Raw genomic sequence first — 111,440 nt, 5'->3', positions numbered from 1 at the left:
GGCTTAAAAAATGTTTATACTTCCCATACATGAAATGTGCTTAGTCATAAGTGGGTTGCTGCTGATCACACGGTGGTTACTTTGCAAAAACATATAAAAAAATATTTTTGCATAAAACTATTCTACTACTATTAAATATCTAAAGATTTACCTACCTTATTTAAAATATATTAATATGAAAATATTTATCATATTTACCCCTCACATACAGCATGATATTTTAGCAAGGTAAGAGGTGGTTATACAAAATAGCATGTTAAAACTTCTTTGCTCACTAGATAGAAAATAATGTGTAACAGGGACTAATGAATTATAGAATAAAAAGGATATTTTCGATTCCAAAGTTACTTTTGCTCAGGGAACATTTGATTATAAATTACACTGTTACACAGAGTTTAGTAACCATGTTGAATAAAAAAAACTTGATCAGTGATTCGTCAGTTCTAAACAAGAAGTGTCCATACTTTTCTATCAACAGGAGGCTTACTTTTGTTTATCATCATTGTGGGTGTTAAATAAAATATAGTACATTATCTCTCAAGACCCCTGAGTTTGCTAAAAGAAGCTAATAAAAGTGACGGCACAGATTATGACGTCTAAAACAAATTAACCAATGAGAGGCCACTACAAATTTCACCATTGGTCAATTACAGAGTATACTGGCCTCTCATTGGTTAATTTTTTTGACGTCATAATCTGTGCCGCCACTTTTACTAACTTCTTGCTTAAAAATTTTGAAAAATATCAACAAGGATGACAATATCTAGCGAAGTTTCTAATCGTAAAGGTAAAAACACAAAATCAAAGAGAAGGGAAAGGAAAGGGGCATAAACGACAGACAGACGAACATAGTAAGTAAAGATGATCAGTGACCATACTTATCTTCACAAAAAATATCAGCAGTCGTTGATAACAGAAAAGATAATTGTGTTTATGTGCAGTACTGATAGATCAACGGATAGGCGGACAGAAGTGCATTGGTCTCCAAAAAGTTTCAATCTGCTATATTAAATAGCAGTACAGATAAAAACACATTTCATCTATAGTAATTTTTTTTAGACTACTACAAACAGAATAAGAGACTATGTGAATAAGAGACTTAAATTAACTGACTTCGCTACTAACATTTAACAGAAATAAAAGGATGACAACATTCATAACTATAGAAGCAATTGAATTTTTAAAAAATAAAAGGCAAAGAAAATGAAAGCAAAAAGGGTGCATAACAGACAGACATACAGACATAGTAAGTAATGATGCTTAGTGGTATTTGAATCTTCACACAACATTTGATAAAACATAAGAAAAATTATTTAGAGCATTACTAATACCGATAGACCGACAGACAATATTATTCATAGAGTATACGTGCATTGGTCAGCAAAAATAAATAAGCCTTTTGCCTTAACCCTTAAAGATCGGACCCCTACGAATTCTTAATTGATCGGATTTGATTTTATAATTGCATCGACCTTCTACCTTTCCCCTACAGATATTTAATGTTCTCAAGAACATTACAGACCAGCGAACAACATGAGCTGTAGGCTAGTATTTAATAGGAACCTCTAATTATCCCCTAAGAATCCTGCACGTGCACATACCCTCACAATCACTTTAGTAAAGTTACAATAAAACTTTAAAAGCTGTGAATAACTAATAGTAGTGTCAGCTTCGAAATATGGAGACTTTCTAATTTAGCTGTAATTTAGAAAATTGGACGTTTTTGATCTTATCATGAACTGGAAAGTCGCGTACACAATAATATACAATATGTTTTCATTTGGTATGTGGTATATGATGTGGATGAATGTTTTCATTGTGTAAATTTCTATACATATAGAGTCCTACTTTGTATTAGAGACTGGCGGCTGCTTCCCTAGCATCTAGGTGCTTTTTGTTATTCAAAGGGTTAGTTTGAAGGCAGAAAGATAGCCTAAAGCCATAGAAAAGCATAAATCTAAAAATTAAGAAGCCTATAAACATCTAAGGACCTACATGAAGCTTCACTATAAAGTAGAACTAAATAATCAGTTTACTATTTATTAAAATCTTAAGCTTCAGACAAAAAAAATCTTCTACTTTTTATGTTAGGATAGTAGACGGCTTTTTAAAAGGAAATTATAACATTTTTTGGTATTATCCTCTTAGTAATATTTCTTTTAATTCGTTCATCCAGTAGAAGAAAATGGGATGGGGTAAAGGGGGTGGATTTCATTTATTTTAGCCTGCTGCGACTATAACTTTATTTAAGTACATGAAACATCCACAACATCCAAGTAATAATATATCTATTTGCATTGCGGCCATGACATTTTAGTTCTTGCACTTGACATTCTCCTCCCTCCCATTTTTAATTTTTAAAAAAATACATTTTTTTTGGAAGGGGGGGGGAGGTGTTTTTTTCTAGAGGCGATTTCTCTTGGAAGGATGGTACCCTCCCTCAATATAATTATAAAACTTACCAAGACCTATGTAAAAGCTACACTTTAAATGAGAGCCATATCGGTTTAGCGGTTAGCAAGGTACAAACATACAAACATTCTGTTTCTATATTATAAGGAGTTAATAGGGTTAGCAGCGGCACACCGTCTAGCAATTTATTTTAAACAAAAATTATACATATATTTGCTTTAATTAAAGATAAAACATTTCTAGCATTTCTTCGAAACCAGGTAATATCCATCGGATTGCAACTGGATTTCCCTTAATTACGGACCGACCTTAATTATAGAAAAGCTTCGCTTTTATAAATCAGTGGTCTTTTTTTTCTGAAGCTAAGAAGTCTCTTTTCACCAAAAGCGTTAAGAACTGACATACTAACACTACCTTTACATTGTTTAAACATCAATAATATTAAAAACCATTTAGACATAAATTTTAGTTTTATATAAATGATTTGTTAAGTTTCTTTTTTAGTTCAATCGTCTATATATATTTTTTTTAAAGAAATCAAATTGTTATAAGATAAATCATATAACACCTTTTTTTTTCTTTTTAAACTATGTGTTTCACGATCAATTGTTTTTTTTGTGTACATGTTGTTTACATGTAGCCTGATTTCTCCACATGTACCTATTAATTATTAGAAATTGTCTAGTGACACCCGTGTGATCAGCTGCGCGCCCACTTATGACTCAGCACATTTATTTTAATCCGCAGAAATCATTTTTAAAAGTTATTTGCAAACATTTGTATTGTTAATTTTCAAAATTAATTTTATGCCTTAAATGACATATTTTTAAATAAATCTTTTATAAAAGTTTTTCATCTATAAGTTAAAAGCATGCTTAAGACAAAAAAATATTTTCAGTGTCGGTTTTTACACCTTGTATATGAAAAAAGGCATGTCTTACATTTTATAATAAAAAATGCATATAAACAGAAATTATGATTTTAACCCTTACAGATTGGGTCATATTTTTTTCTATCTGGTCTGTGTCGGTCGTGGCGTCCGGTCAAAGTCGGTTAGGTGGCACAAAAATTAGAAAAAATCTAAATAAATCTTAATTTCTACATTATGACTTTTGTGTATAAGATAGAGACCTAATTTTTTTTTTGGTGAATACTTGGATATCAGTGGCGTGCGAACCGAAGGGGGCATTTGGGGCAATCGCCCCCCCCTAGCGACCAAAACGCCCCCCCCTGCCCCCCCCCCTAGCCACCGCCCCCCCTGCCCCCCCCCCTAAATGTTGAAAAATGCCCCATTTTGCCCCCCCCCTGGTCAACAAAAATGCCCCTTTTTGCCCCCTACCCTACAAAAAGCAAAACTATCCCAGTTTCCCAAAAAAAAGATCAAGAAATACTCTAAAAATTTTTTTGGCGCTGCGCGCCAAACAAACAGTTACTATTCATTTAACCTTACCAAATATTTTAATTAGTATAGAAATTAGGTTATAATCTTTTTTCACTGAACATAACGGGCCAGGTAATAGGAAGTATTTTATTTTGTATAATATAATCTTTTTACCAAAGAAATTTTGTACATCCCCAATGATGATACACAAAATTACCCCTTATATAGATTACAATTAGTGGATGAAATGTATGGAAACTCGACTTAATTAACCAACCAATCAAAATTCCATTAAAGTCCCCAAAGTTGTTGAGCCAACGAATAAGAAAATTTTATATGAAATATTGGGGACTAGTGTAATAAATAGCCCAAAACCCCTCCCTCCCTGCATATTTGAAGAAAAAATTTGCGCTTCCTGCACTTCCAAATGGTTTCTACTTTTTATCTTATTGTATATTTTGTTTTTATTTCTATAAAAACATTTGTAAACAACAAATATTTAATCAAAAAGTTTTTTTATATAAAAAAGAAACAGCATTGATATTTATCTAAGCCTTTTTCTCAACACTGTATGTCTGTCTAAATGAATAACTATATATGATGTCATATACCCTTACAAAAAGACATATTTTTTTTTATGGCAATTTTCATTAAAAACCCTTAAAACTAACTACACTCTATATTCCTAACTTGATAAAATACGCCACTCTTGTTGTCTTTAATTGATTTAAGTTCAAAGGGGGAGTAAATATTTTTAGGTGCGCTTCACGCACAGCCCTTATAAATCCTTGGAAACACCATTTAATAAAAAATTAACAGAGTTTTAAAGTGCATAGTTCTTTATATCTTTGGTTTTTATGGTACGATGAATTTTTTTGTGGATTATAATATTTAAAAAAATTAAAATTTCTTGCTGTTTCGAGCATCCAGTATGTAATTTACTTTGACTGTCATCACACAACATACAGGAAAAAGGATTTGTGACTTTTTCTACCTAAAATATATATTTATTTCAACAGATGCTCTTTAAATCTACTTGTCTGTATTCTTATTAATGATTTTTTGTGCTTTGCTACTTAAAGATGTTGTCATCCTTGTTGTCATACAATAAAGAAATATTTAAAATCAGTTTTACATATTAGGTTAATTTTTGGTAAATTATTTCCAAAATGAGTGTTTTCATCTTCCCCCCCCCCCCCCAATTTTTTTTAATGGGATTATTCATCCTTCCTGCTGAGATTTTATAACATCTCCTTCCACCCATAAAAAAATTTTGTGTTGGGGGGGGGGGGGAGGTTAAATTATCTGTACTTTATTTAAAGATGTCTTCTAGCTCCCATCCCTTCAGTCATTGCAGGTTGGGGAGAAGAGATGGGGGATAGAAATGGGAAATAGGGATGGGGAAGAAGGGACAAGGACTAGAAGACCCATAATCAAATAATCCCACCCCTTAAAACGCCCTTATTTAAAATTAGTATATATAATCAAAATGCCCCCCCCTAAAGCAAAGTGCCCCCCCGGGGCACTTTGATTTAGGGGGGGGCAAAATTTTACAAAATCTTCAAAATGCCCCCCCCTAGACAAAGTGCTTCGCACGCCACTGTTGGATATCAATGAACATCAGAGGATAGTGGTGTTATGACCGTTTGACCGGGGTAGGGGGGTTAGTCGATCTGCCTTTCTCTACCCTCCCCCCCGCAATAAAATAGCTTAAAACCAACACAGGACCAGTAGGTATATTCCCTGAAGAGTAGAGATCAATAGGTTCAGTGGTGGTTACTGATATCTGAAGCTTAAGACGGACAGATGGACAGACAGACATCGATCTACTTTGTATTATAGATATCATCTTAAAACTAGTCATGAAAAGGCTAAACTGATCCTAAATATGCAGATAAAGATGATGCTGTTGATTATTATTTAGCTGTAAAAATTGTCCCATACTGTTACAGGAATCACCATGCAAAGTTTAAATTTGATCTATTACTGTTAACCCTAAATATAGAAAACTTTGCATAAAAAAGATGTTTGTTTGAGGGGGGTATAGGAAGGGAGGGGGGGTAATGAGATTCAGTTTGACTGAGTTTTTGACAAAGGCTTACACAATAGATTTAGTAGATCTAGAAGATCAAACTGGCCCCATAATATGTCAAACTTTAAAAGGAAATTCTAGAAGACAAACATCTTTGTTTATTTTTTATATATATACAATTCATTGTAATAATACGAACAATGAATTTTTTCTGCAATATAATATTCCGAAATATAACCTTATCCCAAGAAATTTAACTCCACTGTTTTCTTATTAACCTAAACATAGTATGTATCTAGATTATATCTTATTACTAAATACTAACTACTTATTTCAAAGTGAAACTAGTGTGATCTTGAAGTGACATATAAAAGTCAACATCAGTTCCAATATAATAATATATAATACAATATTCAAGTAGAATTTTAACAAGTTTAAAGAGATATATAAATATCAAAAATCACGAAAGTAAATGTTTTTTGAGAATAGTCCCTTTCGTAACATCGCCCCATAAGGGGCAATTCGTCGTATTTTTAAAATGGCTTTTTATAGGTTATTTTAGGTTAGGTTAGATTATATTGGGTTAGGTGATTGCTCTACAGGGTTAGGAAATTGACCCCGCAGGGGCTAGAAATAGGAGAAAAGCTACTGTGAAAAATACGAAGAATCGCCCCATAAGGTGCGATGTTACGAAAGAGACTATACCCAAAAGATTCAGCCGTCTATCTTGAATAACAGCTGAGAGATTCAAGTTTTCTCTAACAGTCATTTATTGACAAACAGACGGGCGACATTTCATATTATAGAGTTGCATCGCTACTAAAAATAAAATAATGACTTTAGTACACCAACTTGACATATTATCGGATCTACTGCAGTTCACAGTAAAATATTGCTGGTAACGAATTTGCCAAAAATCTATGAATTTTAAAGGCTGCTAGCTGCCAAACGGCTGAATGTACAGATCATACCCGTACACCATTTTAAGCGGTATAAGAAGGCCTACAAATAATCTGGAATGGCCAAGATCCAATGATGCACAGGAAAAGCTTCACTGAAGAAAAAACGCGTAAAATAGGCCTTTTTCGCGCATTTCTCTGCACTGCGAGATAATTTTGCATTATTGATTTATGGCTATTCCAGATTATTTGTAAGCCTTCTTATGCTGCTTAAAACAGTGTGCGGGCATGATCTGTACGTTCAGCCGTTTGGCAGCTAGCAGCCTTTAAAATTCATTGATTTTTGGCAATATTCGTACCAGCAATATTTTACCGTGAACTGCAGTAGTTCCATATTATCTTACGATATTATATTCATTAAATGTAATATTTAAGCAGTAATTTAACGTTTTAAAAACACCCTAATGCCCCATGCCTATACACCACTCTATTTTTAAACAGCCAAAGGGGATGTCTAGCTTAAAAACCAAACACGTGAAAAAATTTGTGCGGTTCGTGCGCCAATTTAATAACCCAATAATAAAAGCTTTGACGTTTGGTTAGTTATTGTTATCTATTTTACCATATGAATTATTAATTTTAAAATGTTAGTTTATCAAATGATGTTAAAGATATGTATATATTTTTTGTGTATATTCCCCTAACAAAGACAGAGGGAAGTCAGCAAAATGGTTCTGTATCTTAGGGAGAAGGAATGGCTCTGAAGTAGGATATATAAGTTGGAAGAAATTTTAATGTTAGAGGGAGATTTGAAATCTGCATAAAATTTTAAGGATTTTTTTTATAAATTCGTTTTTGTATAATTCTTTATCTAAAAGCGGAAATACAATTTCAGTTCATAAATTTTGACCAATAGAATAGGTGGATTGAAAACAACCTGCGCTCTAATTGGTTGAATTATGTGCGACACTTAAGCATCTACAATCAGAGCGCAGATAATTTTCAATCCACCAATCACAGATGTCAAAATTAATTAAATTGTATTTCCGCTTTTAGATAAAGAATTAAACAAAAACGAAGGTAATAAAAAATCCTTAAAATTTGATGCAGATTTCAAATCTCCCTCTAACATTAAAATTCTTTCCAACTTATATATCTTACTCTGAAGGATAAATTAGATGGGTCCAGCTTGGGAGTGTCTTTGGATTGAAAGGCCTGGTGATCACATGCACATTGAAATGCACATCACTAGTTTGTATTAAAAGAAACAACTAGCTCTCTCATGTTTATACTAATACACATATCAGGCCAAGGACATATAAGTATTTTAATTAGAAATAATCCGCTATCAAATAAAGGTTTAAAAATAAAAAAAAAATATTAGAAGGAAAATTAGAAAAATTGGTTTTCCAAATAATATTATTAGATTATTGATAGGATATGGGTGTAAGAAGTGAATTGATATAAGAAAATTTGCTGATATTGCCTCTATCAATCAACTTTATGATAGGTACAATAAATGGAGGATATAAATATGGATACAGAATCATTTTAAATAAAGTTTCTGTTTATAACTCTTTCTATTAATTGTATGATACTTAAATAAGTGGATAGTATGAATATGGATCAAGAATTCATGTCAGAAAATTTTAAGGAGTACAATAATAAATAATATAACTATGGATTCAGAAATGTAATAAATGAAAAAAACATGTCCTAACTTTTGTGATTTTGTTTTAACCCATTACTATTTTTGTTCACAATAGCAATTTTCTTCTTTTTTGTTGCGTTTTAGTACCATAGAAAGTTAAAACCAACTGAATTTTTTTTTAACTTAAATTACTTTAAAAATAAGAGGTCTACAAAAAAACGAATGCATATTTAATGGATCATTTTATATCTAGTACTTACTAAAAGCACCGACTAGCTATTTAAAAAAAATCACAAAAGTTAGGACACGTTTTTGCAAAATTAGAAATATTCAGCAATTCTATGATATAAAATAAATAGCCAATTATTGATACAGAATTTATAAAAGGCAATTAGGTTATATCCATTAATTTTATGATAGTTAAAATAAATGGATAATATAACCATGGATAAAAAATTGACATATAGAAGAAAAATTTCAATTATTCGATCACAGAAAACAGTCAACTAAGAATATCACATAACAAAAATATTTTTTCTGGGAGTCAGGTGGACGGATATTTGTTCTTCTAAAAAAGTATCCATCCATATATTACATCTAATGTACTTTGTACACAAACAGTTTCTTGCGTAGATAAGTTTGTAGATACAATTAGTGAGACCCCATTCATTCTAAAATTTTCTATACTTTGTATGATTGCATGTTTAGTTAGCTAATGCTTTTCAGGTAAGCTTTATATGTGTGTAGGATTGATTTTAGGCTAGGTTACATTACCCTATTGATTAAAACTAAAAAATAAAAACAAGGAACTTTCAATTGGAGAAAGTGTCTCAATCTAGCAAGTGTAATGCAACTAGAAACCTCTATGGTCGTAGCCGCTTGTATTTCAGTTTAATCCAGCGATCTGAAGGGATAAGACAGTGGCCGATAAATTGATGTACATCCACAATGATGATACACACACAAAAACGCCTTCTGTTGATTACATTCAGTGGTTGAAACGGTAGCCCACTCAACTTATTGAACCAACCAATTAAAATTCAATAAATGTCCCCGAAGATCTACTAAAATGGAGCAAGGGTTTACAGTTTAAACCAAAAAAATGGAGTTATATTTTTACAAAAGTTTTACATGTGCATAGAGTTGGTTATAAGCTAGGATTTTTATCCCTAATTATTACTCCAAGATACTAGTAATAAATTGAAATAAAGTACTTTCAAGCGTTTTGAATTTAAAATATTTTATTTCTGAGTGAAGTTCAAGTTTAAGATAAATAGTCAACGGAGAAATTGCAAAGCAAACAAGAATGATCAAATGAATTAAAAGCAAAGCTCTAAATTCATAAGAAAGGAAATACGAACAATAATTCTTGTCTTAATAGGCAGAATATTAATTTGTAAGTTTAAACAAAATTGGGGAATAGTCATAGTTGAACCAAATTTGTGTAAATTCATGGTACACTTTTAAGGACGTACTTACATTTTTATGATTTGATTATAGGGAAGCCTCACTTATAATTTTGTTGTCGTAGGATGAATCATATCGACAAATGCGTGAACTTGGCAAACATATAGAGATGCAGCGCATCTAAAAAATTACATGTTGTCACATTAGTCATTTTTCTTTCATATTTTCTTTCTTTCTTGTTTACATAATATTTGAATGTTATAGTTACATACTAACATCAAATATTTTCATAATCTATAATACAAAGTAGAACGATGTCTGTCTGTCCGTCTGAAGCTTAAGATCTCAGTAACCACTGAACCGATTGGGCTCTGCTCTTCAGGGAATATACCTACTGGTCCTGTGATGGTTTTAAGCTATTTTCTTGGGGGGGGGGGGTGGGACACCCCCAACCCCACAAAAAATTAAAAATACCCTCCCCCAAAAAAGTTTTTTTACTTTTTCTTTTTAAATCGAAAACGAAAAATTAGGTTGATCAAACCTCTTGGGGCAAAGCCCCTACAGGCTAGGGGCGAAGCCGCTAGTCTATAATACAAAGTAGAACGATGTCTGTCTGTCTATTTAAGTTTGTCTGTTTGTTTGTAGCGAAGGATCTCGCTAACCGCTGAACCGATCGGGTTCTCCTTTACAGGGTAGCTTCTCATATGTCCTGGGAAGGTTTATAACTATTTTCTTGAGGGGTGGGACACCCTCAATACCCCCAAAAAATGAAAAATACCCTCCCCTCAAAAAAAAATTTCATTTTAAAACTAAAATTAAAATAGTTGGGTCGACTACTCCCCCACCCCCCCCCCCAATAATTTTTTTTTTTAATTTTTCTTTTAATTCTAAAATACGAAAATTTAGTTTGATCAAACCTCTTGGGTCAAAGCCCCTAGAGGCTAGGGGCGAAGCCGCTAGTTTATTTAAAACAAAGCACTTCTATAATTTAGTTTTCTGCTCTTGTACTTTTAGTCCTTTCACACAGAGTGCTTGTTGAGCAAATAACGACCCCTCCCCTTTATTTTTGAAAAAAAGGAGGAAAACTCCCCAGCCCCATTATTTTTAATTTGTTTCAACAGGGTATTTAGAATAAAAGTGGCGTACTTTTTTCGGTTTTTAAAAAGAATTTGCTATCATAATTAACAACATAAACAGATATTAAAACTTTTTAAATGCAATTCTTTATTAGATCAATCTGATCCTGAGATAGACGATGGAATCTTTGAGACTTTATTACACTAGTCATCAAGCTTTAATAATAACAGTTTCTTATTCGTTGGCTTAACAACTTTGGGGACAGAAGGGGTAATTTGTTTATCACCATTGGGGATATATTGGGGATTTATCGGCAATTGTCTTAACTCTTTAGATATCTTTGAATGGTTAGATTCTAGTGTCGCTCGTTTATGGAATAAAATCCTATTTGATTAAATGAAAAATAGTTGATGTGCGGATTATTGAGTCTGATTGAACATCTAGAGTATATAATATATTGCATCAAATCATAATTTTAGCATCTTTGAAATTTGATTTTTCTTTATCTGTGGAATTGATTTTTCAGTATGGCTTAGAACCGGTATAGCCTCGTATTACACATGGACCCCAACCCCCAAAACGGCATCCCCAAATTTTTAAAACTTTTTTTACCCCCCCCCCCCCTCCCCATATGCAATTTAACCCTACCTTGGTTTTGCAGGAGGACTTAGTTCCTTTGGGGTAACAAAACTGGTTTTAATCTTATATTTTTCATTTTAATAACCCCGGAAAGTTGGCTATGATAATACACCCTTACCCAAACTGTCCGATGCGATAAATAACATGAAAAAATTTTCCCCCCGGAAATTTCAAAATACATAAAGTATTTATTGAATGGAAAAGTACATAGGGACAGGTTAGGTAAGAAGGCTAGAAAGCTATTAGGCATGTATACTGTCCTATCTTATACAGTCAAAATTATAGGCGTAGTTGGAGGGGTTTTGAAAGTATACAACGCCTATTGTACTTTCAAAATTGTTTTATATGTAAAAAAAACTTCAAATCTATCAATTTTTCCCAACATTAGTTATATTGCTAATCAAATTTGAAGCGCAACAAATGATTTTTATTTGATTTTTATTAAAATAATAAAATATTTCATTTTAATAAATTTACATTGGATAGTTTTATAGTTTTTAAAAGGTAGTGTATTAGATAAAAAAATAAATTTTATTGATAATTGACTGATTATTACATATAACTTTTTCATAATTGCCTTGTGTTTGATTTTTGAATCCGCGCCCAAAAACTAGGAATAAATTTAAAGAAAAATTATTTAGAAACAAAAAATTTAATATCAACCCTACCCAAATAAGATATCTATTTGCGCCCCTGTTTCCACTATTATGTGAAAGCAAATGAGCTTCTACTTAAAAACTTGTAAAAAGGCTGACACTACACAAGTGGTGGGCATTTATTTCCGCAAAAATTGCATTAGATAAGTTTAAGATTATTGCAGGAAGGAAGGGGACACTGGTCTGTAAATTATACTGGTACCTATACTAAAGTTGTATAACACATTCACTTATTAGATAGGCTACAAGCTTCAGGTGGTTAGTTATCATTTAATCTTAATTGATTATAAAAACCTTGAGTGTCCAAACTTTTCAACACATAATCTAAATCTAAAAAAAAGGTAATTTAATATTCACATTAGGGAATTGTCAAATGTCTTATCCCTAAAGAACCCTGGTTTTCTATACATGAAAACTTTATAAGAATAATAATTAAGAATATAAGAATGTAATAACGGAAGTGATGTCACGCCCACTACTACACAACATAAATATAGTTTTTCCTTAAACTTTGTCCAATAATCAAGGTTACTCCATACGGTTAGATACATGAATGAAATACTTTGTTTTTAGGAGAAGAATATAATAAAACAATACATTTTTAAGTATTGATTTTTAAAAACTGAATTTAGTTTTTATGCATTGTTAAAAAAGTGTTTCTTTTAATCAAACCTACCCGCATAACTTCTTTCTTTATATTTCTTGAAAAATTATTATATTTCTAGCCCCTGGCCTTGGAGTTCTCTAGCCCCACAGGGTGTACTACAATCATAGGGGCTTTTATATCTTTCAAATGAGAGAAAATCCTAACCTAACACAAATTGAGAAACAAAAGTTTTTTTTCCTTTATGAAAGGCATACTGTATTCTAGTTAAAAAATAGTCATATATCTATGTTCAATCTCTTAAGCAAAACAAATTATCCTTTTTTTCCTTTTAAATCATTGGTAATAATAATCTTGTTTAATTCCAAAAGTTTTAAAGTTAAATACCTGTTGAAGTGAAGAGTTAGTGAAGGGGAATAGAATAAAAATTGATGGAATGGGAATGGGAAAGGGAGGTGAGGTGAGGTGAGATGATAAAAGAGAAGAGAAGGGGACTTTTAATTAGAGAAGATCAAGGAATGGGGAAGTTAAGGGAAAATAAAATGGAAAAAATTAAAGAGAAGGGGAAGGGAAGGGAAAGTTAAGAAAAGTAAGTTATATGCACTTCCCTAACTTGCAGTACAGACAGGAAGAATTACATATAGACAAAAACACTTATTAAAGAAACATTGCATTAGCTTCCCCGATACACGGGGTAATCAATTTGTGTATCTAGCCGAATATTTAGACAGGAGGAGGAGTCAGTTAGTTTATGCTGGCCGTCACGCCGGGTTTTATTTGAGATTTAAGGAATACTTTTTATAAGGGTTTCATTATAAGATTCTATAAAAAAAAACATTGATATCTTTTTTATATTTTGCTCTAAAGATGTAATTCTTAGCAATTTTTGTTTTACAACAACAAAAAAATATTTTTTTCGGTAAAAACAATTTATAATAGTGTTTTTTTAGTTACAACTTAGTGTTATTTAATTTTTTACGTTAAAGAAAAGAACCCTAACCTAAAAGTGTCCTCGGTAGAAATTTGAGGTTATAAAAATTCTGGAGAACCCTACTTATCAAAGAAGTTGTTATGAATGTCAAGTGTCAATCTTTGGAGATCCCTAACAAGGGAGTTGGTGTTGTTGCTGTTGATACAATAGAGGTAGAGTTTTCTTTAAAAATATCAGGGTTATTCCTGTAAAAAATAGGTATAGTGAATAATGCGTAGCAAATCTATTTTTCTTACCTGTAAGTACGTTTGCCTCAATTAAACATGTTATTTCTAACCATTTTCATTTTACATGATTTTTTGTACAATTGTGTTATTTTTTATTTGGTTAAGTCTAGGACGACTAGGAATAATGTTATATGCATAGCATCTTTTTAAAAACATCTAAAAAAAAGTAAGTATGTCCATATAAAGAAACCTAGATTATGACTGATTAAAATTTGTTGTTCTAATTTCTCAATGATTTTTAATAATAAATGTGCTTCTGTCACACAGTGTAATATTTAGCTTCGCTGTTATCTGTTTTTCAGGTTGCTAATATTGTCCTCATATATTGGTCAATACGTTCCTCCATGGTCAGGGGAGGGGATGAGTAAAACTCATAACAGGAGGGGGTGAGATGTGGTATCGTTATATTAGCCAGCTGGGAGTAACATTTTATCAGTGTGTATGGAAAAATATCCATGACCATTATTATCGTAGACGTTTCGTAAATTTTTGGACAAACTTGTTATTGTTTATTATACTAATTATTCAATATAGTTTTAATAAAGCTTTTGTAATTTATTTATCCTATGAATTTAATTCTTTAGTTACATATACAGTATACAATACACATATAGTAATATGTTTTCATTCATTTCACAAGTGTCAATTTGTATAAGTACGTATATATTTTACATATATATTTCTTTACAAATTGAAAAAGCTTTTTCAATACGAAGTGTAAAATTTTATAAGTGTTTCCATGTACTTTACGACTATACAATATACCTCTAGGGGCTTTGACCCAAGAGGTTTGATCAATCCAACTTTTCGTATTTTAGATTTCAAAGAAAAATTTTTTAAAAATCTTTGGGGGGGTAGTCGTCCCCACTATTTTAATTTTAGTTTTAAAAAGAAAAGAAAAAAATCTTTTTTGGGGGGAATTTTTCATTTTTTAGGGGGGTTGGAGGTGTCCCACCCCCCATGAAAATAGTTATAAACATTCCCGGGACCTGTAAGAAGCTACCCTGTAAAGGAGAACCCGATCGGTTCAGCGGTTAGCGAGATCCTTCACTATTGAATTTGATGCATTTTGTCCAAATTCTCGGCACACGATTTTTTTTGTAAGCGAGACTTTTTTACAGTTTGCCCTTCCGTAACAGATATCTCTTAGCATATAGATTTAAGACTTTGTATAAGGAATCTTTTAACAATTAGGCCAATCTTACGCAAATCTTAACGATTATCAGAAAGTCTTTATGCCTAATTTAAATAATTTAATTGTTAGCTACTCTTACACAAATTGTTTACATTAAAAAATAGACAACTCATAAGTTGATTACGTTTTATCTTCACAATTATGGATGTTGCATTTCTTTTTCAGTTGAGTTTAAATTTGACCTGTCACTATTTAAAACTATTAGATTTAGTATGTAGCAGAGATCTAAAGGGATAAGACAATGGCCAATAAATTGATGTTCATACCCAATTATGATACACAAAATTACCCCTTCAAAAGTTCAATAAAAATCTCAAAAGACAACGAATCAGAAATCGACAATATAAAACTTTGGGGACCATTGTAGTAAACAGTCCAATGTGCCCTCCCTCCCTGGGATGTATACTAATATTTTCACTATTTACAACAGTTAAAAGAAACAAACAAGAGTATTAATGTTTTGTCTGTGTATAAAAGTGTGTGTAGTTTTTTGTACAAAAATAATAACACATAGCAACTTCATTATTTATTCAGAGAGAGAGAGAGGACATTGCGCTGTCCCCAAAGTTTTATAATAACGTTTTCATAGTCATGGGCTTAACATTTTGAGGACTTTTATTGAATTTTGATTGGTTGGTTCATTAAGTTGAGTGACCAAACGTTTTAACACATAGCAATTTCATTATTTATTCAGAGAGAGAGAGAGAGGATATTTGGATGTCCCCGAAGTTTTATAATAACGTTTTTTTATTCATTTACATAATATTTTTGAGGACTTTTTTAAAGTTTTGATTAGTTAATTCTTTAAGTTGAGTGTCCATACGTTTTAACACATAGCACCTTCATTATTTATTCAGAGAGAGAGAGAGGACATTTGTATGTCCCCGAAGTTTTATAATAACGTTTTCTTATTCATTGGCATAACATCTTTGATTGAATTTTGATTAGTTAATTCTTAAGTTTAGAGTGTCCAAACGTTTTAACCATTAATTGTTATCCATAGAATGGGTAAATTTGTGTAACATCATTGGGAACGTACATCAATTTATCGGCTAATGTCTTATCACTTTAGATCCCTGTTATTTACTACTTATTTATAAGACTACAATATTTTGTCCCGTCTTAGAGGAGATGTCTTTAAAATCTTTAGTTCCGACCAAAATGTAGTGTCATTAGGTAAAAATAAAGATAGAAGCTAAAAATTTTATCAGATGTTTTCTAGACGGGATTATTTTATCTGAACTCTAATTGGGGGTGAATGATTTTTTTGAATAGCATACAAAGAGCCAAATACCCACCCAGGACCTATGTGAAGCTTGTTTGGATTTTCAAACACAGATCAATGAATTTTTTATAATCTAGAGAAATGAATTAGATTATGTTTATAATGAAAATTAAGGTATTGAATTACGTAATAAATTGATGCGGAAAAGCAGCAAAATTAACTCAAATGGGCCTTTCTAGTGTTTTTATATTTCAACCAAAAAAATGAGCTGAGATTGAATGTTGATAGTTAGTAACAACGCCCCTAGAAGCTTCTATGACCACTTGAAGTAAGGGGGTAGGTTAACCGTCCACTTAATATTTTCAAATGAAAATTTATTTGAATGAAAGCATTGTTTTCCAAGGGCAATATATCTTCTTTTGTAAAATAAATTTACTATTTTATATAAAGGTCAGATATAAATCTAACTAACTCTTGATGAGATCCCTCTTTGTAAGCAAAGCAAACTGGAAACCTCATCATTTAACATTTCCCCTGCAATTTATATATTTGAAAATATCCACCCATATATTACTTTATATTAGAGTTTTCGCCCCTAGCCTTTGCTTCTTAAGGGTTGAGGGGAAAAGAGGGAGTTGCAATTGCCGAAAAACAACCCAAAGTATAAACAGCCATTTATAGATTTTTTGGTTTAGGCAAGAAAACCTTACCCCCTTATACAAAAAATAAAATCGAATCCGTTATATTAATGGTCTGTTAGTCATTTTTAAAGTAAGTTATGAAACAATGGAAACTATGTATCGTATTCCCTGAAAAACAAAGCTCCAGTTTAATCCATTCAGACAGGCATTTCCTAATATCTTTAGCTTTAATCAATATAAAACATTGCTTTATATTGAAAGGGGATAAATGTTGATATTATTAAATTAACCTACTAATATTTTTAAAAGCGAAGCTTTTCTATAATAAGGGTCGGTCCGTCCGTACGTACGTCTGTCCGTTCGAGATAGATAGCTTTTATTCGTTAATTTAGGCATGTTAGAATTGTCCTATCGATTTCAAACTTTGCATGATGATTCCTGTAGTAGGTAGGTACGATTTAGAAAGCGTAGCAACTCTATAATCATTACCAAAATGTCCGTACGTCCATTTTCAACATGTTGATTTTTCTACCTTTTTAACAACAAATTTTTATGTGATCTAATTATCCTTTTGATCTGATTTTTGGTATATTGATTCCTGGGACAACAAAGAACAATTTTATAAGCGAAGCAACTCTATAATCAAGTCCTAAAAATGTAAGTATGTCCATAAACATCAAAATACTTACAATTTTGCTTCGACTCTTATACTTTTATATTCTGATTATTCAGTTCAGACACTATACAAGTGTTAATGTCCGTTTGTTCTACCGTTTCAGTGCTTCGCTTTTATGGATGTTGTCGTCCTTGTTTTAGTTAAAGGGAGTATTATAGATTAGTCCATAATATATGACGGGGATGTTGCCATCATTTTACTTCAAACTTTAAATGTGCATGGCGTAGTCAAGGTGTGCATTCGTTATCACATCAGCATTGTGTTTCATATTTGCAAAAAGACCGTAAAGGTAAAATGTTATCTTCTCGGATGCTATATAAGATAGAAGTCTAAAAATTATTGTAAAGATTCCTTATGCCGAAAAGTTTTTACTTATTAATCGGTCTGTCAGATATATTATGAAACTTTTTTTCAATTTTATCCAGAATTATAACCACTGAACAACATGTGCTCACTTACATCACTTTGTCCGAATTTTCATCCATGAATGTTTGTTCTTTTCTACTTATGAATGTTGTCATCCTTGTTAATTATTCAGGCAGGTGAGTTGTTGCTGTCAGAGCTTCCATTGATCATCATCCCATGGTGGGTCAGACATTCTATGTATCCTAATGTAAGGGTTTACATTTTTAAGGAAGTTGTGGCATGCTGTTTGTCCGTCTGTCCTTGTGTTTGAATGTCTGTTTTTTGTCTTTTTGCCTCTAGTCAAATTTTTGTCAATATACTATATATTTGTCGATATTATGTCAATATTTTGAAAATATTTGATAATTTACTTCGATTGCTTTAATAAAAATGGTCATGGCGTAAATATTATCAACACATTTTTTAGAAGGGGCCTGTCTGTTATAGGTGTACTCGTTAACTCTATTAAGATAAATAACCCCCAACAAAAAAATAATATATTTTTCGTCCACCCCTTTGAGAGAAAACTAGAGGCTAGAGGCGCAATCCTTATGTAATTTTGCAGTTGCAAAAAAGTTAAAACTTTTATGTTTGATAAATAACATTTATCTATAAATCCATAAAGGGAAGTATCGAAAATAGATGGATTTATTATTTGAAAATCAATAAAACCTTTTTTTCCGTCGGTCAAAAATAATGGAAAATTTTGTTACAGGTTGAAAAGAAAAAGCTACTAGAAGATGCACTAAAAGATATGAGTCCAAAGGTAAAAAAAAGTATCTGGTGCTTTTACATAAAGTACCTGCTTAAGCAATGATAAACTCCTCACTTCCATTTCTTTATTAAAGAGACTGAAAATAAAGGTAGATTCATTTTTTCTATGCCTACCCCCTGTTGGTGTCTCTAATCCAGCTGGGCTTATACCTGCAGTTCCTTACCCTGCGGGGCTACGGGGTACCTCAAATATCCAACTAGAGTGCTCTGTGTAAAAGTGTCAAATAACTTGAATTAAAATTTCGAAGTAAAAAGATTATTTATTGGTGTGTAATGTGTATACTTTTTGAATAATTATTCCAAGGGTTAAGACAATGGGCGTTAAACTTATGTACCTCCCAAACCATAACAAAAATAAATATCCCTTCTGTAGATTAAACTAATTGGTTGAAAAATTTGAACACTGCTCGATTGAACCAATCACTAAAGATTTGATATGAATATCCCAAATTTGATATCCAACAAATAAAAGTATGTGATTAAGAAACTATGGTTACCAGTGTTATTATTTTATCATTTACAGTGCATATTTGCATGTTTTTTTGCGAGTTTTAAAAAATTAAAGGCTAATTTATTAAATCTATAAAAAATGATATATTTTTAAAACCAAATGACAATCAAACTTTTAAAGGGGGTATTTAAGTGTTATTTTCCCGTGTACTTTTTAAACCTGTGTACTATTTTTGACTATTTGATATCCGTCACCATTTTATCTACTAGGTTTTCTTTTTATGTCAAGTTTCAGAGTTGAAAAGATAAAAGTTTTCTAAATATTTGATCGGAAATGCACCACATATATACTTGACTATTATGTATATTGTACAATAGGATATTTTCAAAGAGGAAGGGAATATTGAAATATAATCTATTTTTGTAACCCAAGTTTTATAAACACATTCTCTTATTCGTCAGTTAAAAAAACTACAAGTGCTTTTATTAAATATTGATTGTATGATACAAGCTATCAGTGATCTAACTTTTCAAACAATATGAAAAATAGAATTATAATAGCTAAAACAGTTGTAGAGTAAGCTACTTCTCAATTGGGCATCACTCAAAAATCAAATACTTTGATAATTCTAAAATAGACTTTAGCAAAAGTTTGCTTTGATTTTTTATCTTTTAAAACTGTACAAATTTTGAAAATCATTGAAATAAATCTAAATTCTTGGCTAAATGTAAATCTAAAATATGTGATGCATAAATACTAAGGATCTAAAGGGATAAGGCAAGGCCGATAAATTGATAATGATTCACAAAATTACTTCCGTAGATTACAAATATTGGATGAAACTTTTTAACGTTCAACTTAATGACCAAACCAGTAAAAATTCAAAAAGTCCCCACAGTTGTTAGGCAAACGATTGAGAAAACATTGTTAAAAAACTTTGGGGACTAGCAGGGGCGTCCATGCTTTTTATTTTGGGGGGGGTAAAAATTTTTTAGGGGGGGGGGGGTAATTCGTGTTTGGGGGGGTAAAATGGCGCGCGAATCGCGCCGCAAATTTTTTTTACACCCACAAAAATTTTTACCCCGGGGGTAAAATTTGCTTGGGGGGGGTAATTACCCCCCCTGAAATCTGTTGGCAGGGGTAAATTTAGTTTACCCCCCCCAAAATTTACCCCCGGGGTAAAATTTTTGGGGGGGGGGGTAATTTAAATTTTATTAAATATATAGTATTAAAAATGCGCCTGAAGCGCGCAAAAAATTTTTTTATTAGAGATTTTTTATTTTGGGGGGGTATTTACCCCCCCAAAATTGTTTGGAGGGGGTAAATACCCCCTCCTAAATGGTTGGGGGTGCCGTAGGGTAGGGGTAAATTTTGAATGGGGGGGGGGGGGAAATGAAAAAAATTTTGGGGGGGTAATCGCCCCATTACCCCCCCCCCCCCTTGGACGCCTATGGGGACTAGTGTAATTAACAGCCCCTCCCTCCCTGATAAAAACTCAAGGGAACGATTGGATAATGGCACAAAGTAAAATGGTAGCTTCATATAATAATTTGGAGGAAGATTAATTTATCGTTCATTGTGCTATCCCTGTATCAATTAAATACTTTCAGAAAAGAAAAGAATTCTGGAATTTACATGACTCGAAGGTAATGCATTTTTTAAACATTAAATATTTTAGATTTTGATTAAACTAAATAAATGTTCAATAATTTTGAACTGATTTTGGGTTTTCTGTGAAAACCAAAGTAGGTTGTTAATGTGTCTCTTTAAATCTTTTTGTGTATCTTAGACGTTTATTTATCAAATTTTAACATTAGGACGACTACTCTATATGCATATAGTATATCTCTAAAAGTCTGCTTATATCAACACTTTTCGTCTTATTTTCCATAGTTTTCTGAATAAAGTCTAATATAAAACAAAATATCCATTGCGAGAACTATGTGAAGCTTCATAAAATTTAATCGGTACAGTGTTTAGCAAGATCTTAATCGACAGACAAAACTTACTACTTTATATAATAGGATACGATGGCATTAGGACTACTTACATAATGCAATGCATTACAATTAGCTTTATATTGAAAACTATTTTTAATTACACATTTTTCACTCAGGTGTCAGAGGTAGAAGAGAAGACAGCTCACGGCATATGGAGAACAAATAATTTTGCTCTGGGCGTCAGTGGACCTAAATCAAATAATGGACTGTTTCTTGAAATGAGTAGGTACATGCATGTCATAGATGGTTAGTAGATGCGCTACTAATAAGTATTGCATTCGTGGTCTCGGCCTCAGATCAAATAATAGATTTTTTTGGAAATAACTTTTTTATTTTTCTATTGAATTATCTATCCACGAATTTGAAATGCATTTTCCAGGGATATAGGAATGGAACCATCGATTTTTTGGCATTCCTGGGCGCATTCTTTAGGTTAACATTTTGCACTAGCAAGTAGATTGAACATAAGCTACGAAAATTCTAGCAGACAACATAATAAAAAAACAAAAGTTTATTTGACAATTAAGCTTTGACTTAAAAATGAAATAATTGTATGTACATTGTAGCCCCCATTGAAATTGCATTTAATGGATTATTTCATAATCAGGTTAGGGGGCGATTGCTGCGGCCATGCTCATTATTGACAGTAAAGGCTTTTTTCCCTAACTAAATGTTGCGAGACTATTTTGTCGTGAGACTATTTGGTCCTGGAGGCTATTTTGTCTAAAGCTATTTTGTCTAAGATCCAATAATCATTTTATGTTAGATTCAACCATTCATGTGTACCAAATGCAGACTTCCATTGGAATGGCAGACGACAAGAAATTAGAGCTTCCAGGTATAATAATAACAAGGACACTTATGTCCGTAAGTACCTAAGAAGTTGAAAACAGCTTGGTTGAAAAAAAGAACGATAAACTATTGTTATGTAAACAAGAAGTTGGTAAATCAAGGAGACATAGTAAAATTTTTATAAAAAAAAAACAAAGGGGATGATATAATTTGTGGAAAATTGTCTATTATACGGTACGATATATGATTTTTTCAAAGTGGCTAATATTCAGTACTAATCTACCAGATAGGTTTCGAAGCTATACTGGAAATCTTTTACAATTTTCTAGAACATGTATATAAATTTAGGAATCTCAAGGGCCGGGATAAGACAATTGCCGATGAATTAATGTACATCCCCAATGATGATAAACAAAATTGCCTTTCTGTAGATTACAATATATGGTTGAAGCGTTTGAACACTAAATTTATTGAACCAACTTTCAATATTCAATAAAAATCCTGTAGATTATTAGTTAAGCCAACGAATAAGACCACGTTATTATAAAACTTTGAGAACTGTATTGTAACTAATATATCCTCCCTGCCTAAGATGAATTACTGTGATTAATCTATGTTTGTTTAATTAAGGCAGATACACCCGGGAACAGAAATTACTATTTCCTATTTTTGTCACAAGGTAAATAAGTATAAAGCTACTCTGTAACCCACTTTGTCTGTCTGTCCGTATGTTCGTTCCTATTTGTACAGTTGTAACACTCAGCTGCTTTTGGAGATAGGCAGATTTGCCAAAATATTTACATATACCTCCTATGTCATAAATACTGTCATACTTAAAGTAACTGACATAATTACATCTGGTAAACCTCATTTATATTTATGTTCTTTCATATATTACAAAAGTGCCGGTTACGCGATGATATCCACTCCCTCCCCCCTTTTTTTGAAATAAATTAAAAAGAAGGAGGAGGGGAGGGTGCTGGTCTTTCACTGTTTCCTAACCCCCGTAGGAACCTCTAACCCTGCGGGACTACCAAGTACCAAAGATAACCTAATTTTACTAGAACAAAAGGGATAAAAAAATGAAAGGCTACAAAAATTTATTTAGATTATGGGGGAGGTGTATTCAACAGGTTACTTTATGTGAAAGCAACGACTTAATATTTGTATTATAGTTTCATAAAAATATTCAGTTGTAAGTTTTATATTTTTTTTATCTTTGCAGCTTAGCTGCTTCTATTCACATATAGAATTGAGTTTTTAATCTCAGTTTGGTCGACTAAACATATTTGTAATATTTTTACAAATTGAACAAATTTTACCCAATTAAATTGACAAAGAAATGGAGTTCAAGGGGGTTTTATATGAATCCCTTTAAGAAAATTTAGGGATTTATTTGTGGCAGTGAAACTTTTTACCCAATCCCAAAAAGTACAAAAGCTTAGGCATTCTTTAGGAAAGGCCTGACATTGTTTTAAAGTCAAAGCTTATTAATTACGAATTTAAAATGACAAAATGTAAATATGTAATTTATTTTAATGTCGCGCTACTAATTCAATTTGATTTTAACAGATTTTACACCAAAACTGTTGTTTCAAAGCCTAAAATCATTGCTTTAAATCTTTTTAAAAATGCAACCAATAATAGTTAAATATCCACGTGTATATTAATCTACTAGAAGCTGTGATTAAATTAAAGCCAATAAAAAATTATAGATAGATATACCACCAATAATGAATACTATACGAACCCTTTAAAAAATCTCAACGACCAGCATCTAGTCTTTGCGGAAATAACTTTTTATATCTGTTTTTAAAGTTAAATGGGTATTTTATCAGTTACGTTAATACTTTTGTAAAAGCATCATTTGATAAATAAATAAAGAGAAATGTTATCACAGTTATAAAGGTGCTACAATTTTTTAAAAAGCAGAATTATAATCTATGATTACGATGTATAAAACAAGGCAACGTAGCCTTAAATTTTCCCCTCTCTTCGTGATGATGCCATCTTGGCGAAAATGAATTTTGTAATCACAATTCCAATTTGGCCTGTCTTGGTAATGCTATCACAATGGCCGATTTTTTGTTATACTACATTCCACTTTCAATAGAGGCAAAACTAAATGGTGAAACTATAAAAATATAGTTTAGGATTAATTCCTACTCTATTTACCTATCTCTGTAGCTATGAATATTTGTTCAGACTGGTGTATTGAGTCAGAATGAAAGAAAGAAGTATCTGTACTATAATTATAGATTATTTCCTACTCTATTTACCTATCTCTGTAGCTATGAATATCTATGTAGACTGGTGTATTGAGTCAGAATGAAAGAAAGAAGTATCTGTACTATAATTATAGATTATTTCCTACTCTATTTACCTATCTCTGTAGCTATGAATATTTATGTAGACTGGTGTATTGAGTCAGAATGAAAGAAAGAAGTACCTGTATGATCATTACGGATTCCCCTGTGACTGTGTTGCCTGTAGTCTCAAGGTGATACGATTATTATTAACAGCAAAGCTGCTCTTCAAGTATTAAATGTTCGTCTGTGTGTAAAAATAAATTTAGAAACACTCTACATGTAATAGGAACAAATTCTAAAATATGGTAACAAGTTAGTTTGATGAAAATAAAAAGAAAGATAAAACAAATTGACCAGATATCTTGAGGGCTGATTTTTAATGCATGTCTCCAATGACAATGACAACATTACCCTTCTGTAGATTAAAATTATGGGTCGAAAAGTTTGATAATTGCTAGATAAAACCAAGCCATTATGAAAGTATCCAAAGTTTTAAGCCAGTGAAAAAGGGAGTAAGGTAATAAAACTTTGGGTACCAAAATAATATCTATAAAATAATAAATTAAATGCTATTCATTCATAGTATACAAGGATAACACATTCAGGAGTAAAAAAATTTTAGAATAATAAATCTTTTTACTAAAACAACAAGGACCAAAGTAAGTTTACTAGCTTTGATGGCACTTGTAAAATTTCACACCAACATAAAATGTTTCTGGTAGAGTAGACTGAAGGTCAAATGAAAATATAGAGCAGATTTCTTAACAGAAAAATGCTATATACTTTTGTTAATACTTTGATATTATTGAATGTTTTCTTCCTTGTTTACCTTTATGTATTTCTTATGTAAAAGAAAGTGTTGGATAAGCGTTCAATTTACATGCACCATTAGCAGAAGCGTGCACAATTCAGGAGTATATGGTTTATCCCCACGCCTCTCTCTTCTCTTTCCTTTTTACAAGTTATAGGAATCATAGGGTGTTGCATATAAAATTTTAAAAAATTTCAAATACAATAATAATAATACTCTACTAATAATATAATAAAGAATTTTGAAATTATAAAACACATTGAAGGACCAGGGATCTAAAGGGATAAGACAATGGGCAATGAATTGATGTAAATCCCTAATGGTAATATACAAAATTTCCTCCTCTGTAGATTGCAATTTGTTGTTGGAACGTTTGGGCACTTAACGTAATGAACCAACCAATCAAAAATCAATAAAAATCCCAAAGTTATTAAGCCAACAAATTAGAAAACATTATTATAAATTTTTGGGGACTAGTGTAATAAACAGCTCATTGTCCCCTACCTCCCTAGTTTTCAAGATTATTGCCATAGAAGATGCAGAAATGCTTTGTAATTTAAATACTGAACCAAGTTATTTAAAGAAATGTTGTATTGTAGATAAAACTGAAGTATATACACATCAAGATAAATGATCATACTTTATTTAACAAATAGACTGGTAGTCAGGGATTTCAGTGATGGAACAATGAACAACAAATCGATGTAATCCCCAAATTAATAAACAAAACTATTGGTTGACAAAATTGAACATTGAGTCTTTAAACCAACCAATCAAAATTTTGTACAGATTATCCGAGTTTTACAGCCAGCAAGTAAGAGATCTTGTTTATACAACTTTGGATAGCATAATATACAGTACTGTGGCCATTTCCTCCCTGTCTGACAAAGGGGTAGTTTAGTGAACTACATATTTTTTCCTGTTCAATGGTTTAAACTACAATTATAGGGCTCAATTGGTTCAGTAGATATTAAAATCTTAAGCCTCAGACAACAAACATCTTACTACTTTATATAATAGGATGAAAAAAGAGCTGTAAATAAAAAACGAACTTTTCCCATTCATCCCTGTATATTTAAAACTCTCAGTATATAGTTTGGACATAATATATTGCTATATTTTTTCCTATAAGTTTGTATTTCCTTTTTTTACCAGGGCTCGGCAACCGCGCCTCAGCTGCGCATAAGCCTCAAATTTAAACCCGCCCTGTGCAAAACATAAAATTCTGCAAAGATGGATTGTCTGTTTATGACAAAGTTTGGACATCCAGCTCAATTTTAAATTCTAATGAGTTTACTGAGGCTTGAGGCCGAGCCCTGATTTTTACTATTGAGGCTGGTCTTTAATATGTATTTGCGTGTTTATTTAAAAGTTTATGCTTTTTACTCTTAGCAATAAAGAAATGCCAGAAAATAATACACATTAAGGTTTGAATTTTGTCTGAAAGGGGTTTTTCCAAGAAGTAAGAACACAATGGACTAATAGGGACCCTAAGTTTAATAAACACGATCTCTCTATGGTTGGCTTAAAAGGTTTCTTTTATTGATTCTAGATTTGGTTGTAAAAACCCCCCAAAGATTAGAGAAGGGGTAATTTTTTTAATCGTAATTAAGGATATACATCTACATATTGTCATTAGCTTGTCCTTTAAGATTCTTAAGGTCTTTCAAAATCAACACCTTCAAGTTGATTATTTCGCATCGTATTATAGACAGCTTTCCGCGGATATCAAAACGAAAAAGATTAAAACAGTATATAATATGTACGTTACATGATTTTTAGTATGGCTGACAACCAGTTCTAAATCAGCGGATAATAATCGGTTTCAAAGCCATACTGAAAAACCTTATACTTTTAGGGAGAGGAGAAAAAACAAGATGACTGGGAAAGAAATCAGATTGTCCTATTAGAGGTAAGTAGAAATTGTATTATCTCATCTTGGGAGAAGATAACCTAACCTAACCAGACCTAAAGTGAATTTTAAAATATAGAAAAATAACCCCTGCCCCCACCCCTTTCCAATCTATTTTATAATAAGGGGGGGGGGGGGCTTCTTGCTCAACTATGTATTTTGAGTGAAACCGCTGTATATCTGGTACAAAACAAAACCTGTAAAATTAAATATGAAATTTATAAACCTAGGGACGGATAGAAAGATTATTGTATGATTTTCCTACCGACAACTCTGATGATATCTCTTCTGATAATGATAATGATGAAGATGCATGTGATAAAGGTAACTACTAGGAGTAGAGCTACTCTATATATAAGTCTTGGGTCAGTTGTCAATTAATTTATATACAATTTGCCTACTTTTTGCTTTTTGTTGCATTTTATTTTTATTCTTATTCTTTTTATGTACTTTTATGTATTTTAAAACAAGCCTATTTTAAAAACATCTATCTAAGAAAAAACTACCACACTGTTAGTATGTTAAATTATTATATTTAGTTATATCAATGCCTTTGGAAGCAGTTGATAACAACATAGGAATAGAAAATCCAATACGCTAACATACCATCCATTTCAGACAACCAACTCTTTGATTAAAAAAAAATTTATGTCATAACCGTGCATGGTAATGAGTTGTGCTTGTTTGGGCTAAGGCATTCCATCTGATCATACAAATAATGTTGCACATGTTACACATTAGCAGTAGGTGCAACTTAAAGCAATTTTATTTATTATTCGATAAGGGGAGATAGGAAGGTAGAACCACCCGTAGATAAGCCATAACGTGTCAGTGTCACCAGTACTGAAAACCCAGGTTACAAACCACCTCGTTGCTGGGGAAAGGAAGGCATCCATCCAAAGCCATTTCAATCTCTGAAGTGACTTCAGTTGCAACCGTTTTAGAGGGTGCCCTTACTCGCTCCGCTTAAGTAAGAAGCTACACTCGTGGTCACCCTTTAAAATGGTAGACTGAAGGCTTGCATCAAAGATTGAAAGGTTGATGGATGGGTTATAACGTGTCCGTGTCACCCGGTCTCTAAATCGAGCTACGAACCCAACATCTCCCCCAAGGACGAGCGGATAAGCTTCATTTTAAGTTATTTCTTTCTTAAAATTGGAACCAAGATTTATTTACAATTAATTTAATATGCTATGTTTTAGATATAATTGTACCTGAAGGCAAAACTGATAGAAATAACAATGATAACAGAAACAATGGTGCTCCTATTACCAGTGATAATGATAAGTCAGAGAATGAAGTAATCCCCACAGATGCTGAAGAATGTGTTGTTCAAGGCATTCAACTTGCATTTCACAGGTATACAATATATTAATCAAGAAAAGATAACGTTCGAAAGATGAATACTTTTAATCAAAGTTGAACAGATGGCCTAATTTACTTGAACAAAATATTGGGTGCCTGCTAGTTCTAAATTGAATAATGCGCGGTTTCTATGAAAATGATTAGTCGAGAACAGATACCTAGCACCTTATTTTGATCAAAATTGAAAATAAAGAGTTAGTGTAGTAACAATAGACTACATGGTATGGGCCCCTGAAAGTGTTAGGTATAGAGAGAGAGAAAAAAAACATTATCTCATTCGTTGGTATAAAAACTTTTACTAAATCCTGTTTTGATTGTGCAAACAAACTGTATTAAAACTCTTCCAATTCTGGAGGTGTTCATCAATTTATTTTCAATTGTCCTATCCCTTAAGATTTCTTGCAAAAACTAGTAAAATACAATGAGACATATAACTGTAATCAGTTCAGTTCAGGCGCGACTCTCTTTTGGACTCTGTAGTCCAGAGAATACGGCCATCCTATTCCTCCATGATGTCCTGTCCTTGGCATGTTTTTCAGCTTCTCCCCATGTTAATTTTAAATTAATGAGGTCTTTTTCAGTGCTTTGCCTCCAGGTCATTTTTGGTCGTCCCTGTTTACGTTTACCAGTGGTGGGGTTCCATTTTAAGCACTTTTTTGGAATCCTGTTATGTTCCATTCTGAGCACATGTCCTAGCCATCTTAGTCTTTTATATTTCACTTCTGCTTCGATACTATTGCACTTGGTCTTAGCATACTATAACTGTAACTCATTGATTTGTTAGTTCGCTCATCCAGTAGGAGGGGAATGGATTTGATAAAAAAAGCGTGGAATTTGGAAATCCTTTTTTTCAGCCCGCCGCAGGTTTCACTTTAATAGAGAACATGCAAATATGGTGTATTATCCAATTAATAATATATCCATTGTACCAAACCACATTGAAACTATATACATTCTCTTATTTCAAGATTTAAGACTGAAATTTAGTGAAATGTCTCTCATTTTGTAAATATGGGGATTTAAAGAAGCACATGTGCAATTTTATGAGAATGTGCTGTAATTCATGGATGTAGGGAAAATTAAAAATATGTAGAAAAAGAATTAACTGAAAATTAAAAAAATATTAATGAAAGTTAAAGCTGTACTATTTTTTTCAGTAAATTGAATATGGGATTGAACGCCCTTCTCTAAGGCAAAAGGGTAAAAGTTGCAGTGATAGAAATTGTATTAAAACAGGTTTATTGCAAATTACCCTAAATATATCATGCCTAAATTGACGATAACAGCTATCTGTTTCAAACGGATAGACGGACGGTTCAACCCTAATTATAAAAGGCTTCACATAAAAAAAGATTGTGAAATAGCATAGTCAAAAGTAACGTTTTTGTGACAAATTGTATCAACTTAGAAATATAGATCTGATTTCATTATAAACATAGGTTCCTATTAACGATAAGAATTAGATATACTGTCGACGTCAACATCAAGTATATCACCATCAGGGATAGGACAATAAATATAAATAAATTATTGGTGGAAAAGTTTGGTCACTGCTATTTAGAAACCAATCAATCAAGATTAAATAAAAGACTTCACAGTTTTTATGCAAACGAATGATATATTACGTTTTTTTTTAAACTTATGAAAAAATTTAATTTTACACCCCCCCCCCCCCCTCCAATCCCTCCTCCCTGCAAAAAGCAAACCATCCATATACCAAAATTGTTACTTTTATTGGGCAATGCAATTTGATACAAGCAGCGCAACATAATTCAATTTTTAACAGCTTTCAAATATGTTTCAGCTTTTTCTGCTTTTCCTTCTTCTTCTTCTTTATGGTATTGCCACACTTTAAGTACAAAATATGCAGGGATCTAAAGGGATAAGAAAATGGCCGAAAATTGATGTACTTGAAAAACCCCTTCTGTATATTACAATTAGTGGTTGAAACGTTTGGACACTCCACTTAATGACCCAACCAATCAAAAAGTCCCCAAATTTGTTAAACTAACAAATAAGTAAGCGTTATTATGAACATTGGGGACTAGTGTAATAAACAGTCCAATGTCTTCTCACTCCCTGAAAATGTGTACAAGAAAAAGGTTTGATTTTCAAGATGGTAGAAAATGGGAGAAAAAAATGTATTGAAATGTAAATCAAGCTTATACAACATAAAAATTAACAACAAAAATCACGAAACCTCTAACATTATGCTTTTCATAATCATTCATAAAATATTTGTATATAAATCCAAAAAGCCGCCGGTGAATTATAAAATAAACTTCAAAAATTTAGTAAAACTTCCTTTAGATATCCTTTATTTATTTTGTTTTAACTTTTTGTAAGAAAATCATTCTATACCAATTTTTTCTAGGATTAATTCCAATTTTGTTTCAGGTTAGAATTAATGGATAAGCTTGGTTTCAAGGCTCTCAGTAAAATTAGGGTTTGCAGACTTATTTATGACACAGGTAAATATATGCGACATTTCTATTAACATTTACTTTATTAGTAAACTAATAGCTTCTCCCCTAGCCTCAATATTGCTTTAAAAATATAAATAGAAACAAATTAAGGAATTCCTGTCGTGCCAGTGGCGTGCGGTATGGGGGTTTAAGAACATTTAAAATTGGGAGGACTGCCCTCCTCTGGTGATTTTTTGCGCATTCCATAATTAATGCTTATTATTTCTTTTTAGCGCTGGAATGGGATTTTACCGACTATGCTGAAAAAGCTGCCAAAATTGGAGTAGAATTAGCTAGATGTATCTATGGAGAACAGTCCCCAAAATATCATAGATGGATACAGATAACTCAAGATACACTTGATAGATAGATAGCTATACAAGAATATAATATCCTATGTATCATAGATGGATACAGATAACTCAAGATACACTTGATAGATAGATAGATATACAGGATATATCCTATGTATCATAGATGGATACAGATATATCAAGATACACTTGATAGCTAGATTGATATACAAGAATATAATATCCTATGTATCATAGATACAGATATATCAAGATACACTTGATAGATAGATAGATATAAAAGAATATAGTATCCTATATATCATAGATGGATACAGATATATCAAGATACACTTGATAGATAGATAGATGACAGGAATATAATATCCTGTGTATCATAGATGGATACAGATATATCAAGATACACTTGATAGATAGATAGCTATACAAGAATATTATATCCTATGTATAATAGATAGATACAGATAACTCAAGATAGATAGATATACAAGAATATAATATCCTATGTATCATAGATAGATACAGATAACTCAAGATACACTTGATAGATAACAGGAATATAATATCCTATGTATCATAGATAGATACAGATAAATCAAGATACACTTGATAGATAGATAGATATACAGGAATATAATATCCTGTGTATCATGGATGGATAGAGATATATTATGATACACTTGATAGATAGAAAGATAAAGTTAGAATCACATTTTAACTAAAATTTTTAATTATTGATGAAATAATTTTTAATTGTTGAGTTACTAAAGATTTGTTTTAAAATCTGTTTTGTAAACCAAATAATTATTTTAAAGTAATTTATAAAATTTTCATTTTACAGATTTGTCATACTAGCTTATAGGTTGTAAATTATGATTACTAGAATGAATAAGCACAATTCTAATCATGTTTTACGTACTTCCAGATTTAGAATCATGAATTTCACAACATCAAAATTTGTTTAGACTGTAGCCTCTTTATTTTTATAATTTGAATTGAATCTACCCATCAAAACTATTTTATTTAAAAAAAAACATAATATAATCTAGAAAATTGTATTGAATGAATATTGAAAAAATTATAATAAACGTATATGAACAAATGTCTGATATTTATCAAATATTTCTAGGACAATAATTTCTATAATAAGCGAAAATTGTTAAAAGTTATTTATCGCACCTTTCCGCAGGTATTAAAATTGAAAATTTTAAGATTGAAACCAGTTTTGTTAGGACCGAAGGCCAAGGCTAACAAAACTAATATTAAGTCTAGAATATAATAATTTATCTTAATATTCGTGGAAAATTGAAAAATTTTGAAAACTGGTTCTAATCCAGTGCAGTGGATAAAAATTAGTTTGGATTTAATACTTGAACTAGATCTATCAACAAGATGAATTGAAAAAATAACCTTAATATTTAATGAAATTATTGTTTTTTAGATTAATCATTTATAATGATATTTTCAAAGAAAATGTTGGTGACGTACTTGGATGTATCGGTGAACAAACTTTTTTTTTATAATAGCAGCAGTGTTAATAATATTCAGTTGCTTATTATTATTGAATATTATATTCAGTTTCTATCTAATAACTTCTATCCTATAATTATTTGCTGTGCTGCGGAGCCGGAGCCGGGAGCCGTGGAGCCGCCATATTTTGCCGGAGCCGTAATTTTCGTTAAAAAACGGCTCCGGCTCCGGATTAGATAAACAAAGAGATATTAGAGGGGTCCAAGGACGTCCAAGCTGCTTTAAGGGGGTTTTAAGGAGTAGTTTCAAGGTTTGTGGGGGGGGGGGGGGGTAAAATAGATGGTTTCAAAAATTGGGGAGTGGGTTAATTATTCCCCCTCCACTTGAATCTATGTATTTAAGTTTTGTCATTTTTAGTTAAGTTGAACTTAATGAACATGAGAAAAAACTCAAAAAGTAACTATTTACCAATAATATAATTTATAGTATGGCTTCGGAACCGATTAATATCAATAATAAAAAAGATTAGTATAGTGTACACTGTACAGCAAGTATTCCACTAATTCCAAAATAAAAATCATAACATTAATACCAGTTTTTGTAATTTTCATTTTTATATCCGCAGAAAGCTATCTATGATATGATGCGATGAATAACTGTTCTATAACCCTACCGGATAAAGTTTCAGGTAATGCAAAGCCGAATTATGATAGTAAGAGAATAATCAATAATATTGGCGGATATGTTATGGTTAATTTCATATCTGTGTATTCTTTACTTATCATCAAGGTTGGTTTATGTATTTGCTTTTTTTGCTGCAAAACTACTCCGTAGGTTTTGTGTGTTTGTAAATTTGGTTTTAAATACTAGGAACTTATAAAAACATTTTCATCTAAATACTTATTGTAGTATTGTTTTTGTTCTTGTAGCTAATTAGAATTTTTTAATTTATCATTGAAAACCATGAAAAGCGAATCCAACGTTACATATTAAATAAAAGACAGATTAAGGAAAGTAAACTGAATGGAAGATGGTTTGTATTTTCTAAACAAGTTGTGTTATTAAATATAACGGAATCTAGTAAAATAATTTTTTAAAATTATATTGATAAAAATTTATTAAAAAAATTATTTTGATCATATTCTTTAAATGAGTAAATTATGAGTTAATTTTGGGTACCTTGACTTTATCAACGCATTTAACATTCATACAATTTCAATTGTTTATATGGCTTCCCATTTGGATCTACTGCAGTTCATGGTAAAATATTGCTGGTAACGAACATTGCTATAAATTTATGAATTTTAAAGGCTGCTAGCTGCCAAACGGCTGAACGTAGAGATCATACCCGCACTCTGTTTTAAGCAGCATAAGAAGGCCTACAAATAATCTGGAATAACCATAAATCAATAATGCATAATTATCTCGCAGTGCAGAAAAATGCGGTTTTTCGTCAGTGAAGCTTTCCCTGAGCATCATTGGATCTTGGCTATTCCAGATTATTTGAGGGCCTTCTTATGCCGCTAAAAATGGTGTGCGCGCATGATCTGTACGTTCAGCCGTTTAGCAGCTAGCAGCCTTTAAAATTCATAAATTCATAGCAATGTTCGTTACCAGCAATATTTTACCGTGAACTGCAGTAGATCCTCCCATTTATTAAGAAATTTAAATCTAAAAATCAATTAGTTCTATTTTTAACCCAATATCCCTTTTTTTAGCCACGAGGGGTTTGGGTTTATTTATTATTATACTATTGTTTTTATGAATGTGTCATAAAATCAAATTTTCATTAATTTTTGTTCTCAGAAGAAATCGGATTATAGAGGTGTCTTTTTACTATTAATTATGTGTAATAGCCTCTTTTCCCATGAAATAGCCTAAATCTTGCTATAAATCATTAATAAACTTCTCGTTTAAGTGTAAAGGGATTAGTCGAGTCGTTTACGAGAACTTAGAGAACATACTGTCAAAGAGACAGCCTGTTACTTAAGAACAATGAATGGCAAACTAAATTATTTTTGAATGAAGGTTGTAATTTTGTAATTGATGGATTATAGTTGTTGGAAAGTGCAAACCTGTTTTTCAATACTAATTATCGGTTAACAATAATTTTTTGCCAAAACTATTTTAAGATTTGGTAGGCACTTATTTTGATTTGACATTTACTTACCCGTACTTTTGTTTATAGTGGCGGCTGTGCCCCAGGCAGCAAAAAAAGCCTAAAACATCCAAAGTTTATAATCTTAAAAGAAATAGCCTAAAACTATACATGCAAAATATATTTACTACTTGATATTAAAGGATATAATAGTAAAGCTGGTCTATAATTAACATTTAAGTTTGTATGTCAAATAGTTTGGTTTATTGTTGTTATGACAAAATTCTTCAATGATTGGATCAGGGTTTAAATAGAAAAGTATAACTTGAATTATAAACATATTCTATGATTTCAATTTTCAAACATCAATTGTTAAAAACGAATCAAACCGTCTAACCTAGTAATAGTTATTTATAGCATCGTATTATAGACAGCTTACCGCAGATATTTAAATGAAAATTGTAAGTCATGAGTGGCCGAAGTCCTGGGTTGTTCAAAACTGATATTAGTTTCATGATTTTTCATTTTATTAATCGTCGAAAATTGTTTGTAATACGATGCTATATTAATATTTCAGCATGGCTGAGAACAGGTTCTAATCCAGCGGATATTAATCAGTTTGGAAGCCATATTGGAAAAAGTGTACTTTTATCTTTCTACCATTGGTAACTTCCCAGTAAAAGATGAATGTAAAACCTGAATTGATTGTTAACACATCTTTTACAATCCTTAAGAATGATGACTCTGTTTTCCACCTCTTTCTTTCCTTACAGTTAGGAACATGTAGCAGGATTTAATGTATGTCATAATATTGTTTATATATTTTTAATACTGTCTTTCCATCGATATTGTCATTAGGAAAACAGATCTATAGTATAGATGTATATACAGACAACTACCTCCCTTCATTTTTCAAGGACCTCTTTCGTCTGCTTCTAAATTATTTTTTGCTACTTAGCTGTGTTAATATAATCGACACCATTAGTTGACTTTCAATTACCCAATAGGATGGTTGCACAAGACGGTTGCGATGGGGAGATACAGCTATTTAACCCTTTCTCCCTCTAGTGTTTTACTCTAATATCAGGAACAATATATTTCTAAAGAGCAAAAAAGATTCAATCTTCAGCAATCCTAATTTATAGTAGTAGTAAATTTTTTTCTGTAGTTTAAGGGTACAACGGAACCTAATGAGTTCTTGATTTTAGAAGAGCTTTACATTGTTCTTGTGTTGATCTTAGGCTATTCTGATTCTTGATTTAAGTCTTTGTTGTTTTATGCTATTTTTATGTTCTTCCCTATCCCATCGATTGCAGAGCTTCTAAATGTTTATAATATAGGGTAGAACTATATCCTATTATGGCCGCGCTGATTTTGGATTTAAAAGAAGTTTGTTTTTACATCCGTTAAGATCTCGCCAATGTCTTTAACCGATTGAAGAAGGGAAGCTTTGTAAAGGTCAATGGCCGGCTTTTAGCTATTATAACTCGAACTTTGTCATGCCTTTATAAACTACTAGTGGCTTCGCCCCTAGCCTCTAGGGGCTTTGCCCCAAGAGATGATAAAAAAATAAGGTGAAATTCGTAAAAAAAAAAAGAACCAAGGATACCTCATACAAAAAAAAATGGGGGAGGGATTTTTTGGGGGGTTTGGGGTGGCCCACCTTCCAAGACAATAGCCTAAAACCACTACAGGGCCATTAGGTATATTCCCTGAAGAGTAGAATCCGATCGGTTCAGTGGTTACCGAGATCTTAAGTGACGGATGGACGGACAGACATCATTCTACTTTGTATTATAGATGTGCACAGATATAATTTTCTTGCAAATACAGTTTTCTATGAAAATGAAGCAATATATGAAAGTTTATTCACAAATGAAGATATATGGGACTAGATATTATTTATGTGTAAACGGAACTGTAAGCAGTTTCAGCCAGTAATGTTGGCATCCAGAACCATGGCAGACAATTCTTTTCACGTGGATAGGGGCATGAAACAGGAAAAAAATCTCCATCCCAGCTGTAATCAACAACTAAAATAAGTCTAACAAATATTTGGTAATTTCAACAGATTTTTTTTCGAGATTTCGAGAGGGGAAATATCTTTGTAAAGACGACCATTTAATCTGACTCCAACATATTATTTTAGATTTATTTCGCTTGGTGGCAATAACCTATAACTGTCTTATCCTGACGGCCACATGATCTGTTCAAAATCTAGGTATTTTAGCCACACAAAATTACTAAACCAATTTTTTCGCCTTTTCAAAACAAGGATGAACACGAATAAAATCATAGTAAATTCTTTTTGGACTTTAAATGGCAAATGCATAAAATTTACTTAAATCTTTTTCTGTGTTGTAAAACATTCTATGAATATGTTACTGGTAAACAGACAGATGACTTGTTGATCGGTGTCTTCATATAATCCTTGCCAACTATTTATACATCATATATTCCAAGTATAAAGGATAATAAGTATTTTTTCAGATATTATAAAGGGTTTGATTTGTGTCTTTACGATATCGCCTCATTCAAGAGTTAGGGATAGATATTTTTTGCATCGTATTATAGACAGCTTTCCGTGGATATTAAAATGATAAATTATAAGATAAAAACCTGTTTTGTTAGTTCCTGAAGACGAAGTCCCGGGCTGCCAGAACTGGTATAATTTTATGATTTTTATTTTAATAATCATGGAAATTTGTTTGTAATACGAGGATATACATTATTTTTCAGTATGGCTGAGAACCTGATATTAATCGGTTTCGAAGCCATAAAGGAAACTTTTTTCAAAGGTATGATCTAAAACTTGACCAAGATAAAAAAAAAACAAGGCAGCTGTTTTAGGGATATAAAAGAAATGCTTTATCCCTGGACCTATTGAAAGTATACTGCACCGAGTCTGAGACAAAGGAAATGAGACAAAGTTCATCTAACACCATACACAAAACTTTATATGTATTACACACATACTTCTTAAGGGATAAGACAATGGACGATAAATTGATTTACATCTATGATATTGATTATTGGTTGAAAAGTTAAGTTATAACTGACAACCAACCAAGAATTGTAAGAAAAAAGTCCCCCAAAAATGAGCTTTTTTTGTTTGGGGTCATTTGTTCTAAAGGAATTTTACAGTAATTAAATTAATCAAGAATAACAAATATAAGATAATAGATTTATGAGACTAGATGACAGATCAGAAATAATTATACGTATGTCCCAGGAATTTCTAGGAATTTGAAGAATCTATTTCTTATTTGGTCATTTTTTATATAATCCCAAAAAGAAATCAAATTTGTATCCTTTCTTACAAATGATAGAATATAATAAATGATAATAAATCTAGAATATTAATCAGTTTTTTCGCTTATTGACATTCAAGGGCTTTAAACTCAAAATTTTTCATAATTTATAGGCCTTATAGTTTTAAGTATTTACAGTATACAATGCATGTATGGAGGATATACCTATATTTCTCCATGAATCTAAAGATATAAGACAACGACAAAAATTTGATGAACATTCTAATTGATGATGAACAAACTTACCCCTTCTGTATTTTGATATTATTGTTTGAAATGTTTGGACACTTAACTTAGTGAACTAACAAATAAAAATTCAACAAAATTCCCAAAAGTTGTTAGCCAACGAATAAGATAACTATAAAACTATGGGGACTAGTTTATTTTTCAGTCCTATATCCCTTCCCTCTCTGATATTTCTCTATGTGTTTTAGTGTAAGACAATCAATATTTATCTTTTTAGCAATATTCCTTGCAAAAAATAATGTTTGCTAACGTTCATTTTCTTAACAAGAAAACAATACATAAACAAAGGCCTAGGTTAGTCAGGTTTTAGGGTATTTTTAGCAACACATTTATCATTTATCTGGTTCCAGGACAAACGCAGGAGTCCCAAACGTCGGAGTGGACAAACGCAGGAGTGTTAAAATATTGATTTAAGTTAGTATTTCTATATATGTTAGGTTAGGTTAAGATATGAATATACAAATAAGCCCCCCGCAGGGGTTAGGCATTTAAAATACCTAAAATATGGTTTAAAATAGGTTAGGTTAGGTTATGTATCCACTCCTGCGTTTGTCCACTCCGATGTTTGTTACTCCTGCGTTTGTCAAAGGACCACCGTTTCTCTGAAGGACTTAAAATGTTGTTGTTTTTTTTTATTTAACAGAGGTAATATTTTTTTTTCATTAAAAATGTCCTTTACTTATCATTTAAAAAATAAAAATTCTAAAAAGGACCCAATGTTATTAAAAAAATATTCCAATATGGCTTCGAATCCGATTAATATCGAATGGATTAGAACCGGTGCTTAGCCATATTGATAAATCATGTACAGCATCGTATTACAGATAATTTTCTTATAAACATTAAAATAAAAATCATAAATTATAACCTTTCAAACTCTGTCTACAATACGGTACGATAATTTTTAGGGGCAATACAGTTTTTTAAATATATTTATTTCCTTTTTAGAATTGTCACAATTGAACATAATCGTCTATGTTTATATGATATAATTTGTTGCATGTTTCATATAATTTATCATTTTTTCACCACAAAAATAATTGTATGCAATTTGGTTGTCTTTACATTTAATAAATTATACTGTTTTTAAAATAGATTTCGACAGCTGCGCCTTCAGCGGTGCAGCGGTTGCGGTTGCGGTTGCGGTTGCTATAGCTGAGGCAATTAACTGGGACTTGGAAAGGCTGCGGCAGAAGGTAACTTAGGTTGAGTTTGTTACCACCTAAGATATATCTTCGTAAATAAAATTCCGCAGATAATTTTAATTGTGCCTGCAGCTTAAAAAAACATGTGGCTGTCATTTGCTGCGGCTTAGGAAGTATGCGGTTGCCGAGCCCTGTATTTCATTAAAAGTAAATTAAGGCATAATTAATATTAAACAATAAAGGGACTTCTACAAAGAAGCTTTTATAAAGAGTATTCAGTAGAAGCCAAGAAAAAAGAAAAAGAAGTTGTATCAACTTTTTTTTTTATAGCTAGCCGGTTCTTTTAGTAAGTAGTAGATGTAAAATTTTTCATAGAATTCAGATATGCAATCGGTTTTTTTGTAGACCTCTTATTTTTTAAGTAATTTAAGTTTTTTAAAAAAATAATTAAGTCGGTTTTAAGGTACTAAAACGCAACAAAATAAAAGAAGAAAATGGCCAGTAAGAACAAAAATAGTAAGATCTTTAATTTGACACCTTACTTTTAAAATTCTGTTAAGTAATTATTGAAAAAATCTATTTTTTTAACCTCGGTATAATAAAAACTTTAGACCTAAATATTTTCTCAAACAGACATAAAAAACATGGGTTCATATATACCTTCAGAATCAGAAAAATATTACGAATCCATTGTAAGCAAAATTGAAAAAAATTAAAAAATTAAAAAATTAAAGAAATGGCCAATTATTTTTTTTGTTCAGACAACACTATTGTATTCCCTTTTTTACCCCATCTTTACCCCCTCTTTACCCCCTTCCCATTTTTATACTCAATTGAAGAATTAAGACGTTGCCTGTACAATATAATATGATATTTTCATATAATTCCTTTTATTGTAGTTTATATACTATATTGTAAACTTTTTTTTTCAATTTTGCTTACAATGGATTCGTAATATTTTTCTGATTCTGAAGGTATATATGAACCAATATTTTTTTATTTGTGAAATAATAAAATTAAGTTCAAAGTTTTTATTCTCGTGGGTTAAAAAAAATCGATTTTTTCAATAATTACCTGACAGAATTGAAAAAGTAAGGTGTCAAATTAAAGATCTTACTATTTTTGTTCATAATGACCATTTTCTTTCTTTTTTTTGTTGCATTTTAGTACCTTAAAATCGACTTAATTTTTTTTTTTTAAAACTTAAATTACTTAAAAAATAAGAGGTCTACAAAAAAACCGATTGCATATCTGAATTCTATGAAAAATTTTACATCTACTACTTACTAAAAGAACCGGCTAGCTATAAAAAAAATAGTTGATACACCTTCTTTAATAAAATGTTAAAAGAGGATTAGTCATTCTGGGATCTTTATGGACAGACAGACACACATTCTACTTTTTTCTGTAAGGACTCCAGCATTTATGTCTTTAGTGGCCTGAACTTCAGACCAACAACGAATCAAGCAAGTTACTTTTTGGTAGCAGGTATCTTATCAAATTTAATCAGCAGTCTATCTTAAATAGGAGCCAAAAATATCACATTTATCCAATTCAGTTCCTTATGGACAGAAGAACATTTCAAATTATAGAATAGCTTGTCAAGTCTCAAAACAAAATTAAGTAAAATAATAGTTTATTGGTTAAATCATACAGTTTTTATGATAAGAGAAATAATCTATAATACTATGTAATTGTAGACATATATCAAAGATAATGTTACTATTAGTTTGATACATTGTATTTCATTACAAGCACAACATAACTTTACCATTATGCTTGCAGACATTCAGACTTCACGCATAATCATCAGAAACTTTACATAGCATTTTTTTTGTCATTTCATTATTTCAAACAAAACGAAATGAATAATGAATTTGGGATGACATAACTTTTAATTTTCAAATTTCTAAAGTTGCCGCTAACATGAACCAATTTTATGTCTCTATTAAATCTCTTATGCTATTTAAGACACGTGATTGGATTACTTTCAGCGGCAAATAAAAATTTGAAAGTTTAAAGATGTGGCATCATTCAATAATGTTGGTTCCAGTCAAGTAAAAAAGGATGACATTATTATATAACTTAGAAGGCTTTTAAAGAATATTTGTTGTTACATTATCAGAAACGGCTAGAAAAATAGGGCTAGGCAGCCGCGGATCAGCTGACTTTAAATCCTCAGGGAAATGAACCTTTTTCAATTCAAAACTTTAAACTTTAAAAGAATCAAAACGGGTTTTAATTGAGGCTTAATAGCGGCTGACGCGATGCTGCCGAGCCCTGGCAAAAAAATCCTTCAGATATTATAAACTATAAAAGACCCAATAATGCATAGAGAGCTCGCAGTGTGCGTAAAGAATTGAAAAGCGCCAATTTTACGCGTATTTTATCTAGCCACAAACTCCCTATTCAATATTCTTTAATAGCCTTTAAAATGATTAAATATAAGACATCTTCTTTTTATTGACGACTTAATTAAATAACTATATTTACAATGATTTTGATATTAAATTTTATTAAACATATTTAAATTCTATTATCATTAACAACAAGGGAATCAAATGGCAGCTATTTCAAATCCCTTTTTTTAATTTAAGTCAGGTATTTTTTCATTTCTAAAGAGAATCTTTTTAGAGAATTTATGAATTTTTAAGATTATTTGTGTCAAAAGAAATCTCTTTCATATTTTATTAAATTTTGATAAATCACTTTAACTGAAAAATAAATTATTTTTATAAAATATACAACCTTATATTTACAATATCTTTCTTTGAGAAAGTTCCTTTGTCCTTTTTCTATTTGTCTATCTTGTAACTGTAAAAGTGTTTAATTTGTTTAAGTGTACTGATAATCAATTTTAACGCCATGTTGATCATATTTATCACAAGTGTCTCCGCCCATTAGTAAAATATCATCCATCACAGCATTCTCTGTGAATACTTGATCAAAGACGATATTTTGTTGTTGGTGGTTATTCGAGCTTGTTGTGTGCACATATTCACGCGGCATTTCCTCGCTTTTGTGCTTTGATTTCGAAGATTTGCTTGGTTTTGGCGGGATTTCTGGCCGCTCCCTATCGTGTCTACTGCTGCTGCTGCTATGACTGCTACTGTGTTACAAACAATATTGTTATTTAATTTTCAATAAAGCTTTTAATCTTTAAATAATTTTAAATTTTAACAAAATATAATTATAAAATGAGGTTAAGGTTTGTTGATAGAAAATTAGGATTATATTACATTTAATTATTTTATCTAATTAACTTTGGAGATATTAATTATAATTTTTCCTGCTTCTGGTGCCCTGATTAAAAGCAAACCTTCTGTGCTCATTAATGAAAAAAGTTAAGCGTATTTTTTGCACATTAAAAGACTGCAGTTTACATTTTTAGAATGGAATATAATACGATAAAAAAGAATCTAATCTTTTTTTTAACTTAAAAGTATCTTCTAGTTTCAAAGCCTTCCATGAAATCGATATTCTTAAAATAATAAACTTTTTAAAATCTAAATCTGAATCCTGTGAGAAAGTACAATTGAAATTTTGATCCTCATATGTTACAATAAGAAACATAGAAGATTTTCGTTTTCAGAAGTAATCATTCTAGATACAAAATTAATAGAGCAAAGGTTTTCTGTATTGGTTGAATTTGCCTTAAACATTATTCAACCATGAGCACATAGTGTCTCATTACGCACCCTAGATTTATGTTTCCCATTAAATTTGGTGCACAGTTGTTAATTTTCTCAAAATTCTTGCAAAAGTTTTCAACCAAGTAAAATTTTTCACATTTGTCAGAATCTGTATTTTGGAAATGTATAAAATGTCTAGCTTTTTGTGTAAATGTAAAATTAGAGCCTTAATTAAAAATAGCCATAATTTTCTAACAACGAAATAAATTCGAAAAAAATCATGCAGCTCACACGTGATTTTAGCTGACGTTGAATGATCTACCTTTAAATCAGTCCTCCAAATATTATTTTAGATTTATTTACCTTGTTGGTTATACCTTATACCTGATAATTTTCCCAATAAAATTTATTTAGGGGCGGTAAGTGCCTCAAAGAAAAATGTTCATTCTGGAGGATGGAAAACTAAATGATTTTATCATGCCTTTTTCAACCTTACACAACATCTGAATAAGGGAAAATACTATTTATAGAGAGGCTACGCATGTACAACATATTTGTTGAGCTAAACAATTTATTACAAACAATAAATCTGATCCACAAATACTCCAAGAAGTTTGCTTGCAAATGTGTTTTTTTTTCTTGGTGTGCCAACAATTCCATCTAAAGAACATCTATAGCACAAATTGATAGTACCACCAAAAGAGACAGCATAAAGTGGCACCAAAAAATGACGTCATACAATAAAGTTGACTAAAAAGAGGCCAGTATACACAGTAATTGACTAATGGTAAAATTTATGCTGACCTCTCATTGGTTATTTTATTCTATGACGTCCTTTTTTTGATGCCACTTTACGCTGTCCCCCGCCAAAATCTTAAATTTTTAGCTAAATTTTTTTTGCGTTTTATGCTAACTGGTTGATTACCTTTTTGCCTTTACGTTACGATTTGCCAATAGAAACAGGCTCTTTCAATAATCTTATAAATACTGGCTTTTCTGATTTCCCTAATAAGCTTTTCTTTTTGTGGGATTTGTGGAACACTGTTTTACTTTTGTCTGGAAAGTATTTGTTTGTAACATTCCTTTTGTTTGGTTTGCTTTTTGTTCGTCTAACTTTCTTCCTGTAATGGAGAACAGAGGTGTAAACTTTTGCACATTACATGATAATTATTTTTAGTAGCGCAGCTAATCTTTAGTGAGCGTAAGTCTGTTTGTCCTCTGTGCGCCATAGAAATTTCAATACTTATGAATTATGTGGTTCTAGAAATATATATTTGGAAAATAAAAATCACAAACAAAGAATGAAAATAATTACAAATACATTAATCAACGATTTTTTTAAGTTACCACCACATAATTGGGAAAAAATGACATAAAAGGTCTTTCAAGGGTGTTGGGTTTAGGGATGATTACCCCTTACCCTTCCAAAAATATTTGGAAATGGTGTAGGTAGTATTAACCCCCCTTCCCTCTTCATGTTTTTAGCCTTGGGAATTTTCCCCTTTCTTCCCACAATAAAAAGCTTGGACATCCCTGATTAGATAACATGCTATTGCTGCACTACTTATGCAAATTATTTACTGTAGTAGAGCTGGTCAATACTACGTTTGGGGATACAACATCCTAGCCTTAACCTATGAGATAAGGCCCCTAGAAAAAATAAGCTCCTTCCCCACAAAAAAAAAATTATTTTTCGATGTACAGAATATAAAGAATGTACAGTGTAAACTGCCAAAAAAATCATTTTTGATTATAATTGGGAAGTAGATTGATTTATCGTTCATTGCCATATCTCTCTATCTCTGCAATACATACATTTTCTATCATAAATATAGAGTAAGTTATAGGGTAGCATTTTATTCAAAAAAATAAACTAAGGCCTTATTTTTTAGATAGAATATCAAAGTAATGATAAATGGTTGCTTTTTTGCAACAAATTTAATATGCTGCACATAAAACATTGGAAAACCCTCTTAGATTTATCTTAAACTAACTATCACCCACCCTTTAGCGCCCCCTCTCAAGGAATAAATGTATCCTGATATAATGGAGGTAGGATGTCTATCTGTCCATTGTAAGAATGTTTTTGTCTGCTTGTAAAAAAGGTACCTCCACCCTTCCATTTTTACTACAAATTTTGTATGTTTAACGCAAAACAAAATTAGTTTCATTTGACAAAATATCCACCTTTAAATAAACTTTACAAAAACTAGTCCCTGGGGGATAAATATGGATCACTAACTAATCGGGGGATCTTGCATGATCCAGTAATAATTCACTATAGACAAAAGTGCATCTTTAGTTTAATGTGATAGGTGTTTGCCTATGTGTGTTTGTGTGTGTGTGTATGTAGTATGTGTGTATGGTTTATACGGGTAGGGTATTTACAGACTTATTAATATTCTAATCTAACAATTTTGATAATGCACCGGTTTGCAGGCCAATTACTCCTACTCATACTATTACAGTTACGTGTCAGACATAGTAGCAATAGGTACCATTTTACGTCTCTATCATGACGCGATGTGATCCAGACTCGAACCCGACACCTCTATGACAGGCACGATATTATTTGTGTTAATGCCGCGGGTTATTGTGAACCAGCTGTTCATAATCCTTATCCTAACTGTAGAAGTTGTTTACCTATAGTACATTGTGCTGGCTGCCAAGAAAAGCGACACAGTGATGAAACATCCCAATAATATCAACGATATTATTTCAACCCTGAAACATAACAAAAAAAATATTTAGGTTTAGTGTTTGTGTGTCTGTCTTTCTGTTTGTCGGTAATGATTTTCAAATTTTTTATCAATAGCCAATCCTTCATATAATTATAAACGCGGCAACCAAGCGAATAAACGGAAATTACCTTTTACCAATTTTAAAAAAATAGAGCATAATATCTAGTATAAACACTGAAACAGTCAATTTCCCTTAAAGTGCCCAGTCGAGCACAGAAATCCCCCATCCCCATTTTTTACATTTGGATTGGATATTGGAAGAAAATCCACACACCTTTTTTATTATTAAAAATAAGGTGGGATTTTGGATAGGTATTTTGTGGGGAAAAGCATCGATATGTTGAATATAACAAGAACAAAGATTATACCTCGTGGGGGAGCTTTGAGTACTTGCTGGAGAGTTGATGAGTTGGTCCAGGACTGTGTTGGCACAATCTGAACTTGGAGGTATCTGCTCCACACCTCGTGGGCTTATACTCTTGCTCCTAAAATGATATAGGTATTCAAGATCTGAGCTTTAAAAAAAACAGAGACGCAAAATTGGCTCTAGAAGAGCCTTACCACATATTTTTCATTTGCATTGAACCACCTCTAATTTTTTAGAATTGCTCCAAAATCATGAATGGGATACTTCGAAATGATATAATCTGGACAATAAGATTACATTTGTCTCTTGTAGCATAAACGAAGGACCAAATAGGTTGCATACTAGTTGCCTTTTGGAAAGGGGAACCTATACACAAAGAAAATCACATTTCCCCCATAAAGTCAGAGACTGACGGGCGGACATACAAAGAGAATTGGAGAGCAGTTTTACTACTAAAAATCTAAAAAGAAACGGTGGTGTTTGTGGGAAATTATATTTGTACAGCGTATGCATAGATATTGATATAGATACAGGTTTACACACGGTGAGTCAAAAAAAACTGTGTTTTTTTGGTAAAAAAAATGTATTTAACAAAACCAAAAAGATTATTAGAAAAATTAAACTTTTAAAATTCAAAGACACCTGATATTAATTTAATGTATTTTTTAACAGAGAGCCAGGACATATAGTTTCTTTTCAATATTAGTTTTGTTGGAAAATGAAAAAACACAGTTTTATTTGACTCAGCCTGTAGAAGATGGTTTACATAGATTAGTTCCCAAGGGAAACACACACATATACATCTATAGACATCAGTAGACAGAATTTAATATTTTTACATTTATTTCCTCATTCTGAAGAATTCTTATTTTCCTATTTAGGTAATTGTATAATTGGTTATCTTATCTACTAAGAAACAGGGAGGGAGGGAACAATGGACTGTGAATCATTATACCAGGTAGTTAAACTTTTATAAACCAATTTTCTCAATCGTTGACTTAAAAACTTTTTAACTTTAATCTAAACTTGATTGGGTTTCACAAACTAAACTGTTACACCAATAGTTTCAATCAACAAAAGGGTTAATTTTGTTTAATACAATAGGGAATAAGCATCAATTTATCTGTCATTGTCTTATCTCCTAAGATCCGTGTAAAGAAATAAGATCAATAGCCTCATAATAATTGGAATATACTTTCTCGTATTCATTCGAATCCGGTGGATAGGAAATGGTTCTCATCCATACAAAAAAACTATGTCTAGCATCGTATTATATCCAGCTTTCTATATCCGCGTAAATCCTTTTATAATACGATGCGAGAAATAACTATTTCTAATTTTAGATAGACTGGTTTTAGGTCATTTTGTGAAAAACCCCTCCACCTCTCTGCATGTGCAAATATTTCAATGAAACTGTGGTATCCGCCTAGGGTAAATGGCAGACACCAGAGTTCGAATAAAGACTACGGCAGTGTGAACAGACGTGGACACCTTACTATAGAGAAGCTACGCTTCTCTAGCATTCACTAGACAAGAATCAACATCTATTTCAGTTGTCACTTTATTGAAGGTTTAAAGGATACTAAAGCTATATACAACAAACAATAACTACATGGATAGGAATAAATAATCATAACATAAAAGCATTATAATACATATACAATAGTCAGTTTGGGCAATCATGATCCCCCATCCCTGGAAAGGGGTGGGGGGAATTAAGAATACAGTTAACCATAATATAAATACATATGGATTAGGAATAAAGATAGTTAAAGATAAATCATACAGTAAAACATAGATAATTGCAATGGTTAGGTAGATGGCTATCCCTGTCTGGGGCAGGCAGGATAGCCCATGGAGCAGCACAATAGGTAGATAAGCATAGAGGGGTTGAGTGGTAGGTCTGGGTACCAAAGAGGGAAGGTTTGATGATTACTTGTGACAACAACAGTCTGTGTGGGGGTGATTCTATCAGGTGAGGGCAGGTTTAGATCCTTTATCCTCAGGGTTGAGGTGGTGCTGATAACTTGGTGGTTGAAGGGGAAGGTTCCGGTGCTTAAGATGGGAGAGGGAGGGTAACACCCCTCCCTCCATTTGCAGGACAACTGAGAGATGAAATCAGTACCGTTATCTGACATATTTCCAGGTGGCTTTACAATTGTAGAATAACAGGATTTAGCTAGGTGCGTAGCATCACTATAATGTCTTGGTTTCTGCATGGGCCAGAGCTGCCGCATACCACAACTCTCCCCTCGGAAGGCTGGAGGGGTTGTCTGCACCGCCAGACTTCCGACAGTGGTTGCGGCCTTCAGTTTGTTGTCCTTGTGGAATGGGTCCGCCAGGATACCAGCTGCTGACTGGTGGTGGACTCCAGCCCTCCCCAGGTCGAACGGAATCTACTATATCTGCTGGAGTAGCTGGTCCTGTTGGATGTTCTGGCCGTTGGATGTGTACCTCTGAGGCCACCCTGGCAACCTCCAGGGGTGGCACAACACATGAGGGGGCTTGGACCAACAGCCGCCTGGTATACACCTCTTCAGGTTTCTCCACTGGGCTGGTGGTCTCCATCGTGTTGGTCACCTTGCTGCTGGCAGGCTGGCTACTGGATGCAGGCGCAGTTTCTTCGCCCTCGGGGCTGGTCAGGTTCATTCGGCTTCCAGGGTCTCTGTCAACGCGGGCAGGTGGTGGTTGCCATACTGTAGGAGCGTTGCCTTCCTCAGGCTCATCCTGGACATTGGCAGGGGGGTGCATGGCAGTCAGACCTGCGGGGTAGGGGAAGGTAACAGTCCATCCCTTATGCCGGAGGCTGTCTTGGATCTGCAAGGGTGGACTGGAGGCACAAGGCTCCGGATTTCCTCCCCTAGCCTGAAGGGGTCCAGGCACATCGTCTCCATCTTGGGTAGACATAATTGTTGGGGATCCTCTACTTCTATGGTTAGGCTCGGCACTGGGCGCATCTGGTTGAGTTACTCCCCAGGCGGCGGTCAAAGCTTCTTCAGTTTGGCTGGTAATGGCTGATATCCTGATTCCTGGGGCAGATGCAGGGGGCACAGGCAAGTTTGGCCCAGCCCAAACTTCCTGATACACCAGTGCAATACAATTACCCTGGCTTGGTTGAGGGAGGTAGACAGCTGGATGCAGTTGAGGGTGAGGGACAGCTGGCCTCTCCCTGCTGGCTGAGGGCTCTGGCTGGCCGGGGGTGACGGGTGTCACCCCTTCCTCTGGGGCTGTGGGCTCATTCTGGGGTCCAGGTATCTCGGTGGCGGCGACGGTTGTCGCCCCAGGCACCAGCGTGGGGGCGCTGGATAGCACCCCCCAGTCTTCACAGGGGTCCAGGTCTCTCGGTGGCGGCGACGGTTGTCGCCCCAGGCACCAGCGTGGGGCGCTGGATAGCACCCCCCAGTCTTCACAGGTGGCGGCGACGGTTGTGCAGGGGAGCACCTCTCGTTCCTTCCAGGTGGCGACGCCGGTTGGCGTCCCATACATCGACTCAGACTCGCTGGCTAGCGCCTCTTGCCTCTCCCACTCGGCGGCCGCCAGGGCCTCCCCGTACACCGTCCCGGTGGCGCTGGGTAGCGCCCCTCGGCTCTTGCTGGGGGTGACAGGGGTTACGGACACCAGTCCCCTGTGGTTGAGGCTGAGGTCCAGGCCAACCCGGTTGGGTTCAGCCGCTCCTCCCAGCACGTTGATCCTGGCCACTATGGTCCCAATCTGAGATACAGACTCCTGGGTAGCCGCGGCCACAGCGGCGGCAGCTGGTTGGGGTGACGGCTGGGCACCTCCCTCCAGGTGGACCTGGGTGTCAGACGGGTTGCATGCAGGTTGTTGGGCGGCCTGGTGTTTCTTCTTTGCCTGGTCCCAACCGGTTCTACACTTGGCGGCTGTGTGGCCGTTGAAGCGGCAGCGCCCCTTCGTCCAGCTGGGTCCCATCAGGCCGGCTTCCCCAGGGTGTATCAACCTGCCAGGTCTCTCCTCCTCCAGTTGGGGCACCAGCTGACAAACAGGGTCTCCCCTACTAGGGGTCAGGCGGTGCTGGGCTGCTTGTGGTGGCTCCTTGGTTACATTCAGCCTCCTCCCCATACACACAGGTCCCTTCCATCCAACAGCGGCTCTCCTCTCCTGGGTGGCGAGGCCAGCCTCGGCCTTAGCTTCTGCAGGTGCTTCTCCACATGAGGGATCCTGCCTCTGGATACGCCAGGTAGTTGGTAGCAAAGGCCGTTGATGGTGCCAGTCGGAAAGGGGGCTATGATCTCTGGGGGGTACCTGTGGCCAGTGTGTGGACAGGTACCCACAGTTGAACCAGCAAGGCCCAGAAGATGCCATCCGGATGGTAGCCTGAACTGTATTCTGGACTGCCAGCAGGCTGTCGGTAGCCACCTGAGTTGGGCCAGAGTTGCCAGCTGGTATTGCGTCCCTGCCAGGCTCCGTCAGCCGCTGGTGGGGAACCCCTGCGGTGGTTCTGGTTTTGGCAGGGGGTGGCCTTCTTATTGACTTCCCTAGTTGGAGCTCTGCATCCTGGTGGGCCTCCATCTTCAGCAGCATGGGGGAACTTGGCTGGGACATGTGCAGTGGTTCAACAGAGTAGAGGCATCTGGTCTTGGAGTGTGGGGGAACAGCCTCACTGCTGCTGGTCAACCCTGCTCCCTCCGTGCTGGGTAAAGCCTTCCACTGCAGCAGGTCGCCAGTTCCCATCCTTAGGCCGGTCCCCAGTCGTTCCATGCCTGGGGGCTCCCAAGGAGGCTTGGGTGGCGGCTCCCCCACCCCCAGGTACGCGTCGGGCATCTGGGTGAAGAGCCTATTCCCCTGGGACAGCTCCCCATCCTCCAGCTTGGTGAGGCCAGCGCCAGGGAGGGCCTTTCCACCCCAGAAACAGGTGGTACTGGCCCTAGGGCTGGGCCCCTTTGGAGTCTCAGTTCTGGTGGTAGTGTCCATCTTGGGGCTGGCCACTAAGTCTCTGAAGCTTGTCACCTTCTCATTAGGCTCAGTTGCATCGTTAAACACCCCCAGGAGGACACCTACAGGTTCAGCAATCCCCAGTCCAGTATTGCTATTTCTCGTGCGTTGAGCACCAACTGAACAGGAGCTGTGCAGCGGACATTCAGTCACCCTTCCAGACAAGGGCATCTCAGGGATCAGGGGTCTGTGACCTGGCATGTGTTTGATGTTCACTGTACTCAACACAGTAGGCCAAAGTAATAACAGAAGCAGTATCTTGTATGAAGAAGCAGAGAGTGGTGGGGTACAGATGTTGGGGGTTCTGGTCCAAATGAAGACTTCTGTCCACCACAGTGCCAGCAACAGGCCTAGGCACACAGTTAATGCCCAATCAGAAATGTCTTCGATTGCCGCACGTCGGGCTAGGGGCTGACAAGTTCTTATCTGGTAGATATAGGAGCAGAGTAGAGTAGCCGCGCCGCAAGGAGGTTCGAACCGGCTCACCCCTAGTATAAAGACTATAGCTGTGTAATTAGGGTGGTAATCCACGTAGCCGTAGGTTCGGTCCTCCTGGCTCAAGAGTTTCTGTGGCTGGCGCGCCCCCATGATAAGTAGCAGGGGGTTGGTCTGTTGGTGCCAGCGCCTTGTTTAACTGTTGAGCCTGAGTTGTTCTCCTTTCCAGTATAGCTCTTGATTTCTGTGGTAACCAGCGGATCTTAGCTTAAAGGTAACAGGGAATATGTTAGGTATCCACAGATGTCTCTAGGAGCGTATCCGCTAGTAGATATATGGATAGGTAGGCTATCTATATATATATATGGCTACACGCCCATATATATATATACGTGTATAGGAATATCCCCAGAGCTAGCTAGCTTTTCCTCCTTGCTCCAAAAAAAATCACGCTTCCTCTGTATATAGTTCACAACTATGAGGGTCGATGGTCCAGGTACACACCACCACTGCCCAGTGTGGGGCAGCAAGTCAGGCTATGTCCACAGGGTGGGCGTACTTTCGTTCAGTTACCATATCAGTTTCCAGTGTTGTTTGGTGAGGTTAGTATTCACTTACTTGCACCCGTGATACAAAAGAAAACAACATTATTTATCACTTGGGTATTTATATATACATATATTTGTTTCACTAACCACTCAGCTTTGAAGTAGGGTTGGCAGGGCTAGGAGATGTTGAGGGTCTGAGCAGGTTTAAGGAACTGGTTTAGTTTTCCTTATCACACTGTAGACAGGGAGGGAGGAGCTTGCAAGTTTTTTCTCCTAAAAAAATATCTCTGTTGTATGCTATAGAGTGGCCCCTCTCCTGTGTGGGTGTGTGTGTGTGTGTGTGTGCGTGAAATCTCCTTTCCGTGCAGCGCGCTTACGCACCGTCAATCTGCGCACACAGATAAAACGCGCACTTGTCCCTCAACTCGCTCTCTCGTTGGTCCGCTTTGTCCGTTGAACTTATGATATTTTCCGCACTCTGTTGCGCTTCCTGTGAATGGCGCTCTGTGTTCCCGGTCGCTAGCCCCACACTACAGACGGACTTAGTCTAGTGTGGGTAGGAGGGGGGGAGCGCGTGAGGGGACGGGGGTAACTCCGTCCGTTCCCCCTGTGAGGGAGGGGGGTAACTGTGTGCTGGTGTAATAGTGCCTTTTCTTCTTAATCCTAGGCTTATCTATTATATCACCCTGATTGTATTTGCCTTCAATGGAGAGGGGCTCCTCCCTTTCCCTTGGAATAAGGGGTGTATTGTTGTTGTGCTATAGGCTTGAGGTGATTTGATTGTATATCAGGGTCTTTATTATATTACATCTAGCTTCTATTTTTGTCCTTATCACAATTGCATAACAGATTTGTTTACTAACCCTGTTCTATTTTTAGCTGTTATCACAATACACAATAAATCCAAGCCTGTTCTATTTTTAGATTTATCACAACACAACAATTTGTTTGCCAAGCTTTGCTCATAAATCTATTGTTTAGCCATCACACCAGGGTGGTAATCCCTGCAATGTGACATAATATCTGTTTTTCTAGATGGGTGGCTGCGTTGTAGCCTCTCAGGATACTTGGAGTTGACGTAGTTTTTCTCTGTTCTGGTGCACTACACTCGTATGTTGGCTCGCAGCTTGCAGCTATGTGGCGTGTTTCAGCCTATCGGCGGCAGGGAATGTCCCGTCCTGCTAGCGCCGCTTGCAGCTATGTGGCGTGTTTCAGCCTATCGGCGGCAGGGAATGTCCCGTCCTGCTAGCGCCGCTTATCCAAATCCAGCTGATGGCGGCAGGGAATGTCCCGTCCTGCTAGCGCCACTGGTTCGGATCCTGCTATCTCTTGCAGTAAAATTGGCCTATTTTCAGCCGTTTACACTTATTTGGCTTGTTTCAGCCGGTCCGCAGGCCTGTTTCAGCCTTTTGAGCGCTCAATTCTCCGTTAGATGTCGGCGCTTCTCGCGGTTCTTCGTCAAGTTTCACTTCCACAACTGCCGGATGCAGAGTTAGACTTGCTGTCCAGGGTGGGTAATTCAGGTTGCTTGTGTCAGTTTTGCCAGTTTCACTACTGGGAGTACCTTAGCCTCAGATGCGCGTCTGCTCTACACTTGTGGTTCGCCGTAATCTCACACAGCTGTCACCAAAAGTTGTGGTATCCGCCTAGGGTAAATGGCAGACACCAGAGTTCGAATAAAGACTACGGCAGTGTGAACAGACGTGGACACCTTACTATAGAGAAGCTACGCTTCTCTAGCATTCACTAGACAAGAATCAACATCTATTTCAGTTGTCACTTTATTGAAGGTTTAAAGGATACTAAAGCTATATACAACAAACAATAACTACATGGATAGGAATAAATAATCATAACATAAAAGCATTATAATACATATACAATAGTCAGTTTGGGCAATCATGATCCCCCATCCCTGGAAAGGGGTGGGGGGAATTAAGAATACAGTTAACCATAATATAAATACATATGGATTAGGAATAAAGATAGTTAAAGATAAATCATACAGTAAAACATAGATAATTGCAATGGTTAGGTAGATGGCTATCCCTGTCTGGGGCAGGCAGGATAGCCCATGGAGCAGCACAATAGGTAGATAAGCATAGAGGGGTTGAGTGGTAGGTCTGGGTACCAAAGAGGGAAGGTTTGATGATTACTTGTGACAACAACAGTCTGTGTGGGGGTGATTCTATCAGGTGAGGGCAGGTTTAGATCCTTTATCCTCAGGGTTGAGGTGGTGCTGATAACTTGGTGGTTGAAGGGGAAGGTTCCGGTGCTTAAGATGGGAGAGGGAGGGTAACACCCCTCCCTCCATTTGCAGGACAACTGAGAGATGAAATCAGTACCGTTATCTGACATATTTCCAGGTGGCTTTACAATTGTAGAATAACAGGATTTAGCTAGGTGCGTAGCATCACTATAATGTCTTGGTTTCTGCATGGGCCAGAGCTGCCGCATACCACAAAACCACTATGGTACAAATATTCTTTATTTTTTTGATTTTAATAACAATTTTCCACATATTTTACTCGGGGCTAACAAAATTATCTTTAATCTTATATTTTTATTTTAATATCAGCGGTAAGCTGTCTTTAATTTGTATATTATTTATGTAGAGAGAGGGGGGGGGGGCATTGAAACTATTTAAATCTTAAACAAAAATGTACTCAATATATTGACATTACAATATTAGTATTTATTTAATTAGATTCTTCCATTGAATTACAATTATACAAAAAGATCAATTAATTATTTATGTTTCACAATTTGTACTGTATATTGTACATGTTGTACAAATATCAAATTAGAAAATATAAGTTACTGCAAAGCTTATCTATTTTTTTTGCATGTCAGTTTTTTCTTTATAGAAAGGACTGTTAATTTAATAATGGTAAATAACACATGACGATATTCTGCATTCAAAGAGGATCTTAGCATTGATAAGCTAAATTTAATTTCTAAATTGGTGATTCTTGAGACAATAAGTCAAAATGTGTTTACAACTTGTTGATTTTAACATTTAAATTCTTTGATTTAAAAGCAGTATAACTGGATCTAATACAGTTCATATTCGCTTGTCATAATGTCTAATTTGTTTTTGTTTGTTTTTTCCAGATGCCGACTTGAAATCCTTATTATCAGCGAAGCTACTCTATAATTCCAAATATCCGGGAGTCTTATATTAACCTTCTGTTAAAAACGGTATGAGACAAACGTGAATTTCTCGGCTGCTATTCAAAACAGACAGATTTAATTATGGTAAACATTTTTGTGCTTCGCCACCTAGGGATGTTTACATCCTTGTTTTATTTACATTTTGCAATAGCCTAATTCTTATGTATTATCAATGATACAAATACATATATGATTGTGCATGATATGTTTATTATCAATCAGTCTAGCTATCTTAATCTTTGTTATCTTAATATTTTGTTATGGAGACACTGTTTATATATTTGTTACATTCTTTTAAGATTTTAACTTTATCATATTGGCAATTTTTACAACATACCAATGTCGATATAATCGTTAATTTAGGCATGTTAGAATTGTTCTCTGGATTTCAAACTTAGAATTATAATTACTGTAACAGTTATTTACAAATTAGAAACTCAATAATCATGTCAATTTATAATATGATGATTTTTTATTATTTTTGAAGTGAATAAAAATATTTATATCCTTTATTATAATAGTTATTGTGTCTGTATGTAATGTTGAAGGTCTGCAAAGCATAAAAAGACATAATTAATTATTTGTATCAATGGTCTATACACATTAAAAGGACCTCCGGATTGGGTCAAATTGGGCCCAGAAGAACTGTAACCTTGAACCAAAAATAGACAATTTTAAATAGGATAGAAATGATTTTTTGATCTTATAAATCTTTCATATAATAATAATTTAAAGTCAAAGATTTGTTTTTTAAAAAACCAACCCTTTTAAATTTGTAGTTGGGTTTAACTTTACCTGTAAGGTAAATTTTAAGGCTATGTGTTAAGAATTTAAGCCCTTAAAAATACCATTCTTTTATTTAATTTAAACTTCTTAAATTTTTTCATAATCTTTTAAAATTTAGTTTCCGGTTTTTGTATTTAAACATCAAACCATTCCCGAGGTCCTCAAATACACACACACCAAAGAAATTCTCTATCTCTCTACCATGTCATACTAGTTTAGTTTGGTATACAAATAGAGTACACTTCCTATTAAAGTTTGTGTAGTTATTATAATTATGTTGTCTTATCTTAGTAATGACCACTCTTATTATAAAAAATTGTCGAAATAAATAACAGACAACGGTAAGATAACTAGGTTATAAAACTTTGGGTACCAGTGTAATTTACAGTCCAATGCCCCCTACTTCCCTGAGTATACAAGATAAATAATAGGTATGCTGTCAAATGCTTTGTTAAAATCAAACTGCATGATTTAGATTTATCCTATTATTTAAAGTAGTAAGCGATTTTTGTCTGTCCTGAAGGATCTCGCTAACCGCTGAACCGATATTGTTCTCCTTTACAGTGAAGCTTCTTATAGGTCCTGGGAAGGTTTTAAACTATTTTGGAAGGGTTTCTTCAACCCTCTCCCGCCGAAAAAATATATTTTTTTACTCTTTTGAAACTCAAATTTAAAATGGGATGGAGTCGACTTTTCCCCCTCCTACCTCAAGTACACCTAGAGGCTTCTAGGGGGCGTAGCCGCTAGTATTCTATGATAATAAATAGATCAATGTCAGTTCGTCAGATCTCGCTAAAAGCTTTCCATCAAAAATGCAATAGTTTTTAAAAAATAATGGTTGGCAAAGAGGCAATGTACCTGTTGAGTTAAAATACATTTATCCTTTTTTTCAACAAAATATCAAAAAGGGGTAGTTTCAATCTTCCAAATCCACCAGTAATTATATAAGTAAACCAAATATTGCCAAGAAGATCTTATCTTTGAACAGTTGCATGAATATTAATGGTTATTTATTCCAATAATATTGAACCCCGGATGACCTGACCTTTTTGGCTTCAATTTCTTGTGTGTAGAATATCCTATATTGCATATATTTGCATAATATGCAGTATAATACCAAGGGCGTGCACAAGTTTTTAACTGAGTGGTGGGGAGGTTAAACTTGCCGCAATATAGGGTTCTCCTCCCCCCCCCCCCCATAATCCAAGGTCTGTCCCAAATGAGCTACGCCATATTCATAGGTTAGATTACTCTATTTATTGTAAGTTTAATTACTCCCCCCCTCAAAAAAAACCTCCCTTTGTAGGACCTTTATAGAGGCTTTGTATTCCAAAAGAATTTAATCCCACCCCCCCCCCCCTGACATACCAGGGAAAAATGCTCCAACATATGCACGTCTATGTATATAGCCATGTAAGAGAATTTATATAATTTACAAGAAATATGTAGAAAATGAGAATATAGTAGTTGTATACTAGTGAATAGAGTGTTTTAAAAACCAGAGACTTTTTGTATCGAGCTATAAGATTTTATTTTAATTATAATAAGCTTTAGTCAAAAAATATCTTGATGATTAAATATTGTAAACCCCCAATTATGATTTAAAAAATTGTAAATGACTTTGCACAATACAATTAAGATTTCAAAAAAGCAAACGAATTACAGAACGTATAATTTAAAATTCTCCTGTCTGTCTCCTACCTCCTGATTAAAATATATTTATGCTTTTTTTGTATCTACAGCAAGCGTAAATTCATATTTCAAGAAATTTTGAAACCCTCTGTTGTACCCATATGCTGCATATTATCTTCTTTACAGTCTTTATCAAATTTAGTAGCTAAGCAAGCCACTACATTAATTTTGATATGAGAAAAGCTATAATCATCCTTATACTAAAGTAACAGGATGTCTGTGTGTCTGTGTATCTGTGTGTCTGTGATTGGGTTCTCCTTAACAGGGTAGATTGTCATATGTCCCGGGAAGGTTTTTAACTATTTTGGGGGAGGGAACCACCACCCTCCCAAGAGAAATCACAATAAAATCGAAAAAAAAATTGAAATATTTCTGCCGCATAGTGTCACTAGCGTAGTCTTGCTAGCGTAGTCGCTCTGCGTAGATGCATGAATTTAACAATTGATAACATAGACAAGTTATTTCTTAAATTAGATATTTCAAATAAAAAAAAAACATTTAAAGGCCACTAGAGGCCTCTAGGGGCGTAACCGCTAGTATAATATAACTTGCAATGTATGTTCGTCTGTCAGTCCTTAAGTAATTAGGTAAATATAAGTTCCCCGGCTCCTGTTAGGCGGAAAATTTTTTAGTTCAATCAATGTACGATTTAGGAAGAGTAGCAACTCTATTATCGTTACCAGAAAGTCCGTACGTCCATTTAAAACATGCTATTTTTTTATTTTTTTGTCAACAAATTTTTGTATGATATAATTAACCTATACGTCTGATTTTTTAAATAATAATTCCTATTACAACAAGTCACAATGTAATAAGCGAAGCATCTCATTAAGTCCTAAAAATGTAAATGTGTACTAAAACAGTATATTTTAATTAATCAGTTTTGCAACAAATTTACTTGCATTTTTATTTAGACTTAAACATTCACATTCTGCTTTTTCAGTTCTGACACTCTACACGTGTTAGTGTTCGTTTGTCCTACTGTTTCCAAAGCTACGATTTAATGGATGTTGTCTTCCTTGCTTACATTGTAATTATTGTGACAGGTAGACACATTATTTACTCATAAATAGTAAAACTTTTGAATTTACCGACAATTTAATATCAATTTTTGTGTACAATTATTTAGTATTTATTATACATTTCTAGATAATTAAAATTATGTCCTTACATAAAAGTAACAGGATGTTTATATGTGTGTAGCTAAGGATCTCGCTAACCGGTGGACCAATATATGGTTAGTCTTTACAGTGAAGATTCTCCTAGGCCCTAGAACTATTTCAACTATTTTAGGTGAGGGTACCAACACACCCCCATATATTATCATTATCACCTATAAACTTACCTCGACTAAAGTGCCCCTAGAGGCATTTAAAATATATAATATTTTCTTAATTAATTGTGTAGGCTTATTCTGAAGGTGAATAGACTGTAGACAGACAAATCATATACTTTTCTCTTATTTTGTAAAGTCATTGAATTAGAATAACTAATTAATAGTATTATATGAATATAAGATTCTAGACAGACATGTTTATTAATATAATTTTATTATTTTTGTAGTTAATGAAATGGAATAACTAATAATAACTATTCTCCTGAATAATCATATTATCATGAACAATTTGCTTCTTTGCTTCTGTAATTGAGCTGAACAATAGTGTGTATTCTTTTGTCCAATCAGTCTTTTGTTCAATTATTCTTTATGCTTTATTTCATAGTTAATATTTTGACCCCTATATTTTTTTTAAAAGTTGTTTCTTTTACACAATGAATTGAAAGGCAAAAAATTAGGGGGTTGTCTTTAGAATATTAATGTTTTTCAGTCCTACCGTCTGATTTTGGAGCTTCGCTTTTATTATTGTTGTCATGCTTGATATAAATGAAATAAACTAATAATCTTTCAATATCCTAACTTTTTGTTAGACTTGTATAGTTAATGAAATTAGTAGCTTCTAATTGCGTGTCTTTTTAGTTTACTTACAACATCTACTTCTTCTAAAGTAAACAAATATATGAAACAAGGATGACAATGTTGATAACGACAGCTCATCAAATCAGAAAGGATTACGAATATCATCAAATAAAGAAAGACAAAGCGTTTTTTATATTGAATATTAATTATAATTCTAAGCAAATCTATCCAATTTTTTGTATAAATACAGGAGGCTTAACATGGACATAACAGGAATGCAATTCAGTTTTAGATGTTTAACTTATGTCATTATACCTGGTCGTCCTAGAAATTAAAATATCAAAAATCAAAATACTGTTTCAGAACTCAAAAAAATCACAATGTTTAAAATGGACATGAGTTCTTTCTGTTAAAGATTATAGTTACCTGTACTATAAATTCTGAAATGTTACAGAAATCCTAATGCAAAGTTTGATAATGATATGATAATTCTATCATGCCTAAATCAGCTTTAAGAAATATACTGTATACGTTACGGAAGAAAGGATCTATAATAAACTTAGAGAAGAGTCACCTGTAAAAATTATTCATATGGTTTGTTTAAAGTATAGATAATGAGAATGATTTTTGGTTTCTCAAGCAACTAGTTTCTTGTTGTATGCCTTTCATAGTTTTCAAGATAGTCGGATGAGGGGCTATATAAACTTCCCAAACCCCGAAATAAAGATTTTTAGCCCCCTCCCCCCCCCCCCTCATGTAGGGTTATATATCAAATATCTGCATTTCTTAAAAGGATGACAAGATCCATAAAAAAATCAGAAGAAAAAAAATGAACACCAATACTTGTAGAGTGTCATAACTCAATAAGTTGAATATTAACTTACCTATGAGTCTTTTGAAATAGCATATAGACAATGAATATAGAAAAGCGTTGCTCTTAAAAAAAACGCCATGATAATAAAAACTTTAAAAAGTTTATATATGGGCTTAGAAATGAAGTACTTTCTGCCTTTGATTTTGCTTTAATTTGAGCTTGTCATTACAGCTAACTTTGTTTGACAGCTAAACATAACAAACTATAAACTTTATAATTACCCCCATAATACAACTGTACAACTATAATGGATATATAAAAGTGGATATACTGAGAGATTCTTGTAAACACTGATTAAGTGTTTATTTCAGCTGGCTAAAATAAAAATACACCTTACTCACAATCAACTCTATCAACTCCATTTTCCTAATCCCCTGCCTTCCTACTAGAGGAACAAACTGACCATGAAGTGAGATCAATTGTATTAACCTAAATTGACGACAAAATTTTCCCTGTCATAATATCCACGTATTTTATATCTATTACTACTATGCTTACTTTCTCTCTCTCTCTCTCTTCCTCTCTCTCTCTCTCTCTCTCTCTCTCTCTCTCTCTCTCTCTCTCTCTCTCTCTCTCTCTCTCTCTCTCTCTCTCTCTCTCTCTCTCTTTCTCTATCTCTCTCTCTCTCTCTCTCTCTCTCTCTCTCTCTCTCTCTCTCTCTCTCTCTCTCTCTCTCTCTCTCTCTCTCTCTCTCTCTCTCTCTCTCTCTCTCTCTCTCTCTCTCTCTCTCTCTCTCTCTCTCTCTCTCTCTCTCTCTCTCTCTCTCTCTCTCCCTCTCTCTCTCCCTCTTTCTCTTACTTTTTTTAATTTGTACATTAATAAACTTTTTTGAAGTGCATTTATTCTATTATTAAATATGAAGAGTTTTCTTATTCAATTAATTACAATTATATCCAAGTTAAGCGCAGCATGTTATCATCGTTATGGTACCTAAGTTTCTAAAACCTGCATTACTTCTATAAAACAATTTTAGATATATTATTAGATAAACGAACATTTTGTAATAGTCAGGCATCTAGAAGGATAAGACAATGTATGGTAAATTTATCATCCTCATTGATGATACACATATTTACCCCTGCTAGAAAATAAGATTGGTAGGTGAAACGTATGGACACTCCACTTAATAAACCAAACAATCAAAATTAAATTTTCTCATATTTGTTAAGCCAAGGAATAAAAACACGCTATTATTAAACTTTGGGGGCTAGTGTAATAAACAGCCCAATGTCCCCTCATTATCTGGTTATAGTACAATATCAAACTTGTGTATAAGATGATCATAATAAAAGTATTAACGAGAGAAGAAAGTTGATACTCAATAATCAATTACAAAAAAGTTTCATACAAAATCTGGTGCCAATTATTTTACATAAATGTATATATCTTTCTCGTATTCATTCGAGATAGGAACCGGTTCTCATCCATACGAAAAAACTATGTCTAGCAACGTATTATATCCAGCTTTCTACGAATATAAAAATGTACAATCATAAGATTAAAACCAGTTTTTTTACCCGGTGCCTTCGGCATCTCGGGGCTAAAAAAACTAGTTTTAATCTCATAATTGTACATTCTATATCCGCGGAAAGCCGTTTATAATACGATGCGAGAAATAACTATTATATTTTTTATTTTAGATTTTCCATTATCATTTTTTGTCCTATACTTCTTCCTATCATATAAAGTAGTATGCGTTTTTTGTCTGTCCCGAAGGATCTCGCTAACCGCTGAACCGATATTGTTCTCCTTCACCCCCGTCCAGAGGCTTCTAGGGGGCGTAGCCGCTAGTGTTAAATAAAGCAGTAATTTTTCTTAGGCTAAAGATGTAGGAAGCTGCTGTAATTATTTTTGTATCTCATAAGTGAGGCTTTATAAATATCTTTGGGTAGTTTAGGCTATTTGGCAGACATCCCTCGCCCTGTACTAAATGCAAGGGGAGAGCAACTAGTATTTAATATAGTAAAATAGATAGATTTGTGTGTTCAAATTGTCCAGAGATATCTATGAAACCTTAAAACCGATTAACATTTCCCTAAACGAACCCCCCCCCCCCCTTCTCCACGTTTATATTCTGTGCTTAAAAGAAAATCCAGTTTAAAGAATTTTTGACTTCAGCAAAACATTTAGTATAGTCAAATGAACTAAATTATTCTATAGTAAAACAATATAGAATATAGGTGTTCAAGGTGATTCTATATTTCAAGTATGATTCTGCAATTTTCTACTAAAAAAAGTCGCCTTAAATAAACGATTTTCTTATAAAGGGGGAAAGGAAGCAAAAGATAGCCTTGACTGTGTTATAGTCGGGAATTCCTTATCAAACAGGGAAACCAAACATAAAAACGTAGTTTAAAATGACGTACTATGTATTACAATAATAATTATAAATAACGTAAAAAACTTGCAAACAATGAGCTAAAATAAATTAGTTTAACAGAAATGAAAATATTCACAAAAATTGGAACCGCATCAAATCAGACATTTAGACAACAAACATTGACAAAGTATGTGTAGTTTATCCGCGTTTTTAAATTGAAGAACAACAATATTTTTATTAGTGTGCTATCATTTGCAGACGTTCCTGTAAAGATGCAATGCTTATAACATTTTTACTAGTTATCCTAGGAATCACTACTTCAAAAACAAGGTTACAAGAGTTTACGGACTTTCAATTAACTTACATTATTTCTAATTGTTGTTAGAATCCTCGTGCAAGAACTACAATTCTTGGGACAATATGAAAAGAAATATACTTTCTATTCAGAAGAACACACTCTAATTGTTGGACAGCTTTGCTTTTTTATAAAACTTACAAAGGCATTAGTGTTTGTGATTAATTGTGGACCATTTATAATTTGTTAATTATTAACAACTTTACCTTAATTAATCTTGATTTAATATTTGCTTTGTTTCATACTTTAATTAATTGCAATATTTATATTTTTTCAGAATAATCCAAATAGGTAATTATCAAAAATAAATAAATGCTACTTTTCACTATTCTTTTTCGTAATTTTACAATTTCAAAGTAACAGGATTTCTGACTGTGTGTATGTGTGTACTCCTGGTTCTCCTTTACAATGAGGCTTCTCATATGTCCTGGGAAGGTTTTTGACTATTTCGGGGGAGGGTACCACCATTATCTGAAGAAAAATTTACAATACCGAAACATACCCATCCACCCCAAAAAAATTTACTTTGTCTTTTTAAAACTACCCCCCCCCCCCCCTCCCTAACGTCCCTCTAAAGACGTAGACCCTGTAAAAAAATATAGAAGTATGATAAATTACTTACCTACACTTACACGAGGTGGCATCCCAGTAGGTATTTCTCATTAGCTCACATCTTAATAGAAAATAGAGTTATTATACTAGAGGTGGCATCCCAGTAGGTATTTCTCATTAGCTCACATCTTAATAGAAAATAGAGTTATTATACTAGAGGTGGCATCCCAGTAGGTATTTCTCATTAGCTCACATCTTAATAGAAAATAGAGTTATTATACTAGAGGTGGCATCCCAGTAGGTATTTCTCATTAGTTCACATCTTAATAGAAAATAGAGTTATTATACTAGAGGTGGCATCCTAGTAGGTATTTCTCATTAGCTCACATTTTAATAGAAAATAGAGTAATTATACTAGAGGTGGCATCCTAGTAGGTATTTCTCATTAGCTCACATCTTAATAGAAAATAGAGTTATAATAATATGTAGATGGTAAATCAGTTTAATTTAAAATAAATGTCAAATATTGCTCCAATGAATGTATTATTCATCTAGACTTTCTATATTTATTAGGAAAGAATCTTGAAAAAGATTAAATACAGCACAATGACGATAGAATACAGATCCGATTCTTTTCTGTTGGATAAAAACTGTCTTCAAACAATGTTGAAAACACATGTATCGTATAGTTTTCTGAAAAAATTGACACGAAAAAAAATACAAATATTGTAATGAATATTTTTTTTTCATTTTCCACTCCGTGGAAAAGTCAAAACAAACTTATATGAAAGCTTCGATGTTAACAAGTAATTAAAGCCAGACAAAGGTCTAATAAAACATGAAAGACAAAAAGTTTGCTACATAAACACATCTAACTTTTTAAAAGTGAAGCTTTTCTAAACAAAGAGTCGGTTTGTCCGTAGCTGTTCAAGCTCAGCTTGATGATTCATGTAACTGTGAGGTATAATTTAGACAGCAAAATATTTTTAATATTAATTCTTATGACGATTAGGAATAATCTCATAATCGAAACATCTCTATTATGATATGAAAGATCCTGTAAGATCTAAGAAACTTTACGACTTATTACTTTCAAGTTATATAGCTTCACTTTAGTGAATGTTGTCATCCTTGTTTTCTATTACTTTTAGAACGAGATACAAGATAAAGTTAATGGATGATAGATTAATTTTCCTAAAATTATAATAAATCTTTACTTCCAAAATTCTCTTTTTTAAAATAAAGCAATAAAAACATATTCTATGGGGGGTAAAATTAATTAACACCAATTGACCATTCCCTATATTTATGATTTTTGATGGATGACTTTCGACTTTGTGTTATGTTTACAACTTGAAGTACATAACATACACAAACAGACACTCTCAAACACCAATCATATATCCTATTATATAAAGTAGAAAGCATTTTTTGTCTGTAGCAAATGATCTCGCTAACCGCTAAACCGATATGATTCTCCTTTGCAATGAAGCTTCTTATAGGCCCAGGGAAGGTTTTTAACTATTTTTGAGGAGGGTATCTCCCACATTAATTGCCCCTTGAGGCTTCTAAAGCCGCTAGTAAATTATACAGATGTAAGAAAGGCTAAGAACCTCCCCCCCCCCCACAAAAAAAAATTCTAAAAATCCTTTTTTTTTAATGAACAGCAATGTTATATAGGGTGAGTTACGAATTTTAAAAAAGTGCAATGGTTGTGGTATGTTAGCAAAATAAAATCTTGCAAAACGGGAAAAAAAGGTACAATAAAGGTGCATCCCCCTTAAGAACAAACAATAAAGTCACGTTAAATTCAATTAACTAGCATTGAGTAATTGTCGGACGAGTCCAAGTTATAGAGAGGATGGACTATAAAATAAATCAATTAAAACAATTTTAGCTAAATCAAATTTAGGCAGTTTTAATAATTGAAAACACTTTATATGTATTTGTATTTAATCAATTAATTTAATCAAATGGTTCTAATGTTTGATGTATTCCAAATTGCAATTAATAATTTCTACCTATTCAATATTAATAATTGATGAAAAGGGGTATATTCATGAATGAGGATTGAAGAGTTTAGCAATTTAGAACATTGATTCCAGCTTTAACTTGAGTTTTAGTAAAAATTTACAAAATATTTTTTTGACGAAGCCCAATCTTTTGATTCCTGTGACGTCATAAAAAATGAGGGAGATGAGAGGAGAATTGGGAAAGAAAACACCTTAAAAAGAGATGGATAATCCCTCATTTTTATGACGCAATGGGAATCAAAAGTAGGACAGATTGGGCTTTGTCTATTCTTTTATGTAAAATTAATAATATAATTAAATGTTTTGTCAAGTTCAAAAGAACATTAATTAAAGTTAAAACTTAAAATTTTCAAATAATATCAGTTGTGTGTGGTAAGGGGTTGGAGGGGATTGTAAACACGTTCCTTAAATTCTGCCTCCCCCTTTTTCACCCCCTAATGGTTTTGACCCCCTGGTGAATCGCTGTAAACGCCATTGATTTCTATAAATCACCATTAAGAAAGTCTTGGTAAGATTTGCTTGCATTTTTGATTACTCAAACTGTACATATCAAAGAATTAAAATTTAACCATTTTACGATTAAATTATTAAATAAAAAAGTCATAATTTTGTACTAAAATCACCAATTTCATCTTCGTACATGAATAGTCCCCTTGATTGGATTACGAATATGAATAGATTGAGAACTTTATCAAAGTTTGAATCATTGAATTAGCTAATGAATGATAATTTGTGTTCTATAATTTCAAATTAACATTAATTTGTTAATTTACGAATAATTAAATGGTAAATAGAATATAATTGCATAAGTATATAATTGACCTTTTTTAGACAATTTAAATATCCATTTTAGTTTGTTAATTACTGAATTATTTATCAAACAAGATTTACAAATTAAGAATTTCTGAGAGAAAAAAATTAAAGTCAAGATTTGTCCAAAAATTTCTATTTTGAAACAATACATAAACAACCCTTCCTCCCTAATTTTTAAAATTTAAAATAAGTTGCTTTCTTATATATTTTTTCAGGTCAGGTTGGGTTAAGTTTGGTTAGGGTACAGAGTAGCGTAGGGTTCCACTTAGGGGGTAAGTCCTAAGAGAAAAAAAACTACTATACCCCTTATTTTCAGTTTTAGAATATAATGATTCTAAAGTGCTCGACAGGCACTTTAAGGGAAATTACTGATTAATATCAGTATACTTTATTATATAATAGTTTAACTTACCTTAATCTCTCATTGCCGTAATCTCGTTCATCACATTCACACTCACAAGTCTGGTTGTTGAAGCCACCCATACAGGACATCATTGATACATGTTTACACTAAAATATCAGGGATACATCAATTCTGGATACATCTTATGCCACTCACAAGTCTGGTTGTTAAAGCCACCCATACAGGACATCATTGATACATGTTTACACTAAAATATCAGGGATAGATCAATTCTAGATAGATTTTATACCACTCACAACTCTAAATGTTGAAGCCTACCATACAGGACATCATTGATACATGTTTACACTAAAATATCAGAGATAGATACCACTCACAACTCTAAATGTTGAAGCCACCCATACAGAAAATCATTGATACATGTTTACACTAAAATATTAGGGATACATTAATTCTAGATAGATTTAATGCCACTTATAAGCTTATCATGTTTAACTGTAAATGACATCATTGCAGTAATTCTTCCACTCCGATCATGAAGAATTAATAATGCCAAACCAAAGATTGAACAAAATCGTTTTCAAATAAGTCTGCATGTGATTCTGTATGACTAATGTATGCAAGTCCTTTCTAAAGCTGTGTCTGCATGTCTGTGTGTACCTTTTTGCCTGTTTATTTTGCTGCAAATCTGTATGTTTTATATTACTAGTTGTTTTGCCCCTTGTGAAAGATGTCAGGAAAACTAAAACCAACCAGATACATAATGCTTCCCTGAAAAGTAAACATAGATGGACCATCAATTTTCAAGATCTTTACATTCAGACAAATAAAAACTATATAAACATAACTTGTTGCTAAGGGTAATAGAATCGTTCTTAAATTTCACTTTTCAAATATACTATTGTGCAAAATTAAACCCAGGATAAACCTAGGATTCACAACTTTCGTAAAAATATTCCCTGAAGAGTAGAAACCAATCGGTTCGGCGGTTACCGAGACCTTAAGCTTCATTCGGACAGACATCGTTCTACTTTGTATTAAAGATAATTTACCTGACAACCACACTCTACATGTTCTTCAAGTACCAAGTCTTTGTATCTTTCTCTGCACATAACAATTAATTATTTTAAGTATTTGCAAGTCATAGGAAGTCTGTTTGTGTGTCTGTCTATGTGTACCAAAGGATTTAGCTAACCGCTGAACCGATTTGTTTTCTTTTACAGTGCAATTTCACATAGGTCCAAGAAAGTGCTATTTTAAGGGAGTGTACCGCAACCCTCCCGGAAAAAAATGACCCCCCCCCCCCCTTTAAAAAAAGAAAATACTTAAAATCATTGAGAAAAAGAGAAAAGTAAAGGGAAAGAGAAAAAAGATATAGAAACAGAGTGATAGAAAAAAGAACAACGTATGTGTATACTGTTTAAATATATTATTTGGTTTAGTCTTTTAGGCCTTACCTTTTATGTCTAAGTTGATTATTCAGTAGTTTAGTTGTAACTAACATAAATCAACATTACAGAAATAAGAGACAAAAGAACACATACACCTATAGAGTTAAAAAAGATTTAAGTAAGTCTTACATAAGAATATACATTAATATTTATTTGAATTTAAAATCTATCAATGTTTCAGCATTTCAAACATAATTAAGAATTTAAGATAGAATGGGCAGAAGAACACAAGACTTATAGAGCAACATAGCTTTAAAGTAGCTCTTATATAAGAACATGCATGAATATATCCTTCAATTTTAAATCTATCAATGTTTCAACATTCCAAAATGTATGCATTTACCCGGAGTGGAATTCATTTTTAAATACAAACTTTAAATCTAATTTTGAAAAGCAGGATGGAATTCCCACATTCATATAATATCCTACATAGTGCTTTTGAGATAAAATATATATTTTGATCTAATTTTATATATAAAAAGCACGAAATATAACCAGTATCATCTAGTTATGAAACATGAAAAAGAATATATAAACAAGTATGACAACATACATAAGCACAAAAAAATCATGGAAGGAAATACTGACATAGAGATTAAAGATAATTTTTTGAAATAAATTTATAAAATCACAAAACCTTTCTCACGCATTTTTATATATATTAATATTTATATTATGTAGCATGACTCAAAGACCGCCGGACAAGTAGAAAACATACTTTTGTGTTATATATATTTATCCCTGTCAATCTGGTTTTTGGGGTTTTTGTAGTTTTGGTGGGATTAAGTTAGTATGTTTATAGTCAGTTTGGATTTATTTTAGCTAGGTATCCCTCCCTCCCTCCCTGGTTTATTTAAATAAATAAGGAGCTAGTCTAGTAGGCCATCAGCTGATCATATGATTTTATGTGTTATCTATTAATTTTTAATTTTATTGTATTTTAATTGTATGAATAAAAATGTGTTTTATGTTCACCTAGACTAAATATATGGATTATCTATCTAATTTTGTGTTTGTTTTGGAAAGCGTAGCTTCTCTATAATTGGTTTGTCAGGGAGAATTAGGTATAACATTAGTTATTTATTCTTAGGATAAATAATGATGATTATCGGTATAAGGAGTTTTCACACAAAAATCAGCAATCTAATCTAAATTGCAGGTAAGAAATTAATTTCCTTCGTAGCGTTATGACTGGTGGATGGACAGACAAAAGTAGATTTGTTGAGAAAAAAAAACATATTATCAAACATTTATAAACTAATTCAAACCTATCTAATTCAAGTTAAATATAAAATTAAATGTTCCATAATATTTTTCTAGCCGTCAACCATCTATTCATTACTGAAAAATGCAATAAGTATTGATTTAGTATGCTAACATCTTTAAAGGATATTGTTTCAAAATTAGAAACTTTTCAATTTTCCAAAGAACATGAAGAGAAAATAAAAAAAAAATATAGAAAAAGTTAGATTTAATAAATACTGCAAAGATTTTATCGAAAAAGATCATCTGTTAAATTCAGGGATACAGGAATGAAACAATAAGCAATTAATTCAATTAAGGAGTTTTGCTGAAATTCCATGAAAATCAGATTTATCCAGAAAATTTTAAGAAAATAGTAAGTGCAATGTTTACCTATCTCATTTAGATAACTAATTATATGTGAGAAAGAGTTTTAAGAAGAAAAAACATTTACTTGAAAATTAGATTACTAATCATAACCAAAAAATTAGCCAAAATAGGAAAAGTACCCAAAATCTAACCCAGCCAAGAAAATGAATTTTAGGTCCATTGTACCCTCCCTAGATCCCTGGTTGAATCTCTTTCTTTTTTTTATATACTTTCATGGTATATTTTCTTGTATAATAGATTTTTAGTAGAAAAGCTATTCTTTAATTAAGTTGGTCTGTCCGACATTCAGTCCGTAATGCTATGGGGGAAAGGGGATTTTTTCGGTTGATATTAAAGACAGTTAAAATGTCATGTGCATTTAGTCTATATATTGTTTTGTTCATTTGTCAGTAATGCTTCAACAAACATAAACCTTATCATGGTTTTCTTTCAGTTTATGCATGTTATCAGTCATTCTTTTCTATGTTATGACAGTTAAACGTCTGTTTAATCACTCACTTAGTCTGTTTGCCCCTTCCATGTGATTTTGTGCTTTGCTACTTATGAATGTTGTCATCCTTGATATTGTCTGTTTCATGTTAAGAATATTATGTAACTTTTGAAAATGGAAATCACACTTTATTGATAAATTCTACTTTGGAATTTCATTTCATTTCTCAGCCAATTTCTGGAAAATTTGGGAGTTTTCCAAATATTGGAAATACAGGAAATTTTTTTTTGTAATAGAATGACATACTATTGCTTTCATTGCATTTGTACTTCTTGCTTTAAAAAAATATGTTAAAGCTTTTATATTTGTTACTCTTAATAAATTTTCAACTACAATTTACTTTGCATAAATTCAATACCCAACTATTGAGTGGTAGGGTTAAACTCATTGAAAACAGCCAAGGAATGACAATCCTAGCCCAAGCCCATATAATCAGAATTTCTGTTGATAAACACATAATTTATCATTTTATTTCTATAAACTATACTGAATTTGGATATGATTATCCTTGTTTAATATGTTACACGTGATGAGCCTGGAATATATTGGAAATGAATATTTGTTCCCAAGCTTAAGAAGCACTAATGAGCTGCCTGGGGGTAGGAACAAAACCAGTAAAACAATGATGCAGTCAGAACAGAGATGCCAACTTTTTTATTTTAATTTAGATTATTTTGTGCATTAAAGTTTGAAATTGTTGTACAAATCAATTATTAACTATTATAAGTATTAATAATAATGTAGCATTTGGAAGAAAAAAAAATTGTTGGTTAATTCTAGAGCAAGTGTTGATATATTCTTTTTTATTAAAATAAGAACTTAGATAATTAGTTGATAGCCATGATTTATGTTAGTGTGTGTCATTTCAATGGTGCATGATGCTTCATAATATAGAACAAAGTTTCACAAGTGGAACCATGCCAAAAGAACAAAGTAGATTAATAGGCTTAAGACAGAAAATAAACAAATTAAATGTGATAAAAATTAAATCATTATCCATTACGAGTATAAACATATATAAACGTATATTAATAATAATTATGTTATATTCTATCCCAATGGACTATAATCTCCTTCGATTACAAGTTGCCATTAAAGAAGCCAGAGCATCATCCGCTTGTAATGGTATGGGATACTCTAACGTACACTAAAGGATTTTAGATCAAGTTAAAATCCCGCAGAAAACCAACCCTTTGATTGCACAAAATTTGTCTACATGGTAATGTGTTGCTCCTTTTTATGTGTATAACCATATACTTTTTAAGTTTTCTCACTGATAACTTAATAAAACAAATACCTGACAGCTCAAACAACACTAGCCAGGCATTTCAATTTGCGAGGCTTGGATAAAAGATTAAAGAGAATGTGTGAACAAGGTTTTAAATTATAAATGAGGGTCCAGAGAAAACCATTATAAAATTAAGGCTGGATAAAATGTACACAATTCATTGTAAAGAAATTTTAATTCACACAACTTATTTTTAGGAGCAAGGCTTTTTACAGTTGGGCCCGGTCCATTCGTCTATACGTTTGTCTGAAATGCTAAAATTGTCCTTTCGATTTAAACTTTTTCATGATGACAACAATTTTTATGATATACTTTTCCTATTCATTCAATATTTTAAACAAATATCAAACAACATGGTACAACATTTTAAGGGACGCATCTAAATCAAGTACTCAAATGTAATTATATTCTTAAACAGTATCTTGTATTTACATGTATTTCATGTGACGTCATAAAAATCAGAGATCAGAGGATAAGTGGAAAAGGGAACCCCTAAAAAGGAGATGGATTTTTATCACGGCACACGGCTGAATTCTTGAAACACGTATAGCCTCAAAGATTTAAATTTTTTATTGATATTATAATAAAATTTTAATATTTTCTAAACGGAGAGTTGCATAATCCAATATTTGGTGAATTTTTATGGATATTAAAGTTTAAAGTTAGAAAGATAACATTTTGATATATTTAATCTTTTTTATTATTTTACTTATGTATTTTATATCAATCATTTGATATCTTAATATTCTCTTATGTTGTATCTTTTAATGTTGTAGATAATTGCAAATATGCAGGGATCTAAATGGATAAGACAAAGGTCAATAAACTGATGTTCATCTCCAATGATGATACACAAAATTACCCTTTCTGTAGATAACAATTTATTGATTGAAACATTTGGACACTCAACTTTATTAACCAACCAATCAAAATTGAATATGAACTCCAAATTTGTTAATCCAACGATTAGAAAAAACCTTATTATAAAACTTTAGGGATTAGTGTATTTACCAGCCCAGTGTCCCCTCCCTCCCTGGTTCTCTATGGTCAAATTGAAATTAGCTTTGAAGTATTTCCATTGTGTTCATTATTGTATTTAATGTCAAGGCTGGCTACAATTCATCAAATATAAACCATTTTTCAGAAAACTTTGTGAAAAATGACATAAAAGCGAGGACAGCTTATTTAAAAATAAAGCAATATATAAAGCCTTGAATAATTAGAATAAATCAAATTCAATAACATGACATAGTTTCTACATAGTTTCTACACTACTAATAATGGGGGGAGGGTAGATTGGACATCAAATCACATGGTTTCATAACAACATTAACTTATGCGTTAGCTCAAAAACTTTGGACACTTTTATTGAATTTTAATTTAATGTATTGATTTAAAACTAGTAGTTTCTAAAATTTTAATACAAAATTATCTACAGAAAGAGTAATATTGCTAATCACCATTAAGAATGTAGATTATAGCCCATTATCTTATCCCTGGATTCTAATAATTTTAAATTCAGTTCTTACTAAAATAATATTGTTTTAGTCAATAAGAAAAAAAGAATTTTTGTAGACTAAACAAAGTTGGATGAAATAAAGATTTCTTTGTATTTGCAACAAAAGGTGATCAGGTGAAAATAAAAAAAATTTCAAGTCTGAAAAGTTGAACATGCACCAGCAACCAGACTGATCAGAGGGGTTCACCAGGGATATAAGGGGATACGAATACCCCTTCTGTAGATTATAATTAGTGGTTGAAATGCTTGAACACTCAACTTAATGAACCAACCAATTAAAATTCAATAATAGTCCCCAAAGTTTTTGAGTCAACAAATAAGAAAACGCTATAATAAAACTTTTGGGGACTAGTTTGATATCCCCTACCTTCAGGAATAAAACTAAAATATTTTTTAAGCAGATTGAAAAATGAGAATTCCATTAATAAAAGAAGAAAATCTACAATTTATAGCACCACATAAAACCAGTAATTACACAATTTAATATATTAGCGAGTGCGCTACGTGTTATGCCACGGTTGGGGTTAATTTTTAGATTAGGTTAGGTTAAATTATATTTGTAGAAAAAATAATAGATATTCCTAAATTTTGTTTGTATGTTTCAAGCTATTTTGAGTAAATGTCTTTCCAATAATTCATTAAGTTTTAAACTATTCTTTTATATAAAAACTTTCATAACAAATAATTCTAGAAATTGGGACACTTGAATGCTATAAAACCTAACCTTCAATTTTGTTGTTTTTATTATTATCATTGTAAATTATCTAGTTTCAATAAAAATAATAGTTAACTAGGAGAGTTATATCCAAAGAATTTTACTATTACGTAAGCTTATTTACTAGGATATAGGGGTCGACCATCTAATTTTGTTACAAAAAGACAATTGGCAAGTTGAGACGATTTCCTTTGAGAATGCATCCTCGCCCCCCCCCCCCCCCCAACAAAAAAAAAGATTAAAACTTTCCTTGGACATATGAAATACTTTACTATAACGGATAGCAAGATCTAAACAGGCGTACGGGAAAAAGACTTCTGTAGTGTACATGTGTGATTTTGAAAAAGGTATTACAAAAGAAGTAGTTTTTATCGTAATTAATCCTTGTTCTTACAACACCATAAAGACTTTCAGTCCGCCAAACAGATGGTTAGACTTCTAATGCTGAATTATAGAGTAGCTATGCTACCAAAACTTGTAAATAATTGTTATTCCTCGGTTCTCTGCCAGACAATTGAGTTTTTACCATCATTTTCACTTTCTTCTGACGAACCTAAACAAAAACATTAGGTTAGGGTTCGAGCTCTCAATCAAAATTTTAAATTTATTTCTCGTATTCATTCGAATCCGGTGGATAGGAACCGGTTCTCATCCATACGAAAAAACTATGTCTAGCATCGTATTATATCCAGCTTTCTACGAATATAAAAATGTACAATCACAAGATTAAAACCAGTTTTTTTAGCTGGTGCCTTCGGCACCTCGGGGCTAAAAAAACTAGTTTTAATCTCATAATTGTACATTCTATCTCCGCGGAAAGCCTTTTATAATACGATGCGTGAAATAACTATTATCCCCCCCCAAAAAAAAAAATCTTAATAGAGAAATTAAAAATAGAGTCCCTCTTCCCTCAAGTGTCCCTAGAGGCCTCAAGTGTCATATTGTTTTCCTCGAAAATATCTTAATGAAAATTAAGCTTCCCTGAAAACGATCAGATTAGCAGTTCGCGATATCTTACTGGATAATGACATACAGACAGAAACATCGCTTTTATGGAATTTAAAATTTAAATATTTTGAATTGTTAATTTTGAAATATTATTACTGATTTTCTTTAAATTAAAGCCATGAAAGTGTTGTAACCTTTATTGATAAAGGTATTCGACACCTGTAAAAAAATCTAATTTCAGGTTAATTATAGTAACAGCTAAGACAAATTATCGGACAATTTAAAGAATTCTTTTATGTGATTTATTTAAACTTATGTCAAGATTCTTCTTGTTTAAATGTTATTACAACATTCCTATCGTTAAGTAAGTATAGATATTATAAAGTTTTTGTGTAAATTATGGTTATTTTTAGGTTTCTATTCTTCTCACGTGTCTGCAATTTGTCTACAACTTTTTAAAAGTGCAGCAATTCTATAATAAGGTTTTAGAGACAAGTAGACCTCGATCTTAATACATCGAAGAATCAAAGGAAGTGAAACTTAACAAGTTAGACAATATATAATTAGAATCAGCATGTAAAAATTCTTGTTTTTTAACACCTCCGAAATGTTTTTTTAACGGATTATTTTATTTTAAAAACTAGACTACCAAACCATTCTATTAAATTTATTTATAAAATCACCGCCTACAACATCTATAACCGCTGACAAATTATTGAGCCACTAAAAGTGAACTCGTCTTTTTAAAATGTTTTTTTAGTCTTTATTATAGATGCCTCTGGTAGAAAATTATTTTAAAACCCCAGTTGCAGATAATATTGACTCTATTATACAAATTGCAAGGTTGGTTAAAAACGAATTACTTGAGTGGTCACTCCATAAAATACGCGTAATGAAATCTTACATCCACAAATATGATATTGATGTTAATACTTAATTTTAATTGAATTTTTTTTATTTGTGACCTTTCAAGTTATGTCTCTGATTATCAGTAACACCCTGTATAGCCTACAACCTCTTCTTCTTCATTTTTAAAAAATTGTGAAGGGCTCTCTTTCTGCCTTTCTTTCTGCTGCCACTAATTTTCATTTTTCCTCAAAAATTATATTTCGCGGTTATGATTTTTTCATGCTTGTTTCCAGGTCTGAGATTAGATGGGGTCATTTACCCAACATCCATTTTATCTTGTGGATTTTTTTAAACAAGGATTATAATATCTAGGAAAGCGTAGCCACAAATTTATTATAATTTTCTACATTGTTCTAACAATAAAAATAAAATATGAAATAATAAAACAATGAAAAGCAATTGAATTTGTATAGCATCGTATTAAAGATCGGATAAGATTAATTAGTGTGTTGTTAGTTCAAAAGGGCCGGCGGCCAGGGTCAACAAATCAAGAATTGAATCTAAGATTGCCTTTTCTTTTTCTTGGTAAATTATCTGCTATAAGGGAGGGTATATCTATTTTTTTAGTATAGCTATAACCGACAGTTGTAGTTAAAGATATGCCAAAATTATCAGTTGCATGCTTTTTCCGATCATACTCTGATTTCGCAATTTGCTATTTACTAGAAGTTTGTTTCGATTGACTTACCATAGTTTCAGAGAAGCTACAACTTTTAAAATGAGCACCAGCTTAAGCCAACACTTGCTGACGAGAATTTTTACATAAATCGTCTTTATGAACCTTTCAAACTTTTATATAAATCTTGAGTCTCACATAAATCTTCTTTGCAAGGTCATATATAGTCATTTGAATTTCAGAATTTTTGAATTTTGCCGCCGAAATCAACCAATCATGTTTCTCCTTGTCAAATACCAGCGTTTTATTGGATGTCTTTAGACAAAGAGACAATTTTGGCGGCAAAGTAAAAAATTCTTAAAACATAATTGACCACCCTTAAGACTCTTTGGTGGTTGACATCAAAGTGCGTAGTCGAGCAGAGAACCCTTCCCCCCACACACCTTATTTGAAAAATAATTTAAGATAAGGGGGAGCGAGTAGTTTTTGTGTTAGTGTTTTACTCTAGGACAGGACAGGCCTTGCTCTTAACAACCTCCCCCCCCCCCCCCATTTTCAATTATCAATAATCTATATGGGCTAATTTTGTGTATCATCATGGGGGATATACTTCAATTTATAGACCATTGTCTTATTCCTTTAGATCCCTGGAACAATTGAAATCAATTATCTGCACTACAACTAGAATAATGCGATATGTCACGTCAAAATCAATTTATTGGAAAAAAATACTTCAATAAATACTCAAAATTATTTCTTGCAATTCTTATGAAACAGAAAGGGTAAAACAGTAGTTTTTTTATTTTAGATGTAATTGATAATTTTCAAATTAAGATGGATAACAACATCCATAAGAGCGAAAACGGGTTAGAGATTAACCTAATACTCTAATGCCTATAATGTTTTTTTGGCATAATTACTTTTTCCTTCATATTATAAAACAATCTGGTGTTGATGGAGTGTAAAATTTTTTGGAAGCTTCACATAGGTCTCGGTATGTTTTAAAGCTGGCATAATATTAAAAATCCTAAGCCCCTAGGTTCTAGGTACACAGACGCTGTATTATAAACAAAATTTTAAAAACACCGGTTTTATTTTTTATTATTTTCAAATTAAGATGGATAACAACATCCATAAGAGCGAAAACGAGTTAGAGATTAACCTGATACTCTAATGCCTATAATGTTTTTTTGGCATAATTACTTTTTCCTTCATATTGTAAAATAATCTGGTGTTGATGGAGTGCAAAACTTTTTGGAAGCTTCACATAGGTCTCAGTATGTTTTAAAGCTGGCATAATATTAGAATTCCTAAGCCCCTAGGTTCTAGGGACAAAGACGCTGTATTATAAACAAAATTAAAAAAAAAACAAGTAATTACGTAATAAGTTGTTTTTAAGCATTAATCCAATAAAATTCAGAATTTGTAGAGTACCTTTGTAGCAAAGTTTGAAAAATCTTTGATCAATATTAAAACTTTTGAAATATCTTTCATCGCACACATTGCCAATCTACAATATAAATATATCCTACCTATCTATATATGTATCTTTTTGGTAGCAAGGCTATTCTAAAATTTAATATCCGTTAGTATAACTATCACTTAATTGTATTTATGATGCGTAATTTACTCGGATGTAATTCAATATAGACTGCTTATTTTAGTAGAGATTCTCCAGTTCAACAATTATCTACTTTGAAACTAATTATGTCTGTCAGTACGTCCATTAACCGGTGTATATAGATTAGACATTTATCGGTAAATAAGGTTGCTGTTACTTGAGATAATTTCTAAAGATTTTCCTAAATTTGTTTGTTGTTAAGAGGAAAATCATATATAACTCGGCTAATCTAATTTCTTTCTTTTAAAAATAAATTATATTTCCCTATCCCTCCTTCCCTGTGTGTTTGTGTGTGTATGTGTATGTTTTTGTGTGTGTGTTTGTGTGTGTATGTGTTTGTGTGTGTGTGTTAGTGTGTATGTGTGAGTGTGTGTGTGTGAGTATGCAAAGTGTTGCGGACCAAAGTTTGTGCCTTTTAATCAGAGTTTTTACCTGGCTTTAAAGTTCCAGGGATTTAAATATATTCCATTAATTATAATTTATATGAAACAAGTGGTTACGCACCTAGAGGTCTCTAGGTGCACTTGAGGATGGGGAGGTTGATTTCTACAACCTAATTTTTCATTTTACTTATAAAAAGAAAAAAAATTTTCGTGGGGGGAGGGGAGGCTTTTTTTGGCGGAGAGGTGATTTTTTACTAAAGGCGATTTCTCTGGTTACCCTCCCCCAAAATTGTTTATAAACCTCTCTAGGACCTATGAGAAGCTACCCTGTAAAGGAGAACCATATCAGTTCAACGGTTCGGTACAGACAGACAGTGATCATTTTTTAATATAAGGATACAGTAATTGGAATGTGTATTTGTCTGTCTAAAACAAGGGATCTATGATGGACTAATTTGAATTTAAGATAACTCTCCTTTTAAGACCTAATACTTTGGGAAAAACATCCAAATCCTAGCATCTAGGGGTCTCTATATTCGAAGGGGTAGGGAAAGGCAGAAAAATAACAAAGAGCCATCCCAAGACTTAAATCCAAAATAAAGTTAATCGCTTCATAAGCTGTCAACATCTTCAGCTACATACAAATAAAAACCTACTACTATGTATAATAGGATAAATAAATCTTCTAGAGCCTTAGAGTGGAGCCGACCCTAACATTTGTGTGTGTGTTTGAAGCCCAAAATCTTTATAACGGCAAAATAAGCCGATATTTAGATTTTTTTTTAAAACTAAAATGAACGATAATAAAAATGCACAATGAATTAGGGGAAGAAGTAAACACCAAAAAATAGAGGGTTAGTAAAAGGTCAAAGGCAAACAGACTAAACAGATTGTCATAAATATTATAGTAAAAAACAACAGGAAACCTAAGCTTTGTAGAAAAAACCTTTAAATATTTTGTCTTCAGGTGTGATATCCCTGAAATCCTGGTATTTTAGTGTGCAAGGTCAGCAGCACCGCACCAATGATAAAAAAATGCACATATAGGACAGGGAGGGAGGGGACATTGGGCTACTTATTACTCTATTACCCAAAGTCTTATTCGTTGGCTTAACAATTTAAGTGACTTTTAATGATTTTTTTATTAATTAGTTCATTAAGTTGAGTGTCCAAACGTTTCCACCACTAATTATTAATCTACAGAAGAGGTATTTATAGGTGTCATCAATGGTTATGTCCATTCATTTATAGGCCATTTTCCTATATCTTTAGATCTCTGACATATAAAGCATATAAAAAATAAGACATATTAAACTAGTACTCAAAGTTTTATAAGAAGTTTAGAAGATTCCAAACATTTTTTCTAACACACTAGTCCCTTTTCTGAGCACTGGTGCTTAATTTTCTGGCATTCAGATAAAATTAATATTGCGACATAACTAAGAATGAACCAAAAATTTATTCAAATTTTACAATATCTTGGTAGTTCATTAGAATCTCAATCACAGCAGGAATTTTCATGACACTTAGTACGATAAAAAGGAATTTCGCTTACTACTGACCATTCTATGAGATGATTATAAAAAATTCGCAAATCTAACATAAAAAAAAATCTACGAGGTAGAAATAGTTCTAGAATGACTTAAATTTATGGTCATCCATAAACATCCCTCTCTCATTATTTGAGGAAAGGGGCTCAGAACCCCATAAGTATAAGTTTCTAATTTGTTAGTACATATGAAAGTGGGGAAATAAAGATAAGTTATACAATAATGCAATAGAATGCATTTTTTCCCCAGAAAGTATCAGCTTGTATAACAACATTTCATTGAGGTAGGTTTCTTTATAAATACTTGGTCAAAGATCTAGGAATAGATTTATTACTCTAGGTTGTCAATCAGACACAATTATACGTCCAGCTTTAAATAAAATTTCTTGCTGTGATGGGAATTTTTATATTGACGAAATATTCAGATAATATATTTACCTCAGAAATGTTTTATCAGGAAATTCACCTGAGCTGGATCATTAAATCATTTTAGTGGTGAGCCAGATCGGGGTGAGCCAACTTTCCACCAATGAGAGCACAGCATTTTATGAAATGCCGCGCTGTGATTGGCTAAAATTCGGCTCACCCCGATCTGGCTTACCACTAAAATGATTTAAAGGTCTGTTTATCATACGGATAAAATGGAAAAAAATTGCCCTTTCAAACAAAATATGTTCACACTCTGAACTTCTCAGGACCTACGAGAAGCTACCCTGTAAAGGAGAAACATAACGGCTCAGTGGTTATCTTGATCCTTCGGTACAAAGAGATACACAGGGATACTCTTACTTATTATAAGGATATATTGATATTATAACAGCATAGAAGTACCAGATGGCTACCATAAAAGCTTAAAACGTGGAAGAAACACTTCTATTATCAACCCTCTAATATAATTCTATTGTATGAGTAGAACTATACTGTTGTGCGGCCATTTAATGGACTTCCCTTTCAAATCTTAATCCCTAAATGGGATTTAATATCAAAATATGCCAAAAGTGCATACAGGGTTTATTTATCCAAAGTTTTTGATCTTTTATTTAGAAGCTTCCTTGTGAGAATAAATAAAAAGAATTTATAAAAGAATATTCTAACAAAATAGAAAATGAACTTTCAAGTTTCAAGAATTCGAGTAAAAAAGGTTGATTATCTATAATGCAAAGTAGAACGATGTCTGTCTGTCTGTCTACCCCCCCCCCCAAAAAAAAAAATGAAAAATACCCCCCCCCCTCAAAAAAAAAATTTCCCTTCCCCCACAATTTGTTTTTATTTTTCTTTTAAATCTAAAATACAAAAAAATTGGTTTGATAAAACCTCTTGGGGCAAAGCCCCTAGAGGCTAGGGGCGAAGCCGCTAGTAATATATAAAATATTGTTTCAAAAGTTTTGCCCTGTAAGATGTGAGGGGTGCAATTTAATGAATTGCCAAATGTTTGGGATGCCTGCAGTTGCCAAATTTGTTTATAGGGAGTAATTATAACTTCTCCCCCCCCCCACCCCCCCCCTCCTCTCAATAGGTTCGTTTTTTAGTTTCTTAAACATTTTTTTATGTGAGAATAGTTATTCATCGCATCGTATTATAGACAGTTTTCCGCTGATTTTTAAATATAAGATTATACATGATTTTTCAGAATCGCTCAGAACTGGATATTAATCGGTTTCGAAGCCATACTGGAATGTTTGTTATCTCTCATGTTCCCATATAAATTATTCCCAACTATTTGGCTGGTATGCGAATGTAAGGGGATTAATTCAGGTTCCAATTTTGTACACCGCATAAGTTGTACAAATGGGTTCCTCTCGTGTTTTATAAATATTTTTGAAAATGTTTATTTACTTAAATTTATTTACAATAAAAAGATTCATAAAACATATTATTAATTAAACATTTAGAATAGAGTTGGGCCGGATATCCGGTTTTGCAAACGTCTGATATCTGGCAAATTACCGGATACCGGATATCCGGCTAACTTATAATGCTGAAATCCGGTAATTTGCCAGATATCCGATATTGGCCAGATATCCGGCCGGATACTGGATATCCGACATGAGAAATCAGCCGGATACCGGATTTAGAATCAGTTATTTTCCCCAATATATTTTAAAAACTTTTGTACAATTCTGGTTGTACTTGGTGTCCGTCATCGTATAATGTATTTGTGGCTGCAAAGTAAAACTTTATTCCAACCTACATTGATTCAGGGACTATGGAACAATCTACTATATAGTTATCACTTTTTATACATAGTACATTTAAGTTTCATCGATTCAACTTGTACATTTGAAAAATGCTTTAAATTAGTTAAAAATCAATGGCGTGCACAGCGATTTACAAAGGGGTGTTGAAAAACCTCTATACCCCCTTACCGCACACCATTGTAAATCAAAATGTGCTAAAAATATTTCTTTTTCTAATTGACAACTTGGAATTTTTTAATAATCTATTATTTCTTAGACTCTAGGACGATGAATTACAACAAACAAAATTAACCCTTGTCTAGATTAATATCATTGGTGGACACTGCTAGTTTGTAACACCCAATCAAGAGAGAATGTGATTATAAAACTTTGGGGACAGTCAAATTTTCACTCCCTCCCTGGTAAAATATAGGTGTTTACCACATCCTTAGTCCCTGTAAAGGACAGGGATATAAAATTGTAATGCGGTGTGCAGCGTTATACTCAGGATCACAGGGATGACACAAAAATCTAAGTGTTTACCACATCCTTAGTCCCTGTAAAGGACACAGATATGAAATTGTAATGCGGTGTGCAGCGTTATACTCAGGGATACAGGGATGACACACAAAAAATCCCCTAAAAATATAAATCTTTCAATATTAGCTATTAAATTATCAAAGAGCGTTGGAGAAGAATGTAGATAAATTGTCTACCATTGTCCCTTCTCTCCATGATATTTATCCTACACTAACAAAACGTGCACAAATTTATATCAACAAATACACACACACACAAATACACACACACACACACACACACACACACACACACAAACACGAACACACACTGCATCTTTGCATTCATCTATATAAATTTAACGCACAAACATTTATATAAATATACCTAGAAAGTTCTCAATTTAGCAACACATTGTATATTCTTGAATTGAGTACAATTAAAAAATTGGCTGTGAAGTTAAATTTTGAAATTTTATAGTTTTAAATAAAAAATAGCTAAATTTAACATTTTACACTAAAATGTGGTTTTGTGTTTAAATTTTGTTCCCTGAAAAATAAAAAGCTTGGACGTCCTTATTATTGGGATAAGTGTGCTACTAGGTTACTTCTAGAAATTTCCACTAAATTAACGTGAGATCAAAATTGAAAGCAAATTGATATAGTCATTATTTTAAAATTCATGTTATTATTGGGACAGCCTAATGAGCATTAACTATTAATCTGTAATACTCAAGAGAACAAGAAAATTCTAGGATCTTTTACTTCAAGCAAAAAAAGCCTACAACTCTCATAGATAATATATGGAAAAATAAAAAAAATAAATCAAATCAAAGTGTACTCCAAAACCAACACACACTTTTAAACAAACACTTAAGTGCACACCATTGAGCACTAAACAAGAAAAAGTAATTTGATAGATAGAATAGCCAAATAAAACCTGAGGTTGAATAATAAATTTAAAGTTTTAACGAAAAATAACAATATTCTTAACAAATATGATTTTAAATTATTGAATAGTTGAAATCTATAAAAAGGATAAAATCGTAAAGAGTGGCTGCGCTACTTAAAAAGTACATGTTCAAATTCTATTTGTGGCAAAGTGGTCTCAGTCTAATTTAATTCACTCATAGAAAAGTATTTAATTAGATCTTTTTTTTTAGAAATTTAATATATTTAAAAGCGCAGCACATTTAAGATTCTTTATTTGTTAGTTTGTCTGTAAATATTCAAAAATAATTATTTCTTTTAAACCAAGTAAAAGTATTACTCTTAATTTAAGGACTAATTTAGGAAGTGCAGCAACTCTATAGTCATTATCGATGGTCAGTAATGGATTTATTATAACTTGGATCTTACTCCAGATTACCAATACTCAAATAAAGATAAACGTATAGCTATCCCCTCCCCTCCTACTGGATGAGCGAACTGGCCAATAAATGAAATCCATATTAGCAATCTAAATTGACAACATTCAATATCAATTTGGTCTGTTCATACATGTCAATTACATTGAGACTCAATTTTGTTTTATTTTGTTTTTAATGGTTTGTATCACTCTTGTTAAGTATTATCATGAAATAACATAAATTTAGGTTTAAATGCATGAAATAAAGTTGGAATAAATCTGTGTATATGCCGCTATTAAGTTATTTTATTCTAGCATAGCACATAAAAGTGTTTTTGTATAACAACAACAAATATGCATTGTATAGCAAAGCTTTTCTACAAATTTCAAGGTTTAATAGATCGACATAAGTGGTCGAAAAGTTGGGACGCTTGAGGTTTATACAACCCAATCCTCATTACCTAATAGTTCTGTACGTTCTAGGGCCAAGGAAAGGGAACGTGTTTATAAAACTTTGGCTAACAGTATATTTTTCAGTCCAATGTCCCTATCCTCTCTGAGAATAAGTAACAACTTTTTCTCATCTGAAAGTGAATTAAATTATGTATTCAAGATGGATATTTAGGTCTCGGTAGTGATAGGGTCATGCACGGTTAAAGCTTCCCACAAGGGCTTGAAAAAAACATTTTTTATTTTTTTTATTTTAAAATTAGGGAAGGGGATTTGTTCTAAAATTACGACTGAGTCTTCACTTCAAAGCAGTATTTTAGTGTTTTTTTTCCAGACGGACGAACAGGATGAAAATTAACTACATAGAAAAATGTATTATATAAATACAATTTTATATGTTTTCTATGAACACTGTACATTAAGTTTACAGTATACTAAGAAGGGATTAAATAAGAATTTGATGAATTTTAAAACCATCTCTGTACAATTTAGAGTTTAGAATTGCTTTTCTTGACAGTTACACAATTGTAACTTCTTTTTTTTGTATTAAAATAAAGAATTAAAGAAGGAAAACTTTTTTATATGCTTTTTACTATAATTTATGTCACTTTGAATTTAGCAACGCATTTGATAAAAAATTGTTTCATTATAAAGAAAAATTTGAAGTTTCCATATGTCTATGAGGTGTAAAAGATATGGTTAGTTTAGATGTTAGCTGTATATTTTAAACGTAACATGATGTTCCCCCAATAATGAGATATAATAATGAAAAAGTAAGACTACTTTAGTTACTGTTTTGATAGGTTTATAAATTAAATATGGCAAAATTATACTCTTGTTATATTATGAAATGGGGATTCCTAAGAAAAATTTGTTTATAACTTGATTCGTTTATTTGTGTAGAAAGTTAAATACATTATTTATTTTTTATTTTTAAAAATGAAGGAATAAATTGAATACAAGTAATCAAATTGTACTGCTTTTCAATAATAAGTTCTTTTTGTAACAAATTCTTTTATATCTTCACAACATCTTATGCAACAAACCAATTTAAGAACATGACACACGTTAATTTATATTAAATAATATGAAAGCCAGTCTATATTTATTTTTAAGTTGTTTCTAATTTTTTTAATGGATTAACCATCCCAGTAATACAGGGATAGATCAATGGACAGCAAATTAAGCTTCTCTTAATACCTATACATGACTAGAATAATTGCTTATATTGCTATCTAGTTTTATGAACACATTATTTTATTATGCGTATGGCTTCAGAACTTGATTCTACAGATGACTTGCCTGTACTATTGTGCCTCATGTCTTTAAGAAGATATAAGTCTCACCACAGATTATGACGTCCTACCAGGGGCGTCCAAGCTTTTTTTTTGGGGGGGGGTAAAAAATTTTAGGGGGGGGGATAATTCGTGTTTGGGGGGGGGTAAAATGGCGCGCGAAGCGCGCCGAAATTTTTTTTTACCCCCCCCAAAATTTTTACCCCGGGGGTAAAATTTTATTGGGGGGGGTAATTACCCCCCCTAAAGTCTGTTGGGGGGGGGGTAAATACTCCCCCCAAATCTGTTGGAGGGGGGTAATTACCCCCCCCAAACTAATTTACCCTGGGGGTAAAATTTTTGGGGGGGGTAATCTAATTATGTAAAAAAAGCACCTACCTAATCTATTAAGTTAATAAGTACTATCCTATAACATAAAGTAGTAAGTAAGGTTTATTTGACTATAGCTTCAGATTTCATTACTTTTAATACTGAGTTCTCCTTTTTAGGAAAGCTTCACATAGATCCCATGATGGTTCCACACTATTATAAGTCAATCCTTTGAGTGGTTTTAGGCTATTTTTCTCCTCCCTTTTTACCCTTTAGAAAACACGAGTTCTTAGATGCTAAGGGCGCCATTCAAATATATAGTAGTATCTCATTCTTTAGAACATAAAAATACAATAATTAACTCACGTACCAATGAACCAATATGATTATACTTTAAAGTGAAGCGTCTTATAGGTCCTGGTAAGTTTTATAACTAGTTTTGAGACACCCTGACATCCTCCCAAAAGAAATCGCCTATAGAAATTCTTTTTCATTATTTAATGAAATATTTAATTTAGTTAGGTATCTATTTTATGGAATCTTCAGTGCTTTACAATTACATCATAGATCCCCGGGATGGTTTAGGGGGGGGGCGGGGATTACTCCCTCCCCCCCCCAAAAAAAAATTTTCAGTAAAATTTTTTTTTAAGAACATTCAAGTTGGGGGGGGTAAACACCCCCCCCAAAAAATTTTTTTTAAAGAACATTTATTTTGGGGGGGTAATTACTCCCCCCAAAATGGTTTGGGGGGGGGGGGTAAATACCCCCCCCAAAATCGTTGGGGGTGCCTACGGCACCCCCAAGGTAGGGGTAATTTTTTTTTGGGGGGGTATTGTTCAAAAAATTTTGGGGTTGCCTACGGCACCCCCAAAATCGTTTGGGGGTGCCAAATGGCCCATTACCCCCCCCCCTTGGACGCCTATGCGTCCTACGATAGAATAACATAACCAATGCGAGACCTGCATAAATTTTACCATTGGTCAATTACAGTGTATACAGACCTCTAATTGGCTATTCTATCGTATAACGTCATAATCTGTGGAGGGACTTTAATCTTCTTCTCATGTCTTATGAATCAATATTTCAAAAAGCAAGAGATTGGGATATTAAATGTAAAAAACTTTGCTTTTAATATTTTTTTTCAAAGACAATTCAGGCCTGCAAATCCTCACTTTCTGGTATAAATGTAGTTGATCCTCCTACTTATATACATACACGAGTAGTTAAAATGTATGTATACACATTAAAGAATTGTGTATTTGTGTGTGAGTGTGTGTGGGAAGGTGTTAGGGTGTATGTGTGTTAGTAGGTGTTAGGGTGTATGTGTGTGTGTGTGTGTGTGTGTGTGTATGTATGAGTTTGGTAGTATATGGAAAATATTTGCATAATATGAGCTCGGGATCAAAATCCTATTTCAAGTTATTGGAATTCTACACACGAGTTTATTCTCAATCTATGCCCATGCAAAAATCTGAAAAATTTTACCAACATGAAATTTTATTGCAAAAGTGGAAATATATTTTTTGTACAAGTAGCATAGCTACTCTTTATATGATTTTGTCTGTCCGTCTTTCTGTCCAGTAATATTTGTGTTGTCTTTAAATGAAGAAGCCTTTCTATCATTGGCTTAAATTTAAGACAGCTGCTTGCTCATGCACATTCACAAAAATATAAATTTAACATATAATGCTGCACATTGACATAATTTTCATTTAATGCATAATATCATGTGTTCACATCACTAGAATTAGGAATAGCCTTGAACATGCCCTATACTAAGAGCCGTTAAGGAATTAAAAAGACTAACATCTATATCGATCAGGAAATTTTGAGTCTAGTCTTTCCAGAATATAGGAATTCCAAGATAACATGCACTTACAAACATTTACGCGGTTTCCCCTATATGGAATCTGGACCACAACAAAACTGTTTGTAAAAAAATGGTTTTTTTTTAATATTTAAGATAAGGTTAAGCTTAGAGCCCTCTGTAGGGGTAAGCATTTTCGACAATTAAAAATAAAAGAGGCACACATTTAAATAATAAAAGCATATATGGTTTACTGCTAAGCAGCTAGCTATTATATAACTATCTACAATTTAAAGAAATGTATGTAAAGATCAAACCTATCTTTCAGTAATAAGCATGATATATTTTAATATTTAACATGTAATTGATGTTTTATTTAGGGATAAGATGTTTGTGCAAAATAGGAATTCTTATTTTATTACATATAATTCAATCAGCTATAGATAGTTGAATTTCTTAGGGTAATAATTTGCTTTGTGAATGTTTATAAAAAGATTTTGGTATGTTAGAAATGCCTTTGTAAGTTGAACAAATTACTGTGTCGGAATGATTGTCTAGAGTAGTAAATCTTTTGTCTTAAATAAGCCTAACTGTTTAAAAAAAATATAAAAGTGGATGCATAGAGCATAAAGTGTTGTGTTTGCTGACACGAAATATATCTGTCTCGGACACATGCTCAAACTTGCACTGCACTTCAAGTAAAGCAAAATAACATGTTCGGACAAAAATGTAAAAGACGTTTTTGTTTACTTTATTTTCGTTAAAAGTCTTATTCGGTGATCTTAATGAGAAGACAAAGAAAGATAAATGGATGTAAATCCCCAGAGATGATAGACAAAATTACCCCAACCTTGGAGAGATCATGTTTATAAAACTTTGGAAACCAGAATATTTTTATTCCATTGTCCCCTCCCTCCCAAGACTTATTTGAAGTTCAACTACAAAAAACCGAGAGTATGCCGTATGTCATTAATTTTTACTTTTAATACACTTTTACACTAACTCCTCCCATATGAATTTCCACCCAAATAGAGCTTGGACGTGTTTATGGACATAATTGTCCTTGTTTTTTTTGTGTGATTGTATGAGCACTCCAAGAATGTGACAATTGTTGAAGGAATATATTTTGTGTGCTACGTTCTTGATTGGCTGTTTGCATTTGGCAGGACTGCAGTACTGCTGTTGTATTACAAACTTGTGTGGTAGCATAGCAACTCTATAATTTGGCAGGACTGCAGTACTGCTGTTGTATTACAAACTTGTGTGGTAGCATAGCAACTCTATAATTTGGCAGGACTGCAGTAATGCTGCTGTATTACATACTAGTGGTAGTATAGCAACTCTATAATTTGGCAGGACTGCAGTACTTCTACTGTATTACAAACTTGTGTGGTAGCATAGCAACTCTATAATTTGGCAGGACTACAGCGATGCTGCTGTATTATAACTTTTGGCAGAACAGTAGCTCTATTTGTCCTATAATTTCTGTTCTTATATTTTGATGCTATAGTTTTTACAACTTAAGCTATTACTAATGAAACATATGTTTATTAACCCTTAAAATTCCTAAAGTGACTTATATCTTAATATGCTATGTTACATAGCATGCATAGCTGCGAATATTTGAACCTGAAATTTCTTGTTTTCATTTAATGCAGTTTTTTTACTTCACTGCTGCTAAATGTCAAAATTAAATAAAATCTCAAAAGATATTCTACGTTTTATTTTTGTCATATGTTTTTGCTGAGTTTTAAAATAAAATACTTTAAAGTCATCTTATAATAGAGGTTGCATACATGACATATTCTGTTTTTTAATAAGAGTTCTGTAAATTAGCTTGGCCAATGTGCAGAATTTATTGCCATTTTCTGATGAAAAAAAATCAAAATAAATATACAAAAAATCTCCAAAGAAATGCATTGTAGTGAGATTTTAACGATTAAGCCCGAAATATATAGACAAAATGTCTATTACAGAAAAAATAGGATCTGCAACTTAAGCCCTTTTAAAATCATCCTGAAACTAAAGTAAAAAATTGGATCAAAGGTTTCCTTAGGTACTGCTACTAGTCCAAATAAAGAAACAGTTTATATACTCCCCTTGTAATTATAGCTTTAAAGTTGCAATTATAAAATGAAATAGATAAATTTCAAATCCTATGAAAGAAAACATAAGTTTGAACAAGAACGAATTACCTTCGTTGGAGCACAGCCAATTTGGTCCATAGAGCCAGCTTTATCACATTTTCCTACACACCTAAATAAATATAACAAAATCAAATTGATCATTTAAATCTGCAGAAGGGGTAATTTATTACATAATAATTGGGGGGGGGGGGGGAGTTTACTTAAATTTATTGTCTATTGTCTAATCAATAAAGGTCCCACAGATTATGTATGTATTTTGGTCAACTTTCAATGATTTGTTAAAGTTATGTTCATCATCTTTCAGAGTATTTGAGTGAGAGAGGGAAGGTAGGTTAATCCCCCTCCCTCTAAAAATTTACAACAATAACCCCAACCAACCCCAAAAAAATTGTTTTTTTTTGTTTTAGATTAAAATATTTTCTTCTTTTTTTATACAAGCGGCTTCGCCCCTAGCCTCTAGTGGCTTTGCCCCATGAGGTAATTTTAAAAAAACTTTTAATTTAAGAGGAAAAAATCTATTTCTGGTGCTGCCGCTAATAATTTATGTGAAGTAGTTTCCCCAAAAAAAAAAAATTTTTTTTGGGGGGGGGAATTTTCATTTTTTGGGGGGTTGGGGGTGTACGACCCACCAAGAATATAACTCAAAACCACCACAGGACCAATTGGTATAAACCCTGAAGAGTAGAATCAGATCGGTTTAGCGGTTACCAAGATCTTAAGGGACAGACGGACGGACGGACGGACAGACAGACAGACATCATTCTACTTTGTATTATAGGTATCAAAGTAAGTTTTTTAAATAATTCTGTAGAAATTTAATTTTTCGTGTTTAAGTTTCATGCAAATTTTGAATGTATTTTATTTAATTGCAATGATAAACTCATTTCACTTTTGTGTGTTTTTTTATATCCGGATAAAATATGAGGGCAGAGTGCAAAACTAGATTGCACTTTTTGAATATAAAGCTGCTCTATAATTTGTGCCTATAGGTTTTTTTTACTCTTTTTAGAAGTTTTCAAAAATTAAGTTGCTTAATTTGGAACACTTAACGTCAAACTATTATGATGAACGACTTTGTAAATGACTTTTGAAACGTAAAAAATCTTGAGATTCCATTCATAAACAATAGATATATTTTCAATATAGGTAGCATTAGTATTGTAAAATATGCTTTGCGCGCATATCCCAAACCTCACCCCATGAATTTGCAAGCATATGGCAAATGTACTGACATGAACACTTGTGTTTATTTAAAACATGAATCATATTGCAACAACCTAATAAATTTGCTTCATAGAAAAAGTTTTGAGCAAAAACTGTGAAATCTTGAAAAGAAAATGCAACTCAACGTACAGCCAAGAATAAGGTACCCATAATGACATACATAAAGCTTGACTACCATAAAAATATATTTCTTTCTTTGTTAGAAAGGTTAGTTAGAGCTGTTCGATTTTGATTATAGCTATTTGGTCTTTATTTTTTTAGTTAATCTTAATGATCATTGTTTAGACATATTGTATTTGTTTTTTTTTTAATTTGCATTAGTAGCAACTACTACTTATTGTTATCAATAATATGTTTTAATATTTAAAATAAAATATAAGTTAGGTTGGGTGTAGTAGTTTTTCCTGATGCCTAAATTCTGCGGAAATTCTGAGTAACGAGAACCCCTTTTTTATTGACGGGCGAGATAAAAACGCAGTGCACACCTCCCTGAAAAATGGTTTGTTAGTGTTTTGCATCTTATACAAACAATGTACTATTATGCCTCTCTCTATGCACTTTCAGGTAAATAAAACAATTCAGGGTTAGGGTATTAAGAAAATTTTTAGCTGTTTATAGTGCCCTAGCAAAATGGGGATAGATGTCACTGCTTTTGGCCTACCTATTCTATTGACGTCAGGAGATGCCCTATACCCCATCTCTTTTTTAGGGGGTTTCTTTAACCCTTCCCTTTCTCTTTTCCTCTACTATGACTTCAATAAGATAGGTAGGCCAAAAGCGTTGACATCCATCCCAATTTTCCTAGGGCATTAAACACAGCAACACATTGTGAACGGAGAAAGTCACTCAAAAATCAGCATGTGACGTCATATGAGGGATTATCCATCTCTTTTTTAGGGGTTTTCTTTCCCAATAATCCTATCGTCATCCCTCATTTATATGACGTCAGAATTTTTTTGAGCGACTTTCTCCACTCAAAAAACATTTGAACCTTTTATAATAATCAAGTTGTTACAAGTTGATGAGTTGTTAATTTGGGGTCAGATTTTGTATATATGGATTTTTCTCCAAGTGTACACTAATAAATCTAATGAATTAAGAAGCTTTATTCATTGCTCTTGTTCTTTTTAAATTTGCGTCTATTCTTAGTCTTCTGGATGTCTGTTTTTTACAAGTTTGATACCTACAGGGCTGTTGATGTATCTAGGATTTTGCTGGGAGGGAGGGGGCATTAGGCTGTTTATTACATCAGTCGTCCCCAAAGTTTTATAATATTGTCTTTGTATATTGGTTTTATTTATTGGCTTAAAAACTTTGGAAGTTTTAATTGAAATTTGAATGGTTGGTTCATTAATTTGAGTTTTAAAACGTTTCAATTGTAAATTGTAATTTACAGAAGGGCTAATTTTGTGTGTCATCATTGGTTTTATCAACTTAGTCCATTTATGATTAGGGTCTGTGTGTATGGCTGTGCAAAACTCTGGGTTGATCTTTATAATTCCAGACATTTTCAAATCACTAGTGATTTCACCTCTGGGCCTCTTGCATGTAAGTGAAGACTTTCCCTTATACAGTTGGGGAGTTTAATCCATTATTATAGAAGCAGAAATATTAACTATGATGACGGTTTTGACCCTCTAAAAAACTTAATGTACCATTTCACTTTCCCCTCTCTTGTTGATGATATCATCAACGCCGATACGATTTTTGACATGTACCATTCCACTTTCAATAGAGGCGTATATTCTAGTTATTATTTTTATTTTACATAAAAAAAATTATTTATAAATAGTATTTTATACATTCCTACGATAAACATAATTCAAAAATAGTATGTATGATTTCAATTATGTCGATGTTTAAAGTGTAAACCACCATTCCAGTTTCGCCTCTCTTGAAAGTGGAATGGTACATGTCAAAAATCGTATCGGCATTGATGATATCATCACCAAGAGAGCCAAAATTGGAATGGTAGATTACAAAAATCATATCGGCGTTGATGATATCATCACCAAGAGAGGGGAAAGTGGAATGGTGAATTACGTTTTTAGAGGGTCAAAACCGTAATCATAGATTATATTTCTGCTTCTATAAAAATGGATTCAACTCCCCAGCTGTTATATACTAGGAATCTTCCTTATTTATTGACGTGTTTGGAAAATTAAATCAAACATATATTGGCTAGAATTATAAGACCTATCGATCAAATAACACTTTAATAATTAGCTTTTTTAAATTGTTCATCTAAGAATATACTTAATATTCAAGTATCTTATGTAATAAGCAATTTAAAGTTTAGCCACTTTAAATTAAACTTGAAATTCGTGATTTTGGTTATATAAGTTATTGCATACAAAATAACAAATTTATTGAAATATTGATATTTTTAAATACATTAGAAAAAAGTATTGTTTCCTTTATGCGTGATCCCTGCGGTTGGCCTTAAACATTCAGGGCTACAATGTACTCAATATGACCTAACCTAACCTACGTACAAACAATAAAACACGAAAATATACCCACTCCCTAATTTTCTTTTTTTTTAAATAAGGATAAGGGTTCTTACACAAAAGGCACTTTAAATTAGGGTTGGGCCGGATATCCGGTGAGGCCGGATATCCGGCCATTTTCAATATCCGGCCGGATACCGGATATTGAAACTATCCGGCCGGATATCCGGCAATATAATATTTTATATTTTACAACAAAAATTTCTGCTTTTTAAATTACTAGCGGCTTCGCCCCTAGCCTCTAGGGGCTTTGCCCTATATAGTTTTGGGAAGTCAACCCTCCTTAATAGAAATATTCAAAAATTTATTCTTTGTTTAATTACTCTGTGGTAAAATTAAACCCAGGTTGTGCGCTTTATCCACAAAAATTTTAATTTGTACAAATTAAACCCAGGTTGTTTGCCGTATACACAAAAATTTCAATTTGTAAAAATTAGACCTAGGTTGTTCGCTTACACAAAATTAAAATTAAAAAAAATATATTTTGATTTTTTTTTGGGGGGGGGATTCATGGGGCCTCCGCCCCATGTTGCAGTGGGGTTCCCCCACCCCAATTACTGGTTTTAGTGTAAAAAAAAATTTAAAAAATAAATTTTGGAAGTGGGGATTTTTTTATTTTTGGGGGGGTTGGGGTGTCCCACCCCCCAAGAAAATAGCCCAAAACCACCAGAGGACCAGTAGGTATATTCCTAGAAGGGTAGAGCCCAATTTGATCAGCAGTTACTGAGATTTTACAAAAAATGTAAAAAAAAAATTTAGGGGGTTGGATTTTTTTATTTTTGAGGGGGTTGGGGGTGTCCCACCCCCCAAGAAAATAGCCTAAAACCACCACAGGACCAGTAGGTATATTCCCTGAAGAGAAGAATCCAATCGGTGCAGTGGTTACCGAGATCTTAAGGGACAGACAGACAGACAGACAGACGGACAGACGGTCAGACGGACAGACATCAAGCTACTTTGTATTATAGATAAATGGCTGTAATTTTCTTATTATTGAAGCTATAATCGACTTGAACACCTCTATTTCATATGAGGATGTACGACTATAGAATATTTAAGTATTTGATAACATGAAATGCTTTGTTTAAGTAAAAAAATGTTTTTACTTTTTACCTGAATGACCTTGCCAGGTTTGCTGGCATCCTGTGCCCGCCAGGAAGGAGGTATTCAAAAAATTCCAACTCTCAGTTATGTGTCATACCCATATTTCGAAAGTCATTTAGTTATAGCCCTCTACCTTTTATACAGAGAAAATGCACAGGGGTGGGGGGGGGGGGCATGCGTTCAATGCCACCTCCCCGCCCATCCTCCAACAGGGGTTAATATTACAGATTGAGGGTAGTAATAGTTTATTAGATTAATTGCTTAGAAGAAAGAACATTTAATAGTTACATAATTTTTAAGTTTTAACCTGAATCCTTATAATAAAGTAACAGGATGTCTAATAGTCTATCTGTTTGTCTGTACTGAAGGAAATCGCTAACCGCTGAACCGATCGGGTTCTCCTTTACAGGGTAGCTTCTCATAGGCCCTGGGAAGGTTTATAATTATTTTGGGTGAGGGTACCACCACTCTCCCAAGAGAAATCGTCCCTAGAAAAAAATCGCCCCCCCCCAAAAAAAATATTTTTATTTAATTTTTCAACTAAATATAAAAATAAGGGGCGTCAGCCCCCCCTAAATTTTATTTCTTAAATCTGAAATAAAAAAAATGGTTATCAATTCAACTCCCCCTCCCCCTCAAGTGCCCCTAGAGGCCTCTAAGGGCGTACCCGCCAGTTTTATATAATAAGACGCCAGTAATTTGGCCGGATATCCGGCAATTTGGCCGGATATCCGGCATTTGAAATCGGCCGGATATCCGGTATCCGGCCAAAAAACTATCCGGCCCAACCCTACTTTAAATCCCCGCAAATTCAAAGCATTAAAAAGGTTGACAACATCCATAAAAGCGAAGCACTTAAACGGTAGGACAAACGGACATTAACACTTGTATAGTGTCAGAACTGTGTCAGAATATAAATGTGTAAGAGACGAAGCAAAATTGTAAGTAAATTTTTTGAAAAACTGCTCGATATAGGATAATGTTTATAGATATACTTACATTTTTAGGACTTGATTATAGAGTTGCTTCGCTTATTACATTATACTTTATTGTCCTAGGAATCAATTTACCAATAATCAGATCAATCGGATAATTATTTAGATCACATAATAATTTGTTGTTTAAAAAGTAAAATGGACGTGCTGACATTCTGGTAATGATTATAGAGTTGCTACGCTTTCTAAATCGTACCTAACTACTAAAGGAATCACCTTGCAAAGTTTGAAATCGATAGGACAATTCTAACATGCCTAAATTAACGAAAAAAGCTATCAAGCTGTAACGGACGGACGGACGGACGTACGGACCGACCATATTATAGAAAAGCTTTCTTTTAATAGTTATATGATGCAGTTTCTTCAATAAGGTAAGGATACATATTTGTTAATAAAAGTACAAAAAAGAGCTAAGTAGAAAATGTAAATATTCTAAATGTAAAATATATCTTATTTACACCTGAGACATGATGACCTTGTGTAATGATTGAGAGGGTATCTAAGATAATCACATAGTTTCTAAAAAAAAAACTTTTCAGGTTTAAATTAAACTCTAGAAATAACAACAACAAAGTAAATAGGTTATTTAATGCGAACTATTTCTACAATTGGGGTAGTTCTAGTTATACATGTCTGAATCGTCATATAGTTTCCAAACCTTCTAATTCCTTTAACAATTAAGTATAATCTGAAAGTTTTTTGCAACTTTAATAATAATTAACAGAAAGTTCATTATAATTTTTTAACATTTAGAATTTTGCCTATTTTAACAAAATTGGTAACACAATAGATCCTTTTGCAATGAATTTTTATTGGTGTTATCTAAGGCGATTACATAAAGTTTTATAATAGTAGATATCTTATACTATTACCTTAAAAGTATGTCCACATAAGTTTTAAGTAATTTAACACCGAATTTTGAAAAATTACGTCTGACATCGTATTATAGAAAATTTTCTAGGATTAATAAAATAATAATCATAAAATTAACAATAGTTTTGACTTTTGTTAGCCCCGGCCTTTTACCCATTGTGACGGAACAAAACTGGTTCAAATCTTATATTTTTCATTTTAATATCCGCGGAAAGCTGTTTATAATACGATCCGATAAAAACTATTGTGATTTATTTTAGCATTAACCCTCCCTCTCTGAATATATATAATATATATTTGTAAATAATAGTGTTGTTTCTTCCTTTATTCAACTAATTAGTTGTCTTGACAGTAAATGATCTATCGAAGCTAAAAGTGAAAGTGGGAATGAATACAGATTACAAGTAGTAGGATGTTTGTCCATGTCCATCTATCTTTTAAATAACAAAACTTTGCTATACTTAGAGTCTTTCCGTAAGTCCATAAAGAATAGCTCTTACAGATAAATAAGTCATGTTATAATTGTCCGATTGATTTCTTAGTTGGCATGATGATTCCTGCAACAACTAGGTATGATTTTTAAAGTGTAGTAGCTGTATATTAATTGCGTGAATTAGTTTTTGGAATATGGATTCCTAAGATCATTAGGCATAATGTTATAAGTAAAGCATCTCTAGAATTAAGCTAGTCGTAAAATGTAAATATATCCATATTAAGTATCCTGTATTTATGTAATTTTAGAATATTTTAATTTGCAATTTTCAGATATTAAATTCGTTTATTTTTAATGTTCATTTATCTGACCTCTTAATATCTTTAGTTTATATATATTGTCATTCTTGCTATCGATATGATTATAAGTGGAACATTGGGCTACTTTTATATCTATACTTAACATAAAAAAAATATTTGAGGATTTTTATGTAACAATTTTTACTGTTAGGTGTAACAAATTTTATTTGAAGCTTTGTTAAATAGAACTAGAGTTACAGAACATATCTTACTTCAAATACTTAAATGCATTTCCAGAAAGAACTTCAAAATGCATTACCAACAGGGGTGATAACATGCAAAAAAAGTTAATTAAATCATACAGTCAAACAAACGAACATTATGTACAATTCATTGTGTGATATCACTTGAATAAAAACAGAGAATACATGAATTGATTACATTTTTTTAATTGTCCTAGGAATCACAATAATGAAAAAAAACTTGAAAGATAAAAAAATATAAAAATGAATATATTATCACACCAGGCTAAAATAACGATTTCCCCCTTCCACCCCATTTACCCATCTCCTACCCTCCTACAGGACGAACAAACTGACTAAAAAACAAGTTCCATATTAGCAATCTTAATTGACGACAAATTTTCCCCCTTAATATTTACGTATATTCTACATCCAAGTATATTTTTGTCAATGCAATCAGATTGTTATGACAATTAATTAATCTATATGATATATAAGGTGTATATAAGTTTAAATTAATTCTGTGTATAATATAGACAGATTTGCCAATATACTTTACAATGCATGCGAATTAAGCAATAAAGGATTTAAAGGAAAAGTCAAATTTTGTAGAATAGAATATAATCCACAAAATAAAATAAAGTAACAGAATGCAAGTATGTACGTCAGCTAAGATCTCATAAACGAATCAACCTGTCGTTCCCAATTTATAAGGATATTTTTCATTGGTCCAGAGAAGGTTTTAGGCTATCCGGAGGAAAAATTAGATAAAAAAAATGGGTGTTTTTTAATAGTTTTTTTTTGGAGGGGGACTTTATTGATATAATTCACGATGACGAGTAATAAAATGCCGTTTCTTGAAGTCGTACGCGGTCACACGTAATGTTAGAAGGGTGACACAAATTTCAGATCTCAGTTTTATAAGCTATTTGATTTACTTTTTTTCTCTATAAGATAAAAGCGATGCTTGCAAGATTACTTAATTTGCTCTGATATAAAAAAATCTCAAATCGCGAAAACTGAGATCAGAAATTTGCGTCACCCTTCCAACATTGCGTATGACCGCCTACGACCGCGAAAAACTATTTATTAGAATGTACAGTTTTTTTTCGTTTTTTTTTCAAACCGCTACCACTATATAGTTGTTATAAACTTAACAACCTTTATTACCTAAAAATATAATATACATTTATATATTGAGTTAAAGTTATATGATATGTTAGGATTGGGATTATGACTGGTGGTAAATTAATATGTAAATCAGATAACCAAACACAATACATGTTATCAAAAGCGAAGCTTCTCTATAATTAGGAGTTTTGTCAAAGGATACTTAGATTTAATCATCAGGAAAGAACATTAAGAAACAAAACAATTTAACTTAATTATTCTTGAGAACTTAGTAATCAAAAATAAGTATAAATGAAAACAAATTTTTTTGGACAGATTTGCTAATTTAAATTACTTCTCCAAATCAAACATAAACCATTCCAAATCAGCTAAATTCATATAAAACAGCAAAAAACTAAACATGGTTTATGTATCTTTTTAAGGGACCCATGACTTATTTCTTGCCACTGATGAGTGTGTAATAATTTAGGAAGGAAGTTAAGGTCCAAATAAATAAGATACCTTAAGTTTTAGGACTTGATTATATAGAGATGCTTCGCTTATATTAAAAAGGTTAAAAATCCTGATAATGATTATAAAGTTGCTACGCTTTTTTAAATCGTACCAAACTGTTACAGAAATCTACATGCAATGTTTGAAATCGATAGGACAATTCTAACTTGTCCAATTTAACAGTCCGTGATGGATGGACAAACGGACGAAATGACCCTAATTATAGAAAAGCTTAGCCTTAAAAATGTATCTTAAACATGATTATAGTAAATTTTCAGCTATTTAAGAAATGTTAAAAAGTATGAAAAAAAATGAAAGAAAGAGAAAGCGAATAGAGAGATACAATATTAGAAAATTAGCCATGCAGTTTTAATTAACTGCACTATACAATAAAAATACAATAAAACAAAATTTAATTTACAGTTTTTACATTTGAAATTTTTTTTACATTTTTTAGACTTGATTACATGGATATTTAAGTTATAATATTTTATGCCTAATCGCACAAGACATCACCGTTTCAAAAATTAAGATAATAGGACTATTTTACCATTTACAAGTTGGTGTCTAAATGGGCTAACGAATCAATATATTTGCATGGATTCACAGGCAATGAAAATAAATATAGTTACTACACTTTTTCAAGTAAACATTATGTTTACAAAGTCTGAAATCAATAGAACTATTCTATCATGTCATTATTACCAATCAAAGCTATCTGTTGTTGAACTGCAAACGAAAAGAAGGAGAATAGCATACTCAAACAGAGTTGCAAACACTACATTGCAGAGAATTTAAATTCTGTAAAAATATGATTCAAAGGATCACACTTGATAAAATAAATTGCATAGCAAGTTAGCCGGGGGTTAAACCCCCTGTAGAAAAATAAATATAAAATTATATTCATGACATGTATTCTTTTAAGAGTGTTTTTATATAAAAATTGGGTAATATATCTCAAACAGTACAGCTCATAAAGCATGTCTATAGAATTTTAGTTTCTGTGAATAGTTAAACTTTTAGTTCAAACAGGATAAAGAGATCTTTTATGTATACTGCTTTTAACAATCGCCTTAATTTAATCAAAACTTATCTTATTTGAAGTGTTAATTGTTAAGCATGTTTCTTAGAAAGTTTTTTAGGTAGATTTTAATAATTTTTACAGTTTTGTTCAACAGGGAAAGATAAATGGTAGCTGTCGAAATGTGCACTTTTTCCTATATATTTCTATTCTGCTTGAAAGACCAAGTTGTTTTACTCGATGTTCAAACATTTATACAATTTAAAATTTGTTTTTTTAGAAGCATATTTTTAAAAAGAAATAAAAACTAATGATTTTTTTTTTGTAAATTTAAGGATGTTAGGTGAAGAAGGGGAGCCTTTTTATCTTGTAAATAGCCTTAAACCTGTCCTGGATTAATTAATTGGGGCGCTAGGTCAAGTAACACTCAACAGACAACCATAAGTTATGCCATGGCTTCGGGTTAACCCTACTATATTACATAGGATTGGATTTTATTAGGGATAATTGTTGATAATATTGAAAACAGGCCATAACATACATTTCTGGAAAACTATTTTCTTTGTAGAAACAACGAGTTGCCACCTTCCTCTGAATCATACTCCTCCCCAAACTTCTTATCTCTCTATCTCATTTTTCTAACTAAATCTCTCCTTTTCTATTTCTATATTTAAGTCTCAGTAATGAATGTATAAGTAAAAAAAAGCCAAAAAAATTAACTATATCATTTTAAGGCAAAAAAACCTTAAATGATTTTTGGATTTCCTAGTTGTAAGAAATATATTTTTATCCTTTAATTTGCAGAAATATACTGTTGGAAATTTTGCTTATCCATTTAATTTGTGTACTCTCTTTTCTCTCCCCCCCCCCCTCTCTCTCTCTCTCACACCCTTTCTATCTCTCTCCTCTCTCTCTCTCTCTCACCCTTCTATCTCTCTCTCTCTCTCTCTCTCTCTTGTTTGCAAATTTAAAGTGCAACAGTAGTATTTTTGAGTGCAAAGATTTTCTATAAGTTATAGTAGATCTTACATTGTTGTGTTTGTTAAATATTTATACTTAGCTGTATAAAAATTTAAACTACAGTTTTCTATAGGGTTGATTTTAGAAATGTTATTAGAACTGAATTTTTAATGAATGATGACATCCTTGTTCAATATTCATTTTGAAATCTTACAATTCACACGCAAGTTAGCATTTTATTTTTAAAGAACTATTTATAAATTACAAAAATACATTACATCACAAAATATTTAAAATGTTCCTTATTTGAGCAGTTTGAATTTAACAAAGCATTAGAAAGATTATACATTTTTTACATCTTGGGAGGGTGATGATACCCTCCCCTAAATAGATATGTATAAATATTTCCATGACCTATTCGAAGCAACAGTGAAAAGGAGAATCATATCAGTTCATCAGTTAGCAAGAACCTTCGATACAAACAGACAGACACATAGACAACCAATTACTTTAGTAATTATAGATAGAAAAAGTTTTGTTCTGTTTTTGCTTGTATAATTTTGGAGGAAGTTTCTTATATGTCCTTGGTATGTTTGTTATCTATTTTTGAGAAAGATTGCCTTACCATGCAGAAGAGAAATATGAAAATTATGTTCACCGAGTTTATTTAGTTTTGGAGGAAATAAATATTTTGTTGGTGTTTAATTTATAAAATTAACCCATGATATCCTCTTGAACGTACAAGTTTAAATGTGTTAAAAGCAATTTCCTCTTGACATACCAACATCTTAAAATAAATAACTAACAAGTAAAGTTTTACCTCATGACATGAACTAGATTGGGTTCCTTGTATCCAAGAAGATTTACAAATGTTTCCTGTGAGTGTGCACATACAACAAAATTAATAAGTACATAAAATATGTACATTCTTGAATTGTCCTATATTTTTTTAACTTTAACAATTTAAAAAATCATGGCAACTCTATGATCATTACCAAAATTACCGTATGGATATTCTAATCATGATCTTTTTTTTTATAAAACAAGCGAAGCATCTCTATAATTAATCTAAAATGTAAATATGTCTAGATTAAGCATTTTATATCTAAGTAATTTTAGGATTTATAAATATTTGATAATGAAATTGTATGCAATTGGGCTAGTGGCGTGCGATAGATTGAAATTTGATAGGCCTGCCTTACCCTTTGTTCACCTTTAATGGTTTCACAACTCCCTCCCCCCCCCCCCTGGGGATTTGCTGTGTACGTCACATCATTCTTAAAAAGAAACATAAACTCTAACTAGTAAAGAAAGTAAATTGATTATTATTCTCTTTGTTCGTCTGTCGGTCAGTCATTCACTTCGTAACGCTATGTGGAAAATGTGATTTTCTAAGCTGCTATTCAAGAGAGACGGCTGATTTTTTGTAAAGATTATCTATATCAATGAGCATCTAGTAAGTAATTTACTATTTCTGTCAGTCCTACTACAAAATATATATATATTTATGTATATTAAAAAATATAGTGTGAAAGGTTTCGTAATTTTTTCTTCAATGTATTTCTTGATTTTATCAAAGTCTCTTTAGATTGCTTTGTAAGTATTCATTCATTCGTATTCATGATTATTGTTATGTCTCGCTTCTTTTAAATTTTGTGATCATTGTTGTTATTTTGAAAAGATTTTAATGTTAATGTGTAACGTTATAAAAATTCGTCTAAAAAGGAGGAATGAGAGAAGAAGTGTGATAGGACACAGCTTTAAAAGAGATTCATTTAGACGTATTTTTATGACGTCACACATGGCACATTACAGCGCTTGTTAATGTTAATATTAATTGTTATATGTTCCTGTTTCATGTCTGGAAAAGTGATTCCCATGGATGTCCTGGTGAGCCTGCAGGGATGGTCCTCTGACGGGGCCTTCTGGATTTCCTCCTGAGATTTTTAAAATTGTTTTGGACCAAGTTTTATTTTGATTCAGACAATTTGTTAAGTTTTAAACAGCTTGACTTTGAGACGTTTATAAATCGTATAATGACAAAAATATATAGTAATACATTACAGGTAACGAAATTACAGGGAAAAAAATTCCATGAAAAAATTTTTTTTTTGCTTAAATTGCGATGGTTAACCCAAATCTATTTAAAATTCTAAATTCAATAGACAAATTTAAGATTTTCAAATTGATTATACATAAAGATTTTCCGGGTAATTTTTCAAAGAACGGTCTAGTTTATTTTTTATTTTTCTTCAATTTCTGGAAAAATGTATTAGTTATATCTAGACTAGGCCTGCAAAGGTTTTTAAAAATAATTTTTGTAACAGTGAAGATGTACCTTAGTTGTGTATTTGCCAGAGCCACCATTGAGTAGAGATTTCTTTCCCTTGGACAATAAATCTTCACCATTAGGATCTATATTTGGGTCTATAGGCTGTTCTATCTCCATCTTCATTATCTCTCCCAGCACTAAAAGGAACATAGATTAGTTTCATGACCTTTGTCTTGAGGTCCTACATTTTTAACATAGTATAGAGATCATTTCTGACTCGTTTTTATTTCAAAAAAATAACTACATACAATTTCGTTTTATCTATGTCAACGAAATGAATTCTTATTGATTTATTGATGCTAGAGATAAAACAAGGAATTTGAAAAAAATGTAGCAGGCATTGTTTTTAAAGTAGTCGTTTTCTGAGATACGCATTATTTTATATAGGCTTTTTCTGGGATGACCCCTTTAAATGTCATGCGCCGGATGTAGAAGCTATAGAAGACATTAGAAAACACATTTTTATTTGAAAAACAAGGATTACAACATCCATAAGTAGTGTAGTACTGATATTTTATATTGTAGTTATAGATTGGTAAGGAATATTTTTACATCTCTAAAAGTAGACAATAAGAATCTGGATAGGAATACCCCATTTTTAACAAAAAAAATTTAAAAACCTGCCACATGGATAGACCAACGGACAAAGTGGTTTATAAGTATATAGTAAAAAAACTTATCTCATGAATTTAACAGCTAGACAAATAAAAAGAGCTATTAAGAAAATACAAAATACCTAAAATTTCCTATCAATGATGAATTGATCTAATGATTTGGTGTTTAGTAAAATGCAGTATGAAAATAAAGTTTCAGGAATTGTCACTGCAGAATAAGTTATGCAATTTTTTTATAACCTTTCCTCATAACTTTGCAGTAAGTATTAATAAAGGATTAAGTAAATCTAAAAAAATATTCCCCTTTTTATCTTTTGTGAGACATAAGTTTAAAAAATCACATCTTCTTTGTTTATAACAATAATTAGCATAAGTTTCACATAAATGATTTGTAGCGGTTTCCCCCAAAAAGCATAGTCTAGCGAAAATATTTTGAAATAAATTAAATATAGGGGAGTAGAGTATTTTTTAGTCAGGTATGTTTAAGTTATATTGGGTAGTTTTCTGATTGTTTTTTATTTTAAGTCATGATAGGTTTATATTGGGTACCGAGCAGACCCGCAGGGTTTAGGCCCCTGAGCTAACCCCTTTCTGATTTGCAATTCATTTGATACTTGGAGGGGGAGGGAGGTCAATACTCAATAGGTGCTTTGTGGGAAAGTATCAATTTTTTAGCCAAACATAACTTTTTTGCTGGCTTATCAGACAGGACAAATTGGCTTTTTCTGTCATTATCCGGCTAGCAAATATTTTTTTTCTGTAATGTCAAGCCGCTAGTTTTTAACACTTTTTCTTGTTCCTATATTTTATTAAATGCAAAAAAGGATTTGTGCGACAAAACTGAATGAAATCCGTGGTGGACTAATATCAGTTATTGGAAACTAATACAAATCAAATTACAATTATAAATCCACAAAAAAAAATATAATTTTACTGCTGATAGAATTGGATGGTGGACAAAACATTTTTTATTCGTTTTCCCTCCAAAAAAGCTTGCAAAGTTGATTGGCACTTTCTTGTAGAGCTTACATAAGAGCAAACAACCCTCTCCATAAAGTCAAATTTTAAAATATATGAGTAGGAGTCTGTAAAGCCTGAATTAGACAAACTCCAAACTGTCCAGTTTTGAGCAAGAGGATTCCAGTTACGTCATATACGTTTCGGGAAAGAAAAAGGGAAGGGGGGAAGAAAATCTCTTCAAAAGAGATGGGAGAAAAGGGAAGAGATTTTCTTCCCCCCTTCCCTTTTTATATGACGTCACAGGAATCGTCTTGCTTAAAACTGGACAGTTTGGGGTTTGTCCTGAATTAGGTTAGGTTGTATAAAGGAAGCCCTGGTGCCGGTTTTTTTTCGCAGGGTTAGGACACTGTAGGTACGGGCACTGCAGGGTTAGTGTCCCACGCAGGGGTTAGTAATAGGAAAAGGAAATACACATCCTTAATTTAAATTTATTTTAAAAATAATTAGGGGGGAGGGTTAATGATCAACCGGTAATTTTATGGAAAGCATAACTTTACCTCTCGTAGTAGCCAGAAAAATGAATAGCGTGGCAGCAAATCCTCTCAACATTTTGTCATCACTATTTTTACTCGTTTTATATTTACATCAGGTTTGCACTACAGCCATCTATTAAATAGAAATTGAACTAATTAACAAGAATTATTTGATCATAAAAGTAACAGGATAATTGTTTGTGTTTGTTTCTGTTTGTGCTGAGTCTCTAGCCAACCTCTGAAACGATATGGTTCTTCTTTACATTGTAGCTCATCACAGGTCCTAGAGGTTTATAATTATTATGAGGGAGAATACCACCACACTCCTAAGAGAAAAAATACCCCCAGCTAGTTCTTATATTTACCCCAAAAAATGTATTGTTCTATTCATTTAAAAATAATACAAAATGTATTTACTGTGTTATTAGTTGTTAGAACTGAACTCTAATGAACATAATTGTCCTTATTATAAATAAGAAGTCCATACCTAGCAGAATTATGTTACAATACCATCTCGGAAATAATCCACTGATAATCTCATATTTTTCATTATTCTATTCTGAAATTTTGTTTAAAGTTATCATTTCTGATTCCTGAAGAAGGATTAAGTAGACATTCATACTAGTCCCCAAAGTTTTTTCCACATGTTCTCTCATTTTTTAATCAAAACTTAAAACTTTGGGGACCTTTCATTAGATATTGATTGATTGGTACAAGCTAGCAGTGTCCAAACTCTTCCACTATCTATCAAATAATGTAATCTTGTTTAATATAAATAGGGGTGATAATAAAATACATCCAAACCAGTATAGACTGTGTCACACAAAAGACAATAATAATATGAAGGCTGCTTCTATATCTAGCGCGTTAAAAGGAAAAGTATGAGAAATATATTTACTCAGAATATAATGTTAAAGTCTTTATTTTAATTCAACAGTTAGTAGGTATGTTTAGCCAAGGAGGAAGTTTATATTGGGCTGCTTATTACACTAGACCTCAAATTTTTATAATAACTTTTTCTTATTTGTTGGATTAACAACTTTGGGGACTTTTATTGAATTTTTATTAACTGGTTTATTAAGTTTAGTGTCCAAACGTTTCATCCACTGCACTAATTGTATTCTCTGGAGGGATAATTTTGTCTATCGTCATTGGGGATGTACATCAATTTATCGGTCATTGTCTTATCCCTTTGGATACCTTGTGTTTAACAATGTTTCGTAATAGTGATAACTTGATAAGTTACCTAAAGGTCTATTTATAGTTATCTATATTAGTCATAAATCATAATGTTAAAAGGTGTATAAAAATAATGTTAAAAGGTGTATAAAAATTAAAACCACAGCTTAAATTGGTGTGTAACCACAAAATATTTACTTTGGTGAAAGTCGGCTCAATTATTATGTACATTTAATATTCATAAATTTATTTTATAATCGTAAATTAGGACGATTACGTTCTTTAATATAGTAAATTTTATGTTTTCAAAATTATTCAGCATTATACAGAGAATTTCAAATTAAAGTGTTTTTTTTAATGACATTACCAATATACCAATGATAGGCCAATATACTTTTATCATTAGTCAATTACAATGTATACTTGCCTATTATTGGTCATTTGTATTGCATGACGTCATTTTTTATTAGGCACTATAAACTGCTTTAAATCTATGGACATTTAATTATAGTGAACTATAGAATAGCTTGAGGCAGATTTTTTTCAAAATGGAAAAAAATATTTATTATTTCTGTAAATAAAGAGTTGCTACACTAATAGAGAAAGGTTTTTGATTATGCATGTCCTAAAAGTTCTTTCATTTGTTTTCCCTTAAGATCCCTGATAAAAACTAAAATATGAGCGGTGTCATATTACAGAACTGAATTAAAGAGTAGCCTTGCTGCAAATAATATGAATTGAGTTTGTGTGAAATTAATTAAGAATTCATAAATTATTGATTTGTGTTATTAAAGTCGGGAATTTATTTAATACATTGGAAAGTTGGGACAAATACAGAAACCAAAATATTATTTTGCTAGTTCATTTTTTTTGGTATATCCTTATAATAAAGTTGCAGAATCTCTGAAATGTATCTGTGTGTTTGTACCGAAGGATCTTGGTAACCAATTAACCGATTTTTGCTTTACAGTGTAGCTTCTCATAGATTTATAACTATTTTAAGGGTGGGTGCCATCAACTCCCACCTCTAAAAAAATACCCCCAAAAAAATATTTCAAGTATAAAATGGGGAGGTAAACCTCAAGTACCCCTAGAGGCCTTAAGGGGCGTAGCTTCTAGTAGACATAGCTTGTTTATTTTACCCTTAAAACTCCTTATTATGCCATATTGAATACTAAGTAGGCATTTAAACAATTAAATCTTATTTCTTTGGATTTGCCCCATTGTACATTTTAGCTGACATATATATAACATAAGTTTTACAATAGTTATAAAAACACTACGTTTATGAAACAATTCTAGTTACTTTTTGTCATATAAAGTTAAATTTCTATATCAATTATTTAGAAAATTCATAATGAGGATTAAAATTTTTAAATTAACATTTAAATTTCTGAATTTATAGTTTTGCCGCTATAATGAACCAATCACGTTTTCCCCTTGTCAACAGACATCCAATAATACATTAGTAATTTACAAGGAGACGTGTGATTGGTTCTTTTTGGCGGCAAAATAAAAAATTAGAAATTCAAAGTTGTATCGTTCTTATATTATAGAGTTGTAACACTTTTAGTTGTACATAATGTAATGAAATGAATTACAATAATCGATATATAATTACTTGGATGGTGCACCAGATTTTTATATTCTCTAATAAAGTGATATTCACAGCTGACTAATATAACGATACCACCATCCACCATCTTTTCCCATCCCCTCCCTTCTTACTGGATAACGAATTGAACAATAAATGACAGGGGAAATAGCAATCTAAATTCACGACAAATTTTCCTCTGTCATATATCCACGTATATTCTACATCCATTGCAATAATTTGAATTACAACATTACATTATTATTCAGTAGACACGTGAACTACAGTCATTAATAACAACCTTTGTAATATAGAACACAGGGATATAAAGGGATAAGACAATGGACAATAAATTTATGTACACCTTCTCTGTATATTAAATTCAAAGGTGGAAAAGTTGGAACAGTTCTCATGGAGTGTTAAACCCAATCAAAAGTCGTAGCAAGTTTTATCCCAAGAATGGGAGAACGTGATTTTAAAACTTTAGGGACAAGTGTAACGTTCCCTACCTCCCTGATATAAAGTGAAATACAGTTGTAATAAATATTAATATTGAAATAAAACATAATAGGCTGGAAAAAAATGTTTATTTTTCATAGGAATATTTTGCTTTTTAATAGATTTTCAGTTTCTATGGTGAAGCTAGGCATGTTAGAATTGTTATACCAATGTAAACTCTTGTACAAAGTTTCCTCAAATTCCAAAGGTATAATCTAGTTAATATGAAGTCATAATTGGTAGGTTATTTAGTAATTCTCATTTCTGTAACATTATAATCCGTTCAATTTCTAGCAGACGAAGATTTTGTTATATATACATATATATATATGCTTCAAGCGCATAATATGAGCTTAAAAGTTAGAATTTTCCAAAGCAAAGTTTTATAGATCTAAGAAATTCATCACCGTTTATAGCTGACCTATTATATGGATAAATTCATTGGATAAGAATTGATCAAATGAATCAAGGGTTAAACAGTTAGGAAAGCATTTCTATACCTAAGACTCCAAAGAAAAGTTTTATAGGCTTGTTACTGTTCGTTTGTCCTATCGTCTTATTTATTTAGCTTTCCTTTTATATATGTTATGATTATTGTGTTTAATGTAAAGATAATTGTAATACATTAAATATTAGAATTTCAATTCAATCTATTTATAATTTTATATTATTTTTTTATTTTGACACTTAATTTATATTAGATTTAGGCCTGAACATACAATTTTATATTCATATAGATTTTTTTATTGGTTTATTTACAAAACTTAGACATCACTAATTCTCATAAACAATATTACCCCTTTTATATAAAAAAAAATTTTGTAAAAAAAGTTAAGACACTGCTATTTAACCTTTCAATACAGTTTTACAAAAGTCTTCAACATTTTGAAACAAACGAATGACAGAACGTAAAGAAGATAAACTTGCTTTTAGAAAAAATTCTCGGGAGATTTCATTGGTTTTTTTTTCTTTTAACAAAAATATATGATCTATCCAATTATCTCGCAAACTGCTGAACCGATATGGTTCTCCTTTACCGTAAAGCTTTTAATGGTCCAGTGATAGTTTTTATCTATTTTGGGAGACATTAACCCGACCCCGCTAGTTACAGGTATAAACTAGGAAGATTCTAGTTGACCCACTTTAATCTAATTTAGATTGGTATGTGAGAAATTTTAAATGAGGCAACCAGCAGAAGGTTAACCAAAACATCATTGCTTATCAGGGTTCTTAAGGGATAAGACTATGGATGATAAAGCCATGTATATCCCCAATGATGATAAACAAAATTACCTCATATGTAAATTGAAATCATTGGTGGAAAATTTTGAACACTACTAGTTTGATACACCCCAATCAACATTTAATAAAATTACCAAAAATTTGAAGCCAACACATGAGAGAATGTGTTTAAAAAACTTTGGGGACCAGTCCCTTTCTTCCCTGAATGCTAATGTACTATCCTTAAGAAAATATCAATTTATAGTAAGAGCGTATTTTGGTATTTTTCAGAAAAGCTATCTTTTTTCATAAGGTAATTAAGTTTGAAATATAGATAAATGCAATTATTAGTTTCTTCAAGATTAATATATTTTTCTTATGAACCAAATATGTTGAAGTAATAATGAATGAGTTGTTGCTCTTTATTCGTTTGTCTGTCTCGTCAGACTGATTGTTAAGCTTCGCTTTCATAGATGTTGTAATCCTTGTTTCGTCTTAATTCAGTTTTGCGTTATAAATGTCTTGTTAAGTTCTTAAAATCTATAATAAATTGAAAATTAGAATACATCAAATAAAAAAAAAGAATCTTACATAAAGAAATAGATTTCAAATAAATGGAGAATTAAGGTTATATAATGTAAATCCTTTTTTGTTGACATTACTCTTTAAACCTATTTAAAAAGGGGTCAAAGGAATGATTGATTTTTTTGCGCTATTTTTGCAAAGGTTTAATTAAAAGCTTGTTTTCGTAATGTTTTTTTTTGTTCTTGTTATTAAAACTACATATTTTTATTTTAAACAGAAAGAATACTATCTTGTTGACCTGTAGGACTATACTTTTAGGCAACATCCCAATCGATTCAATGATGTGCCACTCTATAACTTTAAATTTTATGGTAAAACTTGTTTTGTGATGTG

General features: G+C 32.5%; 2 protein-coding genes across 3 annotated transcripts; one reads left to right on the top strand and one right to left on the bottom strand.

Annotated features, from left to right (window-relative positions):
• Positions 1 to 13,774: 13,774 nt before the first annotated feature.
• LOC145330664 (uncharacterized) lies at positions 13,775 to 31,518 on the top strand. The gene is made up of 13 exons (XM_080175327.1): positions 13,775 to 13,901; positions 18,252 to 18,326; positions 18,834 to 18,884; positions 20,954 to 20,989; positions 21,460 to 21,569; positions 22,110 to 22,181; positions 22,766 to 22,814; positions 24,549 to 24,635; positions 27,114 to 27,167; positions 27,398 to 27,491; positions 28,370 to 28,526; positions 30,930 to 31,003; positions 31,231 to 31,518. The coding sequence occupies exons 1-13, from the start codon at positions 13,830 to 13,832 to the stop codon at positions 31,365 to 31,367; spliced, it is 1,068 nt and encodes a 355-aa protein (XP_080031453.1). The 5' UTR covers positions 13,775 to 13,829; the 3' UTR covers positions 31,368 to 31,518.
• A 9,682-nt stretch (positions 31,519 to 41,200) lies between these two features.
• On the bottom strand, positions 41,201 to 106,591 carry LOC145329744 (uncharacterized). 2 transcript variants are annotated; one of them, XM_080174117.1, is made up of 14 exons: positions 106,518 to 106,591; positions 106,055 to 106,163; positions 103,930 to 104,060; positions 103,446 to 103,528; positions 102,412 to 102,471; positions 90,356 to 90,416; positions 74,727 to 74,783; positions 68,188 to 68,241; positions 67,184 to 67,281; positions 63,996 to 64,046; positions 46,323 to 46,439; positions 45,857 to 45,937; positions 44,298 to 44,334; positions 41,201 to 42,692 (listed from the first exon to the last, which is right to left on the bottom strand). In XM_080174117.1, exons 2-14 carry the CDS (start codon positions 106,104 to 106,106, stop codon positions 42,417 to 42,419), a joined length of 1,158 nt encoding a protein of 385 aa, XP_080030243.1. In that variant the 5' UTR covers positions 106,107 to 106,163; positions 106,518 to 106,591; the 3' UTR covers positions 41,201 to 42,416. The 2 variants fall into 2 exon arrangements, with proteins under 2 accessions (XP_080030243.1, XP_080030244.1); XM_080174118.1 differs by having other exon boundaries at positions 41,201 to 42,689.
• Between the last annotated feature and the right edge of the window lie 4,849 nt (positions 106,592 to 111,440).

This window comes from Acartia tonsa, chromosome 10 (assembly GCF_053477335.1).
Source record: "Acartia tonsa isolate MP-2025a chromosome 10, ASM5347733v1, whole genome shotgun sequence".
Taxonomy (NCBI): Eukaryota; Metazoa; Arthropoda; class Copepoda; order Calanoida; family Acartiidae; genus Acartia; species Acartia tonsa.
The sequence above is the reverse complement of the archived record's forward strand: the minus strand, read 5'-3'. Positions and strand labels throughout refer to the sequence as shown.

What these genes read in the sequence shown, in the direction of transcription:
- LOC145329744 (XM_080174117.1), bottom strand. Translation starts at nt 106,106, where the DNA reads ATGTTGAGAGGATTTGCTGCCACGCTATTCATTTTTCTGGCTACTACG. An exon ending in TTTTCTGGCTACTACGAGAG is followed by an intron (nt 104,061 to 106,054) that starts GTAAAGTTATGC and finishes TGTTCCTTTTAG; the next exon opens with TGCTGGGAGAGATAATGAAG. An exon ending in TACGGCAATGAGAGATTAAG is followed by an intron (nt 64,047 to 67,183) that starts GTAAGTTAAACT and finishes TTTTCTATTAAG; the next exon opens with ATGTGAGCTAATGAGAAATA.
- LOC145330664 (XM_080175327.1), top strand. Translation starts at nt 13,830, where the DNA reads ATGAATGTCAAGTGTCAATCTTTGGAGATCCCTAACAAGGGAGTTGGT. An exon ending in GACATTCTATGTATCCTAAT is followed by an intron (nt 18,327 to 18,833) that starts GTAAGGGTTTAC and finishes ATTTTGTTACAG; the next exon opens with GTTGAAAAGAAAAAGCTACT. An exon ending in TGAAGATGCATGTGATAAAG is followed by an intron (nt 27,492 to 28,369) that starts GTAACTACTAGG and finishes GCTATGTTTTAG; the next exon opens with ATATAATTGTACCTGAAGGC.